At 41.4% G+C, this 101,511-nt stretch overlaps 1 protein-coding gene, 2 non-coding genes and 1 pseudogene across 4 annotated transcripts; 2 read left to right on the top strand and 2 right to left on the bottom strand.

The window, feature by feature from the left end:
- Positions 1 to 9,858: 9,858 nt before the first annotated feature.
- LOC112428980 (large ribosomal subunit protein eL37 pseudogene) lies at positions 9,859 to 10,233 on the bottom strand (annotated as a pseudogene).
- A 2,534-nt stretch (positions 10,234 to 12,767) lies between these two features.
- On the top strand, positions 12,768 to 80,157 carry LOC105495087 (NDC1 transmembrane nucleoporin). 2 transcript variants are annotated; one of them, XM_011764270.3, is made up of 18 exons: positions 12,768 to 13,554; positions 16,125 to 16,245; positions 19,520 to 19,621; positions 24,232 to 24,406; positions 26,522 to 26,660; positions 32,453 to 32,561; positions 36,692 to 36,743; positions 38,643 to 38,778; positions 39,913 to 40,005; positions 42,090 to 42,171; positions 44,950 to 45,105; positions 48,948 to 49,193; positions 49,289 to 49,404; positions 52,825 to 52,875; positions 56,959 to 57,022; positions 59,202 to 59,302; positions 73,278 to 73,438; positions 77,600 to 80,157. In XM_011764270.3, the coding sequence occupies exons 1-18, from the start codon at positions 13,498 to 13,500 to the stop codon at positions 77,661 to 77,663; spliced, it is 2,025 nt and encodes a 674-aa protein (XP_011762572.2). In that variant the 5' UTR covers positions 12,768 to 13,497; the 3' UTR covers positions 77,664 to 80,157. The 2 variants fall into 2 exon arrangements, with proteins under 2 accessions (XP_011762572.2, XP_011762573.2); XM_011764271.3 differs by lacking the exon at positions 12,768 to 13,554 and adding an exon at positions 13,670 to 13,852.
- Positions 36,059 to 36,162, bottom strand: LOC112429096 (U6 spliceosomal RNA). Its single transcript, XR_003021223.1, has one exon. It is a non-coding gene; the product is annotated as a U6 spliceosomal RNA (small nuclear RNA).
- LOC112429048 (small nucleolar RNA SNORA58) lies at positions 74,616 to 74,751 on the top strand. The gene has a single exon (XR_003021185.1). It is a non-coding gene; the product is annotated as a small nucleolar RNA SNORA58 (small nucleolar RNA).
- Positions 80,158 to 101,511: the final 21,354 nt, after the last annotated feature.

Genomic DNA, 101,511 nt, shown 5'->3' on the forward strand with positions numbered 1-101,511 from the left:
AGGATTGCTGATCCCCTACTGTTTCTGTTGTTCTCTGTATTAGTCTGTTTCCATGCTGCTGATAAAGACATACCCAAGACTGGGAAGAAAAAGAGGTTTAATTGGACTTACAGTTCCACATGGCTGTGGAGGCCTCAGGATCATGGCAGGAGGCAAAAGGCACTTCTTACATGGTGGTGGCAAGAGAAAATGAAGAGGATGCAAAAGCGGAAATACTGATAAAACCATCAGATCTCGTGAGACTTACTCACTATCATGAGAAAAGTATGGGGGAAACTGCCCCCACGAATCAAATTATCTCCCACCAGGTCCCTACCACAACATGTGGAAATTATGGGAGTACAATTCAAGATGAGATTTGGGTGGGGACACAGAGCCAAACCATATCATGCTCTTTCAGACAGAGTTCCCTATGTATTTCTGAGATAGCTACAAAGACACATTTGGACTTAAAAGGTTGACCATGCAGGTAAAGGAAGACACACAAATTAGGCCACAATGAGCTTAACATCACCTTGGCAAACCTCCCATCAGATGCTGAATATATTCTGAGCACCTACTATGTGCTGGGTAGTATTGTAGGTACTGAGGCTAGAACAGTGAACAGAACAGACAAGCTCCCTGTTCCACTGCTCAGTGGCTGCCGGCGTCCGGCTTTCTCCAGGCAACGTTTCCTCCTTCAGTGGCCTGTTCTGTCAGAAGTGCCTCTGCAGCCATCACTGGGTGGTCTTAGCTCTGCCCTTGGGCCTAACAGAACAAGTCTGAGCCTTATTCCCTTCAGATATTTGAAGACAGCTGTTTTGTGTGCCCCCCTTGAGTCTTCTAAGTTTTTTTTTTTCTTTTCTTTTTTTGTCTTGCTCTGTCTCTTACGCTGGAGTGCAGTGGAGCCATCATAGTCCATGGGCTCAAACCTCTGGGCTCAAGGGATCCTCCCACCTCAGCTTCCCAAGTTGCTAGGACTACAAGCTCCTAAGTACTTTTAAGTTGGTATCACTGATCAATTTTTCCAAAAATATGTTTAGAGATTCTATAATAAAGTGGCCAAGATTTAATTTTTGAGTAGGGATTTTAGACACAGCATTGTCAGCACCATTATCTTTATAGAAGAAAGGACATAATAATATCAAATAATGTGGAAGGGCAATATCACTAAAAACTTGGTAAGTTTAGCTTTATGAAAAACTGTTAATTTTTTCTCACCTAGCCAAGACCAGTGAAAGTTTCATGAACCAACCAGCACCACCATTTGGGAGCCACTGCCCTTGGGACCTCCATGCAGCTCTTACAAATTACATGCAGCTGTAAAAGAACCCTGAGAAGCAGTAGCTTAAATAAATTTACCATTTTGTCTTTCCTAAGTAAATAGAAATTTAGAGATAGTCTGAGGTTAACATGGCTGCTCCATGAGGCCATCTCTTTTTATTTTTCTTCTGCCCAGCAGTCCTTAGCATGAATTTGTCATCTACTCCCAAGATGCTTGTGTTACCTCCAGCAAAGAGTAGGTGGTATGGTGTGTGGCTCTAGGCCAAAAGTCTGTGCCTGATCTTTCAGGCCTGACAAGAGCCTTACCCAACAGGCCTCTTGGGAAAAGCTGCCTGCCCACACCAGACTGGGTGCCCAGTGAGTGCCACGTGTCTCTGAAGGGACTACAGTCAAGGATACTCTTATGCATATTTGCGTTTCATGCCCAGGGTCCTCCATTTGGATGCCTCCTAGCCGTAGCCTTTTTCAGGTGCCTCTGCAGGGACCGATTTATCTGTAGGGGACCGGGGAACTTGAAGATATTTTTTTCACTCCCAAGGCTCAGTACTTTTCTACTCCTAGCTCTTCCCCCTCTTCCTCCTCTCAGCCCCCAGGCCTGTGAAATGGTAGGAGCCTTTTGTTTAGGGATCAGTTGGCAGTGAGACCATCCCCACGTTTGTGCTGATCCACTTGACCCTTGCCTGGCACTGGTCCATGGTGGGAAATGGAACATTAGGGGAGCCAGTGCTTTCTCCTGGTTAGCCTCTTGCTTATACCATCACAGTAAGTGATGAAAGGCTTGCTGTTACTTCATTTTCACTTGTCTTAACTCTACTCCAAGTCTTGGCAGCTCAGCTGTTTCCAGCTCAACTCAGATCTCGACAGGCAGCAGGAAGGGAAAGGGTAAAAGAGGGTTGGCCAGTGGAGTTGGCCTGCCTTGTAATGAGCTTTCTCCAGAGAAAAAGGTCATGTCTTATTGGTTAGAACTGTATCCCATGGTTACCCCTAGCTACAAGGGAGGCTGGGAAATGTTCTTTAGCTGGGCACACTGTCACCCTGAATGAACCAGAATGCTGTTGGTAAGGAAGGAAGAGAGAATGGGTTTTAGATAACTAGTACATCTTGGAGCTCCTACTTTTTTACAAAAGTTGATGGTGGTTTGTCCATTATCAGGTTGATTTAATTGGTTGGTATCATACAAAGAATTGAGAGAAATGAATTTTGGGAAAATGGCAGTGGCACTAGTATACTTTTCGAAGCTCTCTGAATTCTCTCATAAAAACAGGGCATCTGGGATAGCAAAATCAAAAACAAATCGGCATCTACAACAAAAGGTGAAAAGGTATCCGCACAAACACAAAAATTCAAGCAGAGAGAATCTTCTGGCAGTGCCAAGACTTACACGGTATCAGCATTTTTATAGAAAGAAGCACAGGAAAGCAACAGAGTGTCTGCGAAATTGGAAAATAAGAGCACTCCAAAACAGCCTATAGGTACTCCCTGGAAAGTGTAATGGGCTAATAGGAGAACAGCAGCTGGAACTGGAGTTTCGTAATACCCAGTGTTCAGCACATGCATGCAAGGGATCCGCAGCAAGGTCTGAAGAAGCTGGAGCAACCAGGCACCAGAAAGCAAAACGCAAACAGAGCAGGCCAGTGATATTTGGGACAAAGGAAAGAGAAGTCCAGATGAGAGTCGGGGAGGGGAACAGAGCAATGTCAGAAAGATGAAGCTGCATTTTTGAACATGTCATGAAAACAGAAAAGGAAGCTGTAAAGCCTTGAATTTAGAGAAGCTATTCTGCCTCACCTCTTCCTCCTAAATGTTCAGGAAAACTAATTTCACGTAAGAAAGAGTAACAGAAAGGATCACAGTCAAATCTTGTAATGAAGTTATTGTGTGAAAAATGAGAACAACGAGCAGAATAACATCCCTAATGGTAATGAAAGCATTCCAGACAGTCATGCCCACAAAACCAGATAAAAGCCATAACTTAATGTTTTAAAATGAGCTAAAATAAGAAAATGGTACAGGATATGAAAGAAAATCACTAATCAGAATTATAAGGCAGAAATTAGGTAATAGTACTCAGGAAAGAATTGGAAAGAAAAGAGAAAACTCATTTCACAAATGAAGGCTGAATTATAATAGAAGGGATATTAGAGTGAATAAGCACAATAGATAATGCTTTAGGGAATACAAAGTGAAAAAGGAGGAAAACAGATTAAATTCCAGAATGAATAAAGAGAAATCAAAGAACTTAAGAAAAAGCGACCAATATGGGCCAGGCGCAGTGACTCACACCTGTAATCCCAGCACTTTGGGTGACTGAGGCGGGTGGATCACCTGAGGTCAGGAGTTCAAGACCAGCCTGGCCAACATGGTGAAAACCTGTCTCTACTAAAAATACAAAAATTAGCTAGGTGTGGTGGCGGGCGCCTGTAATCCCAGCTACGTGGGGGCTGAGGCAGGAGAATAACTTGTACCCGGGAGACAGAGGTTGCAGTGAGCTGAGATTGCACCACTGCACTCCAGCCTAGGCTACAGATCAGGACTCCATCTCAAAAAAAAAAAACAAAAAAAAAAAAAAAGAAAGAAAAAGTGACCAATATGGAAGATAGGCAGAGAAGATCTAAAGATTTATTATAGATGTCCAAAGAAAAAACAAAAGCAATGGAGAAGAATATACTTTAAAAAAAACTATAATTAAAATTTTCTGGAATAAAAGACTACATATAAAACAGGCACACTCATACCTGGGGAAATCAACACAGAAGATCAACACTGAGACATAGTTGGTGACACTGTTTTATGTCCAAAGACAGTGGTAACATATCTAAGATACCCAAAGAAAGAAAATATGAGCTAAGGGTTTTACATCTAACCAAACTGGCCACAGACAAGACGTTATGAACGTGGAAGAACACAGGGAATATTCCCATGAGACCTTTCTGAGGTATATTCTAGAGAACGTACTTCAGACAACCAAAATGACTGGTAAGACATTGAAATAGCAGGTGGTGAGCACTAAATATGTGTTCACCTGTAGAACTAAGAGTAAATAATGCTTATGAGGGAGAAAATAGAGTTTATAATGGTTATGTGCCCTTAAAAGAATCTACAGTATAACTAAAAAAAGAAGGAGAATGGGGAGAGCATGTTTAAAACAGAATAAGCCTGCTGGTTGCCTTATAGATATAGCAAAAGAACTTTGCTTCAAATCACCTGCTGGAGGAGAAGAAGGGGAGGAGGTAGAAGTTACTAAATAATGTCTATGTTGTTCATAAGAGGAAAACAGTAGACAATCATTACCTCTCTCCCAAACAGAGGGGATAAAAGATGTTATAGATAGGAAATGAGGCTGGGTGCAGTGGCTAACACCTGTAATACCAGCACTTTGGGAGGCCAAGGCGGGCAGATCACCTGAGGTCAGGAGTTCAAGACTAGCCTGGCCAATATGGTGAAACCCTGTCCCTACTAAAAATACAAAAATTAGCCAGGTATGGTGGTGCGTACCTGTAATCCCAGCTACTTGGGAGGCTGAGGCAGGAGAATCGCTTGAACCCAGGAGGCCGAGGTCGCAATTGAGTTGAGATGGAGCCACTGCACTCCAGCCTGGGTGACACAGCAAGACTCCGTCTCAGAAAAAAAAAAAAAAAAGGCCGGGCGCGGTGGCTCAAGCCTGTAATCCCAGCACTTTGGGAGGCCGAGACCGGTGGATCACGAGGTCAGGAGATTGAGACCATCCTGGCTAACCCGGTGAAACCCCGTCTCTACTAAAAAATACAAAAAACTAGCCGGGCGAGGTGGCGGGCGCCTGTAGTCCCAGCTACTCGGGAGGCTGAGGCAGGAGAATGGCGTGAACCCGGGAGGCGGAGCTTGCAATGAGCTGAGATCCAGCCACTGCACTCCAGCCTGGGCGACAGAGTGAGACTCCGTCTCAAAAAAAAAAAAAAAAAAGAAAAGAAAAAAAGAAAAAGGAAATGATTAGAACAAAAATACAAACCTTCACAAATTTTTTTTTAAAAAGCAAGCAAGCAAATAAGGTATAACAAACTGAAAAATTATTTATATAAAAGAGCTGAAATGTTAAAATAGATATGAGTGTGAGTCCATGTTTCATTTTACCTCTCTCAGCTTGGCTTACTCTCCAAAATATTTTATATATATCTAGATATCTATATATATATATTTATATATAGATTATATATATATAAAAATATATATATATATATATATATATATATATAAATATTTTGGAGAGTAAGCCAGGCTGAGAGAGGTAAAATATATCCAGATATCTAGATATATTTTGGAGAGTAAGCCAAGCTGAGAGAGGTAAAATATATCTAGATATATATATATGAAATCATTCTTGAAGGGCAAGTGTGATAATTAAATTTATATGATGTGGCTTAAGAGTGTCCAGTATATAATAAGCATTCAACCAAAGCATGGTCTCCAGCCTTCTCATTTAGGAAGGGGCAAAGCTAGGACTTAAGCTTAGGACTGTCTGGCTCCAGAGTTTGCTCTTTCTCTACGATGCTACTGATGGCAGGATGTATTCAATAAGGGGTAAAATTCTAGGGTTTTTAGAGGAGGAGGAATTCAACAGGAAATACTTCATGGAAGACATGGAATTTGAAGATGCAGAGAGTCCAGATGAAGCAGAGGTATGAAGGCAGAAAAAAAATAAACATGATGTCATGATGTGTTGGTGAGGGGATGAAGGGTCTGTCAGATCGGCTTTAGTGTCTTAAACCTGTACTTCGAGACTTCTTCCATTTTCCAAGGACAGCCTGTAAGCTAAAAACAGATAAAGCCATTTCTACCACATGCATGCACTGGTTGGGAGTATGGCTGAAGAGAGTGTCTAAGGATGAGGCCTTGTGTACTCGACAGAAGGGTCCTGACAGCAGAGACTGCACTCCTGTGTCTACCCCCACAGAGTCTAGCAAAGTGCCTGGCCGATACTTATTGCTTGGTAAATGCTGGTGGGGTGAATTAATAAGGTGATGCATAAAACAAAGTTTTTCAAGGACTTTTAAAGTCCTCTTCAGGTAACTGCATTTATTGATTTACTACTGGCATCTTTGGGGATAGGTTAGGCTCTTTTAAAATAATCAAGAACTGGCTGGGCGCGGTGGCTCACGTCTGTAATCCCAGCACTTTGAGAGGCTGAGGTGGGCAGATCACAAGGTCAGGAGATCGAGACCATCCTGGCTAACATGGTGAAACCCTGTCTCTACTAAAAATACAAAAAAATTAGCGGGGCGTGGTGGCGGGCACCTGTAATCCCAGCTACTCGGGAGCCTGAGGCAGGAGAATGGTGTGAACCTGGGAGGCGGAGCTTGCAGTGAGTCGAGATTGCGCCACTGCACTCCAGCCTGGGCGACAGAGCCAGACTCCTTCTCAAAAATAAATAAATAAATAAATAAATAAATAAATAAATAAAATGAAATAAAATAATCAAGAACTGTAAATGATAGTTTAAAGCAGCTTAAATCAAAGTTTTATTTCCTGCTCATGTTGTAAGTCAATCACAGGCTGGCAGGAGACTGTTCACTGTGGTCACTCAGGCATCTGCGGGTGATGGAGTAACAAACATCTAAAATATTGTTGATCCGTGTGCCAGAGGAAAGAGAGCTCTGGAGAGTCTCATAATGGCAATTAAATTCCACCAGTAAATGATACATGTTATTTCTCACAATTTATTGGCTAGAACTGTTACATGGCCATACCTAACTTCAAAGGGGGCCATGAAGTGCAATCCTATCATGTGCCTGGAGTATTAATGACTGTCACATTATTTGAAGGGTGGGGGCTCAATTTAGATAGGTCCATAGAAATAAAGGTCCATAGAAATAAGGAGCAGTGCACACTGCACCTGTAATCCCAGCTACTCGGGAGGCTGAAGCAGGAGAATTGCTTGAACCCAGGAGGCGGAGGTTGCAGTGAACCAAGATCGCGTGCCGTTATTGCCCTCCAGCCTGGGCGACAGAGTGAGACTCCGTCTCAAAAACAAAACAAAACAAAACAAAAAAACAGTGCAGAACAGTGCACACTATTATCCCCCTTTTCACAGTTGAGAAAACTGGTGTACTAAGAAGTTGAGTTACTTGCTCAAGCTAACCACCCTGCCATGAAGCACGGAGCCAGGACTCACATCCCCATTTGACTCTAAAGCCTTTACCTATTGCCTTGCATATGTATTTATGTGAAAAGCCTTTGATCCTGCCTCTTCCTCATATCCTTGGAAATGAATCACTATGGAGCCTTACCTTCAACCACAGATTTTATTTCACTGTCTCTGTGTCACAGGCAGAGGGGTAAGTCAGTTTTTTTAACAAATTAGGCAGAAAAAACCTTTTAAAAAACCTTTTAAAAATCTAGGAGAGAAAACGTTAAAAAGCCTAGATTACACACTTTGCAATATGATATGAGTTTCCCCTCCTGGATCTCCTTCTCTCTTCATCAGCCTTTACTTTGAGATTTCACCCCAAAGAAGCAGGCAGCAGAGGACAGCCCACCAAACTGCCAACTAGGAGTGCAGCCTGGCTCCAGAGAGGGGGCATCAAAGGAAGAAGGAGGAGCCTGACTTTTCTTTCCACGTTGCTATGCCTTTTGAATTGTTTCTGGAGGCTTGGAGTTTGGCAATAAAATAATAATAATAATAGATAGTTCAGAGTTATTCTGGGATATGTGTTCTCCATGCCCCACAGGCAAATACCATCTATATGTTTTAAATTTATTTTTTGTTTGACTCACCACAAAAATACTGTTGTACAAGAGACGTTGTATGTCCAAGGAGCTGTCTTTCAAAGTGAATGTCTTTTATTTTGTCTTTGCAAATGGCTAATCACTTTTTTTTTTTTTTTAGATAGAGTTTCACTCTTGTTGCCTAGGCTGGAGTGCAATCTTGGCTCACTGAAACCTCTGCCTCCCAGGTTCAAGCAATTCTCCTGCCTCAGCCTTCCGAGTAGCTGGGATTACAGGCATGAGCTACCATGCCCGGCTAATTTTGTATTTTTAGTAGAGATGGGGTTTCTCCATGTTGGTCAGGATAGTCTTGAACTCCCGACCTCAGGTGATCCGCCCACTTCAGCCTCCCAAAGTGCTGGGATTACAGGTGTGAGCCACTGTGCCCTGCCGGCTAATCACATTTTATCACAAGTTAGCAGCCGTTCTCTTGGATGGACTGAATTTGAAACAGGTTACAGATTGGGAGAAAGAAGGGCTATTTGCCACCACCACCCTTCATATTTTTTAGGCTATAAAATATTAAAGGCTATGCAACAAGTGAAGATTTTGAAGGAAAAACTTCAAGCAAATGTTAACTCATTTAAAAATATTAGAGTAATTTAAAAACAAAAAGGAATTCCCACATCCCTGCATGTTGTTGGGCGAGACAGTGATGGCTTAAAATGAGATTCCAGAGTCTTCAGGGACTCCCGTTATTCATATGTTAGATCTTCTTTGCCTGTTTTCTCTATTTGTCACTTAAAATTGTTTTTGTTTCTTTGTTCCTTTTTTGATTAAAAAATGTTCTTCTTGGCTGAGCGCAGTGGCTCAAGCCTGTAATCCCAGCACTTTGGGGGGCCGAGACGGGCAGATCACGAGGTCAGGAGATCGAGACCATCCTGGCTAACACGGTGAAACCCCGTCTCTACTAAAAAAATACAAAAAACTAGCTGGGCGAGGTGGCGGGCGCCTGTAGTCCCAGCTACATGGGAGGCTGAGGCAGGAGAATGGCGTAAACCTGGGAGGCGGAGCTTGCAGTGAGCTGAGATCCGGCCACTGCACTCCAGCCTGGGCAACAGAGCAAGACTCCATCTCAAAAAAAAAAAAAAAAAAGTTCTTCTTTTGTTATGACATCACTGTTGTGTTTCTTTGCTCTTCTAATTCAACTTCCATTTTATAATAATTATTTAAATTTTGATTTCTTCCCTGAGTTCTATCACATAATTTCTGAGTTTTTCTAATACTAACTGGTATTGTTCTTCATGTCTTGTATCTTTTTTTTTTTTTTAATTTTTAAAAACCAGAACTTTTTTTTTTTTTTGAGACAGAGTCTCACTCTGTCATCCAGGCTGGAGTGCAGTGGCGCAATCTTGGCTCACTGCAACCTCTGCCTCCCGTATTCAAGTGATTCTGCTGCCTTAGCCTCCCGAGTAACTGGGATTACAGGTGTCCACCACCATGCCCAGCTAATTTTTGTATTTTTAGTAGAGATGGGTTTTCACCATGTTGGCCAGGTTGTTCTTGAACTCCTGACCTCAAGTGATCCACCTGCCTCAGCCTCCCAAAGTGCTAGGATTACAGGCATGAGTCACCACGCCCGGCCAACCAGAATATTTATTGGGTGACTAATCATCAAAATTCTTTTTTTCTTTTCTTTTTTTTTTTTTTGAGATGAATTTTTGCTCTGTTGCCTAGGCTGGAGTGAAATTCTTTTTTTTTTTTTTTTTTTTTTGAGACGGAGTCTCACGCTGTTGCCCAGGCTGGAGTGCAGTGGCGCGATCTCGGCTCACTGCAAGCTCCGCCTCCTGGGTTCACGCCATTCTCCTGCCTCAGCCTCCTGAGTAGCTAGGACTACAGGCGCCTGGAGTGAAATTCTTAAGATGAACTGGATGCTGCAACAGCTGCCTTCTTGGGTTTAGGTGTTGTTCCTTCACGGGATCCATACCTGAATCTGTGATACACACTTTTTAGGTGCCTTATTTGACTAGCCCTGGTGGTGTTTCATCTTTCAGCACTGGCACTCCAGTTTTACTTCCTCTTGTGCTTGGCAGCGTAGCCACATTTGCCACAGGTTGACTTCTGAAGGTGGTAGGCCTTAGAGGCACAGCGGCAGCACAACGTGTGTATCTTATTGCAATGCTTTCCAAACGATGATGTTCCCTTTGTCTCGCTTCTGTGACTGAGACCAAAGAGGTCTTGTATCATTTAAAAATTTTATTTTATTCTATTTCAAATAATTAGTTTATAGCTTTCTTTTTCTTTTTTCTTTTTTTTTTCTTTGAGATGGAGTCTTGTTCTGTCTCCAGGCTAGAGTGCAGTGGCGCGATCTCGGCTCACTGCAACCTCTGCCTCCCTGGTTCAAGCTATTCTCCTGCCTCAGCCTCCTGAGTAGCTGGGACTACAGGCGCGTGCCACCACGCCCAGCTAATTTTTGTAATTTTAGTAGAGACAGGGTTTCACCATGTTGGCCAGGATGGTCTCAATCTCCTGACCCTGTGATCCACCCACCTTGGCCTCCCAAAGTAATCCAAATGGATTACAGGTGTGAGCCACCACGCTTGGCCAGGTTATAGCTTTCAAAGGCTCAGACAGCAACCCTGGATAGTTGCAGGCACTTCTGGGTAGTGCTTTCAGCAGCTACAGGGTGCTCAAAACAATAGTTCTGACAGCAGCAGGGGCACCACCCTCAGTAGCTCAGCATTCAGTGTTGTCTCATGGCTCTAATGGAAGTAGTAGCTTCCTGGTATTTGGGCAATAACTCCTTTCTGCTGTTTGCTACTGCAGCCCCGTTCTTTCTTTCCCATACTTTTTCAGCCTTTCCAACAACTTTGTTACCAATTCCCTGCATTAAATCCCCCTTTGATATAGGTATCAAAAGTTGTTGTCCTGAAGAAACACTGTCCAATATAGTTAATTTCCTCCACTCATTCATTATTCATTAAATAAAAATTCATTGATTACTTACTAATGCAATGGGTACTTTGGAAGCAATGATAAACAAGACAAAGTCCCTGCTGTTGTGAAGTTTGTATACTAGTGAGAAGTCAGACAATAAGAAGTAAACAAATACACAAGATGATTTAAGATTGTGATAGGTGCTATAAAAATAGAAGCAGAGGCCAGGCGTGATGGCTGATGCCTGTAATCCCAGCACTTTGGGAGGCCAAGGCAGGCAGATCACCTGAGGTCAGGAGTTTGAGACCAGCCTGGCCAACATGGCAAAACCCTGTCTCTACTGAAAAATACAAAAATTAGCCAGCATGGTAGTATGCACCTGTAATCCCAGCTACTCAGGAGGCTGAGTCAGGAGAATCACTTGAACCCGAGAGGTGGAGGTTCGGTGAGCTGAGATCACGCCACTGTACTCCAGCCTGGGCAAAGGAGTGAGACTCTGTCTCAAAAAAAAAAAAAAAAAATATATATATATATATATAGATAGATAGATAGATAGATAGATAGATAGATAGATGTGGCTTAAACAATAAATAATTGTCTCTTGTATAAATGAAATTAGGAGGTAAAGGCAGGTAGCCTAGGACTGATATGGTTGCTGTAAATAATCAAGTCTCCTTTAAGCTCAGTACTTCATTTTCCCTACAGTGTGACCCCCTTTCTGTGGTCCAGTATGGTGCTAGAGCTCCAGCCAACACATCCCAAATCCAGGCAGCTGAATGGAGGATGGGATTAAGAAGAGGCAAAGACCACCATGCAGAAGCTCCCTTTTAAGGGGGTTTCTAGGAAGCTACCATGCAATACTTTGATTATATTTTATTGGCCTGAACTCAGTCAGCTGGCCACACTTAGCTGCAAGAGAGGCTGGGAAATGTAACTATATGCCCAGTTAAAAACTGGGAGTTCAGTTATTATGAAAGAAGGGGAGAATAGATATTGAAGCAGACAACGAGTAGTCTCTACCACAAGAACCTTAGAACATGAGGTATCTTTATGAACACTCATTTGGACTAATTTTTTTTTTTTTTTTTGGACAGGGTCTCACTCTATGGCCCAGGCTGGAGTGTGATGGTGCCATCACTGCTCACTTCAGCCTCAACCTCCCAGGTTCAAGCAATTCTCCTGCCTCAGTCTATGGAGTAGCTTGGACTACAGGTGTGCACCACTACACCTGGCTAATTAAATTTTTTTTTTTTTTTTTTTTTTGTGGTGGAGATGAGGTCTTACTATGTTGCCCAGGCTGGTCTGAAACTCCTGGCTTGTGATCCTCCTGCCTCAGCCTCCCAAAGTGCTGGGATTACAGGTATGAACCACTGTGCCTGGCCTGGACTAATTCTTTACAAGTTTTCTCCACCACCAGATGGGTCTCTTCACGGCAGAGACTTGATCTATCAGTTGTATTCCCAGTTTGTCCTGCAGTGCTTTAGACACGATTGATAGTAACATGGTTTTGGAAGTGAATAGGATATAATCTTAAAGCATTCAGGAAGCCGTTGTGGGCAAACATTGCAGAGCAGTAGGTGCGATCTCAATTCCTCTCACCAGCCTATGCATTTCTTTAGTCAGTAAATCACTGAATCTATTTCTGTCTTGAGTATTGAATGTTGTCTGTGGCATGTGATTGAGCATGAAAAGGTGTTAGCGATATGCATCCAGGGATCTCACTGAGGTCTAAAGCACTGAGAAGACTTCATTAGGTGAAACTTGGGTTGCTGAAAAACCTTTTTTCTTACCGGCAGTATATTAATGATAATATTTGTATAGCATATTATTTACATCCTCACAGTATCACCAGGATATTTTTATTTTCATCCTTATCTTACAGTTGAAGAAATGGAGGGTCAAAGAAGATAAAAATATTCAATTTAGCAAGGGGCAGATCTGGAAGTAGAAACCAGATTTTATGAAACCAAAGGCATCTCTAGAGAATTTTTTTTTTTTAATTTCAGTAAAATTACTGCGTACCTATTGTGGAGAGGACCACCACATCCTTTGATTTCACTTTTAGGTGACTGATAAAGTAATAGGGAGAAATGAGGGCAAATCATTTTGCTAGCTCTTTCTAACTGCAGAATTCCAATCAATCAATACTGTGGCTGTTATCGGCTTTATAAAAGACTACTATTCCCAGCATGCCTCAAGGCACCTCCAGGAAGACCTCGACTCCCTGCATTCTGTACTTTGGAACTCCGAGTCCCAGAATGCAACACTCCTTCTACTTTCTCCCAGGGGGCCGTCGAGACTACAGTTCCCAGCATGCAGCGCCGCCACGTGCTTCTGGCGCCCCGCTGGACCCTGCTTCGAAGAGAGCTTTTGGACGCCACAGGGCGGTTCCTGTAGTTACAGCCCCGTTTGCGGGATGTGTCTGCGCGGCAGTCCTGGCCCGTTGAGCTTGTCCAGACGAGGCCTCGCAGGGATGGGTTGAGGCCTGGGCCGGGCTTCGCTCAGGCAGCGTTTGAGGCAGCCCCAGCAGGGTCCTCCTGGGGCTTTCCTCCCTTTGAACTGCGGTGGCGGGCGGGCTCACTGTCTCCCGTACTCCCTAGACTGGGGGCCGCCATCTCCATGGCCACGGCCGTGAGTGGGCCCTGCGCTGGCAGGTCGCGGGACATACTGTGGCGCGTGAGTGCGGCGTGCACTGTGGCACGCGCTGCCAGGATCGGGCCGGGCGAGGAAGCTTTGACCGCGCGTGCGCGCTGGGCGGGGGAGGGCCAGTCCCAGGGTAGCGTGGAGGGAACGCGTGTGGAAGGCACCACCTGGGGGACTGATTGCGGGGTTGTGGGGCGTCCTGAGTGAAAGCTGGTTACGGGGTAGGAGAGGGGTCCCGAGTGGAAGGAAGTTGGTCAGAACGGGACGGATGTACTGAATGGAGATTGGAATAGGGAGTAAGGCGGAGTTTTACGCAAGGGTACCGTGTCCAGTAGGTGCAAAATAAATAACTGTTTCGTTAAGAAGTGGGAAGGAATGCACGGAATTGGAAAGAAATGTGGCATTAATAGAGGCTGGGGTTAGGGTCCAGTAAGCAGGGCAGGTGTTCTTTGTAAGGTAGAGTGGGACTGAGCTGAGGGTAATAGTACTTCCTCCTTAACAAGTTGTAGAATTAACAGTACTACATCCTTTCTCTGGAGTGCAAAGAGAAAGAGAAGAAAGATCCGTTTTGGAAAAGTGCTTCTATCCCAGTGCACTGCCATCTCCCCTGTATTCCAAACTAAAAACTTTTGGGTCCTTAAGTCTTATCTTTTTTTTTTTTTTTTTGAAACGGAGGCTCGCTCCCTGTTGCCCAGACTGGAGTGCAATGGCGCGATGTCGACTCACTGTAACCCCCGCCTCCCGGGTTCAAGCAGTTCTGCCTCAGCTTCCTGAGGAGCTGGAATTATAGGCACGCACCACCACGCCCAGCTAATTTTTGTATTTTTAGTAGAGATGGGGTTTCACCATGTTGGTCAGGCTGGTCTTGAACTCCTGACCTCAAGTGAGTCATCCACCTCGGCCTCCCAAAGTGCTGAGATACTATGTTTGAGCCACCGTGCCTGGCTCCTAAAATTTTTTTTAAAATTATTTTTATAATAGAGATAGGGTATCTTCTCCAGACTGGCCTTGAAATCCTGGGCTCAACCAGTCCTCCTGCCTCAGCCTCCTAACTATATGGGACATCAGGTGCATGCCATCGTGCCCGGTGCATGTTTAGCATGCATGAGTACTTCTTTCCTTTTTGTGGCTGAATAATCCACTGTATGGACATAGCGTATTTTGTTTATCCATTTATCAGTATGTGGGTATTTGGGTTGTTTCCACCCTTGGCTGTTGTGAGCCACCACACCCGGCTGGCAGTGTCTTTTGAGCAAAAAAGTTTTAAATATTGCTGATGTCCAGTTTATATTTTTCTTTTGTTGCTTATGCTTTTGGTGTCATATCTAAGAAACCATTGCCAAATCCAAGATCATGAAGGTTTACTCCTATGTTTTCTTCCAAGAGTTTTATAGTTTTAGCTCTTACATGTAGGTCTTTAATCCGTTTTGAGTTAATTTTATATAGAATGTGGAGGCTGGGCACAGTGGCTCAGGCCTATAATCCTAGCACTTTGGGAGGCTGAGGCTGGAGGATCACTTGGGGTCAGGAGTTTGAGACCCCGTCTCTACTGAAAAAAAAAAAAGATTAGTTGGGTGTGGTGGAGGGCACCTGTAACCCCACCTACTCTACTCAGGTGGCTGAGGCAGGAGAATCACTTGAACCCAGGAGGCAGAGGTTGCAGTGAGCTGAGATGGCGCCATTGTGTCTAGCCTGGGGGACAGAGTGAGACTGTCTCAAAAACACAACAAGAAGAAGAATGTGGGACAGGAGTTGAACTTTATTCTTTTTTTTATTTTAGACAGAGTCTTGCTCTGTCGCCTGGGCTGGAGTGATGCTTGGCTAATTTTTAAAAAAATTTTTTTGTAGAGACAGGGATTTACCATGTTGACCAGGCTGGTCTCAAACTCCTGGCCTCAAGTGATCTGCCTGTCCTGCTCTGCCAAATTGCTGGGATACGGGTGTGAGCCACCACGCCCGGCCTCAACTTTTTAGTGGACTGCCTCCTAACTGCTTTGTCTCCTGTTTAGTTCTTGTCCCTTCTGATCCTTCTTCCTTAAAGCCAGCTTTCAGTAAAAAGACATGTTTTACCTTGAGCAACTTGAATTTGATTGTCACTTCCATGTTTAAAACCCCTCTATATCTTCTTGTATTATTCAGCAGTAAAGATTTTCCTCCTATATGATAGATACTGGCAATTCAAACATGAATAGAATACTACAGTGCAGTAGTTGCCCAGTAAAGGTTCATGTCTGTTGATTGTAAATACAGTACACAGGTGGTTCCCATAAAATGTGTACAGCCTTTATATATTAATATAGCTATCAGTGAAGCCTAGAGGGACAAGTATTAGTTGCTCTAAAACAGCTGTAAATCAATGCCCACCACCCCTTATACAAAGTATGATATTTGATGTTGCACCTAACTTTGTACTAATGCAAGCATCAGCTCACTGATATTATAAATTCTTTAGTGGTATGTAATGTTATTAGTAGGAGTGAATGTTTGAGTTAATGGATTATGATCTGAGTTAGTGATTAACATCCTGTATGAAAAGATAGGATTTGCATAACTGAAATAATTTAACTGACTTCATGATTGAGGGTTTTTCTTTTTGTTTTTAGGTTTTGGGCTGGAGGATAGTTGCAAGTATTGTTTGGTCAGTGCTGCTTCTACCCCTCTGCACCACAGTATTTATAATTTTCAGCAGGATTGATTTGTTTCATCCTGTACAGTGGCTGTCTGGTAAGTGATACTCAATTTGGAGAGAAAGTTATAGGACCTACTTCTCAACATAAAAATTGCATTATGTTTCAAGCAGTTTATTTTTAATTACTGCCTATGTTATATTGACACATCAAAACATTCACTTTGAGATAATTTTAAGACATCTCCTTCATAACATAAATCACCTTTTTATTATGTAATAAGATTAATAAGCTTGTCAAAGACTATGTGTGATCATAGGAACAAAAACATCATTAGAAGACCCCATAAATGAAAACTTAGTTTCATTTGTTTTTCCTTTGGACAGCTTTATTGAGATTGTTTGTCTCTTTAAAATAGAAAACTGTTCCTGTCATCGATTTGAAATTGTGGGTAGAAAATATGACATGTACCTCTTTTAAAAATACATCTAAATTAAGAGCATTGATTTCTTTTTTTGAAACAGAGTCTCGCTCTGTCACCCAGGCTGAGTGCAGTGGCTCAGTCTTGGCTCACTGCAACCTCTGCTTCCCATCTTCAAGCAATTCTTGTGCCTCAGCCTCGTGAGTGGCTGGGATTACAAGCACGCGCCACCATGCCTGTCTGATTTTTGTATTTTTAGTAGATATGGGGTTTTGCCATGTTGCCCAAGCTGGTCTTGAGCTCCTGACTTCACGAAATCCACCTGCCTCGGCCTCCTGAAGTGCTGGGATTACAGGCGTGAGCCACCGCACCTGGCCTAAAATGTGCCTTAAATTCCTTAGAGACTAAATAAGATTACTAAATTTATTAAAAGTAACTTGTTTTCTGTTAACAACTACCCATTATTGCCTGTTTACTGTATGCCAGCTCCTTACGTATATTACCTCTTATCCTTCCTGTAACTGTGTAGTTAAGAGTTATTATTTCTACTTTATAAATGGGATAACTGAGATTCAGGTTAAATAATCCATGCATAGATACACAGCTAGTGAGTAACTGATTTAGGATTGAAAATTGGTCTTTCTTTTGCCTTGTGAAGTGGGAAGTGAGTTTTTAATTTCTTTTTTCACAAGAAAATGCCAGTTTTCAAGGAGTTGGGACTCTTTACCTATGACCTTTGGAGATAATTGGTGTTAAGTTTCTTGTTGACATATGTCCATCACTTTTTTGATAGGTCCCACTGGTCAGGTGAAATTAAGCCATAAGTCAGCACAGGCATAGCAAATATTTCTTTAGCCACCTTACCTGTGTCTGCTTTACTCACTAATCATGACTCTCTGGTGGCAACCTCAGAGTACTCAGTATTGCATTTGAGAGCCATTACCAATTGTTCACAATTGGCACTGGGGACAAAAACTTTTTGCCATTTCATGGCCAGAGGTTTTTTAATCCTCATAACACTTTCTCTCCAGGTTGGATTTGATTTATGCCATTTTCCTCATCAGAAGCTTGAGTTTAATTGTGGATGCTTAGTAAATATTCCTCATTAATTTAGGTCCATAGGCCAGGTGTGGTGGCTCACCCCTATAATCCCAGCACTTTGGGAGGCTAGGTGGGCAGATTGCCTGAGCTCAAGAGTTCACAACCAGCCTGGGTGTGGCAGCGTGCACCTGTAGTCCCAGCTACTCGGGAGGCTGAGGCACGAGAATTGCTTGAAGGGGGAAGGGGGGCGGAGGTTGCAATTAGCTGAGATCATACCGCTTCACTCCAGCCTGGGTGACAGAGTGAGACTCCGTCTCAAAAAACAAAAAAATTTGGCCGGGCGCGGTGGCTCAAGCCTGTAATCCCAGCACTTTGGGAGGCCGAGACGGGCGGATCACGAGGTCAGGAGATCGAGACCATCCTGGCTAACACAATGAAACCCCGTCTCCACTAAAAATACAAAAAAATTAGCCGGGCGTGGTGGCGGCGCCTGTAGTCCCAGCTACTCGGGAGGCTGAGGCAGGAGAATGGCGGGAACCCAGGAGGCGGAGCTTGCAGTGAGCCGAGATCGCGCCACTGCACTCCAGCCTGGGCGACAGAGCGAGACTCCGCCTCAAAAAAAAAAAAAAAAATTTAGGTCAATGAATCGTACTTTTAAAAATAAGTGGTTTTATTAAGTCTTAGCCTATTTAGCAAATATGTTCTTATTTTTATTTCTTTTGTTCATGTTTTTAGGCATAATATATATATATTTTTAAACTTTGAGATGGAATATCGATTGTTGAACTACTCTAAAATGTGAATGTATTAGTATTTCATGGGGACATCCTGATTTTTTTGTTTTTTAGTTCTGCTCATTTAGATGATGTGTGGATTATTCTATTTCCAAAAATGTTACTTTAGCTATACAAGGTAATTGCATTTATGAAGAAGAGATCTGAAAAATACTCTTTATATTTTAAGAAAAAACTTTGTTGGTATATTACTAAATATGGTACTTCTCTTTCATGTGATTAAATATTTGCATATGCGTGGCTGAGTGGCTCATACCTGTAATCCCAGCATTTTGGGAGGCCGGGGTGGGTGGATCACTTGAGGTCAGGAGTCCAAGACCAGCCTTGACAAAATAGTGAGACGCCATCTCTACTAAAAATACAAAAAATAGCCGTGGCGGGCATCTGTAATCCCAGCCACTGGAAGGCTGAGGCAGGAGAATTGCTTGAACCCAGGAGGCAGAGATTGCAGTGAGCCAAGATTGAGTCACTACACTCCAACCTGGGTGACAGAGCAAGACTCTGTCAAGAAAGAAAGAAAGAGAGAGAGAGAGAGAAAGAGAGAAGGAGAAGGAAGGAAAGAAGGAAATGTTTGCACATTCTAGTATTTTGTCTAATGTTAACTGGGTCATTTAAGAAATTCTAGTATAATTTTAAAGTACCTGGGGCCAGGCACGAATAACTCACACTGTACCTCTTTTTTTTTTCCCTTTGTTTTTGAAACAGGGTCTTTCTCGGTTGCCTAGGCTGGAGTGCAGTGGCGTGATCACTGCTCACTGCAACCTCAAACTCCCAGGCTCAAGTGATCTTCCCACCTCAGTCTCCCGAGTAGCTGGAGACTACAGGTGTGTACCACCACACCTGGCTATTTTTGTATTTTTGTAGAGATAGGGTTTCGCCATGTGCCCAGGATGGTCTTGAGCTCCCTGGCTCAGTGATCCCCCCATACCCATCCGACACTTTAGTTCTTGAGTTGATATCTCATTGAACCTGTCAGCAGTGTACAATTAAATTCTTGAAGAAAAGATGACCTTTAAAATTAATAATTGTGGTTCAAGCTCTTTTTATATTGCAGTGTACTAAACATGACTACATGACCGAATAACCTTTACTAATTCATCTCTCTTGTGTTTTAGATTCTTTCAGCGACCTGTATAGTTCCTATGTAATCTTTTACCTCCTGCTGCTGTCAGTGGTAATAATAATTATAAGTATTTTCAATGTGGAGTTCTATGCAGGTGAGTTTTCAAATGTTAACCTTCTTAAAAATATCCAAATTTATTTAAGGGAAAACTTAGTACATTTTATGTGTGAATGTGTTTTGTGTCAAAATTTTAAAAATGTATACAGAATCATATGCTTTGAATGTTGTACCTTAAAATTTATTTGGGTGCTACTTTCTGTTTTTAAAATATATTTAGACTTTTTAGGACAAATATGATTCTACTTATATGAAGTATCTGGAGTACTCAGATTCATAGAGAAAGAAAGTAGAATGCTAGCCTAGGAGAGGGGAGTGGAGAATTGCTGTTTAATGGGTAGAGTTGTGAAAGATGGAAACATTTGGGAGCTGGATGGTGGTAATGGTTGTACAACAATATGAATGTACTTATGCCACAGAACTTTGTACTTTAAAATGGTTTGAATTGTGAATTTTGTTATTTTACCACAATAAAAAAATTTAGACCTTTTAATAGTTAGTATTAAAGCTGTGATTTATTAGATACATTATAAAAAGAATTCCTTTATAGGGAAGACCAGGTGATTTCTAAGTTGTTTTTTTTTTTCAAATGTAATAATCTATAATACTGTGATTAAAAAAACTTTGTGTTTTTCTTTGGAGAATCACCTGCTGGATTCTAGAGCTTTTAATTTTTCTGTTTCTCTTCATACTCTTTCTGCCTTTTCATATTCCTTGAGTCTGCCCTTAAGATACAAGTTGTGGCAGATTTCACATAAGGAAAAAAATATACAATAGAAAGCTTTTCCTGACACTTATTTTTCACTATAGCATTTTCCTTTTTTTGTTTTTTTTTTTGAGACAGAGTCTTGCTCTGTCACCAGGCTAGAGTGCAGTGGTGTGATCTCAGCTCACTGCAACCTCTGCCTCCTGGGTTCAAGTGATTCTCCTGTCTCAGCCTCCCGAGTAGCTGGAATTACAGGCATGTGCCACCACACACGGCTAATTTTTGTATTTTTAGAAGAGACGGCGTTTCACCACGTTGGCCAGGATTGTCTTGATCTCTTGACCTTGTTGTGATCCGCCCTCCTCGGCCTCCCAAGTGCTGGGATTACAGGCATGAACCACTGCGCCTGGCCAATTTTCCTTTTTTTTTTAATTTAAAAACATTTTTTTAAATGTACATGTTCAATGTGTACTAACATGTCTAAACCTTAGTTTATCATAATGACATGTTTTAGATTTTACATTTCATTGATTATATGAATATTCTGTTTATTGATTTATTTATTATTATTTTTGAGATGGAGTCTTTCTCTGTCTCCCAGGCTGGAGTGCAGTGGCACAATCTCAGCTCACTGCAAGCTCCGCCTCCTGGGTTCACGCCATTTTCCTGCCTAAGCCTCCCGAGTAGCTGGGACTGCAGGTGCCCGCCACCATGCCCGGCTAATTTTGTTTTTGTATTTTTAGTAGAGACGGGGTTTCACCATGTTAGCCAGGATGGTCTCGATCTCCTGACCTTGTGATCTGCCCGCCTCGGCCTCCCAAAGTGCTGGGGTTATAGGCGTGAGCCACCACGCCTGGCCAATTTTTTTTTTTTTTTTGAGACGGAGTCTCGGTCTGTGGCCCAGGCTGGAGTGCAGTGGCCGGATCTCAGCTCACTGCAAGCTCCGCCTCCCGGGTTTATGCCATTTTCCTGCCTCAGCCTCCCGAGTAGCTGGGACTACAGGCGCCCGCCACCTCGCCCGGCTAGTTTTTTGTATTTTTTAGTAGAGACGGGGTTTCACCGGATTAGCCAGGATGGTCTCAATCTCCTGACCTCGTGATCTGCCCGTCTTGGCCTCCCAAAGTGTTGGGATTACAGGCTTGAGCCACTGCGCCCGGCCTTTTTTTTTTTTTTTAAGAGAAAACAGATGCAGTGGGATCATAGAATACTCAGACCGGGAGGATTTTTTTTTTTTTTTTTTTTTTTTTGAGACAGAGTTTCGTTCTTGTTGCCCAGGCTGAGTGCAATGGCATGATCTCAGCTCACCGCAACCTCTGCCTTCCGGATTCAAGCGATTCTCCTACCTCAGCCTCCCGAGTAGCTGGGATTACAGGCATGCACACCACACCCAGCTAATTTTTTCTGTTTTTAGTAGAGATGAGACTTCTCTCTGTTGGTCAGGCAGGTCTCAAACTCCCAACCTCAGGTGATCGGCCTGCCTCGGCCTTCCAAAATGTTGGGATTACAAGTGTGAGTGTCCGCACCCAGCCTACGTCATTTTCCTTTTTAGCTCTTCAGTACTTCCTTGTAAAATATGGTGTAAAATTTTAAATTCTAACTCTGGATGTTACAGTACTTATCCTTTTCCCTTGCTTGCTTGCTTTTTTTGGTCTACAAGACGGAGTGTAGTTTTGTCGCCCAGGCTGGAGTGCAGTGGCGCGATCTTGGCTCATTGCAACCTCCACCTCCCAGGTTGAAGCAATTCTTCTGCCTCAGCTGCCTGAGTAGCTGGGATTACAGGCATATGCCACCACGCCTGGCTAATTTTTGTATTTTTAGTAGAGATGGGGGTTGGGCAGGCTGGTCTTGAACTCCTGACCTCAAGTGATCTGCTTGCCTTGGCCTCCCAAAGTACTGTGATTACAGACGTGAGCCACTGGGCCTGGCCTTGCTTGCTTGCTTTCTTTTTTTTTTTTGAGATGGAGTCTCGCTCTGTTGCCCAGGCTGGAGTGCAGTGGTGCGGTCTTGGCTCACTGCCACCTCCGCCTCCCGGGTTCAAGTGATTCTCCTGTCTCAGCCTCCTGAGTAGGTGAGATTACAGTTGCCCACTACCACACCTGGCTATGTTTTTGTATTTTTAGTAGAGACGGGATTTCACCATATTGGCCAGGCTGGTCTCAAACTCTTGACTTTGTGATCTGCCTGCCTCGGCCTCCCACAGTGCTGGGATTAGAGGCGTGAACCACTGCACCCAGCCTGCTTTCTTAATTCCTCTCTATTGGCTGGTAGGCTTTTTCCATGCCAGCCCTGTTCGAAACTCTTTGGCTTACAGCCACACTTAAACAGAGTGTTCTTTCATACTCTCCCTTGTGCGTGGGTCATCTTCTGTATGTAATATGTCAGTTGAGGGGTCCCCAGTCAGTCCTTCTTAAAGCCTGACTATTCACTTTGGCTCATTCCTTCGGTAACCATCCCTTATGCATTTACTATGTGCCATGCATTGTGTGAGGAGAAGAGAGAAATGATACGGTTCCATCTTTCTCCAGAGGATCGTGGTTAATGGAGAGACAGACAGTAAATATGAAGCATATTTGATTACAGTACATTGGATGGTAAGAGCTTATATAGGAGCACCACTTGCCCCAGCATGGGGGAACTTGAGGAGATGATGCTTAAACCAAGCCTTGCAGGATGAGTTGAATTAAGTAAACAAAGAAGGAATATGATGTTCTAGAGAGAAGGTATAGCGTATAAAAAGGCTTAGTGATATGAGAGGATTTGGTATATTTAGAGTGTTACAAGTTAGTTGCACAGTCAGTAGGACCTTGTGGGCATTTCTGGTAGGGAGGGAGAGGTGATAGGAGCCTCTTCCTCAAAGTGTAAAGCACCTGAAACTTGTCCCTTCATACTTAATTTTCTATCTCCTGCCATCTCTTTACTTTGAGTATAGTAAGAGGAAAATACCTGCATAGATAGATCAGGGAACCCTAGGCTAGCTGTTTCCAAAGGTAAACATCCCTCATGTCCTACACATACTTGCCTCCCTAGCTCATTTGCAGAAAATGTTTTTGGATTGTCTGAAGGGTATTAAAAATCCCCATATAAGCATTTATCTTAGCATTTATGTTGTCAGTATTTACCTTCTTTATGGTTTTTTTTTTCGTAAGTGGACTATATATTGACAGTTTCAAATGCTGATGGTAGGAGCTCTTTTTAAAAAGTAGGCCAGGCATGGTGGCTCATGCCTGTAATCTCAACACTTTGGGAGGCCAAGGTGGGTGGATCACCTAAGGTCAGGAGTTTGAGACCAGCCTGGCCAACATGGTGAAACCCTGTCTCTACTAAAAATACAAAAACTAGCTGGGCATAGTGGCAGGCGCCCATAATCCCAGCTACTTGGGAGGCTGAAGCAGGAGAATCGCTTGAACCCGAGAGGCAGAGGTTGCAGTGAGCCAAGATCGTGCCACTGCACTCAAGCCTGGGCAACAACAGTGAAACTCCGTCTCAAAAATAAATAAAATAAGATAAAATAAATAAATAAATAAATAAATAAAAAAGTCAGTATTCAGGAGCTGAGCCCAGTCACTCTCCCACACTGCAAGACCATTACAGTAGTCCATATATGAAAAAAAAAGTCATTACTCTTTTATGGTGCTTACGAGAATACTAGGATAGGCACTATTTGAACTATTAGGAAATTTTAATGAAAAATGTTAATCATGCTGCCCTTAGGTTTCATCTCTAGATTCTTTGGATTTTTTTGTGTCTGTTTATTCATGCTTTCCTCAAATTTTTTTAACTTAGAATTTTTAACTTTACATTTTTCTGTTTTGTGTTTTACATTGATTGTGGGTTTCTTTCTGCTTTTGGAGCATTTGTGCCAGGATGAGAGGGGACAGTTTAGATCCTCTAACTGCATATGCTGCAGATTATAAAGCCACAGTAATGTGTTTCCTTTGCAGTTGTGCCTTCTATTCCTTGCTCCAGACTTGCTCTGATAGGGAAGATCATTCATCCTCAGCAACTCATGCACTCATTTATTCATGCTGCAATGGGAATGGTGATGGCCTGGTGTGCTGCCGTGATAACCCAGGGCCAGTACAGTTTTCTCGTGGTCCCCTGCACTGGTACTAACAGGTAATATTAAATATATTTTTCCTTAGGAACTTCGTTTAATTACTAAGCCAAAGGTGACCTATATAGGTTAATCCTATGAGTAATCTTTGCTTTCCAGACTTCTGTAAAAGGTGCTTTTTTGCATACATCAAATGTTTTTAATATTTTATGTTTATTGAATTCAGCAATTAAAAAAACATTATGTGCAAGGTGCTATGCGATTTATGAGAGTGATTCAAACATAGACTATAAGATCCTTGAGAGTTGAGAACAATAGAGAAATTAAGACATGGATGCAGAGGAATGTAATAGGATGAAGAAAGTGAGATGTGCAGACAAAACCTGTGGAAGTTCAGAAAACAAGAGGGATCCACACATGTTCTTGGAGGAGGTAGCATTTGGTTGGAGTTTGAAGGAAGGGTAGTATGGAAAGAATGAAGAAAAAATTTTAAAAAATTGTAACTGCCTTTTATAGAGCGCTTCTATAATTTTGAAACTCCTATAGTTCTTCAACACATGGCATTGATACTAATTGCAAGTTGATATTCTGACTAAAAATTAGAAAAGATTACTGGGAGCCAGGAGTGGTGGCATGTGCCTGTCATCCCACTGCTTGGCAGGCTGAGGCAGGAGGATCCCTTGAGTTCAGAAATTGGAGGCTGCAGTGCCCTATGATTATGCCTGTGAATAGCTCCTGCACTCCAGCCTGGGCAGTGTAGTGAGACCTTGTTTTTTTTTTTTTTTTTTTTTTTTTTTAAACAAAGATGATTGGAGTGATCTTAAATTCTCTGTTTTCCACTGACTTTAAAACAGTGTTACATTATTACTACTGAATACTTGATTTTCTTTTTGCCTCCAGCTACTATTATATAAGGCAGGTAGTTTTTTCCCCGCTTAACCTCATAAGCTTTCTTGGTGAAAACTGTCCTGTTGATAAACATTAAATGATAAAAGACTGTGAGTACAGGACTGCTATGAAAAAGGAAATCCCAACTGCTCACCATGGATGAGTCTTGAATTCTTTTTTGCACTTCTCTTCCTAATGGAGGTGAAGGTGAAGTTCCAGGGAGCAGAAGGCAACCGTAAGCTACAAGTTGTTGAAGACGTTATAGTGCCTATTACAAATACATTTCCTGATAATTTCACAGTCAGAATCTTTAACAAAACGAATCTTTCTTCATCATTTTGTAACTCGGAGTTCAGATAACAGTTAACTTTGTGTCTTACCTCTCCTGGAGTTAGATGGTGGGGCAGGCCTACAACCTGTGTGCCTCTGTTAAAAATGGCGTTCTACTGAATTATGATGTTGTCTCTGTATACCCCCAGATATCTGATAGATCATAGAGATTCTCAAGAAACTCTCAAAGGAGTTCTTTTTTTTAAGAAAGGAGTTTGAGAGCTTGTTGTTTACCAAATAGATCTTATGCTTATAATGAAAGCTCTTGTAAAATGATAGGGGAGTGGGCTTACAGCAGTGTCCAGCAGGGGGATCCTCTTAGATTTGGGAAGCATCAGGAGTTCCTCTTCAGCAGGAGTCCTTCAGGCAGTTCAAACAGATGATAGGTCCCATAGCCACGTGGGAGCTGCAGTCTTGTCTGTGGATACAGCTCAGGTACAAGGAGGAAAAAAAATCAGTATCAGACATGTATGGGACTCTCTGCTTTAAAGACCTTGTGCCCCACAAAATCCAGTAGTATCTCTTGTAGCAGTTTTATGGGCACAGCATCCAGGATCCCCATGAGGGAATACTCAGTTTTAAAGAGATAACACAAACCCAATGTTACGGCATCTCTATCAGGTATGTGTAACTCATTTATAGTTGCTCTCAGCCCAGACACAGTTTACCAACTTGTAAGCAACACTGTTTATTATTATAGTAGATATTCTTAATCATATCAGATTTCCAGGGGAATAGAGGTAGAATTAATTAAAGATCAGAGTTTCATGATTCAGGAAAAAAGGTTTTGTTAATTTTGTTCACACTTACTGAAAACGAGCCATCTTGTTAGAATTTGGGACATTTCTTAAGTCTTAAGTAATTAAAGTAATTAAGCTTTGCCTTCAGTAAACATTGAGCCTAAAACAGTGATATATGTCCCTGACTGTTGAATTAATAACTTAATTTTTTCCCTTCAGCTTTGGTAGCCCTGCTGCGCAAACCTGCTTGAATGAATATCATCTTTTTTTCCTACTGGCTGGAGCATTCATGGGCTATAGCTATAGCCTCTTGTATTTTGTTAACAACATGAACTATCTTCCATTTCCCATTATACAGGTAAGATCACTTGAGCATTACTTTATGTCAAAATTTGGCTGAGGTAAAATTGCCTTCGTGCTTATGTATATAACTGGATTTATCTGATTCATTCAATATTTGGTAACCAAAACTTAGAACTGAAATCCTCAAAATGCCATTTAGAGAGAAGATATTTGTCTTCATGAGACTTCAGCATGTTTTTGAGAGTTGTAGTTACCTTTTGACATTCTCAGAATACCTCTTTGCTACACTGTTTCCCTTCCTGCTAGGTAATGGCACTTGCTGTGACCCACCAGGGTTTGATGATGTTCATACATAGTAATCTGTAGCTTCTTTTTTTTTTTTTTTGAGACAGAGTCTTGCCTTCGCCCAGCCTGGAGTGCAATGGCGCAATCTCGACTCACTGCAACCTCCGCCTCCCGGGTTCAAGCAATTCTCCTGCCTCAGCCCCCACATGCCACCATGCCCAGTTAATTTTTGTATTTTTAGTAGAGACAGGGTTTCACCATATTGGCCAGGCTGGTCCTGAACTTGTTACCTCAAGTAATCCACCCACCTCGGCCTCCCAAAGTGCTGGGATTATAGGCATGAGCCACCGCGCCCAGCTGCTGCTTTTTTTTTTTTTCTTTTTTTTGAGACAGAGTCTCACTCTGTCACCCGGGCTGGAGTGCAGTGGCGTGATCATGGTTCACTGCAGCATTCACCTCCTGGCTCAAGCAGTCCTCCCACCTCAGCCCCGCCGAGTATCTGGGACTCCAGGTGTGCAGCACTGTGCCTGGCTAATTTTTGTATTTTTTGTAGAGACGGGGTTTCTCCTTGTTGCCCGGGCTGGTCTCAAGCTCCTGGGCTCAAGCTATCTGCCCGTGTTGGCCTCCCAAAGTGCTGGGGTTACAGGTGTGAACCACCGTGGCTGGCCTGCTAGCTTCTTTTTGAACTTAAGAACCTTGTGAGTTTGGGGATGTGCAAGTAATTTTAGAATATGTCACTTACTGTCTCCTACCATTTTCAGAACAAGGCAAAGTTTGTGTAAATAAAACAGTTTCAGCTGGTTTGAGTGGTAGAGTATAATCTACCTTTCAGTTAGGTCTTAAAAATGTAATCTGGTAGGAGTTATTCCTGGAACTGAGAAGCACTCCTCTGGCAGGAGAGGGAAAGATGGTTGAGGTGTCTCACGGATGCGTGAGGGCTCTTCCCAGCCTGTTTCTGCTGCTCCTCATTTGCGCAATTCTATTACTTCCTTCATTCATGCCCTGGTAGACTGAAGACTGGACATTGGAGCAAAAATTATTGTTTCTACCATGTAATGTCAAAATTTGTAAAATTTTAGTACTTTTTTTTTTTTGTGATTTCTTTTGGTACAATGTTAGATTTATTCTTAATCCCAAAAGTTTATTCTATGATGGTAATAGCTTTGGCTTCAGCTTTGGCAGAATATTGATTTTTAACAATTGGTGATTCAGTATTTGGTCAAAAAATGTATTTGGGGCATGTCTTGTAGCCATGAGTGTATAGTGGTATTGGTCTGCTGAGTTGGGTGCTGTTCTTCAGCCTGGGGATAGTTGGAGCAGGTGTTTTGCTGGGTGGTGCGATGGAAGGGCAGTGGAATGAAGAAGCTGAAGATTTGGGAAGACTAGTGGAAATGATGGCTTTTGATGCCCAGGACCATAGTTTCCTGCCCATCAGGTTTGTAAGTGTCTTGCCCAGCAGGATAGGTTTGCCTCCCGAGAAGACTAAGAGGGAGGGATGACACCATAGCTTATCCTTCTTTCGTTAATTCTAGGAGTGTGGCATACGGTGTATGACCTTTCCATGTGCATTTTAAGTTGCTAAGGAAGCAAGTTGGATTGTCAGGAAACTGAGAAGTCAGGCCCATTCCCCTTCTGACCCTCTATAGAGCGCAATGTGATTAATAGCCAAGCTGACCAGAGAACTTTAGAGCTTAAAGAATTTTATAAGCAATAACAACCATTAACATTATCATCGTTATTTATTTATTTATTTATTTATTGCCAGACAGTCTGAGTATGTTTATATCACCATTATTTTTGATGCTACCTGTCAGGTAGCTTTCCAAGAATGATAATATTTTTATTATAAAATATTAAAATATCATATCATATTGATAAGTTGAATGTTTCCTTGACCACCCCGTGGCCAGTCTCAACCATTGTTACCAGTGGGATTAAGGATAATGCACTAAACTGGTGAAGTTTATATTCTTCCAGACCGTTTAGTGTACATTTACATGTATGTAGCTATAACATTATATATTTTGTGGAGTGGGGTTTATATAAGTGGTTTTATCTTATATACATTATTCATTAACTACTTTTTTCATGTAACTATGAAAATTTAAGGCTTTTTTTTGAGACGGAGTTTTGCTCTTGTTGCCCAAGGTGGAATGCAGTGGCGCAATCTCAGCTCACTGCAACCTCCACCTCCTGGGTTCAAATGATTCTTCTGCCTCAGCCTCATGAGTAGCTGGGACTATAGGTGTGCACTACCACACTCAGCTAATTTTTGTAGAAAAATTAAGTCTTTTAAAAGATCTACTAATTTTAACCAATTTGCCATTAGTCCATTAGTTTTTTCTTTAAACTTGCCTACACTACTAAAACCAATTCTATTGCCTTTATCAAATTTATTGTTCTATGAGTTACCAGGAGTGTAAAAAATACAAATAATAAAAAAGATGAAAACAAAACCAACCAACCAAAAAAGAACAGGAACAAAAAATAATTCTTAATGATGGACCGATAGGGAAAAGCAGACTGTTAGTATGAAGTAGGGCACAAAGAAATGTACATCAAGACAGGGCTTGGCAAACTATGCCAACAAGACTGTTGAAAGTATTAAATGAGATTTATAGAGCATTTAGCATAGTGCCTGGCACATAGTAAATATTTAGTGAAGGGTAGTTCATAGCCAAATCACAGAAGAAATCCAACAGGGAATTGAAAAACACTTCAGCATAGGAGCAAGAGGTGGGGGAAATGGTATTTTCTGCCTGTCTGCTGAAATGTCTCCCTGCTTCCCTAGCCTCTCTGAACCTTTGTGAAGAATGGTTGAGGTGAAAGCTGTGGTAGGAATAGTATAGGAACTATGCCGTTTTTGTTGGGGCAGGTGTGTGGTAGTGGTAGCACCCAGTGGCTACATAGAATAGTGCAATTCCACATCTTGTACTTTGAAAATAGTTGAACAGACCAATATAATTGAAGCAATATGATTAGTGACCAAGTATTTATATGGACTACTTTTTGTTTGTTTTCTTTTTGAGACATAGTGTCGCTCTGTCACGCAGGTTGGAGTGCAGTGGTGCGGTCTCAGGTCACGGCAACTTTTGCCTCTCAGGTTCAAGCAATCCTCCCGGCTCAGCCTTCCGAAGAGCTGGGATTGCAGGTGGCTGCCACCGTGCCTTATCTTATATTTATTATTTTTGTATTTTTAGTAGAGACGGGGTTTTACCATGATGGCTAGGCTGGTCTAGAACTCCTGACCTCAAGTGATCTGCCTACCTTGTCCTCCCAAAGTGTTGGGATTACAGTCGTGAGCCACTGCACCTGGCTTGGGCTGCTTTTTGTAAGATACTGTAGGCATCTCCATTCATGATATGAAGATATAGCTTCTCAGTACTATAATTCTTTGCTATTCTTAAGCTTCTGAAGTTCCTTAAGGAAGGATCAGTCCTAATATAAGCATAAATGAAGACCAGGGCTGGGTGCAGTGGCTCATGCCTGTAATCCTAGCACTTTGGGAGGCCAAGGTGGGCAGCTTGCCTGAGCTCAGGAGTTTGAGAGCAGCCTGGGCAATATGGCAATACCCCACCCATCTCTACTGAAAATGTAAAAATTAGCCAGGCGTGGTGCACCTGTAGTCCTAGCTACTCAGGAGGCTGAGGCACAAGAATTGCTTGAACCTGGGAAGTGGTGGTAGCGGTGAGCTGAGATGGCGCCACTTCACTCGAGTCTGGGAGGCAGAGCGAGACTCTTATCTCCAACAACAAAAAAAGAGAAATTCATCTTTTTTTCTTTTTTTTTTCTTTTTCCTTAGATTCCTTCTAATCATTTATCTTGTTTTCCATTGGTATTTTAGGGCCAGAGAGTGAGAAGGAGAGAGAGGCAGACAACCTTTGTTTCAGAAAACGTGTAGGTTTTTCAAGAAAAGACATTTGATTTTTTTTCTTATTTGATTCCTTTCTCTTAGATCAAGCTTTTCCAACCTGTGGCCTAAGGGCGCATGTGGCCCAAGACAAATTCATAAACTTTCTTTAAACATTATGAGATTTTTTTTTCTTTCTTTCTTTTTTTTTTTTTTTGAGACAGAGTCTCACCGTTGCCCAGGCTGGAGTGCAGTGGCACAGTCTTGGTTCACTGCAACCTCCGCCTCCTGGGTTCAAGCGATTCTCCTGCCTCAGCCTCCCGAGTAGCTTGGATTACAGGAATGTGCCACCACGCCTGGCTAATTTTTGTATTTGTAGTAGAGACCGGGTTTCACCATGTTGGTTACGAACCCCTGACCTCAAGTGACACGCCTGCCTCAGCCTCCCAAAGTGCTAGGATTACGGGTATGAGCCACTGCACCCGACCCTTTCTTTTTCTTTCTTTTTTTTTTTTTTTTTTTTGAGACGGAGTCTCGCTCTGTCGCCCAGGCTGGAGTGCAGTGGCCGGATCTCAGCTCACTGCAAGCTCCGCCTCCTGGGTTTACGCCATTCTCCTGCCTCAGCCTCCTGAGTAGCTGGGACTACAGGCGCCCGCCACCTCGCCCGGCTATTTTTTTGTATTTTTTAGTAGAGACGGGGTTTCACCATGTTAGCCAGGATGGTCTCGATCTCCTGACCTTGCGATCCGCCTGTCTCGGCCTCCCAAAGTGCTGGGATTACAGGCTTGAGCCACCGTGCCCGGCTCTTTTTTCTTTCTTTCTTTCTTTTTTTTTTTTTTAAGCTCATCAGCTATCGTTAGTGTATTTTATGTGTCGCCCAAGACAATTCTTCTTCTTTCATTGAAGCCCAAGAAGCCCAAAGATAAGGCACCCCTGTCTTAGATCATTAGAATTTTCAGGTTCCCACTAAGGAACTATTTAGCTGGTTCAACTTTCTTATCTTTCACATAATTAGAGAGGAGGCATGACTTACTGAGGGTTGTACAGAAAGAGGGAGCACTATAACTCACAATTCTTTATTCCTAGGCTAGTGTCTTCTTCACTGCCTCCCATTTTTCTGCAAATAGCATTTTAAAAAATTTAGTGCAAAGGCAGTATGCATTATTTTTAAGATTGGAGGCTCTGAGGCTAGCCTGCCTGGATTGATAGCTCAGATTTTCCTTTTGCTGGCTGATAACATTGGTTGTTATTTAATCTCTCTGTACCTTGTTTTCTTCATCTCTAAGATGAGAGTAGTAGTAAAAACTCCCTCATAGGGTTCTTATGAGGTTTAAATGAATTCAAATATGTAAAGTGCTTAGGACAGTACCTGGTACATGGTAAGCAACAAAAAAATGTTAACTGCTGTTGTTACTGTGTTTCTTGTACTTTCTTCATCTCCATAGTGTTTAGTACCAAGTATGGATTGATACGGTTAATTTTCTTATTTCTCATTTTATATCAGTGAGATATTGAATAATATAAATATTAAATTTTTTAACATCTGAAATAGTTGATGTTTTTGCTTCTGCAATACCCTTTGTCTTCTTGTACAGTAATTATGTTTTTTATGTAGACTGACTGTTACAGTTAAGTGCTTGCTTTAAGATGATGTTGAGTGTATCATTTGATTTGAATGTGTCATTTGATTCTGGTTTTTTTTTCCCCCACAGCAATACAAGTTCTTGCGTTTTAGGAGATCTCTGCTTTTACTAGTTAAACACAGTTGTGTGGAATCACTGTTCCTGGTTAGAAATTTCTGCATTTTATATTATTTTCTTGGTAAGAATTTCTGTTTTTTGATACAGTGATATATTATCTCATAACCCAGAAAATGTCAGTTACAAAGTCATTCTTGTGTTTGTGTGTTTTCTACATTTATAGGTATGTGATTAGCCCAGCTGATTCATTGTTTAAATTGTCAAAGAGAATGTATTTAGTCGTATGTATTTAGGAAAATATAGTTAAAGAAAATGTGACATATACCTATAATGAAATATTGCTTAGGCTTTAAAAAGAAGGAAATCTTGTTATGTACTACAGCGTGAATAAACCTTGAGGACATTATGCTAAGTGAAATAAGCCAGTCACAAAAAGACAAATACTGTATTATTCCACTTATATGAGGTATCTAAAATAGTCAAACTCTTAGAAAACAGAATGGTGGTTGTTGGGCTAGAGAGTTGGCAAGCGGTGGAGTTGTTCAGTGCGTACAGAGTTTCAGTTTTGCAAAATGAAAGGTTCTAGAGATCTGTTGCACAAAAATGTGCTTATAGTTTACTGTACTGAACACTTAAAGATGGCTAAGATGGTAAATTTGTTTGGTTTATTTATTTATTTATTTTTGCACTGTCACCCAGGCTAGAGTGTAATGGCACGATCTTGGCTCACTGCAACCTCCACCTCTTGGGTTCAAGCAATTCTCCTGCCTCAGCCTCCCAGGTAGCTGGGACCACTACCAGGCGTGCACCACCACACCCGGCTATTTTTTGTATTTTTAGTAGAGACGGTATTTCACCCTGTTGTCAGGCTGGTCTTAAACTCTTGACCTCAGGTGATCCGCCCACTTCTGCCTCCCAAAGTGCTAGGATTACAGTCTTGAGCCACCACGCCCGGCCTAAGATGGTAAATTTTATGTTATAGGTTTTTTACCACAATTAAAAACAAATGCATTCTTTTTTTAAAAAAGAAAAAATACTGTGCATCATTTGGTCATTACTTTGTCTAGAAATGACATACTCCTTTTTATAACTCGTAACTCAATACTAATATGATGTAAATATTTTGTTGGTAAAGGAAACTTGTGGCATTTATTAACATGACTGTTAAGCACAAAAATGCAGTTTATTATTTAGTATCACGAATAGTGCAAGGTGAAAACATTAATCTTGTTAGCAACACGTAATAATTTAAACAAAATCCGACTTTTCAGGTGTTCTTTGTGCTTCTTGTATTTGGATGTCTAGGTCTAGCAAGGCCAGGGAAATTTTCTTTGATTATTCCCCCAAATAATGTTTTCCAAGGTTTTAGAATTCTCTTCTTCCTCAGGAACACCGATTATCCTTAAGTTTGGTCGCTTAACATAATCCCAGACTTCTTAGAGACCTTGTCCATATTTTCCTATTCTTTTTTTCTTTGTCTTTGTTGGATTGGGTTAATTTGATGATCTTGTCTTTAAGCTCTGAATTTCTTTCTACTTGTTCAGTTCTATTGCTGAGACTTTCCAGAGCATTTCACATTTCTAAAAGTGTGTCCAAAGTTTCCTGAATTTTTGATTGTTTTTTCTTTAAGCTATCTATTTCTATGAATATTTCTCCCTTCACTTCTTGTATCATTTTTTGGCTTTCCTTGCAATGGGCTTCACCTTTCTCTAGTCCCTCCCTGATTAGCCTAATAACTAACCTCCTAAATTCTTTTTCAGGTTAAGTCAGGAATTTCTTCTTGGTTTGGACCCATTACAGGTGAACTAGTGATTTTTTGGGGGTGTAGAAGAGCCTTGTTTTGTCATATTACCAGGGTTGGTTTTCTGGTTCCTTCTCATTTGGGTAGGCTCTGTCAGAGGGAAGGTCTAGGGCTGAAGGCTGTTGTTCATATTCTTTTGTCCCACGAGGTGTTCCTTTGATGCAGTACTCTCCTCTTTTTCCTATGGATGTGGCTTCCTATGAGCCGAACTGCAGTGATTGTTGTTTCTCTTCTGGGTCTAGCCACCCAGTGAGTCTACCAGTCCCTGGGCTGATACTGGGGGTTGTCTGTACAGCGTCCTGTGATGTGAACTGTTTCTGGGTCTCTCAGCCATGGATACCAGCACCTGTTCCAGTGAAGGTGGTGAGGGGGTGCAGCAGACTCCATGAGGGTTCTTAGCTTTGGTGGTTTAATGCTCTACTTTTGTGCTGGTTGGGCCTCCTGCCAGGTGGTGGCGCTTTCCAGAAAACCTCAGCTGTAGTAGTATGGAGAGGGACTGGCAGTGGGTGGGGCCCTAGAACTCCTGAGATTATATGTCCTTTGTATTCCGGTAGGGAAGGACCATCAGGTGGGGGTGGGCTCAAACACTCCTTGGTCAGGTTTTGCTGCAGCTGCTGTGGGGGATGGGGGTAGGATTCCCAGGTCACTGGAGTTGTGTACCTAGGAGGATTATGGCTGCCTCTGCCAAGTCATGCAGACTGTCAGGGAAGTGGGGGAAAGCTGGCAGTCACAGGCCTCACCCAGGTCCCATGCAAACCAAAGGGCCAGTCTCACTCCCACAACAGCCCTGAGTCTGTTTCCAGATGGAGGGTGAGATGGGCTTGAAAACTTGCCCTGGGCTACCCGCCTCCCAGCTGGGAGAGAAAAGAGCTTGGTTCTTGCCCACCTGTGGAGTCTGCACATTAGATTTGCCCCCTTCCCCAGGTTCTGGCCAGGAGGCTTCTTGCCCCGTTCAAATTGTTACAGAGTTCAGCTGGAGATTTCCTTCCCCCTGTGGAGTTTTACCCCCTGCTCCTCTGGTCACCCGTCCGATGAAACCCTGTGGTGCCAGGCAGGAATGGCCTGCTAGGGAACGCAGCGAGCTCCCAGGGCCTTTCTGCTGCTTCCTCTACCCCTGTATTTCTCTTGACTCTCTAAATTGGTTCAACTCCAGGTAAGGTCAGAAACTTCTCCCGCAAACAGACCTTCAGCTTCTCCAGTGGGGTTGTGTGTTCAGGAGAGGAGGGTCTTCCTTTTCTACTTCCACAGTTGGGGCACTCACAGTATTTGGGGTGTTTCCTGGTTCCTCAGGAGCAGTCCGCTTCCTTCAGAGGGTCTGTGGGTTGGTCCTCTTGGGATTGCTGGTTTGTTCTTGCAGTCGATCTGGAGCTAAAAATCACAACACGAGCTTCTGTAAGCTGCCCTGTGTGGAGCTGCAATCTAGTCCTGCCACCCATCTGCCATGATGATTGGTAGCGGCTCTTTTCTTTTAGAGATGGGGTCTTGCTGTGTTGCCCAGGCTAGTCTTGAACTCTTGGCCTCAAGTGATCCTCCCACTTTGGCCTCCCAGAGTACTGGGATTATAGGCATGAGCCATCATGCCCAGCCTCATTGTAATGTATTAACCTACTACATACAGTCAGCCTGGTTGTTCCTCTAGAGTTGTATATTTGGGCTAATTTAGTGACTATGATCATTTCCATGATTTGCTTTTTCTCTTATAACTTCATTTATGTTCAATTCAAATTTCGTCTTCAGCATTATCACTTTTCATTTCTTTGTTGCACTTTGATTTTTTTTTTTTACCAGTTTCTTTTTTTTTATTAAAACCATTTTTTTTTTTAGTGGAAGGCTTCATGAATTTGCATGTCATCCTTGTGCGGGGGTTATGCTAATCTCTCTATCATTCTGATTTTAGTATATGTGCTACTGAAGCAAGCACTACTTTCCTGTTTTAGCTATTCATTTTTTAAAAGTATCATTTGGATTTATTATGGGAAACAAGGAGGCGACACAACTACATGCTTTGCTGTCCGTGTCCGTACTGAATAACAGATCCAAGTGACCAATCAGCAACAGACCTTGAGAGAACTGATGGGATTGGGTCACAGATTATAGTGCGCATCTGTTATCTACATACTGATTTGCATACTGAAAAGTTAAAAGTGCTATATGCAGTCACTTATAGTTAATCTACCACAGTAACTAGAGTTTGAACTATATTTTTGGGTGACTGGTATTTTTTAACTAAACCGTGGTAACTGAAATGTGTGTATATCAGAACTGTACAAAGCAAAGACTGCCTGTGTTAGTAAGTACTGTCTTTCCTACTGTCAATTCCTAATCAGTCTAACATTTTGACTGAGGTCTTGGTGTTTATGTGGCCATGTCATTGACCTTATATTCTAAAGCTTGACTAAAACTTGTTTTATAACTTTTTATGTTCATAGCTTGGTATTTTTTCCCCTCAGGCTATATTCCCAAAGCTTGGATTAGCACTGCTATGAACCTTCACATAGATGAGTAAGTGATACATAAAAAGTCTAATTTTAACTCTGTTTCCATTCTCTTAGATGTTAGCTATTTTCCAGATATTTTGTTTAGATTTTGCCTTTAACATTTTTTAAAAAATTGTATTCATTTTTGAATACATATAGTTTATATGGTTTAAAATTCCAAAGGTGTATAAAAGGGTAAAATTAGCAGGACATGGTGGTACATGCCTGTAGTCCCAGATACTTGGGAGGTTGAGGCAGGAGGGTCGCTTGAGCCCAGGAGTTCAAGGATGCAGTGAGCTATAATTGTGCCACTGCACTCCAGCCTAGGCAATAGAGCGAGACCCTGTCTCAAAAAGAAAATAATAGTAATAATAGGGTATAAAATGAAAAAGTCTCCTCCTCTGTCTCCACTCACCCAGTTGTCTGCAGAAGTAAGCAATTATAATTGTTCTTAGATGCAGCTTTTATACTATACAAAAGTGGATTTCTCGAGTTGCATGGTCCAGTCCTCTGCTTTTTCTCCCCAACAATCATTCGTTCTCTGGTGTCTCATGATATATACCAATGCTGTGGCATTGTTCTAATTTAGCCTGTGAGGAAACCAAAATTGAGCAAGGTCAGGTGATTAGTTGAAGGTCACAAGTGGCAGTCGAGTGACAGCAATGGTGTATATTGTTCTGGTTATCCTCTATGCACTTTGCACATAAAGGTTTAATCTGTTGTATTTGCTGAATAAAAGTCAGTTTCTCTTGGTGTTCTTATTGTGTATTCCATTGTAAGGGTTTTTGTTTCATATATGAAATTCACTAATAGCAGTTTTAGGGAGTGGGAATATTGACATGCATGGTATTTAAGAGATATTATGGTTTCTCACTTTTCAAAGTTTCTAGGCAAAATTCAGTTTTGTCTTCTGCTTAATTGCTAGGCATGAAACCAAATGCATGAGTCATTTATTGTTTTAGTCCAGATTTTAAACTAGGTGAAATGGAAAGAGAAAAGTAATAATGGCATTTGATAGAAATTTAACAATTTTTTTTCTTCTTTGCACTCAAAAAACGTTTTGTGGGTATGGCTGAGTGCCTGATATTCTGTCCTTCATTTATGTCAGGGCCTCAATAAATGTTTACTTAGAAGTTAAAAATAACTTCATCATTGGTTGACTCCCCCAGTGAATGTCAAGCACTGTATTGGGCACTCCTAATGTAAGCTGTTTTAAAAATTGTGATAGGATTAAGAGGAAGAATGAAGAGATTATGCCACTGTTATATGGATGAGGAAACCGAGAATGGGATGGGTGGAGTGATTTACCTAATCACAACACTTAGAAATGGCAGAGTCAGGTTCCAATCCTGGTTTTCACAGTGCTGGTTGTAGGATTATAATAACTTTGCCAATTGATCTAGTCAAAGTTTTGGAAAGATGGCAGCATTAGCTTTACTTAGCATTCTAACAGAGTATCTTAAATTGCTTTAACATTGTTTAGGAGCATGTGCTTTTAATGACTGCAAATCTGTGGTTTATAGGGCATAAGGATAAAGCTGAAATCTGGTCCAGGAGAGGTACTAGTCATGTTTAATGGTTTTGCGGTATTAGACTACAAAGCAACAATAATAATCTTTTATCCAGCTGCTCATAGTAAGGCTTATAAGCTTAGCTCGTTCTTCCTTCGTAGTAAAAGTCATTGAAGATTTTTAACACGAGAAACTGTAGTCCCGATTTAGGTCTGTGCTTTCCTTAAAGCTCCCTCATGTACCTTATAGAAAGTATTAGGGAAAGAGCTCTACAAGGGTACCAAAGGAGAGGAGTCTGTCTGTCAACATTGTTATTTAGAAATAATATTTGTGTCTCAGTGTGGACACTTCAGTGTGTTAATATTTAGATTGCATTTTTCCTAGAGGATTAATAGTAATTTCTGCGTTCACAGGCAGGTTCATAGGCCACTTGACACAGTGAGTGGCCTCTTAAATCTCTCACTACTCTACCATGTCTGGCTGTGTGGTGTCTTTCTCCTGATGACTTGGTATATCTCATGGATACTCTTCAAAATCTATGCCACAGAGGTATGTTTTTAAAAATACTTTTTGTTAATACTTCTGTGTTTTGGAGTGCACAGTTGATTTTTAGCAGAGCACACTGATCAGCACGCCCAAAACGATTTCCCTAAGTTGATTTTTGGTCTCTCTTCTGAGACTATTGGGGCCATATCATTTGTAACCACCATTTATGTGGTATTTTTTTTTCAGAGGAACAGTGTGGATATTCACTTAATTTTTGGAAATTAAACTGAATGGACTGCCACTATGCTTTATTGATATCCTAGTTGTCTTCTGGGGGCTTCCATTTCTCTACTGAGTACATACTAAATGGATTTGAATTTTAAATTAATTTTCCATGTCATTGGCACAGCTACTATTAAAATATTTAAATATGCGGCAGTAAGTTTTTTGTTTTTTTTTTTTGCGATAGCATCTCACTCTGTCACCCAGGCTGGAGGGCAGTGGCCTGATCTTGGCTCACTGCAATGTCTGCCTCCCGGGTTCAAGTGATTCTCCCACCTCAGCTTCCCGAGTAGCTGGGACTACAGGCGTGTGCCACCATGCCTGGCTAATTTTTTTTGAATTTTAGTAGAGACAGGGTTTTACCATGTTGGCCAGGCTGGTCCCGAACTCCTGACCTCAAAGTGATCTGCCCTCAGCCTCTTAAAGTGCTGGGATTAGAGGCGTGAGCCACCACACCCAGCCAAGATATTTGTTTTCTGAAGGGAAGTTTTAACATTTATATTAAAGAAATGATTTTGGAAATTGAGGTGAGCTTCTGGATAATTCCCACAGAAATCTTTTTAAGTGATTGAGAATTACATCGTTTTTGTCATCCAAGTGTTTGTCTTAGAAAATCAGTGTTTCTGTTTTATTTTACCATCTGTGTAGGTTTGTATTCTTCAGTGGCTTCAGAGAATCCTTGTTTGTGAAATTGGTTTTTGTTATTCAGAACCAGAGTCTAGTAAAGTTGGGAAAGTAACATTAAAAAAAAATGGTGTGTTTGGGTTTATGTAACTTTAACCTGTCTTTGCAAGGAGCACAAAATATGTCAGTTTGGTTGTGCTATTTTTATAAGAAATTTTAATTTGTGCATGCTTATTGAATGTAAGATGATCATGAAAATAATCATTTTTGGTTTTTAATTATATTTGATAGGCTCATGTGTTTCCTGTTCAACCACCATTTGCAGAAGGGTCAGATGAGTGCCTTCCGAAAGTGTTAAATAGCAATCCTCCCCCCATCATAAAGGTACCAAAACTGTGTTTCATATCTTCACACAGTTATCTCTAACTTTATTCAATAAACTTAATATTTAGCATATTTAAGTAGTTGTATTTTTTGAGGGCCTATAATATTCTCGTACTGGTATAATAAAAATCACCTACTTGCTAATGCTGTCTGTTTTTTCAATTTTCATTCCAAGTGACTAAAATGCAGGTGCACAGTACAGTCTATGTGTGTAAGCTAGTTAATTCTATATTCAGAAGCAGAATATTTCCAAGCATAAAATACAGTGATGTGCAGTCATCTACATTAACTTCTCACAAACAGTTTATGATAGCATAACAAAACATTATTGATTTTTTGATCACTGGATCAAAACTTTCACTCTTGTAGTCTTAGTTGGCTTTTGTGATCAAAGATGGTGCTTAGTAATGTATAGATATTCGGTGAACTCTCCTTAAGTATGAATTGCTGGTAATGATCCTAAAACTAATTACAATCAAGAATTTAAAGAAATTGCAGTAATTTTACAAATCAATCTAAGTAAGCATAAATGGTTTCGATTGAATTTGCAAGTTGAAATTTTAAGCTAGATCTACAATATGTGTGATCCTGTTAAAAGGTCCTTTAGAAAGAGCTAAAAGAGGCCGAGTGTGGTGTTCAGCACTTGGGAGGCTGAGGTGAGAGGATCACTCGAGCCCAGGAGTTCAAGACCAGCTTGGAAAACATAGGGAGACCTCATCTCAACAAAAATTAAAAAATTAGTTGAATGGCATGGTGGTACATGCCTGTGGTCCCAGCTACTTGAGAGGTGGAGGCAGGTGCATTCCTTGAGCTTAAGAGTTGGAGACTGCAGTGAGCTGTGATCCTGCTACTGCATTTTAGCCTGGGTGACAGAGTGAGACCTCATCTCTAAACAAACAAACAGAAATGCTAAAAGAAAGTAGTTAGAACCCAGTTTTGATCACACTCTAAAAAAATGTATAAACAAATAAGGAAATGAATTGAATTACTCTTAAATACTAATTATAACTAATTTGTTAGAGAAACTTAAAAGTATTAGTTACTCATTTGGTTATTTACCAAATATTTATTTGATGGTACATCAGTCTCTGCTAGTTGTTTGTGGTAGAATGATGAATAAGACATAGCACAGCCTAGTGGAAAATACAGACACCCAAAATAATTAAAATGTACTGTGGCAAGTACATTGGGACCTCTTACTCTGCTTGGGACCAATAAAAGAAAACTTCAGAGAGGGATGGTGTCTTGAAGGGTGAGTAAAGAGATTTGCCTGGGAAAAGATGAAAATTTTCAGTAAAGAAAAAAAAAGTGATAGGGCAGGTGGGCGTGGTGTCTCATGCCTGTAATCCCAGCACTTTGGGAGGCCAAGACAGGTGGATCACTTGAGGTCAGGAGTTCGAGAGCAGCCTGGCCAACGTGGTGAAACCCCATCTCTACTAAAAATATAAAAATCAGTTGGGTGTGCTGGTACGTGCCTGTTGTCCCAGCCACTTGGGAGGCTGAGGCAGGAGAATCGTTTGAACCCAGAAGGTGGAGCTTGCAGTGAGCCGAGATCACGCCACTGCACTCCAGCCTGGGCAACAGTGTAAGACTTTGTCTCAAAAAAAAGAAAAAAAAGAAAAAAAAATTAATATGTGTCACGTGCTAGGCACTGCCTTTGGATGTGGTAGCAAGATTTTCCATTTTTTGTGGGCCGCACAGTTTAGTGGGTGGAATCAGATGAGACAATAAACATTCAATTACGATACATGATGTTAGTGCCATGGTCGAAAGCTATGTGAGTGTATGTTTGTGTGAGGGAAACCAGGGAAAGTTCCAGGAGGAAGTGATGTTTCAGTTTCCTACCACAGAGATAGGAAAGAGCACAGAGAATTCTGTAGTTCCTTGTAGCTGGAACTTGTAGGTAGGGAGGGTAGAGGCAGGAAAGTTCTGAAAGTCTAGAAAGGAAGGTTATGGTTCTGAGATTTTTTTTTTTTCATGAAAAAGTTTAATTAATTTCCTCTTGGATATATAATGATGAACCCAATTAGATTTTATATAGAGGTTAAAAAAATTAAATAATATATGTTTTTTCCCCCTTTTAGTATTTAGCCTTGCAGGACCTGATGTTGCTTTCTCAATATTCTCCTTCACGAAGACAAGAAGTTTTTAGCCTCAGCCAACCAGGTATTGCTAAAAGTAATAGACCTGATTAGGCATATGTGTGTAGAAAGTAATTCACTTCAAGTTTTTGGTGAGAATGATGTATTTAATAAAATATCAGACGTCGGTGAGTCCATTAAATGAAGTATTGAATTAAATCTTACACAACTTAAGCGTTTATTTCCTTCAGCTCCTTCATTTCCTTAACCTGAAGAAATTATGCAGTACATTGACAATTTTAGGGCAGAAAAATACAGTTTAAGAATTCTGAAAGTTTGGCTGGGCGTGGTGGCTCACCTCTGTAATCCTAGCACTTTGGGAGGCCAAGGTAGGTGGATTACTTGAGCTTAGGAAATTGAGAACAGCCTGGGCAACATGGTGAGACCCTTTCTCTACAAAAAATACAAAAAATTAGCCCAGCGTGGTAGCATGTGCCTGTAGTCCCAGCTACTTGGGGAGCTGAGCTGGGAGGATTGCTTGAGCCCAGGAGGTTGAGGCTGCAGTAAGCCAAGATTGCGCCACTGCACTCTAGCCTGGGTGACAAAGTGAGACCCTGTCCCCCTCTCCACCCCAAAAAAGAATTCTAGAACTTTTAATGCTATGAAGGATCTTAAAAATTAGGTGGTCTAATCTCTAGATGGGAGATTTAAGTCTCAGAGATTGGCTTAAATAAAGTTAATGTCAGAATTGGAGTAAGAGTCCTGTCATTTGGCTCCATGTACAGGGACTCCTCCTTCTGCTATGCTACTCTGCCTCCCTTTAAAAAAAATTAGGAAGAAACTAGATTTGATAGTGGCTCAAGGATGCTCTCAGCAACTCTGAAACACTTATCCACTGTTCTTGCCATGCTGTTCAAGACTGTGACTTTGCCAGTTCTCTGTTGTTCCTGGAGGGAAAACAGTCCAGTCCCAGGCACCGGTGGGAAACAGAACCTGGGTAACTTTTCTTTTGTTTTTTTAAGAGACAGAGTCTCATTATATCACCAGACTGGAGTACAGTGTCATGATCACAGCTCACTATAACCTCAAACTCCTGGGCTCATATCTTCTCACCTCAGCTTTTCAAGTAGCTGGTATTATAGGTGCACACCAGGTGTGCACCACCACACCTCGCTAATTTTTTTTAAAGTTTTGTTGAAACACGGTCTTGCCGTGTTTCCCAGGCTGACCTTGAACTCCTGGGGTCAAGCAATTCTCCTGCCTTGGCCTCCCAAAGTGTTAGAATTACAGGTGTGAGCCAGTACACCCATCCAGCTTTCCATCTTCTTTTTAATGATTTCTTCATTATTTTGCCAAGCTTGCGAATTACCAGATAAAACACCGGATAATAAACCTATAGTTAAATGTTACATGGAAATAAAATCCAGTTATATAAAAATATAATTGACTGGAACCACTCTCCTTTTAGTAGCATGAGAAACCCAGAACTGATACTGTGGAAAATTAGCTATAACAATGCTTTTCTATCAGATTTGAGTTAACCTAGGAATTCTATACTCTAAATGTTTTTTACCAGAGATTCAGGTAAACTGTAAAAGGGTGGCATTTGCTCTGCCAGAGAGTGTGCATTCTAGCACATAGTAAAATTTAATTGGCTGGGTGCGGCTCACATCTGTAATCCCAGCACTTTGAGAGGCTGAGGCAGGAGCATCATCTGAGGTCAGGAGTTTCAACATGGTGAAACCCTGTCTGTATTAAAAATACAAAAATTAGCTGGGCTTGGTGTTGCACACCTATAATCCCAGCTACTCGGGAGGCTGAGGCAGGAGAATTGCTTGAACTCTAGAGGCAGAGGTTGCAGTGAGCTGAGATCCCACCACTGCACTCCAGCCTGGGCGACAGAGCAAGACTCCATCACAAAAACAAACAAACAAAAATTTAATTGGATGGTTACACAGTTCCTAGTGTACCCAAATTACAGTAGTACAAAATATCCTGAGGCCTAGTGATAGAGTATTATGCGTGTGTGTTTGTAGGTGAAGTGGTATTCCTTCTGAGTTGTGCAGTGCAGAGAGTATTTAAGGAGAGATCCAAGTGAAGAGGGAATGATCATTTGGCACATAGGATAGGGAAGCCAGTTTTCAGTGGACTTCTCTGCTATTTATGCATAATGAACCTTGCTTGATTTTTATATAATAACTCTAGGAGACAAAGATCTCCTATGAGAAATAAGGGAATTTTTAAAGGAATAGGACGCAGTAGTTTAAGTTAAATAATAAGATAATAGATCTGTAAGCTCTCTGAGTGTGAAGTGTGATCATTATTAATGAGTCATTCTCACAGATGTAACAGCAAATAGGGGCTATTATATACATGAAAATGTAAGGAAGCCCAGGGGTCAGACACAACAGTTTAGAGGTCACTGGGGACCATGGAGGTGCATCTCATTGGACATCCTAGTGTTCATTGTCTTAGTTCATTGTTCACAGTCATAGCAGTCTGTTTAATACTGCTAGTGAGGTAACCCTGGTCTTTCTCACTCAACCTGTGATCTAGTGTTTGGCTTTATTTTAGCGACCAATTTGAGAGGTTTTTTTTCTTTTTCTTTTTTTTTGGTATGTATGTGGTAAAATAGTAAAATAGCAAGTTTTTGCTTGTAGACTTTTGGGAAACTTAATTCATCCAAATATTCATTGAACTCCTGCTGTGTATTAGATGTCATGAGTATAAACAGTAGCTTCACTAAGAAAAGTGGGTCCTGATGCAAAGCGTAAAGTAGAATTTCTTACTGACCTTTTCCCCCACTTCAAGAGGAGAATATAAGATTATTTACATTTTAAAAGCTGGTGTTTGGACCTCCTAGGTGGACATCCCCACAATTGGACAGCCATTTCAAGGGAGTGTTTGAATCTTTTAAATGGTATGACTCAGAAACTGGTTCTCTATCAAGAAGCTGCAGCTACGAATGGGAGAGTGTCTTCATCTTACCCAGTGGAACCTAAGAAATTAAATTCTCCAGGTAATCCCTAGTACTACTAAGAGGGGAAAACATTTACATTTTATTTCCTAAGAAAGATGTCCGTAGTAGACTGGGTGCGGTGGCTCATGCCTATAATCCCAGAACTTTGGGAGGCCGAGGTGGGCGGATCACAAGGTCAAGAGATTGAGACCATCCTGGCCAACATGGTGAAACCCCGTCTCTACTAAAAATACAAAAATTAGCTGGGCGTGGTGGCATGTGCCTTTAGTCCCAGCTACTCAGGAGGCTGAGGCAGGAGAATCGGTTGAACTGGGGAGGCGGAGTTTGCAGTGAGCTGAGATTGCATCACTGCACTCCAGCCTGGCGACACAGCGAGACTCTGTCTCAAAAAGAAAAGGGAGAGATGACCGTAGTTAATCTAAGGATACATATATGAGTGTGAGGTGTATATTTTTAGGGAAAATTGATCCAACATGGCATCTCATATTGAACCAAAAAAAAGACCTGGGTATCATTGCAGATTGAAAAAATTAAGCCCAAGACATCATGTTGTACACTCTAAGTATGTGCAGTTTTTCGTTGGTAAATTTCAAACAAATTAAGTTCAGTGTGGTGTTAGCATTAAAAACACTACCAAAATGATGGCTATTAAATAGGAGACTTCAGCTTACTTTAGTACAAAGCCAAGTGAATTTTCGCAGATAATATTCGATGTTGTTCTGGTTGCAGTAGCCCAGAGACAAAAAGTTGCTGTCCCAGAGAAGAGCAGCTGAGACGATTGGGTGATTGGGGAGTGGGGCATAATGTTAGTACCCCCTCCATTTAAAAGACAAAAGCTGAGAGGAAGTAGAGGTGGAGGAACCTGTCTTGTTCACCAGATCCCTTAAGTAGAAGATACCTGTGAATGTAAGACTGATAAAAGGACTTAATGTTTCACGTGTTTTGGAGCCAGGCATTTAGTGAAAATGGATGAAACTGGCTGGGTGAGGTCAGTGGTGAACCTGCAAGGACGGGCTTCATCTGAAGGGGGAAGCTGTTGGTTAGCCCTGCTTCATTGTTCCCGTATGGGACTTTGGATCCCATTTGTGAACTTCAGGTCTTTTTGAAAAAGAGAAGGCTGAAATCTCAAAATTTTGAGGTGAAGTCTTTTAGTTTTTAAACATTGGCAACTAATCTTGATACTTAAAAATCACTATATGGATCAAAGCAAACTCATCGAGTTTCAAAGTCATTACTCTGGTGGGGTCATAGCCCCAAAACAAATAGATTACATATGAAAAATGATTTAAATAAATTCACACATGTCAGATTTTGAAAGGTTTGAGAGTGTTTCAGATGTTAATCAACTTTCAGATCAGCATTCCTCTATTCAACAAATACTTAATGAATTCCTACTGCATACCAAGCAGTGTGCTGGAAGCCAGGGAATCACAGATGAAAAACACTCTTGGATCTGACCTTTTAGTGGAAGGCACACAAATAATGATGCAATATAACTGCCAAAAGGAAATCTGTCCAAAAGGAGTCCGATTGGGTAAGATGATGTTTGATGATGAAAGGAAGCCTTGTTTGCAACAAAAAAAAATTTAGATTTTATTCCATAGGGATATGGAGCCATTGGAGAACTTTGAATAGGCTAGTTCCATCAAATTAGCATGTTAGAAAGATCATTGTAATTCTGAGTTGGGTAGATCATGAGTCTGACCAAATATGGAGCATTCATTATTGTAAGTTTTTGTCATATACCATCACTCAGCCATATTTTGAGGAATAATTGTAAAACTCTTAAAAACTCCAGTCTTAATTTTTTTTTTTTTTTTTTGAGACGGAGTCTCACTCTGTCATCCAGGCTGGAGTGCAGTGGCCGGATCTCAGCTCACTGCAAGCTCCGCCTCCCGGGTTTACGCCATTCTCCTGCCTCAGCCTCCCGAGTAGCTGGGACTACAGGCAACCACCACCTCGCCCAGCTAGTTTTTTTGTATTTTTTTTTAATAGAGATGGGGTTTCACCATGTTAGCCAGGATGGTCTCGATCTCCTGACCTCGTGATCCGCCCATCTCGGCCTCCCAAAGTGCTGGGATTACAGGCTTGAGCCACCGCGCCCGGCCCCAGTCTTATTTTTAAATTGATTTTTCAAAGATTTCTAATTTCCATTAACTTCTAAAAAGTCATATAATGGGCCAGTTGTGGTGGCTTACGCCTGTTAATTCCAGCCAGCACTTCGGGAGGCCGAAGCAGGCAGATCACTTGAGGTCAGGAGTTTGAGACCAACCTGGCCAATATGGCGAAACACCGTCTCTACTAAAAATATAAAAATTAGCTGGCTGTGGTGTTGCACACTTATAGTCCCAGCAACTCAGGAGGCTGAGGCAGGAGAATCACTTGAACCCGGGAGGTGTAGGTTGCAGTGAGCCGAGATCATGCCACTGCACTCCAGCCTGGGCAACAGAATGAGACTCCTTCTTAAGAAAAATAAAAAAAAGAGAAAAGTCGTATAACGAAAATTTGGTATTTGGGATGTTTAATTTCTTATATTTCTTATGGTGGTTTTATTAAGATGGAATCCAGCTGGGCAAGGTGGCTCACATCTGTAATCTCAGCACTTTGGGAGGCTGAGGCGGGCAGATCATGAGGTCAGGAGGTCAAAACCATCCTGGCCAACATGGTGAGACCCCGTCTCTACTAAAAAATACAAAAATTAGCTGGACATGGTTGTGCGTGCCTGTATTCCCAGCTACTTGGGAGGCTGAGGCAGGAGATTCACTTGAACCAGGGAGTCGGAAGTTGCAGTGAGCCAAGATTATGCCACCCACAGCACTCCAGCCTGGCCATAGAGTGAGACTCCATCTCCAAAAAAAAAAAAAAAAAAAAAAAGAAGATGGAATCGGAATCCTAATGCAGTGTATTTGTTTTTGTGGTTTGTGCTGGAGTGGCAAGAAAAGTTCCTTTGTTTTTGTATAACAGACTCTATTACTAAATTGGAGAATCATAAGATGACTTTTGAAAAAGTTGTTTACAGATCAGATTTATAGATATTCTGGGCAAATTAGCCTTTGGTGTGACTTTTGTTAACTTGAAAGAACTTTCAGGCCAGGTGTGGTGGCTCATGCCTGTAATTCTAGCATTTTGGGAGGCTAGTGCAGGAGGATTCCTTGAGCCTAGGAGTTCAAGACCAACCTGGGAAACATGGCGAAACTGTCTCTACAAAAAGTTAAAAAATTAGCCAGGCATGGCAGCGTGTGCCTGTAGTCCTAGCTACTCAGGAAGCTGAGGTGGGAGGATCGCTGGAGCCCTGGAATTTGAGGCTGCAGTGAGCCGAGATTACACCACTGCACTGCGTCTGGGCTACAGAGCAAGATCCTGACTCAAATAAAAGAAAAGAAAAAGAAAAAGGAAAGGAAAGGAAAAAACTTTGGAGAAAATGGGGTAAGGTTAATATTTTTTTCCTGTATATGTTCACAATATAGATTTGTTTGTTCAGTCAAGTAATACTTAAAATAGTAATGCAGTAAAACTGGATGGATTCTAATGCAGTAATTAAAGTTGCCAATTAGAAATAAAATGTGAATTGATGAGTTCATTCAAAATTGCTTAAAGTTAGATAAACTGACCTTGAAGATGAAGATATTCATGGAGGGGGAAAAAAAAACAAGAGAGACTATATCAGTCTGACAGAAGAAGATGTATAAAGCTCTTTGAGTGGAGCTTGAATTGCAGTAGTAAAATCTGAATCTTGAGACTGTAATCCTAAATGGAAACAATCTACTGAGCTTTGGGTAAATGCATTAAACAAAAATTTGGTATGTGTAAAATTTGAAAGCATTGCTTCTAGCCCGCCTGGATCAGATTGCCTCTTCAGCACTGGATCTGTTCTTTTACAGAAGAAACTACTTTTCAGACACCAAAATCTAGCCAGATGCTTCGGCCTTCAGTGCCACCATTAGTTAAAACATCACTGTTTTCTTCAAAATTGTCTACACCTGATGTTGTGAGTCCCCTTGGGACCCCATTTGGCTCTAGTGTAATGAATCGGATGGCTGGAATTTTTGATGTAAACACTTGCTATGGGTCACCACAAAGTCCTCAGCTAATAAGAAGGGGGCCAAGATTATGGACATCAGCTTCTGGTGAGAATTATATATTTTCTAAGATTTTAAATGTCATAGTTGCAGAGTATCAGACAGCCTAAGTTCTTATCTTGCCTTTTCTTTTTTAAAAATAGATCAGCAAATGACTGAATTTTCTAATCCTTCTCCATCTACCTCTATTAGTGCTGAGGGTAAGACAACGAGACAGCCCAGTGTGATTTATTCATGGATTCAGAATAAACGTGAACAGGTAGGATGATATGGTTATAGGATGTATATTTGCATGTAAAATTGAGAACGTTAGGGATCTCACATGAGTAAGTCATCAGGAATAATAAGGGTTTTTCTCTTGATGCTTCATGTATTAAGTTGACTCAAATGAAACAGCCAATATTTGACTGGTTTGAGCTATACACATTGTAATTTCATATGGCTTAACCTGATAATCTGTGAATTATTTCATGTAAGAAATATTTGAGTTCTTTATATATCCAAGGTATGCTTTTAGGCACTGGGAAAAAAGCAAACAAAACAGAGTCCTTGCCCACGTAATATTTACATTCGAGTGAGGGGAAATCAGTGAGTAAGCAAATGTATTATATTCTGTTTCTCTGAAATATAAAATATCATTAATTGTAAGACTTATGTACTATTAAGAAAAAAATGATACCTTAAACCATGACATGCTATTATTGACTGTAAGATGCATCTCAATAGGTCATATTCAAGATATGGAAAATATGCATAAGAAGGAAGACATTTGAAATGTCTTAAGTCTTATCTAGAAAAATAGAGCAAGGAAGACAGAGAGTTCCTAGGGGAGTGGGTATCATTTTATGTGGAGTGATAAGGGGAAGTCTCACTGATAAGGCAATGATTGATCAGAGACCTGAAGGGAGAGCAGGGAGCAGCCCAATAGATCTGAGATGGGAATGGACTTGGCTTGTGTGAAGAACAATGTGGATACCAGTGTGGCTGGAGCAGAGTAAGTGAGAGGAGAGTGGTAAGTGGGTGATAAGATCAGAAATGTAACAGACACCCAGGGCTCACTGGGTCCATCGGCTGTAGTAAAGACTGGCTTCATCTCTGAGTGGGATGGAAAGCCACTGTGTGGTCTTGCCCACAAGAATGATATGATGTAACTTACATTTTGAAAGTGCTACTCTAGGGGCTGTGTTGGCACTAAACTCTTGCAAGGTAGGTGTGGAAGCCCAGTTAAGGCTGTTGCAGTAATCTAGTGGGAGATGGTGGTATCTGTGAGCAGAGTGGTTGTGGTGGGGGCTGTAAGATGTGGTCAAGGTCTAGGTATGTATTTTAAAGTAGATGGAATAGGATTAGCTTATGGTTTGGTTGTGGTGTATACTAGAAATAGTGTTAACTGTTAAAGATTTTGGCCTGAAGATCTGGAATAATATAGTTGCAATTTATTGAGTTGGAATTTACTGATGTTTCTGGAGAAGGAAATTTGATAGAGGTGAGGGGAGGGAAATCAGGAGTTTGATTTTGGAGATGCCAATTTTGAGATACCTATGAGACAACCAGGTGAAAATACCGAGTAAGAAATTAGGCATATAGCAGTAGTGTAGGGGAAAGTTGTGGACTAGAAATGTAACTTTGGAAGCTTTTAGAGTATAGATAGTATTCAAAGCCATGAGACTCGATGCAAACTCTTGAATGAAATACAGAAGAAAAGAGATATCGAAGAAAGGGGCCCTCCAATGACTAAAGGTCTGGGAGATGAAGAATAGCATGGAGACTGAGGAGACTGAGGAGCAGCCTCTGAGGTGGGTAGAAAACCAAGGAAAGAAAGAGTTTCAAGGAGGAGGAGGTGGAAGTATCAGATGCTGCTGATGGGTAGCCTGGGCGGGAGCTAAGAATTAACTGTTGAGCTAGAAATGTGGAGGTCACTGAGTCCTTGACAAGAGCTGTTGGCTGGAGTAGTGCGGACAAAAGCCAAAATGCATGAGTTCAGGAGAGATTGGTAGATGAATTGGAGACCACAAGAAAAGCCACATTTTTCAAGGAGTTTGTTGTAAGTGGAGCAGAAAAATGGGGCAATAGCTGTGAGGAATTGAGGGGTCAAGGAACTTTTTAAAAATTTTGAGATGGGTTCTTGGTCTGTCTGTTGCTCAGGCTGGAGTGCAGTGGTATGGTCATGGCTACACTGCAGCCTTGAACTCCCGGGCTCAAGTGATCTTCCCACCTCAGCCTCCTGAGTAGCTGGGACTACAGGTGCATGCCACCATGCCTGGCTAATTTTTTAAATTTTTGTTTTTTGTAGAGACACAGTCTTGCTATGTTGCCCAGGCTGATCTCAAACTCTTGGCCTCAAGCAGTCATCCTGCCCGAGCCTCATAAAGTGTTGGAATTACAGGGGCGAGCCACCATGCCCAGTCGGGAGAAATTATAACATGTTTGCTGATGGAATGACTTTATTAATAGGGAATTAATGGTTAAAGGCATTTTATAAACTTCAGGATCCCATATGGCTTTATATGCCATTAGTACTGCCATGTCACTTTTACCCAACCAGACATGTGCTGCTTACTGCAGCCTTCTGACTAGTCATGCAGCTTTGGGTGAGAGTATGGTAGGAGCAGATTCACTTTTAAGTTAGTTCGGTTAGCTTTTAGCTGATATTAAGAACATTTTTTCCCCCGGGATTGTCAACTAGTAGAAAACTACTTTGTGTCTTAAGATATTTTTTTTCCTGTAATCTCAGCACTTTGCGATGCCAAAGTGGGAGCATTGCTTGAGCCCGGGAATTTGAGACCAGCATGGGCAACATGGCAAAACTCCATCTCTACTAAAACTACAAAAATTAGCTGGGCGTGGTGGTGCATTCCTGTAGTCCTAACTACTTGGGAGGCTAAGGTAGGAGAATCACCTGAGCCCAGAAAGCAGAGGTTGCAGTGAGCTATGAATATGCCACTGCACTCCAGCCTGGGTGATAGAGTGAGACCCTGTCTCAAAAAACAAGATTTTTTTTTCCCTGTGAGAGAAAGATTCTCTTTTTTGGGGTATTAAGAGGTTAAAGGGCAGGACAGTTATAGAGAATTGAGAAATAATATGGCCTTGAAAAATATCTCCAGTCTGTAATCCTAGCACTTTGGGAGGCTGAGGTGAGAGGACTGCTTGAGCCCAGGAGTTTGAGACCAGCCTGGGCAAGATGGTGAGACCCTGTCTGTACAAAAACATTTAAAAATTAACTAGGCATGGTGGTATGCCTGTAGTCCCAGCTACCCAGGAGGCTGAGGTGGGACAATCTGTTGAGCCCAGGAATTTGAGGTGGCAGTAAGCTGTGATCATATAACTGCACTCCAGCCTGGGTGACAAAGCGAGACCCTGTTTCTGAAATAAAAAAAAAGAAAAAAATTTCACCAAAATCACTTAGAATTTTTTTTTTTTTTTTTTAAATGTCAGGCCTTTAATTTGGGGGTTAAATGTGTATACATGGGAATACAGTTTAGGTTAGTTGGCTCATCTTGGTTATCTAATTTATAGTACAAAGGTATTTAGTTACATGGCGTATCTAAGTATTCTTTGCCCACAAGATGTGAAGTGTTTCATTTTTTTATTTAAGTTAGTGTCTGGAAGAACTAGGAAATGTGTTATATTAGAATAGAATTTAAAAGGTAAATGTGTTAATTCTTCCTTTTTTCCAACTCAGGTTAAGAATTTCTTGTCAAAACGGGTGCTGATAATGTATTTTTTCAGTAAGGTAAGAATATGTGGTTATAGCGTTGGGAATGGGGAGGGAGGAAATGAAATATGAAATAAAGTAGCAGATAGGATCTGACTTGTAAATATTTTATAGCTTAATCCTATCAAGCCAGGCAGCTTTGCATAGTGCTTCACTGAACCTCCGTTTTAACAATAGTTGCCCTAGACACACATCTCACTTCAGTGGCTTCCGAAGCTTGACTGTCTAGTTGCCTCTCCAGTCTCTTGGCTGCTGGCAGCTTTGTGTTGATAGGCAACATGGACCCCTTCCTGCTGTCTGGATCTTCACAAAGTGAACAAATTTGTGTGACTCTCTGGTGCTTCTTGACTCATGTCCTACAAGCATCTTTGTGACCAGTTTGGTGTTCAAAAGAGAGATGATGATATCACAGGTGTTAAATTTATGATGAATAAAAAGTTATAATTCAGACCACACATGAAATGACTCCCCAACTTGTGTATCCGCTGTTCCAGCTGCCACAGGAGAGAAAATCTTAGTTGTAGAAGCTAAAGATTCATTCCTGTTTTTGCTGGCTGTGGCTATTGTGTCTTTAATCGTTTGATGTGCAAAACCTTTGCCCTTATGTAGGAGAAAGAATTTTTTTTTTTAGTTTTTAAAATCTAGCCTCTCTTTCTGCAGATATTGCAGTATTATCTAATGTCACACTTACTCCATTAATACCTTCAAGTGAAAGTTTATATTGGCATCTGTTATATTTATTATTTGGGAGTCATACTCTGGTGGAAAAAGAGGTCTAAGCAACCCTGATAGAGTATAGATAACACATAACACAGTCATTTCAGGGGCTTGAAACTGCTTTTCCACTATGGTGGAAGGGACGATCCACCCAACTAGCCATTAACCTTTACCAAAAAATAATCCACTCTGGGCTACCCATTAGAGGAAGGTGTCTTGTCTTCCACCAAAAGGAAGAGAGTTTGTCTGAAGTTTTACTTCAGTGCTTGATTTTAAAAGAAGGGGAAAATAACTCACCGTGAGTGTCTTATGTGTGCCATACTCTGTTTTCGCTTCAGTTCCCTCATTTAATTCTAACAGCATTCCTGTGAGATATGTATTCATGCCGGGCGCAGTGGCTCAAGCCTGTAATCCCAGCACTTTGGGAGGCCGAGATGGGCGGATCGCGAGGTCAGGAGATCGAGACCATCCTGGCTAACACGGTGAAACCCCGTCTCCAATAAAAAATACAAAAAACTTGCTGGGCAAGGTGGCGGGCGCCTATAGTCCCAGCTACACGGGAGGCTGAGGCAGGAGAATGGCGTAAACCTGGGAGGCGGAGCTTGCAGTGAGCTGAGATGCGGCCACTGCACTCCAGCCCGGGCAACAGAGCAAGGCTTCGTCTCAAAAAAAAAAAAAGATATGTATTCATTTTACAGATGAAAAGTAGCCAGGTGTGATGGTGGGCTCAGAGGAGTCAGGTAGCTAGCCTAAGGCACAGAGACAGTAAGTGGCAGACCACATGGTGACCAAGATCTCCTGTTTTCTTGAAAGGGAAAGGCTAATTTTGATCACAGTTTTGCAAGTGGATCTATTATATGATAAATTATAGACAGTGCTGCTATTTGATGTTAAAAAATGTAACTTAATAGGCTTGTTATGTGGTACTTAATAGGCTTCATTGGGTAAATAACCAAAGACAGCATTTGTTAAAATGGACAAATTGTTCCACCCTATTCCATGGTGGTATGTTAAAGAAGGTTAGGCAGCGTGAAATCATGTCATTTGCAGCAACATGGATAGAATTGGACATCATAATCTTCTTTTTTTTTTTTTTTTTTTGAGATGGAGTCTTGCTGTGTCGCCCAGGCTGGAGTGCAGTGGCACGATCTTGGCTCACTGCAAGCTCCGCCTCCTGAGTTCACTCCATTCTCCTGCCTCAGCCTCCCAAGTAGCTGGGACTACAGGCGTCCGCCACCACCCCTGGCTAATTTTTTGTATTTTTAGTAGAGATGGGGTTTCACCATGTTAGCCAGGATGGTCTCGATCTTCTGCCATCATGATCCTCCTGCCTCGGCCTCCCGAAGTGCTGGGATTAAAGGTGTGAACCACTGCGCCTGGCTGGACATCATAATCTTAAGTGAAATAAGTCAGGCACAGAAAGATAAATATTGCATGTTCTTACATATGGAAGCTAAAAAATTTGATGACATGGGAGTAGAATGGAAAGATAACAGAGACTGGGAAGGATGGGTAGAGAGGGTAGGAGGAGGGTGGAGAGAAGTAGGTTAAAAGGTATAAATACACAGATAGATAGAAGGAATAAATCCAGTGTTTGATACCAGAGTAGGATGATTACAGTTCACAAAAACGTATTATACTCAGGTGATGGATACCCAAAATGCCGTGACTTGATCGTCAAGCATTATATATATGTAACGAAATTTCACATGTACTCCATAATTTGTACAAATAAAAACATTTTTTAAACGAAGGTTAGGTGGTTTTTCTTTGAGTGGGGTTGAAGGTAGACAATTTAAGAGCGATAACAAGTAGGCAGTTTTGTTGTTGTCTTTATTTTTTTATTTTATTTTTTTTTTGAGGTGAAGTCTTGTTCTGTCGCCCAGGCTGGAGTGCAGTAGCGCGATCTTGACTCACTACAACCTTTGCCTCCTGGATTCAAGCAGTTCTCCCACTGCAGCCTCCCAAGTATCTGGGACTACAGGCATGCGCCACCACGTGGGCTAATTTTTTGTATTTTTAGTAGAGATGGAGTTTTACCACGTTGGCCAGGCTGGTCTCAAACTCCTGACCTCAGGTTATTGGCCCTCCTTGGCCTCCCAAAGTGCTGGGATTACTGACGTGAGCCACTGCGCCTGACCAATTTTTTTATTTTTATTTTTTATTTATTTATTTATTTTTTTTTTTTGAGATGGAGTTTCGCTCTTGTCGCCTAGGCTGGAGTGCAATGGCATGATCTCAGCTCACTACAACTGCCGCTTCCCAGATTCAAGCGATTCTCTTGCCTCAGCCTCCCAAGTAGCTGGGACTACAGGCATGTGCCACCACGCCCAGCTAATTTTTGTATTTTTAGTAGAGACAGGGTTTCACCGTGTTGGCCAGGCTGGTCTCGAACTCCTGACTCAGGTGATCCACCCACCTCGGCTTCCCAAAATGCTGTGATTACATGCATGAGCCACCACGTCCGGCCATCCCAGGCTGGAATGCACGGGTGTGATCTTGGCTCGCTGCAATCTCAACCATCTGGATTCGAGCAATTCTTCTGCCTCAGCCTCCCAAATAGCTGGGACTACAGACGCATGCCAGCAAACCCAGCTAATTTTTGTATTTTTAGTAGAGATGGGGTTTCAGCATGTTGGCCAGGCTGGTCTCAAACTCCTGACCTCAAATGATCTACCCACCTTGGCCTTCCAAAGTGCTAGGATTACAGGCATGAGCCACTGCACCCAGCTAAGTTTTTTTCTTTTTCTTTTTCTTTTTTTTTTTTTGAGATGGAATTTCACTCTTGTTGCCCAGGCTAGAGTGCAATGGCACAATCTCAGCTCACTGCAGCCACCACCTCCCGGGTTCAAGCGATTCTCCTGCCTCAGCCTCCTGAGTAGGTGGGATTACTGGCGCCTGCCATCATGCCCAGCTAATTTTTTGTATTTTTAGTAGAGACGGGGGTTTCACTGTGTTGGCCAGGCTGGTCTCAAACTCCTGACCTCGTGATCCACCTGCCTTGGCCTCCCAAAGTTCTGGGATTACAGGCCTGAGCCACTGTGCCCGGCCCCAGCCAAATTTTTTAAAAAGAGTTTCTGTAACCATTCACTTAAGTGATCTTTGTACTAATCCTCCGAGGTGGTTTGAGTATATGTAACTTTAAATTAGAAACTGAGGCACAGAGATTTAGAGACTTGGCAAGAGCCACACAATGAGTTGATGGTAGAATGCTTTGTTGTATTAAATGAGTAATCACCAAGTTAAATATAAAATAATTTATTTTAAATTTTAATTATTGAGAGGCAGCTGTGAATTTTTTATTTTATAGTCTACATATTTAATTAAAGGAAACCATGGAGTTTTCAGGGGAACTCACTTAAATGTTTTTGTTTTTATTTGTAGCACCCAGAGGCCTCCATTCAGGCTGTTTTTTCAGATGCCCAAATGCATATTTGGGCATTAGAAGGTAAGCATTGGCTGTGAACTGTAACTGTGATTTTAACTGTCAGTTAAATATTGAAGTATCATCCATGAAAGATGAAAGGTCAGTTCTGGTCCTTGATCTCAGTCTTTGAATGTACAGATTCGTTTTTATATCTTTGTTTTATTTAGATCATTTTGAAAAATATATTTAGGCGTACTTCGATTTGGGCACAATTTTTTCTTGTATGTAAGCAGAGAAACTGAGCCTGGGTTCTTTTTTTTTTTTTTTTGAGACAGGGTTTTGCTCTGGTCCAGGCTCAAGTGTAGTGGTATGAACACGGCTCACTGTATCCTCGACCTCCTGGGCTCAAGCAATCCACCTCAGCCTCCTGAGTAGCTGGGGCCACGGTTGCACACCACCACACCCTGTTAATTTTTGTTTTAAAAAAATTTTTTGGGCCAGGCGCAGTGGCTGAAGCCTGTAATCCCAGCACTTTGGGAGGCTGAGACGGGTGGATCACGAGGTCAGATCGAGACCATCCTGGCTAACACGGTGAAACCCCCGTCTCTACTAAAAAATACAAAAAACTAGCCGGGCAAGGTGGCGGGCGCCTGTAGTCCCAGCTACTCGGGAGGCTGAGGCAGGAGAATGGCGTAAACCCAGGAGGCGGAGCTTGCAGTGAGCTGAGATCCGGCCACTGCACTCCAGCCTGGGCAACAGAGTAAGACTTCGTCTCAAAAAAAAAAAAAAAAATTTGGACCAGTTGCAGTGTCTCACGCCTGTAATCCCAGCACTTTGGAGAGGCCGAGGCAGGCGGATCACCTGAGGTCAGAAGTTCGAGACCAGCGTGGCCAGCATGGTGAAACCCCTTCCCTACTAACAACACAAAAATTAGCCAGGCATGCTGGCATGTGCCTGTAATCCCAGCTAGTTGGGAGGCTGAGGCTGGAGAATCACTTGAACCTGGGAGGTGGAGGCTGCAGTGAGTCGGTATCATGCCACTGCACTCTAGCCTGGGTAACAGAGCGCAACTCCTTCTCAAAAAAAAAAAAAAAAAAATTTTTTTTTTTTATAGAGATGAGATTATCCAGTCTGGCCTCGAACTCCTGGGCTCAAGTCATCTTCCTGCCTTGACCTCCCAAAGTGCTGAGATTACAGGTGTGAGCCACCACACTTAGTCTTTTTGTTTGTTTGTTTTAAGAGATGGAGTCTTACTGTGTCTCCCAAGATGGAGTTCAATGGCATGATCATAGCTCACTGCAACCTTGAACTCCTGGGCTCATGCAGTCCTCCTCCCTCAGCCTCCTGAGTAGTTTGGACTACAGGTGCATGCCACCACACCCAGCTAAAGAGACAGGGTCTTGCTATGTTGCCCAGGCTGTCGAGCCTGGATTCTTTTGTATCTTTCTCTACTTCAAAAAAGTGCAACAGATAGATTGTTTTTAACTTATGTTAACTTATGTTAATTATGAAAACTTAGTTGTTAAAGAGCTGTTTCTTTTCATCATATAGATACAACCTTCTCAGTGCTTAAATGATGCTCAGAGGCCTTTGCTGACCATTCTCTGAAAAGTATCGTCCTCACAAGCTGTATGCCCTTACCACATGGTTTTTTTTTTTTTTCCTGGCACATGTCATTACCCAACACTATATTATTTTTAAAATTTTCTTCCTAATAGAATGTAAAGCCAGAGACTGTTATTTTATTCATAACTAATGCAGTTGAGTACTTTTTTCAGTGCCTATTCCGATTTTTTTGCCCATTTTTCTATTGAATTGCTCCTCTGTTTATTTATTTATTTATTTTTAATTTATTTTTACTTTTTATTTTCGAGACAGTGCCACTCTGTTGCCCAGGCTGGAGTGCAGTGGTGTGATCTTTGCTAACTTCGACCTCTGCCTCCTGGGCTCAAGTAATCCTCCCACCTCAGCCTCCCGAGTAGCTGGGACTATAGGTTTGTGGTGCCACACCTGGCTAATTTTGTATTTTTTGTAGAGAAGGGGTTTCACCATGTTGCCCAGGCTTGTCTCGAACTCCTTGGTTTCAGCGATCTGCCCACCTCAGCCTCCCAGAGTGTTAGGATTACAGGTGTGAGGCACCATGCCCAGCCTTTATTTCTTTTTATATTCAGAATATTAATCCTTTCTAAAATAGATGTATTTCAAATAGTTTTGCCTAATTTTGATTCACTTTTAACCTTTTTTTCTTTTTTCCCTTGAGGTCTGTCGCACTTAGTAGCAGCATCATTTACAGAGGATAGATTTGGAGTTGTCCAGACTACACTACCAGCTATCCTTAATACTTTGTTGACGCTGCAAGAGGTAAGCAATCTGTGGGTTGGGAGGGGGTAGAGGTCATCTTCCCCTCCCACCCAGTGCTTTGCTTGTTTCCTATATATCACATTTATCGAGTGACAGAACATGTTGGAAGTTAAAATAATGTACTTTTTCGCCCTCAGGAAATTACAATCTAAAAGACAGAAAAGAGGCCGGTGTGGCTCATGCTTGTAATCCTAGTGCTTTGGGAGGCTGAGGCTGGAGGGTCACTTGAGGTTGAGAGTTTGAGATCAGCCTAAGCAACATGGCAAGACTCGGTTTTTACAAAAAATAAAAAATTAGCTAGCCATAGTGGTGTATGCATGTAGTCCCAGCTACTCAGGAGCCCAAGATGAGAGAATCATTGGAGCCAGGAGTTTGAGGCTATAGTGAGCTACCATTCCACCACTGCACTGCAGCCTAGGTAACAGAGCGAGACCCTGTCTCTATTTTAAAAAACAAAACTAAAAGTTTAGGAAGAGAAAACTTTTAATCTGCTTATAACATTTTACAGAAACAGAAAAAGAAAGTATACTAAACCTGTAGGGTATGCCCCTGGTATTAAACACATTGTTTAAAATACTAGACTTCTGTTCACTGACAAAAGTGAATCCTTACACAATTTGTAGCTACCGAAAGTGACCTGTAATTAAATGACCCATGCAGATAAAGTGCCCTTTTGGGTTGAGGCTCAAGAGCTGAGGCCAATAGATGCCTATCACCAGGCTTGATGGCTAGTTTTAACTAATAGGTTTTCTTGGTCCTAGACTTAAAGAAGGGCAAAAAATAAAACACATGCTTTCTGCTTTGCAGCAGGCTTCTTTTTCTAACTTCATGTTGCTTGGTACTTTTTATGTCACCTTATGTCACATGACAGCTGTAAACACTAAGTGCTAGAGGCATGTAAAGATAGCATCTGGAGGCCAGGTGCAGTGGCTTGTACCTATAATCCCAACACTTGGGGAGGCTAAGATGGGCAGATCACCTGAGCTCAGGAGTTCAAGACCAGTCTGGGCAACAAGGTGAAACCCTATCTCTACAAAAAAAAAAATAGAAAAATTAGCTAGGCACAGTGGTGTGAGCCTGTAGTCCCAGCTACTCGAGAGGCTGAGGCAGGAGAATTGCTTGAACTCAGGAGGCGGAGGTTATAGCGAGTGGAGATCGTGCCACGGCACTCCAGCCTGGACCACAAAGCGAGACCTTGTCTCACAAAAAAAAAAAAAAGCATCTGGTGGATATAGTAGGCCTTCTGGAGGAAGTGGAATTGAACTAGGCTTAAATGATAAAATGATAAAACTGGTGCATCTTTTGGTCTTGGGAAACCATTTAAGATATGAAGAGAAGCTTGGGCAACATGATGAAACTCTGTCTCTACAAAAAATTTTTTAAAAATTCGCAGAGTGTGGTGGTGTGCACCTGTAGTCTCAGCTACTTACGAGGCTGACGGGGGAGAATCTCTTGAACCCAGGAGGTAGAGGTTGCAATGAGCCAAAATTACACCATTGCACTCCAGCCTGGGTGACAGAGTGAGACCCTGTCTCAAAAAAATAAAAGATAACGAAGAGAAAATATGCTTCTCCATTTCTTTCTTTAAAACTCAATTCATTTTACCTATTAGAAAATCTTACCCATCAAAACCAGTGATTTTTTTGCTTTGAGCACTTTTTGTGAGTACTTTCTCATGTGTGTTACTTGAGATGTGTGTGTCTACATGGATAGTTTTATTATTTGTACTCTTTCCCAAGTACCTTTCTGTAAATAAATAGTTTCCTAGTAATTCCCTGCAGCTTCGAGTATTTGGTTTTTCTGACTGCACAATAGGATGACCATGATTTGGGCATATCTTTGATGCTCATAACATTATTTTTTTTCACTCTCTCAGTATAGTTAAAATAACAATAATGGTACAGTGCTTATAGTCGAGAGTAATTTGATATCATTATTATTTGATCTTTATAACTATCTTGTGAAGTCAGCAAGGTGGAAGTGTTTTCGCCTTTTTTTTAATAGATGAGGGAGGCTTAGTAGTGCAGCAAACTTACCTCAGATCTCACACACAATCTCCTAGGTGGCAGAGCTGGGAGTAGAGCCCAGTCTGATTGCAGGGCATTAGCAGTGCAGTAGACCTGGGAAGAAGCTACAGATCCACATCCCTTCCCCGCCTTTTTTTTTTGTTGAGACAGAGTCTCTGCTCTGTTGCCCAGGCTGGAGTGCAGTGGTGTGATCTCAGCTCACTTCCACCACCGTATCCCGGGTTCAAGTGATTCTCCTGCCTCAGCCTCCTGAGTAGCTGCGAGTACAGGTGCATGCCACTATGCCCAACTGATTTATGTATTTTTTTCTTTTTTTCTTTTTTTTTTTGAGACGGAGTCTTGCTGTGTCGTCCAGGCTGGAGTGCAGTGGTGCGATCTCGGCTCACTGCACGCTCCGCCTCCTGGGATCACACCATTCTCCTGCCTCAACCTCCCCAGTAGCTGGGACTACAGGCACCCGCCACTATGCCCAGCTAATTTTTGTTTTTTTAGTAGAAACAAGGTTTCACTGTGTTAGCCAGGATGGTCTCTATAATCTGCATTAACTCATTCTTGAGAGTGGAGTCCTCCTGACCTAAACACCTCCCATTAGGCCCCACCTCTCAACTCTGGTGCATTGGGGATTAAGTTTCTAGCACATCCTTTTTGAGTGACAAATTTAAGTCATAGCAGGCCCTGTTTACTTAGAAATGGGAGTTGGAATGGAGAATACTTTGGAGGATACTTTGGAGGGGCAGAGTAGAACAAGGCAAAGCAGCATATTTTTGGATGTTGAGAAAAGATAGAACAAAGAGAACAGGACCAGTGACCTGATACTTAGCTTCTCAGTATAAAACTCCTCCTTATGTGGGCTTATAATGTCTATTTTCCCTTAAGCCACATCATGGTCAACCTTTTGGTCATGCTCTGCCATCACCAGATTTTGCAAACTGCCTCACAGTCGTCTTTTTTTTTTTTTTTCCACTCTACATCCTGAGGTTGATTGTAATGAGTAATTCAGAGTCTGTGTGGGTAATCTGCCCGACACCCTGTCTGCACAATTCTTTGACTTCCTCCTCTTCACTACCCATTTGTATACCCTCTCAACCCACAACTATCACCTAGGCCCAATTATCCCCTGAATACTCCACTGCCAGAGCTTGAAACTCCAGGATTCTACCCTGTAAGCTAGAGTCCTTAAATGTTTTTGTTCCAAGGATTCATTTGGCAGTCTGTTGAAGCCCATGAACTTCTTCTCAGAATCATGTTCTTAAATGCATAAAGTGCTTAGGATTAGAAAGAAAATCAGTTATATTGAAATATAATTATCAAGATGTTAAATTTATGATACAGTAATATGTGGTTTTTAATTATTGCATTACATAACAAGATCTGTCAGTGAGTCCAGTAACTTATTTTGAGGTAGGGATAAGATGAATGGTATTTCAGGATAACTGTAACAATTGTATTGAGATACGGAGATATTGGTGATTTCTGTTGGTGACAAAGTCACAGGAACTGCTAATGCTACTACGATTTGTTGCTTACATTCATAGTTGAAGGAAATGCTGGATTTTAATTAGATCTTAGTAAAGATAAATGTGTAATTCAAGTTTGTACCCCTGGAATTTTTCCCTTAGGTCTGTGGACCCAGTGTAAGAGCCCTTGCTCCAGGTGCAGCCCTTTCATGTCCTTGCTGCTTCTGTACAGTTTCTTTGATCCTACCAGGATTTCCAGTTCCTTTTCCCCATGTTCTTTGTCTTTCAGCTCCCTCCTGACTACGTATATGCCTTTCTGTATCCAGTTTGGACCTTGTAGTCTATTATTTCAACCACTTTATTACCAATTCCTTCAACTCCTTTGTCCCCATGTCCTTGAGCTGCACCCATGTGGCAGTTCCACTATCCACCCATTCTCTTGCCGATCCCTCCTGCCTTGCTTCAGGATCTTGGCATTTTTGTCCTGAATTATTACATCCTCTTGCCCCTATAGACTCTCAACTGAGTTACTTCATGCTCTGATTCCAGCCACTCTGCTATTCCCATGAGTCCTCTGCTCTTATAACCACCATAGACTATTCAGTCTCTGCCTCACACCAAATATATCTTATTTTCTTAACTTGACTCTAACTCTGCAGATGCTGCCTTTTTTTTTCTTTTTTGTCTAGAACATATTTTTCTCCTTTGGTCTGACTCTACTCTATAACTCCCCCCTCAATACTTCATTGTCTTTATGGACTTTTATTGTCTCCTCTTCATATTAGCCAGAGTAGAGGTGGGGACTTTGTCTTACCTCTATTCCCATCATCTGATATAGTAGCTGGCAAATGACAGGCACTTATTTGATGCTTGTTGGATGGCTGCTGGATTGCGTCATTGCTGGTTCAGTGGACAAAGGCTTCTGTTTTGGGGCTTAAATTTAGTGACAATTCTGATGCAATGGGTTGATTAAAATGCTCCCAAACCATCTTTTTGTTTTGAGAGGCAGGAATGTGATGTGACTCATATGATCCCTGTTATATATTTTTGGCTTTCTGTTCTTTGGTCTAGAAGGGATCAAAGTGAAGACAGTAAGTTCTAAGTATCTCTGTAATTTAAGGCAAGTTGTACATTACTGGCTTCTGGGTGTTACTAAGGAACAATTGTGTGGAACTGTTCTATCCTTTTGTTTTACTTTTCAGTATCAATAACATCAGCCATTTCACTGAATCATTAAAGGCAAAATGTGAAAGGGAAGGGGAGCCTTTCACTCTTCAAACTATTCAGAGGGCAAGGAGTAGAGTGATGGAAATGCTAGCTAGCTCAGTGGTTTCTGCCAATGGCCAGACCATCCTGGAGATCACAGTTATTATAAGGGACATACATACTTTCATTTGAATGATTACCATTTCTCCAACATGTTTGCAGCTGTTTTCTCAGATGTTTTTACATGCTGTTTTGGTTAATTAAAATACAAATTCATTTGAAAACATTGCTGAATTCATAGTAGTTATTTCCTTTATCAGTGGATGGACAGCAAGTATTAACCTCTGGAAGTCCACAGGATTTTACTGTTGTTTTTAAAAAGGGTGCTTACATACAAAATATTAGGAACCAAAATGACATATTTTATAATTAAAATTTTTTGGCTAAATGCGTTGGCTCATGCCTGTAATCCCAGCGTTTTGGGAGGCTATGAGGCAGGAGGATAGCTTGAGGTCAGGAATTCAAGACCAGCCAGGGCAACATAGTGAGACAGTATCTATAAAAAAACTTTAAAAATTAGCCGGATGTGATGATGCTAGCCTATAGTTCCAGCTACTTGGGAGGCTGGGGCTAAAGGATCATGTAAGCTCAGGAATTTGAGGCTGCAGTGAGTTATGTGACTGTACTCCAGGCTGGGCAACAGAGTGAGACCCTGTCTCTAGGAAAAAAAAAAATTAAACTTAGTAAAATATACATAACATAAAAATGACAATTTTTAATCTATTTTTTAGTGTATGGTTCTATGACATTGAATATATTCACATTGTTATGCAGTCATCAGCACCATCCATCTTCAGAACCTTTTCGTCTTTAAAATATGTTTTACATTCTTTAGATAGCCTTGGTTTCTGTGGAAAGGCCGATGTCATCCTGATGAAGTTGATCAGCCCTATCTATTATATTTTTTTGCCTCATCATTTGAAGGTCAAATTTTGATGTACTTGGAATATTGATGTTTACCTTTATGCCATTCACAGATCCATCCCTCCAGTAACTATTTAATTATCAAGCAGTTAGCGTGTGATACGATACAGAATGGAAAAAGACAGGGTTCTTGCCCTCCAGGAGCTTCCAGGATGTAAAACAGATAATCATACAAAGAACTACAGTTGTAGTCAGTGCCACTGTGCAGAGAAATGCAGGATGAGGCTGGGCACGGTGGCTCACGCCTGTAATCCCAGGACTTTGGGAGGCTGAGGCAGGTGGATCACCTGAGGTTAGGAGTTTGAGACCAGCCTGGCCAACATGGTGAAACCCTGTCTCTACTAAAAATACAAAAAATTAGCCAGGCGTGATGGTGGACGCCTATAATCCTAGCTACTTGGGAGGCGAAGTGGGAGAATCGCTTGAACCTGGGAGGCAGAGGTTGCAGTGAGCTGCAATTGTGCCATTGCTCTTCAGCCTGGGCAACAAGAACAAAACTCTGTCTCAAAAAAAGAAAAAAAGAAATACAGGGTGATCAGAGAACATATGACAGGTGAATCTGAGCTAGTCTTGCAAGTAGGGGATAGAGAGATGTGAGATAATTAATGGCTCCTGGAGAATGTAGGGGTTGGAAGGAGGAATGGGGGAAAGAAGGGAATATTCTTGAGGTCTGGAGCTATGGATTTGAAGGCCCAGATACCCTTGACCAACATTGTACCAGTCAGAGTCTATTCTTGGTTTCTGTAAAGTCCTATGCTGCTTTACCTAACATTTGCGTAGTATTCCAAAAGAAATTGTTTAAAAAATTTTTTTTTGTAAAACCCTGTGAGGTTAAAAGAAGGCTTATTTTGCATCCTGAAGTCTCTTTTAGAAACTCTTTTCTGTGTGAGTACAACTTATTCATGATTGTACCTAGTAAATGGTTGAGTCAAAATTGGAAACTAGGGCTTTGAACCCGAAGTCCTTCGCAGGCCACCCTTTTAGATTACCTTTGGGAGAGCTTGGCAGAGGTTTGCATTTCTTAACCTCCTTTTTCACAATAGAATGGCAGTATGGCAGATGTGTCAAAGTGTGAGATCTGGAGTCAGACTGACTTGTGTCTGAATTCCAGCTTCTACTGTTTCCTAGTTGGAAAATAACATTTATTATATTTCTTCGAATCTAAGATGCCATTAGTTGGAACATATATCTTCATTTCAGAAAGCATAACATGTAAAAACAAAACCAAAAAGTATAGAACCAATAAATATGGCAATCTCTAAACATCAGTTTTTGTATCTGGAACATGGGAACGATGATAATGATAGCTAGCTAACTTATACAGTTGTGAAGAATAAATGAGATTATCTCTGTAAAGCCCTTGGCATGTATGACCCATAATAGGTGCTTAGTAAAGGTTAGCTCTTATTACTTTGTTGTCATTATTCCTATGCTGCATGACTTTTTTTTTTTTTTTTTTTTTGCGTGACAGAGTCTTGCTCTATCACCCAGACTGGTCACTGCAACTTCTCACGCTGGGCTTAAGTGATCCTCCCACCTCAGCCTCCCAAGTAGCTGGGACCACAGGCATGCACCACTATGCCCAACTAGTTTTTTGTACTTTTAGTAGAGACAGGGTTTTGCCATGTTGCCCAGGCTGCTCTTGAACTCATGAGCTCAAGCGATCTGCCTGCCTCGGCCTCCTAAAGTGTTGAGATTACAGGCGTGAGCTACTGCATCCAGCCACACGATAATTCTTATACAGGAGAAAAGATCTTTCAGATTAAAAGAAAGGTTAAGAAAAAGTATTGCTGTCAATGCTATTAGCAAGCAATCTAGCAGACATAGTATCAGATACCCAGTTTAAACCATTCATATATTATCTTCATAATTTTTGTCATAACTATATTATCACATACTGTTGTCATTTAGTCATATCTTATTTCCCTGAGCTTGTATCTACTTAGTGTTTTAAGTCATTCATTTATTCTTTTTTTTTTTTTATTATAAAGAGATAGGGTCTCCCTTTGTTGCCCAAGCTGGTCTCCAACTCCTAGGCTCAAGCGATCCTCCTGCCTTGGCCTCCCAAAGTGTTGGGATTACAGGCGTGAGCCACCACGCCCAGCTAAGTCATTTATTTTAAACATAAATGTATTTAAAAGGAAATTTTATGACTATTGTAAAGGAAAACTAGTTTGACTTGCTACAAATAGAATATGGGTCTATAGTCCTTTATCTCAAACCCTAACATATATTTCAGAATTCAGATGTTTTTTAATTTTAAAAATGTGACATAGTGTGTGTGTATATATATCATATACTATATTACTTTCCTTTTGGTATCTGAGGTAGAATCCCCTTAATCAGATACATTAATGCTTTTCTCCGGTTAACTCTCTGAATATTCAGATTAAGTGGGGTAAAGTAGGATGAAGACTGTAAATAGCCTGTGTCAGCACAGGTCATGTTTTACTGCCAGATGAGTCCAGGTCAGGTCAGCTTTGCCACCAAAAGATTTACATCTTTTGTTACAACATCACATCACTTTTAAAAAAAAGATTGTCTGGGCATGGTGGCACACACATGTAATCCCAGCACTTTGGAAGGCCAAGGCTGATGGATTGCTTGAGCCCTTGGTCAATATGGTGAAATCCTGTCTCCAACAACAGCAACAACAAAATTTAGGTGGGGAGGTGCACAAGCCTATAGTCTCGGCTACTTGGGGGCTGAGCGGGGAGGATCACTTGAGCCTGGGAGGTCAAAGCTCAGTGAGCTGTGATCATACCACTACACTCCAGCCTGGGCAACAGAATGAGACCCTGTCTCACAAAGAAAAAATAAGGTTACAGAAATTTTTTTGTTTTCAGTGCTTTTTGATATCAGAATTAAGGATAAGGCAATTAAAGTGAGAAAAGTTAATGATTTTAAATTTTAGCTCGATACTCTTATTTGCTGAGGTCTCTAAACCTGAGGCCTGCTTATCTTTTGTTACAAATGTGGCTAGTGTGAGATTAGTGAGAATAAGAGAGGGGTTAAGGACACATTTACTCTAAACTGAGATTTTCCTTCTTAATTTAATGCTTATACCATTAGGGTGTGTTGGACCTAATTGATTTTTTGCATTTCTTTTTTGAGCATTTCTAACTACTTATAAAGATTGCTATTTTAGGACCTTTATTCTTTCTTAGAGGTCTTGTACAGAACAAAGAGAGCAATTACTTATTTAAAAAATTCAACAGGGTTGGGTGTGATGGCTCACATTTGTAATCCCAGCACTTTGAGAGACTGAGGTGGGAGGATTGCTTGAAGCCAGGAGTTCAAGACCAGCTCGGTCAACAAAGCGATATCCTGTCTCTATAAAAGGTTTTAAAAAAATTAGCTGGGTGCTGTGGTGTGCACCTGTAGCCTCTAATAGTGAGGAGGCTGAGACAGGAGGATTGCTTGAGTTTGAGACTACAGTGAGGTATGATTGCACTACTGCACTCCAGCCTGGGCAACAGAGTGAGACCCTGTCTAAAAAAAAAAAAAAAAAAAAAAATCAACAAAATGTATTCTCTTGCAATTATGCATGTAGGTCTGTTGGGGCCTTTTAAAATCTAAGGTATATTATAGATCTAGTGATTGTACATTTTCACTATCTTGTAACAATTTGCTGTCGATTATCCTAGGAATTATTTTATCATTACTCATTAGTTATTATGTTGTAAAAAAGACTAATATGAAAACAGAAGAATGATAAAATCATGTAGTTTTGCATGATTTTTCATGAAAAGCTATATAAAAAGTCTAGACACACATCTTTGTAGTCTTTTTTAAAGCTTTCACTGAATACAATTGATAATTCATAATTTTTAAATTTTCTGTCCACAATGGTAAAGGGAAGAAAATTGCCAATAAAACAATTACTGAGACACATTGGAAGACAAATGCAGAGAGACAGATAGCAGCACTCTAGACCAGTTCTGTCCAATAGAAATAAAATGCAGTCACCTATGTACTCTTGTATTTTCTGGTAGATAAATTGGCAAAATACAGGTGACATTAATAGTACAGTTTATTTAAACCAGTATTTAAGGTAGTATCATTTTATCATGTAATCAAGATAAAATTACCAATGAGATCTTTTATATCCATTTTTACATGCTAATTCTTAGAAATCTGGTGTTTATTTTTCACTTTGTAGCATATCTCAGTTCAGACCTGCCACATTTCAGGTGCTCAATAGCTACATATGGCTAGTGGTTGCCATATTGGACAGCATAGCTCTAGACTTTAATGATGATGGTGAAATATAAGAGGAATTTCGGGACTGGGCACAGTAGCTCACGTAATCCCAGCACTTTGGGAAACCGGGGAGGGCAGATCACTTGAGGTCAGGAGTTCGAGACCAGCCTGGCCAACATGGTGAGACCCCCCGTCTCTACTAAAAATAGCAGTAAATTAGCTGGGCATGGTGGCGCATGCCTGCTAATACTAGCTACTAGGGAGGCTGAGGTGGGAGGATTGCTTGAACCAGGGAGGCAGAGGTTGCAGTGCGCTGAGATCATTCGTTATTGCACTCCAGCCAGGATGACAGAGTGAGACTCCATCTCATAAAAAAAAAAAAAAAAGAGGAATTTCAGACTGTGAACCTTCAGTTGATGTATTCTAGATATGTTTTCCTGAAACCCAAGGATTACAGAACAATAGGTTTTTAAGGAGAGAAAGGAAATGTATCTGGTATGGTATGCTTATCTAGTAAGTCATTCAACAGGAAAGACTTCATCCCACAGTATTTTATAATAAGAACTTAAATCTCTCATTTTGCTAAGAGTACACATGACCAGTGTTCCTTCATTTTCTGTTGTATTTGTGCGCCAAAATTTACTTTATACAATTTGTAAGGGGATAGGTGCTGAAGGTGGGTGTGTGTATACAAAGATAAGAAGGCAATAGGTGATGTCAAAGAAAAAGCCACTGGAATTGATCATTTGAATTTGTATTTATAAACCTAAGAATGAAAATGTTTTGCAGCTGGGTGCGGTGACTCATGCCTGTAATCCCAGCACTTTGGGAGGCTGAGGTGGGCGGATCACTTGAGGTCAGGAGTTCGAAACCAGCCTGGCCAATATGGTGAAACCCTGTCTCTACTAAAAATATGAAAAAATGGCCGGGCGCGGGACTCACACCTGTAATCCCAGCACTTTGGGATGCTGAGGCGGGCGGATCATGAGGTCAGGAGATTGAGACCATCCTGGCTAACACAGTGAAACCCCGTCTCTACTAAAAATACAAAAAATTAGCCGGGCGTGGTGGCGGATGCCTGTAGTCCTAGCTACTCGGGAGGCTGAGGCAGGAGAATGGTGTGAACCTGGGAGGCGGAGCTTGCAGTGAGCCAAGATCGTACCACTGCACTGCAGTCTGGGCAACAGAGCAAGACTCTGTCTCAAAAAAAAAAAACAAAAAACAAGAAATGAAAAAATTAGGTGGGTGTGGTTGCAGGCGCCTGTAATCCCAGCTACTTGGGAGGTTGAGGCAGGAGAATCGCTTGAACCTTGGAGGCAGAGGTTGCAGTGAGCCGAGATCACACTACTGTACTCCAACCTGGGCGTCAGAGCGATACTCTGTCTCAAAAATAAAAAGAAAGAAAAAGAAAATGTTTCGCAATTAAGGTGCAAAGAAAATGGCTGTACTTCTTTGTTCAGCAAAATTATGAGTTGTCTAAAGTTTTTTAAGGTACTGCATTTTGATGGTGCAAATACAAGAAAAAGAACCAGCAGTATTGATGAGCTAGAACCTATTAGAGATACAGCTTAAATTTGGAATTAGTATTTACAAGATGGATGTATTCCAGATTTATGCATAATAGCTGGTGAACAGCTGGTTGCATTCAAAGGACATTGCTCATTTCAGGTGTGTATACCTTCAAAACCTAGAAAATATGGAATAAAAATTTGGATTTGCCATGTTTATATTCTTATTTTCATTTTTATTTTGTTTTATTTATTTATTTTTTTAGAGACAGAGTATTGCTCTGTTGCCCAGGCTAGAGTACAGTGACATGATCATGGTTCACTGTAACCTTGAACCCTTGGGCTCAAGTAATCCTCCCACCCACCTCAGTCTCCCAAGTAGTTGTGACTACAGGTGTTGGACCACATCCAGCTAATTTTTAAATTTTTTGTAGTGACAGAATCTTTCTATGTTGCCCAGGCTGGTCTAGAACTCCTGGCTTCAAGCAATCCTCCCGCCTCAGCCTCCCAAAGTGCTGGGATTACAAGTGTGAGCCATTGTGCCTGGTCTTCTTATTTAAAGTTTTATGATGTTATTTTACATTACCTTGTCATCTGTAAATTGTTTGTAAAATGATTTTAGACTACAAAAGATATAAAGTATTCATAGGACCCAGGCAGTAATGATGATGACTGTTTTTCCTGGTATACTGAGGGTTAATCAGGATGTTTGCAAGAAAATTGAAAAGAATATAACTTTTCTATTATGATGGAACAAAATTTGATGCATTTGTTCAATCTGCCACGATAACTCTGAGTCCAATCATTTATTTTTTCTACTATCAACTTTAAAAATGTTTCCCAAGACTGGAACATGCTTGAGATAATTTTAGGTAGTAGTTGAAATTCAGTGAAATACTTAAATAGCACTAAATTCAGTGAAATTCAGTGAAATATTAAATAACACTGAAGTTACCGTGGCAGACTGAACACATGCATCAAATTTTGTTCCTTCCCCAAAACTCTACTAAACTATAGAAAAGGTATTTTATAATACATAAATCCATAAACAGGAGAGTACCTAATAGCAACAAAACTTTCAAAGCTGGAAAGCGGATGGTTGAGATAGCTAACTTAGCAGATTCCAGAGGCAGATTTCAAATTGGTGGTGGGAGAAGCACAAGTAACTCAAGAACCAAGGGTGAAGGGACAGGTAGCCAAAATAAAGAGGTTTGGGTGAGAGCTGTATGAAAATTAGTTAGATCCCTAGATCCTATGCTGTGGGGTAATTGCTCCTCCTCCACCGTAGTCTGAGGTTTATCCTTTAAGAGAGAGTAGAACACCCAGTCTGGGGGGGTTGTGGGTGCTGTACTAAAGAAGAGGGATGAGTTCAGAAGCCCTGGTGTTCTTGGCTTCAGAACACTGGGGCCAGGCCCTGTAGTCAGGATACTGGAAAACTTTCTTTGGGCACTCTGACCAGTCCAAGAAGAAAGATGTAACGTGACCGAGTTGAAGGTTCACCCTGCAAAATTCCCTGCAGATGACCCACTGTGAAGCCCCTTGTCTATAATTCCCAGTCATGCACTTATAATTGGTGCTCAGCTCTTTAGCAGGTCCCACTTGCATTTGTGAGCGAGGATCGCTAGATTTCTGAGGAAAGTCTCTCATGCAGAAGTTAGAGACTAAAAGGAACAAAGGGGGAAAATCAGCTTGGAAGAAACTAAAAAACAAAAAAGCTATCAGAATCCTCAGAAATAAAGGATATTGCATCTTTGAAACAAAAATAGGATGCTATTAAAAAAGAACAGATGATGTTAAAGAGCTCTTGAAATTAAGAACATGTTGGCAAACATAATTTTAATTGTTTTTGTTTTCAGTTCTTTTGGTGGTTACATTCATAACTATAAATAGTATGCTTATACCGTTATATCTTGTCAGTTTATTTTTCCATGGGGACCTCATGATGTAACAGTATCATCTGTCATTGCTCATAAATGCCTTATTTGAATTGAAAAGGAAGATAAACTATTTAGTGAATAGCTATTTCTGTAAAGTGTAAAGTTTGGTCTTTTTTTTTTTGCTGAGGTCTTTTAATAAAGCTCCTCCTGCCTGTCACACATCATAAGCAGAGTAGGACATCGGTGTTTGGCTTCAGGCTTTGCATTTTCAAGGCTATTGAATGATAGCTTCATTTCTGAGGTCAAGTCTGGATTTGTGGGGGGCCTGGTAGCTGTCATAGTAGCTGAGCCTCCCTATTGCATTGTTTATGAAAACTATTTTGACTATGATCTACAATAAGAAATGTGTTATAGCATATCCGTAGATATGTATATATCTCTCTGTATATATCCATTTGTATCTATCTCAAATCTTAATTCTTTGGACTAAAGTGACTTTTTTCTTTTTAATTTTTAATTTAATTTAATTTAATTTAATTTTTTTGAGACAGGATCTCTGTTGCCCAGGCTGGAGTACGGTGGAACTCCTGGGCTCAAGCAGTCCTCCCGCCTCATCCTTCCAAAGTGTTGGGATTACACATGGGAGCCACAGCACATGGCCTAGGTTGACTTTCTCTATAATCTAAACTGATGTGTTTTCTTTCTTGGTGTAGGCAGTCGACAAGTACTTTAAGCTTCCTCATGCTTCCAGTAAACCACCCCGGATTTCAGGAAGCCTTGTGGACACTTCATATAAAACATTAAGATTTGCATTCAGAGCATCACTAAAAACTGCCATCTATCGAATAACTACTACATTTGGTGAACATCTGAAGTAAGTTTACCTGTTTTGATCCATGATGAGACCCCTTCTGGGGAACTTTCCTTAGAAACAGGTGTGGGAATGATGAGGCTCATGTGTTGAAAGTGTTCTCTTGGGACCTTGATGATTCTCATTGGGAACTTACAGCTTGGATGTGGACTTAATATTTATATTTTAATATCTGGCCTATCCTAAAGCTTTGGGGATTTCTTTCAAATGGACAAAAGAGGACAGAAAGTTATAAATGCAGCAAATTTAATTATATATATATATATATATTTTAATTACCAAAAGATCCTTAAGGGAGAAAAAAGGGCAGAAAATCCGGGTACCTTTCCAGAAAAGTGTATTAAAACAATTCTGTTGTTATATCTTGGTCAGCAAACTGAAGACTTGGGGTGAGCAAAGTATTCCAGAAATGAATCCCTGGTGCTTTGTGATTCATGCTGGAAAAACACCGACAGATCACAACACCTTGAGAAACAGAACCAGAGAGAAAACCACAAATGCCAAGCCTGTTTATATTTAGTTTTATTGATGTTTACTGCTTTCCTCTTGTGAAATGATCTAGCTAGGCAGGATGAGGGATACTAGCTTAGTAACTAAACTATATTTGTATTTATCATAATTATAAATGAACTTTAGAAGACACGAGAGATTGCTCTGCTGTTTTTGTTTGCAATCAATGAATAGTTTAAGACTTCCAATTTAAATTAAAGTTAAATAAAGTTAAAAATTCAATTTGTCAGTCACCCTAGCCACATTTGAAGTACTTAATAACTACATGTGTTTAGTAGCTAATGTATTGGATAACAGAAGTATAAAATCTTTCCCTAATTCTAGAAAGTTTTATCAGATAATGCTATTCGACAATTCACTTAGAACTTTATGTTTTTTCATTTACTCTTTTCAAATACCCTGTGAAGTGTAGAAATTATCATAATTGTACAGATATGAAAACTGAGGCACAGAGATGTTAAAACTTGCCTGATAGCACAATCTAGTGCATGTCAAACATGAACCTGAAATCAGGTCTTTCTTACTCTTAAAAATCTTTCATCTTTATCTACAACACTAGACTGCCTCCAAGATATAAATTAATATGTAGGACACATTCAGAAAATACTGATGAGTGTAAAGAATGAAATAAATATGACGTATATTAATGATAGAACAAAAGCAAGGAGAAGGGCATACCCGTAGACCTTGCCTGACTGTGCTCATGGCCAGGCAGGGGGGACATTGTATGCGAGATTAATTTGAAGTTCCTGCCAGCTTTAGCCAGCTTAATCAGTGGCTGGATAAATAGCAGGACTGTAACATTGCCCTGGGGGAAAAACGGCAAGAAGAAAAGGGGAGCATAGGGATTTATTAGATGAGAAAGAGCTATAGGCCGGGCACAGTGGTCCATGCCTGTTATCCCAGCTCTTTGGGAGGCCGAGGTGGGTGGATCACCTGAGGTCAGGAGTTTGAGACTAGCCTGGCCAACATGGTGAAACCCCGTCTCTACTAAAAATACAAAAATTAGCTGGGTGTGGTGGTGCTCACCTGAAATCCCAGCTACTCAGGAGGCTGAGGCATGAGAATCGCTTGCACCCAGGAGGTGGAGGTAGCAGTGAGCTGAGATCGTGCCACTGTACTCCAGCATGGGCAACAGAGTGAGACTCTGTCTCAAAGAAAAAAAAAAGAGATATAGATGACTGATTAAAAATTATGAGAATGGGCCGGGCGCAGTGGCTCACGGCTGTAATCCCAGCACTTTGGGAGGCCGAGGCGGGCAGATTATCCGAGGTCAGGAGTTTGAGTACAGCCTGGCCAACATGATGAAACCCCTTCTCTACCAAAAATACAAAAATTAGCTGGGTGTGGCATCAGGCAACTATAATCCCACCTACTCCAGAGGCTGACACAGGAGAATCACTTGAACCCGGGAAGTGGAGGTTGCAGTGAGCCAATATTGCACCATTGCACTCCAGCCTGGGCAACAGAGCAAGACCCTGCCTCAAAAATAATAAATAAATATACAAATAAAATAAAAATTGTGAGAAGGAAATTCTGCCTTAGTTTCTTTTCTCTGAAAAGAGCCATATTTTATATATGCGTCAAAGTTGATAAAATCAGTGGAGGCTATTTGTACAAATGTAGGATAATGTCGTATAGTGGAAAGAATGTTAGATCTGGAGTTAAAATATCTGGATTTCTGTCTGCTTACATCATGGCTATCTGTGATTGTGAGCAAGTTTCCTAGTGTTTTAAGTAACTCACCCAAGATTATGCAGGTAGTGAGTTGCAGAACCAGGATTCAGATGCAAATCTTCCTAACCCTAGGGTTCTGTCTGTAGTGTCTGTACTCCTAACCAATAGACTGGTGTTTCCCCTAACTTCTGAATCTTTCTGATACAGCTTATGTCCCCATGAAAGGGAGCGTTCTCACACCCACTTGGTTTCATTTGTTGTTAGTGAAGATAAAATGGATCATACATAGGTAAAGCCCACTGTGCAGTCTACATTATCGTGATGCTTATTACTGTATAATACCTGATTATTCACTATTCAAAGCTCTACCTCTGAGAACTAGGTATAAATGAAGTTAGCTTTGAGCTCTGAAAATCAACTAACAAACACAGGCTACTCATTGGAGACATTCAACACTATTTACTCATTTTTTAAAAGATAAATTATATTGTGTATATTTGAGATTTATAACATGGGGTTTACATATAAAATGTTTACTGTTGTGAAGTAAATTAACATGTCTGTCATCTCACATAGTTACTTTCTTGTGTGTATGTCAAGGGCAGCTAAAATCTGCTTATTTAACAAAAATATCTAGTACAATACAATTTTGTCAGCCATAGTCCTCATGTTATACATTAGGTCTCTAGACTTGTTCATCCTACATGTGTGCAACTTTCTATCCTTTGACCTACATCTCCCCATTCCCTGCCACCTCCCATTTACTCCTAATTTAGGCTAATTTAATTCTGGTTTTCCAGCCTATAACATATCAAAAAAATTTTTTTTGAGTCCGGGTCTTTCTCTGTTGCCCAGGCTATAGTCAGTGACAAGATCATAGCATAGTTCACTGCAGCCTCAAACTCCTGAGCTCAAGCAGTTCTCCTGCCTGAGCCTCCCAAAATGTTGGGATTACAGGTGTGAGCCACCATGCCTAGCCCATATCAAAATGTATTTGAGGAGCAGAGATTGCTACTAGAGTCAGGAGTCCTAACAGTAAATTGTAAGGGACACTTTACTGCCTGCTAGCAGAGAGAACTGTCATGGGAAAGTCACAGGTTTGGTGTTTGAGAGAGTTTCAGAGCCATTAAATTAGAGAAGACAGCCTCACTGGCACCTAGAGGCCATCTTTGTGCAGTCAAATACTTGAAATGGTTCAATTAGAGGGTACATGGTTCAAGAAAGTAAAGATGTCTATAAGACATTTTAGGATGATTCATAACAAAATTATTAAAATAAGACTGTTTTGGCACTTTAAAAAGCGGTGACCTATTCAAGAACTAGAAAACCGGAATCTTTCATTATATTCAATTTTTGCCCAGAAGTTTAAGAGGAAGTGTTATACTAGTTTCAGTATATATTTGCCCTAATTTTGTCAAGGTAATATATTTTTGTGATAGTGAGGGTGGAGAGAGAACTCAGTGTGCCCATCTAAAACATAACTTATGTTCAAAGGGAGAAGTAAATCTAAACCACCAAGCTGTTACCTTTGAAAGTAATTAATGGAATCTATTGTGTTTTAACCAAACATTTAAGTTTAAAGGATTTTGTATTGAAGGCAGTTCAGATACTCTGCAGCTCAAAGATAATGTTGGAATCTGGTTTAAATAAAATAATAAAATCCAGAAAATCTACTGCAAGGCCTGGAACTCTGCACAGCAGGTTCCATCGCAGAGCAGGTTAAAGTCAATGCCTTCACTTGTCAGTCTTAATTTGCTTTGGTCTTTTAGAAGATAGAAGCATGCCATTACTGAATACAAGCCCTCCTCTTCATTAGATTAAAAAGACTTTTCATCCAGCTTTTTCAGAAATACTAAAGAAGTGAAGATTTCTATTCATTTTTAATTGTTTTGAAAAATATTGACTCTGTGCTCTGTGGTTCACTTAATATGCTTAATGTAAAATAAAGCTTATGCTTTGAATTTATGTTTCATTTAGTGCTGTGCAAGCATCTGCAGAACATCAGAAAAGACTTCAACAGTTCTTGGAGTTCAAAGAATAGTTAAGTAATATAAACTGTGTTCATTACACTGCTGATACAACTACAGATGGGACAGTAAATGTTCAGCATTCTTGGATCAGAAGAAAACGGACTAATTAGATGCTTCCTTTGTCGTGGTGGTTGCTTTGAAAACTATACTTTAATGGGAGAAATCATGGAAAGAAATTCTCAACAGAATAACTGAAAACGGCCTTTTCTGTACCAATTGCTTTTTGTGTGTGTGGTATAATAAAATCTTTATTCAATTTTACAGAAGCATTGAAGGCAGTCGAAATGTCTCTAGCTCATATAACTTAATAATAATAACTAAAAAACTTTTAGAATTTACTTTTGAAAAGAGGGAAGCCAGTTCTGAAATGAGTATAGGTTGACTTCATAGTCTTCTTAATTAAGAGTTTAGCTCTTTGTAAACTCAAAATACATAAACTTTTTAAGTGTAGTTTCATTTACTGAAGGATAAAAATGGTAACAGTGCAGCAAAATTCACGGAAAAAATATTGTCTAAAGGACATATTTTGTTAATCTGTTAGGTTGTGTTTTTGTTTCCAGGGACAAATTAAATTTGTATGATTACCCAAAAAAGGGTCTCAGTTTACAGATGCTAACTCTATATAAAGGAATGTGGAAAAACTCAGTTCTTAAGTTACAAGATTAAAAATTCACATTTGATCTTTAAGAAACAATTGACTGACATCTATGAATTTATTTTGTATCATGCTAGTAAACACCGAGTATTAATGTATGGGTATTTTCCCAGCTAGTTTTGCTTTCTTTTTCCAGAACAAAACATTAAGTGATTGCAGAGTTTTTCAAGCAAGAGAAAAAGGTTTGCAAAAAAACCCAGGAAATGTTCCCTTTTTTCCCCACCTTTCATCTTCATTAGATCAAATTCTGTGAAACTTGTCTGGTCTCTCAAAGGGAGCAGCCTCTGTAGTGTTAAATGGCTAATTAAAATAGGAAGATCTTTATAGTCAGAAACAACTTAGTCATCAAATAGCAAGTGAAACCAAAACGTCAGAGGGATTACTGTACTTGGAAGTATGCTGTGTGTCCCAAATGTGAACAAAGTATTGTTAGAATTTATTAGATCAGCTTCTTTGGAGATCAAAGATTGGAAATCCTAGTCATAGATATTCACTGGACTAGCTTTGGACTGAAATGCTCCTTTGTAATTCTTTTCCTTCTAGTGTCCCAAAATATTTTATTTAAAGTCAGCACAGTATTGTATATGAATCTTTAATGTGGTATCATATATGTCTATTTTTGTCTGATTCATCAATGTATTATTATATCTTTATAATTGAATATTTTAGCTCTGGGTCCTGTTGCCCCTTCAACCTTCAACCAGTACATGCCAAATTATAAATGGGTGCTACTGGCCTTGAGCGTATCTCTGTGGGACAGTTCCCCGATTGTCAAGTGTTTAGATATGTAGGCTATTGCCATTTGTTTTTTGTTTTTGGTTTTGCTTTGTGTCTGAAGCTGAATTGATTTCTTTTGTTGAATGTGAAAGTTGAATTTCAAATGTAGTCATTTCTTATAGATGGCCAAGACAGAAAATTGTGGCTAGGTTGACTGAGAACTGTTGTATTCCATGTATTAACACAATTAAGCTTTTTATATTCCACTCTCTGTGCTGACCCTGGCTGAGGCATTTTGGGAGACAAGGACTCGAATCTTCTGCTTCCATTAAAGAAGAACTGTGGTATTCAACCCATTGGATTTCTGAGAATAAAGATAGGATGATTCCTTTGAACTTTGACTTACTTGTATAAAATGTCCAGCTAGGTTTAGGTTTTTGCCATTTCCTATATACTTTGGGTAAAACTACATTTGATGAGCAATGTGAATGTTTCTGAGAATGTTCATTCCTGTTTTCTCTCAAGAGAATATGCTGTGTACTAAATACAGGCCGCATAATGTCTGCCTGTTGAAGATCTGGAAACTGCCTCCCCAGATCTGTATTCTATTTAGTAGGTAAGGGGGTTTTCTTTTTCCCATTGTGTGTGGATAATCTACACACCACCTGTTGGAACTAGGGTGTTATTATGGGGAGCTCCTCCTGCGTACTAGGAGGAGGACCTTAGGGAGACCAAGAGGAGAGAAGCATTTCCTCTGATGAAGTCACATCCTGTCTGTGAGCCCACTGATGCTGTAACATTGGTCTGAAAGAGAGTGTTCTTCAAAAACCTTTCTCGGCTGTTAGTATAAAAACATGATGGTATCAGCTCTTAGCATGTTTGCTTGACCCTTATGGAAGGTATAAATCCACAGAACTTCTTTCCCAGAGAACTGGGAAATTGTCCTAGAAATAAACCTTGTACAGTTGAGTGGACATGGATAAGCAACAATTTGTTATTTTGCAGGATTTGTTCCTTGGTAATTGTTTGGTGTGTCATCCTATAAATATTCATGATAGTCTGTTTATATCCTTTTGTATATCATTGATACTGGATTGGGTAGAAAAATAAATTGGTGATTTTAAAAAATGGAACATTAATTGAAATATGTGTGTCTGTAAGGTCAATTATTTAATTTCTGGGCGGGGGTGGTGGTGGTGATGCTTCCTTAATCATTTCAGTTTAGTCTTAAGAGTTGTTGCTTATAAAACCTAAAAGAGCTGAACTTTTTGAGAAGTCAGCTTTTGCCCTTAGCTTAGACTGATTTGGTGGGTTTCATGGTAACTCTAAGGAGCCTGAATTCAGAAAGTCTCATTCCTTGTTGTCTCGGCTGACAAAACTAAACAAAGGGTGAAGGTGCTGAAAGCCATCTCTTAACAGAAGTTTCTTTTCTTGCCAAAATAGCGTTTCCAAACGGATCGTATTCCCCTAGGCTAACAGTTACGTCTGTCAACGTTGCTTAAATTAATCTGAACTTCACCTCTAGGTAGTTGAGGTACCTCAAACTACCTCTAGCTGTCCCAACCCATAGTTATCTTTCTTTACAACCAGATCGCTTAAAACAAAGATGACTTTCATTCATCAGTTAACAATCCAGCTATGCTTAACAAGCTGCTGACCGTTTTTAAGTAAGCAAAATCTTTATTAGGGCAAGAAAGGGGATGGATAAACACATACCTCTACAGTTCTGCCATGCTCCTAAGCAGCCTTGGCACAAATTGCTGTCATGATGGGCAAGTTGATGTGGAACTAGCTATCATTCACAAACCTTCACTGAGTGTCTCTTACGGCACAACAATTAGAAGTAAACTGAACAAGACAGTCCCTGCTCTCGAGGAGTTTATAATCTAATGGGTGGTATTTGAAACCTGTGCTTCAGAATCACCAGGAGTGCTTAGTAGCTGTGTGGAATCTGGGCTCCACGACACTGCAGATTTTGCTTCAAAAGGTCTGAGCTGGTTCCCAAGAGATCTAGTTTTTAATAAAAGTCTAAGCAGAATCACATTGTGAGAAGGGTTTATTCTAGATCAGACTTTAGCATGTATCAGAATCTCTTGAGGAGCTTATTAAAACAGATTCACTGTCCCCACCTCCAGAGTTTCTTTTCCTTCTATCCTTCCACAGGGTCTTGTTCTCTGTCACCCAGGCTGGAGTGCAGTGACGTACATGATCCTGGCCCACTGCAGCCTTGACCTCTCAGGCTCAAGCAATCCTCCCACATCAGCCTCCCAAGTAGCTAGGATCATACTGCACACCACCACGCCTGGCCATATTCTCTATTTTTTGTAGACACAAGGTCCCACTATTGCCCAGGCTGGTATCAAACTCCTGGGCTTAAGCAATCCACCCACCTCAGCCTCCCGAAGTGCTGGGATTACCGGTGTGAGCCACTGCACCGGCCTAGAGTTTCTGATTCAGTGAGTCTAGGGTGGGGCCCAGTAATTTGCATTTCTAGCACATCACCAGGTGATGCTGACGCTGCTCGTCCTGAGACCATACTTGGAGAACCACTGTTCTAGTGGATTGCTAATGTGTTCTCTCAGATGAGTGTCTGAAGCAATATGAACTATCATTTGCTGTAGAGTTCTTCCATCTGATTCAGTTATTGAAAAGCTTGAAGAGTACAGTTAAATCTCTAGGTAATGCAGGAATGCTGAGCAATGCTCAGGTGTTCAGATACTTATCTTGAAGTTGCAGCAGGTGACATGACATGGGTTGCCTTTTCACACTATTGTGTGCTGGTCCCTTTACCTGAATTTCTTCCTTTTTGGCAAACTTCCCATTTAGTCCTATTTAGAATGAACTTAACCATCATTATCATTAACCATAGCATGTCCTTAGATGTCCTGGTGCTAGCCCACTTTGTCACCCACCTCATTTTGCAGAGCTATGTGGCTGGACCACCCTCAAGTGCTCATGCTCTCCCTGCTCACATGTATTTTACCAGATTTTGAGTGTGCCTTGTAAGTGATTCTGGTGGTAAAGTGGTTCTGGAAGTCCCATAGAATGCCTGGCGGAGAAACAATCGAAGGTGATCTCTGAATCAGACTTTTACCTTGATAGTCGTTTGAAGATGTGTTTACTGTTGATTGGGTTATCCTTTTACCTCTCAAGCCATTAGTAACAGTGGTGTGTAGTCTTAAAACAAACAAACAAAATTAAACGCTAGTCTCTTCCTAACTATGTTATGATGTTTGGTTGCAAGGACACAACCTCTACCTCAATTAGGTTAAGCATAGAAAGGAGAGTTGATTCTGAGGGTACAGGAAAGTCTTGATGAGCACAAGTATAGATTCCAGACCCCAGGAAGAACCTGAAGAGCTCTCAGGGTCTCCTTCTCAGCTATTTTCTGCACATATGTTTTATTCTCCCTCCTTGCTTTCTGACACTCCATCCAGCTCCCGAGTTTCCAATGTAATAGAGACTGACCAACTGGTTCTGAATACCAACCAAATTCCTGATTGAAAGAAATTAGCCCAAATGGATGAAGTATCCAAGGGCCTAATTAGGCGTGAGGGACAAGGCCATGGTGTGCCAACATAGCTTCTACAAGCCTACCTTTGTTGATCAGGACGAGATGGAGAGTAGGGGCAGTTCCCAGAGCCTCCCAAGACAGAGGACAAAATTTGGGATTCAAGGCCTGCAAAGAGGAGCTGGCAAATCCCCTTGCCTTGGGTTGGGACCCCAAAGTGCTTCATCTTAGGAGGAAGGATGAAGAGGAAGTAGATGCCATAAACTAGTTGAGGGAGAATCCTCATTAAATTGGATTGAGATGATCTCTGTTTACCAGTATTTCCAGGCCCTAGCAGAAGCTATAATAAATTCTTTCTGAGGAACACAACACCCTAGGCCTCAATTACATCTGTAAACAAGTTTTCAAATATAGTGTCTACACACCTTTAAAAATAGGCTCAGGAAGAGACGGCACGACATGAATGAGAACCAACAAAAGCAATAGACAATAGATTGATCCATAGGGACTCTGCATGAGAGAGTTATCAGATATTAAAATAGTTACTACTGCTGTATTCAATGAGACTAAAAATTCTAATTCATTAGAGAACTGGAAACTATACATATACCATGTAATTTTTGGTCAGGTACTTATAAAACATTTATATGAAATTTGATAGAACCATGGAGAAAATCTAGAACAGAAACAGGATAACTAAAAATAAGAGGTCGATGGGTAGGTTTAATGGCAGATTAGACATAGCTGAAGATAGGTCAGAAGAAACTATCCAGAATAGAGCTTTGAAAGTCAAAAATATTAAAGTGCAGAAGACAGGTTAAAATAGATACAGTGAGAAAATGTGTAAGTGTAACTGGAATCCTGGAAGGAGAGGGAGATCTAATGGAACAGAAGCAGTTTTGAAGATACGAAACAGAGAACTTTCCAAACTTGAGACATCAAGCCACAGATTGAAAAAGCTTTATGAGCCCTAAACAGATAAATAAAAAGAACCCACACTGAACTACATCATAGTAAAGGCACTGAAAACCAAAGACAAAGACTTCAAAGTAGAGAGAAAAAAGACCACTTATCTTTTATTTTTGAGACAGGGTCTCGCTGTGTTACCCAGGCTGGAGTACAGTGACAGATCTTGGTTCACTGCAGCCTTGACCTCCCAGGCTCAAGCAATCCTCTCACCTCAGCCCCCTAGTAGCTGGGACTATAGGCATGTGCCACCATGCCCGGCTAATTTTTAAATTTTTTATAGGAACAGACTCTCACCACGTTGCCCAGGCTGGTCTCGAACTCCTGGGCTCAAGTGATCCCACCTCTGCCTCCCAAAGTGCTGGGATTACAGGTGCATCGTGCCTGGCAAAAGGCCACTTTCAAATAAGCAGCAATTCTCAACAAAAACAACTGAAGACAACGAAATGGACATTTTGCAGTGCTGAAAGGACTCTGCTAACCTAGAATTTTATACCCAGCATTAATGTTTTAAAATGGTGGGGAAATAAAGACTTTTTTTCAGACAAACAATAACAGAGAGTTCAACAGGCTGAGAGATTTCAACAATAGCTGAGAGATTTCATTGTAAGGATGGATATGTTGAAAGTAAAAGGATAGGAAAAGATAAACATGCAAACACTAAATGAAAACCGTTATAGCTAATGTAAGTTTTTGACAAAGTACACTTTAAGACAGAAAGCCTTACTAGAGATAAATAGGGGCACCTCAAAATAATAAAAGTTTTTTTTTAAAAAAAGGTTCATTTAATATGATACAGTTCTTTTTCTTTTTGTTGTTGTTGTTGAGACGGAGTCTCACTCTGTCACCCAGGCTGGAGTGCAGTGGCGCAATCTTGGCTCCCTGCAAGCTCTGCCTCCTAAGTTCACGCCATTCTCCTGCCTCAGCCTCCCGAGTAGCTGGGACTACTGGTGCCCGCCACTATGCCCAGCTAATTGTTTTTTGTATTTTTAATAGAGACGGGGTTTCACCATGTTAGCCAGGATGGTCTCCATTTCCTGACCTGGTGATCTTTCTGCCTCGGCCTTCCACAGTGTTGGGATTACAGGTGTGAGCCACTACACCTGGCCAATATGATACAGTTCTAAATGTTAATGCAACTTATATAGCCTCTAAGTACATAAAGCAGTATGGGCAAAAGATGAATGGGTGCTTCAAAAGAATTTATCTCAATGGCCTGTAAGAGAAATAAGCACCCTTAGTTATTAGGAAAATACAAACTTAAAATATAATGAGACACCACTACATACCCTGATATGGTTGGCTCTGTGTCCCCACCCAAATCTCATCTTGTAGCTCCCATAATTCCCACGTGTTATGGGAGGGACCCAGTGGGAGATAACTGAATCATGGGGGTGGATCTTTCCTGTGCTATTCTTGTGATAGTGAATGAGTCACATGACATCTGAGGGCTTTAAAAATGGGAGTTTATCTGCTCAAGCTCTCTCTTTGCCTGCTGCCATCCACCTAAGATGTGACTTGCTCCTCCTTGCCTTCCGCCATGATTGTGAGGCTCCCCCAGCGACGTGGAACTGTGAGTTCTCCATTAAGCCTCTTTCCTTGGTAAATTGCACAGTCTTGGGTTTGTCTTTATCAACAGCATGAAAACAGCCTAATACAGTAAATTGGTACCAGTAGAGCGAGGCACTGAAAAGATACCCGAAAATGTGGAAGTGACTTTGGAACTGGGTAACAGGCAGGGGTTAGAACAGTTTGGAGGGCTCAGAAGAAGACAGGAAAATGTGGGACAGTTTGGAACTTCCTTGAGACTTGTTGAATGGCTTTGCCCAAAATGTTGATAGCGATATGGATGATATAGTCCAGGCCGAGGTGGTCTCAGATGGAAATGAGGAAGTTTTTGGGAACTGGAGCAAAAGTGACTCTTGTTTATGCTTTAGCAAAGAGACTGGCAGCATCTGCCCCTGCCCTAGAGATTTGTGAAACTTTGAACTTGAGAGAGATTATTTAGGGTATCTGGTGGAATTAATTTCTTCTTCTTTTTTTTCTTTTTTTTTTGAGGGGGAGTCTTGCTCTGTCACCCAGGCTGGAGTGCAGTGGCATGATTTCAGCTCACTGCAGCCTTCACCTTCAGGGTTCAAGTGATTTTCCTGCCTCAGCCTCCCAAGTAGCTGGCACTACAGGCACATGCCACCATGCCTGGCTAATTTTTGTAATTTTAGTAGAGACAGGTTTTCACTATATGGGTCAGGCTGGTCTGTAACTCCTGACCTCAGGTGATTCCACCCACCTTGGCCTCCCAAAGTGCTGGGATTACAGGCGTGAGCCACCATGCCCAGCCAGTGGAAGAAATTTCTAAGCAGCAAAGCATTCAAGAGGTTACTTGGGTTCTGTTAAAGGCATTCAGTTTTAAAAGGAACACAGAGCATAAAAGTTTGGAAAATTTGCAGCCTGACAATGTGATAAGAAAGAAAATTCCATTTTTTAAGGAGAAATTCAAGCTGGCGGCAGAAATTTGCATAATGAGAAGCCAAATGTTAGTCACCAAGACAATGAAGAAAATGTTCCCAGGGCATGTCAGAGACTTTTGTGGCAGCCCCTCCCATCACAGGCCTGGAGGTTTAGAAGGAAAAAATGGTTTTGTGAGCCGGGCCTAGGCTCCCTTTGCTGTGTGCAGTCTAGGGACTTGGTGTCTGCATCCCAGCTACTCCAGACATGACTGAAAGGGGCCAAGGTACAGCTCGAGCTGTTGCTTCAGATGGTGGAAGCCCCAAACCTTGGCAGCTTCCACATGGTGTTAAGCTTGTGGGTGCGCAGAAGTCAAGAATTAAGGTTTGGGAATCTCCGCCCAGATTTCAGAGGAGGTATGGAAACACCTGGATGCCAAGGCAGAATTTTGCTGTAGGTGTTGGGCCCTCATGAAGAACCTCTGCTCAGGCAGTGCAGAAGGAAAATGTGGGGTTGGAGGCCCCACACAGAGTCCCCTTCTGGGGCACTGCCTAGTGAAGCTGTGAGAAGAGGGCCACAATTCTCTAGACCCCAGGATGGTAGATCCACTGACAGCTTGCACCATGTGCCTGGAAAAGCTGCAGACACTCAATGCCAGTCTGTGAAAGCAGCCAGTAGGTGGGCTATACCCTGCAAAGCCACAGGGGTGGAGCTGCCCAAGGCTGTGGGAGCCCACCTTTTACATCAGCGTGACCTGGATTTGACACATGGCATCAAAGGATACCATTTTGGAGCTTTAAAATTTGGCTGCCCCACTGCATTTCAGACTCGCATGAGGCCTTTGTTTTGGCCAATTTCTCCCATTTGGCATGGCTGTATTTACCCAATACCTGTACCCCTGTTGTATCTTGGAAGTAACTAGCTCATTTTTGATTTTACAGGCTCATAGGTGGAAGGGACTTGCCTTGTCTCAGATGAGACTTTGGACTGTGGACTTTTGTGTTAATACTGAAACAAGTTAAGACTTTGGGGGTATGTTGGGAAGGCATGACTGTTTTTGAAATGTGAAGACATGCGATTTGGGAGGGGCCAGGGGCAGAATGATATGGTTTGGCTCTGTATCCCCACCCAAATCTCATCTTGTATCTACCATAGTTCCCATGGGCTGTGGGAGGGACCCAGTGGGAGATGACTGAATCATGGGGGCGGGTCTTTCCTTTGCTCTTCTCGTGATAGTGAATAAGTCTCATGACATCTGATGTCTTTAAAAACAGGAGTTTGCCTGTACAGACTCTCTTTGCCTGCCACCATCCACGTAAAATGTGACTAGCTCCTCCTTGCCTTCTTCCATGATTGTGGGGCCTCCCCAACCACGTGGAACTGTGAGTTCTCCATCAAACCTCATTCCTTTGTAAATTGCCCAGTCTCGGGTTTGTCTTTATGAGCAGAGTGAAAACAGACTAATACACACCCATTAGAAGGGCTAAAAATCAAAGGATTGATAATAATGGGTGTTGATGAGGATGTAGAACAACTAAAACTCTCATATAATTGCTGGAAGGAGTGAAAAAATGGGCAATATCTACTAAAGCTAAACATGTGCCTCCCTGGTGACCTATCAGTTCTGCTCATTGGTAAATGTCCAAGAGAAATGAGTGCGTATGCCCACCAAAATCATGTTTACTAGGATGCCTCTGGCAGGGTTTTTCACAATAGTCCCCAATGAGAAACAACTGAAATGTCCATCAACAGTAGAATGAAGTGTGCTATACTTTTACGGTGCAATGTTACTTAGCAATCAAAAGAATGAACTACTGCTAAATGTAACCATGTGAATGGAGCTCACAGACACTAGCCAAAGAAGCCAGACACAAAGGAGTATCTACTGTATGATGACATTTATATGCATATCGAGAACAGGTGGAATTTAATGGTAATAGAAGTCAAATAGTGGTAATGGGGAAGGAGGCAGTATATTGACTTCATGGAAGGGCATGAGGAAAACTTCTGAGGTGCTGGAAATGTCCATATATTGATTTGAGTTATGGGGGTGTATACATATAAAAATTAATTGAATTGCATATGCAAGATTTGTATACCTTATATATGTTGCTTTAGTAAAAAAATACATAAAAACTGACAGAACAGGTTGGGCGCGGTGGCTCATGCTTGTGATCCCAGCACTTTGGGAGGCCAAGGCAGGCTGATCATTTGTCAGGAGTTCGAGACCAGCCTGGCCATCATGGTGAAACCCCATCTTTACTAAAAATACAAAAATTAGCCAGGTATGGTGGTGTGCACCTGTAATCCCAGCTACTCGGGAGGCTGAGGCAGAATCACTTGAACCTGGGAGGCAGAAGTTGCAGTTAACCAGGATCACGCCACTGCACTCCAGCCTGGGTGACAGAGCAAGACTCTGTCTGAATTAAAAAAAAAAAAAAAAAGTTATTTTCCACACCTCTTGGTAACCAATAGAAGTACACTTTGGAAATCAGTAAGGATGTAGAATATTTGAATGACATAATCTGCAGAGTTGACCTATGGGACACATGAGGAGCACTGCACCTGACTACTGAAGTCCAAGCATTCTTTTCAAGCTCATCTTGAACATTTACAAATCTGGTTATATGTTGGTCCATAAACCAAGTCTCAGTCTCAAAGGATTAACATCTTTTAAAATTTGTGTCTATAAGGCAGTTTAAGTAGAGATCAATTTTAAATGATAGTTAGAGCATTCCATATGTTTTGAAAGTAAGGTACATTTTAAAATCACCTACAGGTCAAAGGAGACATCACATAGGTAGAAGTTAGGAAAAAATATTTTTCAATGAGTGATAATAAAAATAAATATTGAGGCCAGATGCAGTGGTTCACGCCTATAATCCCAGAACTTTGGGAGACCAAGGCGGGTGGATCACCTGAGGTCAGGAATTCAAGACCAGCCTGGCCAACATGGTGAAATCCCGTCTCTACTAAAAATACAAAAATTAGCTGGGTGGTAGTGGCACGCACCTACTCGGGAGGCTGAGGCAGGAGAATCATTTGAATCTGGGAGGCGGAGGTTGTGGTGAGCCAAGATCGCGCCACTGCACTCCAGCCTGGAAGCAGAGTGAGACCTTGTCTCAAAACAAACGAACTACAAAAAAAGAAAGACATGTGTGAGATATAGCAAAAGACATGCTTAGAGGGAAATTTATACCCTTAAGTGCATATGTTAGAAAAGAAGAAAGGCTGGACATCAGTGAGGTAAGTATCTCAAAAAGCTAGAGAATTGATTTAATCCCTTTAGTTTTTACAACTTTTCTACCTTTCCAATGCACGTGTCATAATGTATGATTAGTGCCAGTTGACTTGCCCTCTTTTCCAAGGGTCTATGGGTTCCTTGGATTTAGGGATCATGTCTTCCTCTTCATATCCCTAGTGCCCTATTAAAGTACCTTGTACACAGCTGATATTTGTTTGAACTGAATGGAACTGCTCATCATCAGTGTCTTGGAGCTGTTACACACCCAAGGTCTCAGACTTAAGTGTTCACAAAAGCCAGACAATTGATGAGGTGAGTGAGGCCAGCTGGGCAGGGAACAGCACACTGGAGAGGGTGTGGAAGGCTGCTATTGCTGCTTGGCACAGCTGCTGTTGTTGCTATGGGAGAGTGCTGGCCCAGTGTGGCTAGAGCTCCCTATTTGTTTACAAGAACGAGGCCAGGCGTGGTGACTCATGCCTGTAATCCCAGGACTTTCGGAGGCCGAGGCTGGAGGATTGCTTGAGCCCAGGAGTTGGAGACCAGCCTGGGCAACATGGTGAAACCTTGTCTCTACAAAAAGTACAAAAAGTAGCCGGGAATGGTGGCATGTGCCTGTAGTCCCAGGTCCTCAGGAGGCTGAGGCAGGAGGATCACTTGAGTCTAGGGTGGGGTGGGGTGGGGTGGGGTTGGGGGAGGCAAGGCTGCAGTAAGCCATGTTCACACCACTGCATTCCAGCCCGGGCAACAGTGAGACCCAGTCAAAAAAGAAAAAAATTGCATTTTGATATAAAATCTCCCTTTTTGAAGTGTTGGCAACTGATGAATTCAAAACAAAACAATACATGCCAAACTAAACTACATAGCCTATGACTGCCGGTTTACAACTTCTGTTTTATTTCCTACCTTAAGAGGTGGGAATGTGTTTTACATCTAACTGTTCCAGTCAGTAGTCTCTTGAGTGGCCTCCTCCATCAGGCACACTTCTGCCTGAAGAAAAGACTCCTGACTAGGTCCTAATGGGATTTCTGGGCCCTATCTGTAAGAAGTTTGCAGGGATTTTAAAGCCTTTTTTGTAGTTGTCTGTTTACCCCAGCTGAATCAGACATGTGCTCCCAGAGAATTTTTTTCCCTCCTTTTGTTGTAACATTCTTAATGATGCATTCTGACTTTTTCACTCTGTTTTCTACACATTTGTCACCACTTCTGCTTTTGGATCTTCATGCTGGAAAATCTGAGGCTTACATGGAAGATTGATTTTTAATGCCCCTCGCGTTGTTTTTCTGCTAGAACATTTGCATGCAATTATGACATTTCAAAAATAAGAGACTATGGGGCTTGACAAAAGAATCTTCTGGGTGGATGAGCAAATGGAAAAGCCGGCCTTTAATTTTGTTAACATCCCAATTACATCGTGGTAACCCTTGTGACGATTTCTGTCCCTTGTAATGCAACACCTGGTTTTTGTTCTGTGGACAAGGACCAAGCCTGGCTCACTCAGCCCTTGCTCAATCATGGAAGAGTTGATTGGAAGGCTCGTGTTTTCCACTGGCCAGCAGAGGTCACTATTTCAAAGTGGTTAGAGGAAAAGTTGTCTGCCGTCCACACCATTTCTCTTTTGTTTGGGGGAGGTTTTATTCACAGTACCGGTGGGTTATTTTTTCAGTCATACTTCTCTGTATTTTCCAAATGTTCCACACAATGAATTATTTGCATATAGTATGTTGAAAAGTGCTGATGACTTGAGTAGGCGTCTGTGTGGCTAATTGCTTATGGAGTGACAGTAGCTACCATTTATTGAGCACTTACCATGTGCTGGACCCTGTGCTCCTCATTCTACAGGCATTATCTTTAACAGCAATCTATCCTCCAGGGTCATTGTGAGGTTACTTCAGAGGAGCCTGAGGGGAGAAGTGAAATGATTTGCCTAAGGATACACAGCTAGAGGAGACAGATTCATATACAGGGAGATATGTCTTTAAAACCAAGCTCTTAAGTTTCTTGAGAGCTGTATTTTTTTTCCCCCAAAGAAGAACTATTTTAGCAGCTTGAAGCAGCAATCGCCAAAAATGTATGAGGGGAGTATGTATTTTTGAAGCAAAATCTTAGAACTTGACATTTTTTCTTTTTTCAAAATTCAGCTCACTATCGGCTTGAAGAAGCTAGATGTTGCTTCTTGGTCTTCTCTGAAAATGGAACCTGGGGTGTTCTGTCAGGCTTTGCTCCTTCTCCAGATGAAAACAAATATTAGGAGTGCATTGTCTCAAAAAATGTCCTGAGCTTAAGACCTCTTTAGTGAATAGAGTTTACTAAGAGATTTATTATTTCAGTTTACAAGGCCAACTGAAAACCTCCTAACTTGAAAAGATGTAGACTGTTTGTGAATGAAAAGATAAATCTGTTTTAGTGGACTTTTATTTGTGTTTTAAAATTAACCACCAGGATTTTCCATAAAGCTGGGGAGTTAAGAGAAGACAGTTGTGTTCATCACTGGACAATGAGTGGTCAATTTGACCCTCCTCTTCTCACTGAGGAGGTGATGTGAGAATAGTAAGAAAAGGCCTTGGCTGGGCACAGTGGCTCACGCCTGTAATCCCAGCACTTTGGGAGGCTGAGGTGGGCAGATCACGAGGTCAGGAGTTTGAGACCAGCCTGGCCAACATGGTGAAACCCTGTCTCTATTAAAATACAAAAATTAGCTGGGTGTGGTGGTGGGCACCTGTAATCCCAGCTACCTGGGAGGCTGAGGCAGGAGAATTGCTTGAAACTGGGAGGAGGAGGTTGCAGTGAGCCGAGATCGCACCACTGCACTCCAGCCTGGGTGACAAAGTGAAACTCCATCTCAAAAGAAGAAAAAAAAAAGAACAGGGTTTATTTTTGGGGGGCTGCCACAAAAGGACATCAGATTCTGGAGTCTTACAAACTTGTCTGGTGTACTGCACTCCATTATTCCTATTTCAAAATGTTTAATGTTTTGTGGTTGTTATTAATGATATCATGACTATCAGAATAGAAAACCCTATTGCCTTTTAGATCTTCTTAGTTAACTGATAAGAAGAAGCTGGCTTATCTTTGTTGTCAGCAAATATTTAGCAAGTTTTCACAGAGATAGCAAGTGGCTCCAATAGCAATATTCGTACATGGAGCAAATGCACCTGGATTTCAATTAGAGGCAAAGTGACATAGTTAAAAGGGCACAGACTTAGCATTCATTTACTCATTCATTCAATCATTCATGTGTATGCTAGGCCTAGCGTGCTAGGCAGTATTGTGGGTGCTGGGAACACAGTAGCCAACAACACAAATGAGCTTACCCTTCTAATGGGTGGAGAGAGAATGAATATAAACAAATGCCATGTGGTGGTGAGTGCGCTGAGGAACAAGTAGACAGTAGATAGTGGAATGGCTTTCCTTTTTATTTGTATTTTTATTTTTTTGAGACAGGGTCTCACTCTGTTGCCCAGGCTGGAGTGCAGTGGTGTGATCACGGCGTGATCCTAGCTCACTGCAACCTCAATCTTCTGGGCTCAGGCGGTCCTCCTGCTTCAGCCTCTTGAATAGCTGGGACTACAGTCACATGCCACTACACCTGGATAATTTTTTGTAGAGACGAAGTCTCACCATGTTGCCCAGGCTGTTCTCAAACTCCTGGGCTCAGGTGCTCCTCTCACCTTGGCCCAGGGTGAGCAGCAGACAGATTTGGTCTGTTTTGAAGGAAGAGGTGACAAGCACTGCTGGTGGAATGGTTGTGGAGTGTGAAAGAGAAAGTCACTAGTATTGACTCTAAGGTTTTTGTCCTGAGCAGCTGGTAGAATGGAATTGCCATTTAGTGAGATGGGGGAAGCAAGATGGGTTAGTTATGTCTGGCTGCATGTAAGTGAAGACTCAGAATAATGGTGATTTAAGTAACACAGTTATTTATTTATTTTTTTTCTCACATAAAAGAAGAACCAGAAACAGGCTGTCCAATCAGCTATGGTGACTCCCTGAAGTTATCAGGGATTCAGGCTCGTTCTAGCTCTCCACGTAGCCAGCCCCAAGGTGTGGTCCTGACTCTTGTGGTCCCACATGGTTCCTGGAACCACAGCCCTCATGCCTTCCTTCCAGGCGACAGGAAGAAGGAAGGGGAGGGAAAATAGCATCCTCCCTCCCTTTTAGGAACACTTCCTGAAAGTGCACATACTTAATGCTTAGCATCTCATTGGCCAAAGTGGTCACATGGCCACATCTGGTTGCAAGGAAGTCTAGGAAATGTCTTTTAGAGGTTGATTGTAACCCATTAATAAAATTGGGGTTCTGTTACTAGAGAAAAATGAAAGGATGAATATAAAGGTAGGTTTCCAGCTGTCCCTGAGAGTTGGGTTTCAGAAATAATGAGTTCTAGTCTTATCTCTGGCACTATCTAGCTCTGTAAACTTCAGCTAAGATTTCACATCACTTATCTATTTCGACTGAAAAATCAAAGAATTGGACTGAATGATCATTTGAAGTTCCCTTCTAACTGTAACATTGCATGAGTGTTTGAATTTGGGATACAGTAAGTATGGTTTCATAAAAGAGATAAAATGTCTTTGAAGAGTGGATTATGCAAGATGTCTATTAAATGTCTTAAAACCGATTTTTGTAATTGAAAAATTCATTTCAAACTTATTCATGCATACAATTCCACTCCTCTATTTATTAAAATGCTTTCTGGATATAGGTCTAGATGACTTTAATATGTGCCTGGAAAACAGCATAGGAATTATGTAATACTAGTGTGTACTGGATGAGTCTTCTGTTTATTTTATAAGAAACATTTTAAGTAAAAATCTACATAAACAACTATTCTGTTCCTTACTCCATGTATGCATTTGGTTCAGCCTCATTTACCAACTTGTTGATCTGTCAAATCAATTTTGTACACGGGTTCATATCCACAAACTACTGAACATCTTCCACACACATATAAAGTCCCTGCTTTCAAGGGGTCTGCAGTTTATTAGTGGGAATACAGTAAATGCACAAACGGGTAAGTAACACAGCAGAGAATAAGTGCTCTGAGAAGGGCTGTGACTCCAGAGTTCATAGGAAGGAGTTATGGCGAAGGCTTTGTGCTTTTGCTGTTTGTTTGGGAGGGGAAGCCTTATGTGGAGAAGGGGCCATTTGGAGATCTGGGTGGGCTGGGGTGGGAGTGGTCAGCCAGGAAGGCATTCTAGGGGAAAGGAGAGGAAGGGACAGGTGACAGAGAATGGTCCAGATCAGCTAGAGATGAGGTGTGGTAGTGTGGTGGAAAGATGGTGGTATTTAGAGTCAAGCCTGACTCTGCCACTTGCTGGTTCTGAGGTCTTGAGCAAGTCACTTAGCCTCTTTGGGATCTCACTTCCACGTCTGTAATAGGAAAAAATACTACCCTGTTCATAGGACTGTCCTGTGTATGGTTGTGTGTACACAGCATTGTCTGCATTAATGTATGGAAAAGCACCTGCCACAGGGCCTGGGACTGTGTGCTTCCATAAGTAACAGGCCCTTCCTCACATATCCATAGCTAATATTGTCCCTTATAATTGTTTAAGCTATTAGATCTTATTGTCCTCATTAGCAGCATTTGACATGCATATTATAGTAAGTCTGATTCTGTTTCTCTGTAAAGACAGTGATGAGCTGAGAGCCAATGAAAGTTTCTCTAGAAAAGCCATTGCAATGATGAGCATGAGGAAGAGATATAGCTTAATGACTTGGTAATGGTGACGTTGACTTTGCTTCTGGAAACCACCACTGAGGACTAAGAATGCCTTGGGCCTCCCAGGGGAAGTTCCAAACCCTAAAACTGCCATTTTTCTAGATGCCCAGCCATTGCTTCCCTTCACTCTCATCACCCAGGTGTATTGAGTTTGCCTCCTAAATAAAGCTGTGTCCCAGTCACTTCTCCCGTAGTCCAGGCTCCTCATCTTTGGGATTTCTGACTGTGCATTCAGCTCCCACTCTTGCCTCTTTCTCAGCTCATTTCCCACATGACACTGGGATGCTACTTTCTTTTTCTTTTCTTTTTTTTTGTTTTTGAGACAAGGTCTCGCTCTGCTGCCCAGGCTGAAGTGCAGTGGCACAATCATGGCTCACAGCAGCTTTGACTTCCTGGGCTCCAGCAATCCTCCCACCTCAGCATCCCAAGTGGCTGAGACCACAGGTGTGTGTCGCCACACCTGGCTAGCTTTTTAAATTTTTTGTAGAGACAGGGTTTCACCATGTTGCTCAGGCTGGTCTTGAACTCCAGAGCTCAAGTAATCCTCCCGTCTGGGCCTCCCAAAGTGGTAGGATTACAGGTGTGAGCCACTGCACCTGGCCTATTTTCTTTTTCTTTCTTTCTTTCTTTCTTTTTTTTTTTTTTTTAAGAGATGAGGTCTTGTCCTGTCACCCAGGCTGGAGTATAGTAGTAGGATCAGAGCTTATTTACTGTAGCCTTGAACTCCTGGGCTAAAGAAATGGTTCTACCTCAGCCTTCCGACTAGCTGGGACTATGGGTGCATGCCACCACACCTGGCTACATTTTTTCACCTTTTTTTGAGACAGAGTCTCACTATGTTGCCCAGGCTGGTCTTGAACTGCTGGTCTTAAGTGACCCTCCTGCCTCGGCCTCCCGAGTAGCTAAGATTACAGGCATTGGTCACCATACCTGGCTTGGAATGCTATTTTCAGAACAGATCTGATTGTCAGTCTCCAGGTAAAATCTTTCATTCCTTTAGCATCCAGCCCTTGCCCTTCCTCAGTCTCATCTGATGCCCTCCTGCCCTTCACTCTTGGCTCCAGTCACACTGCCCTTCTTTTGCTGCCTGGAAGGGATCTTAGTTCCTTTAGTTTCAGGGCTTTTGGACATAGTCCTCTATCTAGCTGGAAAGCTTTCCCTCAATGCCACAACCAGTAACTTCTCCTCCTCGTACAGTCTAGTTTACTTTTTACATATTTATTTATTTGTTTATTTTTGAGACAGAGTCTCGCTCTGTCACCCAGGCCAGAGTGCAGTGGCATGATCTCGGCTCACTGCAACCTCTGCTGCCCGGGTTCAAGTGATTCTCCTGCTTCAGCCTCCCTAGTAGCTGGTACTACAGGCACCCGTCACCATGCCCGGCTGATTTTTTTGTATTTTTGGTAGAGATGGAGTTTTGCCATGTTGGCTCGCCTGGTCTGGAACTCCTGACCTCAGGTGATCTGCTCACCTTGGCCTCCCAAAGTGCTGGGATTACAGGTGTGAGCCACTGCGCCCGGCCGTAGAGTCTAGTTTAATGATCACCTCCACAGGAAAGCCTTCCTGGACCCCGTAGATGGGGTCAGGCCCCCAATTCTCTTCCTCATTTTCTGCCCTCTCATAGCATGGAGGATTCTCCCTTAGGGTCTTATCATTTGTGATGATGCATTCATTTGTATGATTAGTTGAATACTCTGTGTCCACAGAGAAGCTCCATGAATCTCTGGCACCTAGGACAGTGCCAGGTACACTGTAGGCATTCAACCAATAGTGTTGGATGAGAATAGAGACTGCTGGGATACAGACCTTGGTGCCTCCTCCTTGCATTCTTAGCCATTGTGTTTTGACCTCTCTGAATGAGGTTTTGAAGGGCCTGCACCTCCTTCAATAAGTCCTTCATCTGCTTTATTAACATGCATTTATTCAATCGTCATTCGCTGAGTGTGCATGGGCACCAGGCATGGGCTCGGTCCTGAGGCCACTGTGACAAAGAATTCCTGCCCCCAAGGAGCTCCCCAGCATTCAGAAGGCTTGGAGCTAGGAGAGCCACATGGTTGGATGGGTGATTTAGGAAGATCGCTCTGGCTGCAGGGAGAATGGACTGGAGGGGCCAGGCTGGAGGCAGGGAGACCAATGGGAAGCTGGCCTGGTGATTCAGGATGGACATGATGGGGCTTCACGAGGACCACTGCTGTGGTCGTGGAGAGCAGGTGCTGTTACTGCAGGTGCTCGGGAGGCAGGAATCACAGCTTCAGTGTCTGAAGGGGCGGGTAGGGAGAAAGGAGCCTGGGATAACCCATTAGATCCTGGTTTGGAGGGGTCATCACTCATGTAAGAGAAAACACAGGATGAGGAAGGAAGAAAGGAGGAGAAACAGGAAATGAGTCGGGAAGAACCTGGCTTCCCAAGCCGTTTAATTTTCCATTTTGAGAGCAATTCTGATTAACCTAAAGTTTCATTCAGAAGAGAGTCTACTTTTAGGAATGATCAAGTTGACTGTTTTAAATTGTATATATTCTTTTGCCAATACCACGCTGTCTTGATTACTGTAGCTTTATAGTGAGGTGTTTTTTTTTTTCTTTTTCTTTTCTTTTTTTTTTTTTTTAAGACAGGCTCTTACTCTTGCCCAGGATGGACTGCAGTGGCATGATCAGGACTCATCACTGCAGCCTCAACCTCCTCAGCTCAAGCAATCCTCTTGCCTTAGCCCCAAGAGTCTGGGACTATAGGCGTAAGCCACCACACTTGGCCTATAGTGAGTTTTAAAATCAGATAGTGAGTTCTCCAACTCTGTTCTTTTTCGAAGTTGTTTTGGCTATCCTAGTTCCTTTGCCTTTCCAAATAAATTTTCCAGTTGGCTTGTTGATTACTAACAACAAAAAAATCCTGCTGGGATTTCAATTGAAGTTGTATTGAGTCTCTAGATTAATTTGGGGCAAATTGACATCCTAACAATATTGAGCTTTCCACACTAGGAAAACAGTATACCTTTTCTTTTCATTTAGGTCTTCTTTGATTTCTTTTGTCAGTGTTTTGTGGTTTTCAGCAAATTCTGTACATATTTTGTTAGATTTATATCTAATTTTTAGTGCTATTATAAATGGTACTTTGAAAATTTTTAATTTCTAATTGTTTCTTGCTAGCATATATAAATACAATGGACTTTTAAATATTAAACTTAGATCCTGCAACCTTGATAAATTAATTGATTAGTTCTAGAAGGTTTTTTCTTTTTTATAGATCTCATGGAATTTTCTACATAGACAATTATGTCCCTTGCCAATAGGGAGTTTTGTTTCTTCCTTTTCAGCCTATATGCCTTTTATTCTTGTGGTTTTTTTTCTTGCCTTACTGCACTTTCTAGGACTTCAGTATGTTATTGAATAGGAATAGTGAAAGCATGAATCTTTACCTTGTTCCTGATCTTACGGAATTTAGTCTTTACACTAAGTGTGGTGGTAAATATGTGATGTTAGCTATAGGTTTTCTTTCTTTTTTTTTTTTTTTTTTGAGACGGAGTCTCGCTCTGTCGCCCAGGCTGGAGTGCAGTGGCCGGATCTCAGCTCACTGCAAGCTCCGCCTCCCGGGTTCACGCCATTCTCCGGCCTCAGCCTCCCGAGTAGCTGGGACTACAGGCGCCCGCCACCTCGCCCGGCTAGTTTTTTGTATTTCTTAATAGAGACGGGGTTTCACCGTGTTAGCCAGGATGGTTTCGATCTCCTGACCTTGTGATCCGCCCGTCTCGGCCTCCCAAAGTGCTGGGATTACAGGCTTGAGCCACCGCGCCCGGCCAGCTATAGGTTTTCAAGGTTGGGGGGGGTTGTTTTTGTTTTGTGTTGTTGTTGTTAGATATTCTTTATCTAGTTAAGAAAGTTTTCTTGCATTCCTAGTTTAAATTGGTTCTTATTTTCTAATCATATGAGTTTTTATCTAAAACATCCTTAGGGGACTTTTGTGACCGTGTTCTCTTGTTCTGTACTGGGATTCTTCAGGGTTTTGTTTTGTTTTGTTTTTAAAAGAGCATCTTCAGGTTATAAGATGAACACCAGAAATTGTGGGAGAAGTAACCGGGATATTTCATTATTCATCATCATCATCTTCTCTCATTTTGATTTTACTTTTTCTACCTTTGCATTGAGTCTCTATGGAAGCTCCAGTGGGTCAGGTATTGTCATCTTTACTTGGCAGGTTCAGTGTTCAGAATTCAAGTGTGGTGACTTGTCATCCCTCAGCTTGATAGCACCAGAGTTACAACCATTATAGATGCCATTCTATGGGCTGTTCCCAGTGAATGCCCCCAAAGTGCAATGAAGGAAGCCTAGCTTTGGACTCAGGCAGATACTCTTTTTTATTTTCATTAAATTAATTGTTTTGTAGTTGCAGTAAAGTTCATATAACATAAAATTAGCCATTTGAAAGTGAACAATTAGGCCAGGCGTGGTGGCTCATGCATGTAATCCTGGCACTTTGGGAGGCTGAGGCAGGGGGATTTCTTGAACTCAGGAGTTCAAGACAAGCCTGGGCAACATACTGAGACCCCATCTCTAAAAAAATACAATAAAAATGAACAATTGAGAAGCATTTAATGTATTTACAATGTTGCACAACCATCACCTCTATCAAGTTCCCCCAAATTTGTCTTACTCCAAAAAGCAACCCATACCCATTGAGCAGATACATTGACCCCTTACCCTAGACCCTCGCAACCACCAACCTGTTTTCTGTCTCTATGGATTCTGGATATTTCATATAAATGGAATCATACAATATGTGACCTTTGTGTCTAGCTTATTTCACTTAGCATGTTTTTGAGGTTTATCCACATTGCAGCATCTATCAGTACTTCATTCCTTTTTTTTTTTTTTTTTTGAGACAGAGTCTTGCTCTGTTACCCAGGCTGGAGTGCAGTGGCACTATATCAGCTCACTGCAACCTTCGCCTCCTGGGTTCAAGTGATTCTCTTGCCTCCACTTCCTGAGTAGTTGGGATTACAGGTGCCTGCCACCACGCCCAGCTAATATTTGTATTTTTAGTAGAGACGGAGTTTTGCTATGTTGGCCAGGCTTCTCTTGAACTCCTGACCTCAGGTGATCCACCCACCTCAGCCTCCCAAAGTGCTGGGATTACAGGTGTGAGCCACTGTGCCCAGCCTACTTCATTCCTTTTTATGGCTGAATACTATTCCACTGTATGTATATACCACAATTTATTTGACTGTTCATCTGTTGATGAACATTTAGGTTTCCACCTTTTGGCTATTACAGATAAAGCTGCTATGTACATGCATGTACATGTATTTGTTTGACTACCTGTTTTCAGTTTTATATATCTAGGAGTGGAATTGCTGGGTCATATTATAGTTTTATCTTTAACTTTTTGAGGAATTGCCAAACTGTTTTCCAAAGTGGCTGAACCAGCCAGGTGTGGTCGCTCACGCCTGTAATCCCAGCACTTTGGGAGTCCAAGGGGGTGGATCACCTGCGTTCAGGAGTTTGAGACCAGCAGGGCCAATATGGTGAAACCCCATCTCTACTAAAAAATACAAAGTGGCTGAACCATTTTACATTTCCACCAGCAATATTTGAGGGTTCCAATTTCTTCACACCCTCATCCACACTCATTTTTTTTTAATGATTCCTCATCATTCAACTTGAGACATTCTTTTTTATTCAATTATATCATCCTATTGGATGTGAAGTGATATTTTATTGTGTTTTGTTTTTATTTATTTTAAAAATTAAAAAAAAATTGTGGAGATAGGGTCTCACTATGTTGCCCAGGCTAGAGTGCAGTGGCTATTCACAGACGTGATCATCAGCACTGCAGTCTCGAACTCCTGGCCTCACACAATCTTCCTACCTCAACTTCTCTAGTAGCTCATTCTGGTTCTGATTTGCACTTTCCTAATGACTAATAATGTTGAGTGTCTTTTCATGTGCTTGGCCACTTGTATATCTTCTTTGAAGAAACGTCTATTCAACTCCTTTGACTATTTTTTGGTTGGATTGTGTTTTTGTTTTTGAGTCATGTGAGTTCTATGTATATTCTGGAGGCTAGACCCTTATCAGATATATGATTTGCCTATATTTTCTCCCATTCTGTAGGTTGTCTCTTCAGTATTTTGATAATGTTCTTTGATGTACAAAAGTTTTAAATTTTGATGAAGCCTAATTTATTTTTTATTTTATTGCTCGCGTTTTTGGTATTGTATCAAAGGTCCAGGGTGGTGTGATGGCTCATGACTGTAATCCCAGCACTTTGAGAGGCCAAGATGGGAAGATCACTTGAGCCCAGGAGTTCATGGCCAACCTGGGCAATATAGTGAGACTTTGTCTCTACAACAAATTTAAAAACTTTGCTGAGCATGGTTGCACACACCTGTTGTCCCACCTACTTGAGAGTGTGTGGTCCCACCTACTTGAGAGGCTGAGGTGGGAGGATCCCTTGAACTCAGGAGGTTGAGGCTGCAGTGAGCCCTGATTGCACCACTGTGTTGCAGCAGAGAGAGACTGTAAAAAAAAAAAAAAAAAAAAAAAAAAAAAAAAAAAAAATTCCACTACCAAATCCAAGATCAAGAAAATTTACTCCTAAAAATTATTTTT

Source organism: Macaca nemestrina, chromosome 1 (genome assembly GCF_043159975.1).
Source record: "Macaca nemestrina isolate mMacNem1 chromosome 1, mMacNem.hap1, whole genome shotgun sequence".
Taxonomy (NCBI): Eukaryota; Metazoa; Chordata; class Mammalia; order Primates; family Cercopithecidae; genus Macaca; species Macaca nemestrina.

Coding starts and splice junctions, on each gene's coding strand:
- LOC105495087 (XM_011764270.3), top strand. CDS start 13,498: ATGGCCACGGCCGTGAGTGGGCCCTGCGCTGGCAGGTCGCGGGACATA. Junction 42,172..44,949: donor TTTTAGCCTCAGCCAACCAG/GTATTGCTAAAA, acceptor TGGACCTCCTAG/GTGGACATCCCCACAATTGG. Junction 52,876..56,958: donor TAATGTATTTTTTCAGTAAG/GTAAGAATATGT, acceptor TTTTATTTGTAG/CACCCAGAGGCCTCCATTCA.